Raw genomic sequence first — 144179 nt, forward strand, 5'->3', positions numbered from 1 at the left:
ATTATGAGTTGTGTGTGTAAGAAGATTGCAAATCTTAACAGTATGGCCTGCAGCATTTCACAGCAAAAATACATTATCGCGCACATGTTGATCTCAGATTTCAAGCTTTCAATGCACAACAAAGTCAGACATGGGTTCTGTGTTTCAAATGATTTCCTCTTTACTCTTCCTCTTGATCATTCTAAGAGGAGGTATTCCACAATTTTGCAATGGCATGAAGAAGACGAGGAAGCAGACAGGACAATACACACATAGAAGAGTAATATAGGAAGATGAAAAGTCAGAGCTCACTTCCATCTTTGTGTCAGCTGTGCGGGAATGCAAACAGCAGAATTCTAATTAAATAATTAACTGATCAGCTAAAATAGAAGATGGTTATAATCAGAGTGAAGAAGAAGTATCATATAAGAAGAAACTATAAGGGACATGGGCAATTATTGCACCCACCACACTTGAAGAAAATCCTCGTCAGTTTAGTCGTATAAGGAGGCGCTAGCTAGAACATTAATTCAAAGAAAGAGGATACAATCAAAGCTGGCTAAAGCTGCTGCCGAGACAGGTTCGGCACTTTAATGCAAGACCAGTGCCTGGCAAAAAAAGAGAAAAAAAAGCCACCAAATAATGGCAACAGATTCTCTTTTGAATATTTGGCCCTGGGAAAAGATTTTGAAAAAATATTCATAAATATTGGCATATTGTGAGCTCTGATCTACTACCAATAAATGAATTTAAAGATTTAACAAAAGTAGTGTACAAGCATCCCCCTAGTTTGAGACAGATGTTAGTCAAATCAGATCTTGAACCTGAAAAAACCCTCTACTTTCCTTGATCCTCCGCCAGGTAACTATTGGCTGGGTTCAAGCAAGCAAGTGCTAGTAAGAGACAAACTGTATAGTTTTTAATTTGATAGGATTAAAAATGTTTTTTTTTCAAAGAACATATAAAGGATATACATTTGAAGCATTTACAATTCTTGAATGTGCAAACAAAATTTTACCACACAATAAAACATATAAATGTAATTCGAAAGGGAACTCACTCCCTTACAAATAACTTTATTATAAAGACATTCATTGTGCAACTAGAGTAGAACTCAACAGTCACATGACAGTATCTATTAAATCTCCTTGTCTCTTCCTCTCAAAAGCCCCTCCCCATGTAAGCTCCTGCCCTACATCTCTCCACCTATCCACACATTCACACATCCACACATCCATCTCCCCCTTTCCTCTGCCTCTCTGCAACCTCCAATCATTTGGTGACAACTAATCCACTGCCAAGCCTAATCCCCAACCTCTTCTCTCACAAACATGCACACATTACTTTTCTCACACACTTTCTCTCTTCTCCTGAACACTCAGTCCTTCACTCACATTTCCAATCTAAAAACTTACATGAGCAATGAAACAGAAAAAAACAACTGAAGATCATCTTGTGATAACAGTCTGACTACTCACACTTAAAAGTGAATGAGACTATGGTTTAATCAGAAAAGAGTTGAGAGGGGGGCATAACTAAGTGGAGTTAATGTTTATCATGATTGCACACCAACACATTGTAAAGGTATTTGAGTGTTCTTTTTGTACTATATACTGTAGATTTTACAACATTTTTGGGCAGAGGTAATCTAGATTTACTCATCTTTGATTGGGAAATAAAAACAAGAAAAGCGAAGGGATAAAACAAAATGTGAAAAAATAAAATAGTTGATGATTAAAAGTGAAATAGAATCATGTTTTAGATCACAATTCTCTTCAAACAGCTTTCTACACCCCTGCTGTGTCAAGCCCTCCTCTGTTTCACCCAAAAAAAAATTGTGCAGTGAGTGATGACTGTAAATAATCCCCATCTGTTGAGGGAGCAGGCTACGTTTCTGTGTTTGTCCTCTACACACTTGCTCCAAATGCACTCAATACACAACAACATTCTCACACACAGATACACAAAATCCCCTACGAAGCTTGGATTTTCCCAGCCTCTGAGTAAAGCAAACAAATCTACTATGTGACAACATATTTTGAAGAGAGTGTCATTACTACCAAAGATCACCATGATGATTTATTTTAAATTTTGAGTTCTTTTTAAACAGTTATATTTGTAAGTGCTTTCCTTTTAGGTTTCCTTTTCAGACTGTTTTTGTCATTCTTAAAATATTATAGGTTTTCATCTTGAAATTTAATGATATTCAACAACTTTAGGTGCCGTGTCCTGCCCAACAAAACTTTGAAAAGTGAACGCAGGAAGGGGAACTAGAAACTCTTAAAAGGAACCTGACATGATCAGACAAATTCACCTTACTGGATAGATATTTGTATCTGTCATGACAAACCGAACAAAAAAACTCATTGGATATCCGAATTTTGAGAAAATTTGATGTGATAAACTCACCAGGAGACAGACATGGCACTACATGGTCATAGCACTCCTCGGCGTACTATGCCTTAACCAGCTGACTTAACTGATACATACGTCTCGTGCATGGAGAATTTGAGGATTTGACAGCACCAAGAGCGGTTATCAGTCAAAATAGATTGTAAAATTATAAAAAGGGAGCCGTATTTACCTTGTTGTTGCAAATATGTACACATGAGGACAAAATTATTAGCCCCCCTATGAAAATTTCAGTTTTTCTCAAGTATTTCCCAAGTGCTGTTAGACAGAGTGGAGAGTTTTTAACACAGCTTTTCCAAACATCCTAGTTTTATTTTGAATGCTTACATAATTTTACTTTGCACACAGAAATAAAATTATTTAGTAAAGCCAAAAACGGGTCAAAATTATTAGCCCCCTTTAGAACTGACCTTTAAGTCAAGCCATAGCAAAAACCACTGTTGGTCAATGCCGTGCTTTAACTTTGCAATGTTCAAAGCTTGTAAACTCAAGTTAAAACCAAGGGTTATCTCCCAGTTTACACACAGTATAAAAGCCTCAGAAAGGGTTTGAGCTGCCACTTGAGAAGGCACCATGCCAAAAACAAAAGAAATCAGTTTAGCCTGAAGAAAAAGAATTGTTGATGCTCACAAAGCAGGAGAAGGATATACAAAGTTATCACAGCATTTCCAAGTGTCGAGAACCAGAGTGAGAACTATCAAGTCATTCAAAGAGAGCCACACAGTCCAGAACGAGCCTGGCAAAGGTAGGAGAAAGAAGATTTCAAAGACCCTGGAAAGAAAACTAGTGAGAGATGTTTCTAAAGACTCCAGAACAACTGCCAAGACACTAGTGAAGGACTTAGCCAAGTCAGGAATTATAGTCTCAAAGAAAACCATCACTAGAGCCCTGCACAGAAATGGACTGCGAGGTTACAGACCAAGATAAACTCCCCTTTTGCAGAAGAGACACCTTTAAGCCAGACTGAAGTTTGCTAAGGACAACCTGTAGAGGGATTGTGAACACTGGAAGTGTGTCCTGTGGTCAGATGAAACTAAACTAGAGTTCTTTGGCCATAGAGACGCTGCTTACGTTTGGAGAAAGAAGAGAGAGGCAAATAACCCAAAGAACACCGTCCCTACAGTGAAATATGGTGGTGGGAGCATTATGCTGTGGGGATGCTTCAGTCCATCTGGAACTGGAAACCTTCTCAAGGTGGAAGGAAGCGTGAAGTAAAAAGGTATGTAGAGATTTTTGAGAGAAAACCTGAAGCAGTCAGCAAGAAAACTGGGATGGGTCATCGCTTTTTCTTCCAACCCGACAACGGCCCAAAACATCCATGACTCCACGTGAAGAACTACCTTCAGATGTTGAAAGTGAGTGTTTTTGAGTGGCTTACACAAAGCCCTGACCTAAGTCCCACTGAAAATCTGTGGGGTGATTTGAAGATGAAAGTATAGGCAGGTCGTAGCATTGAAAGTGTTTGTAAAACTAGATTTCATACAATAGGTCTGCCTTTTTTTAACTTTATTAACAAGGTCCAGCTGGTGCAGTTTTTTCATCTTTTAAAAAAAAAAACTTCTAGGTCTCCCATATACCACACTTCATCCTATTTCCTTTATCCTCAATTTTATAACAGAGCTTTCAAAATGTTCAATCATTTTTTAAGACCATGCACACCTACACAACTTTTTTGCATGTATTTTTTATATTTAAAGTGCAATTTTTGTGTAATAAATGCCAATGTGATTTTTTTCCAAGTCTTCATCTGTTGCTCTGAGTTTTTTTTTTATACTGCAACAAATAGCGTACCGTGGACTTGTCATCGAGGTATATACCGTACCATGATATTTTGATACCGTTACATCCCTATTAATGTATTCTGGACTCTTTCATGTGCTCTCACATTCATGTTTTTATTTTTAGGTCTGTGTAATTGTAAGTTTTATATTTCTCTGTATTTTTTTGTCATAACAAAATTGTATATGTTAAGACATGCTCTTCAGAATTTATGGGTATGTCACAGTTCATTGTTCATTGTTTAAATGTATGTCATTCCAACAACGTTTTTTTTTTTTTTTTTCCCAGCCACATCCATTTCCTGAGAGGGGTGTAGTCAGGGGCAGAGTCAAAAAGCTCATTAGCATTTAAAGCCACAGAAACAGATCATTATGAGCAGGGCTGAAACAGAAGGGTTTTTAGACATGCAAAAAATCAAATACTGGAGTGTTTTTTCAGCAACAAACTTCACAGGCATGTTTTTGGGGACCTCTGAAACCGATACTAAGTTGTATTTAAAGGGTGAAATATGTGACATTTAAATGCTTACATGTTGGGGCACCAGTAACCTATGGTTCTGTTCAGGCATCATAATGTACAAAGGCTGTTGTGCTCAAGGTGGGTGACCGAGGTTTGATTCCAACCTGTGGCTTCTTTCCTTGCACATCAGTCCACAATCTCTCTCCACAGTCTTCAGCTCTATGCAATGTCCCATTGAAATAAAGGCATAAAATACATATTTTATAAAGGCTTATTTAATTATAATATAGTATAATAAAATATCATTTAATAATAATAATAATTTCACTTACTGAAAAAGCAAAAGTGCAGCTGCCTGCTGCAGCAGCTACTGGCAAGTTTTTCTTCAGTTATGGTGCAAAGTCGACATTAAACCCTGAAATTAAACTAGTTAAGTTGTTAACTGTCTGTGTCTGTTAATGCAATGCTGTCTCTCATAGACCAACAGCTGAAAATAACTTCTGCTTAAAGTTGTTCGTCAAGAAGTAGCAACAAAAATGTATGCAAAAAATGTCAAGGCATAGTAATACATTGATAACTGCAACCTAAAGTCTAAACCCATAGCTAGTCTAAACTAAGAAAATTCATAGCAGGTGGAGAAATTGTCAATAAAATTAGATTATTTAACTTTTTTGATTGTTGGACTGATGAAATTACCTTCACTGATGAAAACAAATTTTACAATTTAAAGAAAGTCATCATACATTTCTGAGGCATGTAATCTGTCACAGAGAACTCACGGCTGACACCAGACAGCAGCTAAAACCTTCTGCTCCTCCTCCTATTCTGAGTTATTCCACCTGTCCAACACCACACAACCATATTTACAGAGGACTTTACACCTAGTAAGGGGTAAGCGTAACATTTAAGGTGTGACTCAAGCAGAATGGAACTATCTCAGCTGGTGCTACACTTTAAATGTTAGAACAGCATAAACTTCAATGTAAGTTGGAGCTTACATTCAAACCAGGCCATGTTTGAACTTGCACATATAATGCAACCCATAGCAGACTTCTTGAATTATCTATGACCATACAGTGCTTATAAGTAAAAGCATTCATCCCCTTGGATGTTTTACCCTTTTGTTGGCTTCATATACACTGCCTGGACAAAAAAAGTTGTCACCAAAAAAGGTCACACACTCTAATATTTCGTTGGACCACCTTTAGCTTTGATTACAGCACGCATTCCCCTTGGCTTTGTTTGGATAAGCTTCTGCAATGTCTAAAGATTTATTTCAATCCAGTGTTGCATTAATTTTTCACCAAGATCTTGTATTGATGATGGGAGAGTCTGACCACTACGCAAAGCCTTCTCCAGCACATCCCAAAGATTCTCAATGGGGTTAAGGTCTGAACTCTGTGGTGGCCAATACATGTGTGAAAATGATGTCTCATGCTCCCTGAACCACTCTTTCACAATTTGAGCCTGATGAATCCTGGCACTGTCATCTTGGAATATGCCCATGCCATTAGGGAAGAAAAAAATCCATTGATGGAATAACCTGGTTATTCAATATTCAGGTAGTCAGCTGACCTCATTCTTTGGGCACATAATGTTGCTGAACCTAGACCTGACCAACTGCAGCAACCCCACATCATAGCACTGCCCCCACAGGCTTGTACAGTAGGCACTAGGCATGATGGGTGCATCACTTCACCTGCCTCTCTTCTTACCCTGATGCGCCCATCACTCTGGAACAGGGTAAATCTCGACTCATCAGACCACATGACCTACTTCCATTCCTCCAGAGTCCAATCTTTATGCTCCCTAGCAAACTGAAGCCTTTTTTGCATGCCAATGATTTGACCCTTCTTTAAACAGACTAACATCTTTTCTATGACCACGGGATGTGTCTTTCGACATGGTTGTTTAAGAAATGAGAAGTTACTCATTGCATCAGCGGGGGTTAAATAACTTGTTGCCAGCTGAAAGATAATCGCCCATGCAGTAATTATCCAATAGGAGGCTCGCACCTATTTGCTTAGTTCAAGTGCAGTGGATGTGTCTCAAGTGACGGTAGTATAAAGACACCAGTGTCTGGGGGTCCAGTCTCTGATTAATCAGTATTCCTGGCTACAATTACACCATGAAGAAAAATGAACATTCCAAGCAACTCAGAGAAAAGGTTATTGAAAAATTTAAATCAGAGGATGAATACAAAAAAAATTTCAAGGTACTGAACATCCCCCAGAGTTCTGTTAAATCCATCATCAAGAAGTGGAAGAAATATGGCACACGTGTAAATTTGCCTAGATCAGGCTGTCTTCACAAAGAGTGACTGTGCAAGTAGAAGACTAGTGAGAGAGAACACCAAGACACTTATGACTATTCTAAAGCAGCAGCTGAGATGGGAGAGACTCTGCATGCAACAACTGTTGCCCAGGTTCTTCAAAGCTTTATGGGAAAGTTGCAAAGACAAAGCCACTGTTGAAGAAAAATCTCAACTACAGATTCCCAAAAGGCATATGGGAGACTCCATGGTCAGGTGGAAGAAAGCTATTTGGTCTGATGAGACTGAAATGGTACTTTGTGGCCATCAGACAAGACACTGTTTGGCCGACACCAAACATTGCACATCACAACAAACACAGCATCCTCACTGTGAAGCATGCTGGTGCCAGCATCATGCTGTGGGGATGCTTCTCTGCAGTCAGCCTCAGAGGCTTGCAAAGGTAGAGGCTAAAATGAATTTAAATCCTGGAGGAAAATCATATTCAGTCCGCAAGAGAACTATGAGTTGTGAAAAGATTTATTTCCCCAACAAGACTATGACCCGAAGTATACCGCAAAGCTAAACAGAAATGGTTGAAAGACAACAAGGTGAATAATCTGGAGTGGCTGAGTCAAAGCAAAGACCTCAGTCTAATAGAGGATTTTTGGCTGGACATGAAAAAGGACTGTTCACACCTGATACATGTGCAACCTGTCAGAGCTTGAGCAGTTTTGCAAAAAAGAAAGGAGTAAAATTGTAGAGTCCAGATGTGCAAGCCTGACTGAGAATTATCCACATGACTCAGTGCTTTGATTGCTGCCAAAAGTGCATCTACTAAATACTGACTTGAAAGGAGAAACATTTAATGCAATCATGTATTTTACATTAGCTTTTATTTTTTTCATCTAATTAGCAATCTGTTCCCATTGACATAAAACGTTTCTTTTTTTCCATAAAAGTCAAATTATACTGACCATGATGGATTTATAAAATCACTAAAAGGATAAAACACACAAGGGGTGAAAACTTTTTATAGGCACTGTAACTGACAACAAAGCATGCCTATGTGAAGTTTCAATGGAAAAAAGTTCGAACGTTCAAATAAAAGATAGCAGCAGAGGATGGGAGTGGTTTGTTAGCCTCCACTCTGATCCATTTAACAACACCTATCCTGCTGATGTTTGATGCTTTTAAAAATGTTTTAATAATGCTTTTCAACTTAAAATTGCAAAGAAACGGCATGGACAAGACAATTGGGGATCAAACAGGCATAAACTGGCTACTACTAAAACCAATCAGCTTTGGAGTGTACTCAGGCTTAGATCAAGCCATAAACAGAGATGTCAGAATTATCTCCCAAAAGAAAGGAAAGGGTGATGTGTGAGAGTGTTACCACTACAGAGGTATTACACTTCTCTCAGTGCTGGGCAAGGTTATTGCACTGGTACTGCTGAACAGGATCCGTGATCCGCTGCTTCAACATCAGTGGCCTGAACAGCTGGGCTTCATACCTAAGAGGTCTACAGTAGACTGCAACCTGGCTTCGGGTCCTCATTGAAGCACTTTCAGGAATTCAATAGAAAGTTGCCTGCAGCCTATTTTAACTTCCAGAAGGTGTTCGATTCATTGAGTAGAGATGATGTCTGGAGGATTCTGGAGCTCCAAGGGAGCCCACGTACAACTCATCAAGGTGATGTCCATCCTGGTACAAAGAGTGCTGTGAAGTGGGGTGGCTCCACCTCTGACTTATTCTCTGTTCATTCTGGGGTGAGGCAGGGGTGCGTCTTAGCCCCTATGCTCTTCAGTACCTGTATGAACTGGGTAATAGGGCGGCTAATAGGGACAGCGAACTGTTGAGTGTCATTTGACGATTTCCAAATCACTGATATGGATGCTGACTGATGGCCAGAGGTGCCAGTCAGGGGCGTAGCTAGGGATTTTGGGCCCCCGTATATTACACGGAGCCCCCCTTAACCAGCTAGCCAAGCATGAAATGTTGCATCATTTTTTCAAATATCTATGCATTTTGATGTATTTTTAAACCATAATTTCCCCATTTATGAACAATATTTTTTCTATCGTTAAACTAAATTTACTTGCATTATTCGGCAGTGCTGGACTAGACCATTTGGACATTTTTAAGGGAGGAGTAGGGCCCCTCAGTGTTGTATTTTACTCTATTTGATATGATTTCCAGTCTGTTGACCGATTCATTTAGTCATTTTTGATTTAATAATGGCACTATTACTGAGAAAAAAATTAATGAAAACACACTTTTCATTGCAGGCTTCTCAAGGGTGCCTCCCTACTGTGGGCCCAGGCAATAAGTACCTTTGTTCCCCCCTGTGCTATGCCCATGGTGCAAGTGGACTCCATTGTGACAACTTTATGCAGCATTTACCTTCTGTTGTCTTGAGGCGGGGGTGGAAGTTGAGATAAGCAAGTCTCCCTTAAAACAGCCATCAAACATAGTCAAACATGGACCTGTGCATCAGACAGCGCTCTTCTGCACTGTCACAACATACATGCATCACTGTTTCTCCCACCAAGCAAATTCCCATCTGAAACAACCCTGGCTTTTCATGAAAATATTACAAAATAAAACTACAAAATGGGATTTTTAAAACACTTCACCTTTTATCATGGATCTCTAAAGGTGCCAAACACCCCAGGCACATCGTCCATACTAACACTTTTGCCTCATTCCCATACCTGGTCTAGATCACTTTTTAGAATTTCTTTAATCCATTTTCAATAAAAATTAAATTCAATATCAACTTAAAACGTTCACCATCAACCATAGGCAAAGTTAATATCAAGGTAAGGAAAAAATTATCTGACACAGCATAGTTCTCAACCTGGGCTCCAGGACCTCTTAGAAGGGTCACCAGAGATTTCAGCCTCTGTCTGCTCTGAGGTTGCAAAATGTTAGATTTCTTATACTTATTAAAATGATGATAAAACAATAATGATAAAAACTGATGTGAGTTTTTGACAGCGTGTATCACTTTCTGTCCTGGGGGAGCTCAGCTCTTCAAAGATATGAGTTTGGGCTGCTGAGAGGCAAAAAGGTTGGGAACCATTGATCTGAAATATACAAAATGATCTTAAAATCTTCTGGACTTCTGGACCCAGTTCTATAAAATCATCATCAGAGTTCACCACACATTGTTTTCTAAAGTCTTTGTTTAAGTCTACATTATATTATTTTCTCTCTGAGTTTTGCAACTGCCTTTACGGTCTTTTAACACTGTTTTGTTTTGTATACTTTGTATCATTTTCAAACTTTGGCAGAATTTTAAAAATGTAGGTCTCCCAATACAAGATGACAGCCACAAATATTCTTCCATACAGATTAAAAGACAGGGTCAGATCTATGAAGAATTAGTTGTGCCCACATGGATTTGCACATGATTACCCCCCTCTATTTGCACCATTTCTGGATCACATTGGCAAAAATTTGCACTTATCCTATGTCAGTGCTAACTTACCCACAAGGTTTGCCAGCTGAGTGCACTTTGTGCCTGTATTGCCACCAGTTATGTGTCAAATTAATGGCTTTGTGCAGAGATCAAATATCATGTAAAAAACATGGTGACCAAATATGTTTGGAAGTCAGTCATTGGTCAGTCATAGCTGAGAAAAAGTCTTCATGGTGTTCAGGTTTCTACTGTGGAAATCAGCATTTTATCAGTTCCATTTAGCATTCAGGATTATTTTTACTACAAGTATCAACAGCAGTTCCCATTTCAGCAGATGACAAACTTCACACCAAAAATGCAAACAGCTGTGGACAATAATTATGACTTACAATAAACAGACCTGATAGGAAACATTTATTCACTGCAGTTGGCCAGCAGTTGTGCAGACATTGCTGACAATTACACACATCAGATCTGTTTGTCGGACACTATAGCCCACAATAGTCTTCAAACACATTTACAGGTATCCTGAAATACATTAGGATCAGTGCAAGTTTAATGTTCCCTCCACTGCTGCGTATGATGGCATTCCCACCACTGTCCATGAACTCTCTTCCTAATTACCTTTCAGAAGTTGTTTAAAGATTGTTGAAACAATAGTCACATGCAAAAATGCAATTTTAGAGAAAAACCTGCTTATGCTTCTTTGTCTGATGGGAGGATCAGACATCTTCTGTAACTTTTGTGCTGAAACCAAAACACCTCAGTTTGACAAAACACCACAGTGTGTGCACAATAGATGGAAAACCTCTGGCACGCTGTGGGTGTTTCACTCTGCTGTAAAAGTATTAACCATTTACAGACAATAGTTATGATTAATGGGCAAAAATTATATAACAAATAGATGAACTTCCTCTGCATAGCTCATAAAAACTTTTTTATAAGCTGACTATTTGAATTGATTTTAGGGCATTCTGTACCAGCATTTCATATCAATCTTTATAATCTTACAATTTCAAACTCACCATACTGCTCACAGTCAGCTATTGTTTTTTTAGACAACAGAATTTATTGCTTTGCTGATAGGAGGTGGGGCACACATGGCAGCAGTGTGTGATGTATTTGGCTACTCAAGTATTCAATCTTTTCAATTTAAACATGTTCTATTTAAAAGTGGGCCATGCTCAGGCCCTAGAGTTTTGCCATCTATGAGTGAAAATAAATGTTAATCTAATGTCACAAACTAGAGGCTGAATAGGGTGATAAATGAAAAGAGAGAGATAGAGAGAAGTTTGATTGGCATTAAATTGCACTACTTTCACTGCCAGTTTCAATCAAAACTTATGTTTGTGAATTAGTTGCTATTTGCAACAAAGATTATTTGCATAGGAATGAAGCAACTTTGCACTGAATTTTAGAATATTCCCCAAGTTACATTCATACAAATGGGACAGATGCAGATTGTGTTGATTCCCCCATTGCATGTGTTTTGTGGATTGCACACTATCTCTCTCTCTCTCATTGTCCATACAGTACACTTCTACTTATTTCAAAACATTATCACAGCATATTTACTTGAAAAGCTAAAAAAAAAATGCTTTTCTAATTTAAAAACAATCTTAAAATCCTTCCTTTATGCTAATCTGTACCATCACATAAAATATATTTGCTCTAAAGTGTAACAGAGTAATAGTGTAATGTACAACCTGCAACAGAAAACCACAATTTTATGTATTTTTATGTTTTCCAGTGCCACTCACCAGTTCTTGGTTGGTAGAATTGGAGTCATCTCCAGGAAAGGGAATGTAGATGGCTAAGGCCACACAGTTTGCAAATATAGACAATAATATAAAGATATCAAATGGTCTGGAAAAATAATGTCAAGGAACAAAGTATCTTAGATTAAAATCTAAGCAAAAGCCATTTGCATTAGTCAGGGAAACCAAAGTATTAAAAGGTTCATTAAGTTGATCAAAATGATAACTGAAAGGGCTCAATGAGGATCTGATATGTTGTGTATATTTTGTCATTTTTCGTTAAGTCCCTGTATCTTGCTTGTAAAAACGCTGACTTTGTAAAGCCACGTGTTAACGTAGTGACTATAATAATATAGGGATGCAGCTAGAATTTCTTGATTATGATAGATGAATGCCAGAATCCTGGAACTTCAAGTTATTCAACTGATCTATTAAGAAGCTCCAGTACCTTTACACATTATTTGTCCAGCAGTCTTGTATATAGGTACTTCTCAAAGAAATAGAATATTATAAAAAGCACATTTTTCCCCTCAATTTAATTCAGAAAGTGAAACTTCCCTATATCCTAGATCCATAACCCAAAAGGTGAAAAATTTCAAGACTTTTGTTGTTCTAATCTTGGTGAATATGACTTACAGCTCACAAAAAAACAATTATCCATTATCTCAGCTTAGGAAAATATTACAGAACACCAATCAAGTAAAAAGGGATTCATAATACAGAACAGATTACCTGGAAAATTATGTTCATTTAGCCACTCAGTACTTGGTCAGAACACGTTTTGCAAATTTACTGCATCACTGTGATGTGGCATGGAGGCAATCAGTCTGTAGCACTGCTTGGGTGTTATGGAAGGCAAGATTGCTTTTATGGCAGCCATCCTTTTATTTGGGACGGGTGTCTCTTAACTTCCTGGACAATAGTTCAGGTCAGGCAAGTTGGCTGGCCACTCAAGAAAAGTAATACAATGGTCAGCAAGCCCATTTCTGGTAGTTTTGGCTTCACTGTGGGCGGGTGCCAAGTCCTGCTGGAAAAGGAAATCAATATCTCCATCAAGTTTACCAGCAGATGGAAGCAGGAAGTGCTTTATGAGTAAGGAGGTTGGGTACTACCCTGTGAGCGACTCGTAGCATGTGGCTCTATAATGTCGGTGTTTCCAACAAACCAGCTCCAGAGGTGCCAAGTACAAATACTTTGTTACCTTACTTAAAGGGATACTTCAACATTTTGGCAAATTCGCCCATTGCCATAATTCCTATAGTCTTAGTAATAGGTTTGTTTCCTTTTGTTGTTGGTGCAAGCTGTTTCTAGATCTGGGGGGACCAATATACCAGCTGCACAGCTAATGCTATGTAAGCAGACGGTATTTTTTGCTTTCCCTCATCAAATACACAATCCAACAACTCCAAAACACTCTTGCAGACAAATTGTGCCCTTTACATTCACCACGCTATGAAATAATCATGGAACGTTACGAGACAGAGATGTTTTAAAGTTAAATGCAAAGCCCGAACTACACTTCAGACATGGCTGCTGCACTGTGTCACTCCACCCAGTGGTTTATTCAAGAAATAGTTCAGAGTATTTACTTGATGTGTCGTAATGTTACATAATTAAATGTTATTATTTCATAGCGTGGTGAAGGTGTAGGTTACAACTTGTCCACGAGAGCGTTTTGGAGTTGTTGGATTGTGTATTTGATGAGTTTGATGACGGAAAGCAAAAAATACCGTCTGCTTCCATAGCGTTAGCTGTGCAGCTGGTATATCGGTGCCCCCACATCTAAAAACAGCTTGCACAGACAACTAAAGGAAACAAACCTATTACTAAGACTATAGGAATTATGGCAATGGGCGAATTTGCCAAAATGTTGAAGTATCCCTTTAAGTAGAAATTTGGGTATCTATACTTTACTGGAGTAATTATTTTTCAGCCTACTTTTTACTTCTACTCCTTACATTTTCAAGTAATTATCTGTACTTTCTACTCCTTACATTTTAGAAATAGCCTTGTTACTCCACTCTTCGTTACTCATCTACTCCTATTTCATTTCACCTAGCCAGATAAATTGCACCATCTGGATAGAGTGAATTTGATTGTGGTGGGATGAGAAGTATAAACATAATACCATTCCAACACCCTATTGGTTTGTATGCGATCCATCGCACCTGCGCCCGACACAAATCACGTCACACACCAGCAAGGAAATAGCAGACGTATGTAGCCTAATATTAAGATATCCGTGGCAGAGACTCAAGAGAACTCGAGCATAATGTCCCAACCAAGCACCAGCGAGGAGGTTGGTAGACAGGAAGACCAACACTTATAGGCAACTAGTCATCACATCTTCCGCTCCATGAAACACATGTTAATGCTCAGTAGTACACATATGTGGTTCTTGAATGTATTTGTATTGTACTAAAATGCGTTCATTTTCAATGGGCATAAATGCAGCTGAAACGGGTGCATCCCAAATTTTTCAACATTAACATCTTAATATAACATTATAGTCATTATGGCCTTTAGAAAAATGTTTTTTGGGGAGGTGGGGTAGGGCACTATAGGCCCCTGTGGCACAGCCTAAGCTTTTGTCCTTGATGGCATTTTTCCCCCTTACATTACTTTAACTTTTATACTTTAAGTAGTTTTGAAACCAGTGATTTTACACTTTTACTTGAGTAAAAAGCTTGAGTTGATAATTTAACTTGTACAGAAGTCTTTTTAAATCCTAGTATCTATACTTCTACTCGAGAAATGAATGTGAATACTTTTGACACCTCTGAAAGCTGTATTCTCAGAACACGCCTTGAGTCAGCAAGTCTTGAAGTACTGTTTAAATAAAAAGAAAGCAGATTTCCAACAGGGAGACACACAGGGAGTAAAAGAGCTACATAGTGAGTTATGAAGGAAGACAAGGTTGATAACACCTTTGCAGGTGTTTTGAGTTACTCAGTTGATTGAATCTTTTCTCAGGACTGAAATAACTGACAAGAAATTTGACTTCCACAATTGTATAACATTTTAAAATTTTTGTGAGATATAAGCTGTTACCATCAAGATTAAAATGAAAAAAAAGAGAAATATTTCACTTTGTATGTGATGGATCTAGAATATTAACCTGACATGCCTGATAGATCTTCTATATATACATTGCATAGGATATTTCACATTCATCTGGGATACCTCCCATGCAAAGCATTTAGGAAGGGCGAGACTTTTCAATAAGTAACTTAAGCTTGACAGGAAGGTGATGCTGTAGCTGTAACGGTGGAATTTGTTGGTGGATAAAAACCCTGCCAAAGGCAGCCAGGAAAAGTGCAAGAGAAGCTTTCAGTGTGGCTCTTTGCTCTTTTTTAATAAAGAAATGTGGCCCAGTTCTGATAAATCTGGTGCAAAGCTATGGCTACATCCGAACTAAACGTGACACCAGCGTCTTCAGTTACTTTTGGCTTCAGAACAACTAAACCCCACCTGTAGCTACCACCCCATTTTCCTCCGATGATGCTAATGGGTGAGGTCCATTTTCAGACCTGGCATAATCATTTCAGAATGGAGCTTTGCAAGATGGATTTGCCTGATGAAAACAGAATGGTGGAATCCAGCCAATCAATAATGGAACTACTTTTGTTTTTTTACAACTTTTTGAATTAAATTAAGAGTAAAAGTGAACTTTTTTTCCCAATAGTCTATTTTTTTTTGGATGTACCTGTATATAGCCTGCACAGGCCATGTGATTTGTAAAAAAATATGATGGTTTGTTTTATTTGTGTTATACATAAATACTTTAACCTCCCAACTATCAGTCTACCAAATCATGATGCTATACAGAAAACAAAGTGTCAAACATCCAGGCATGTACCAGTCAAATACTCTGTGTCTGGGCTAAAGGATACTTCCATTCCACCAGGCTGATGCAGGCCCTGCGAATTGGATTGTTTAATGTTAGGCAGAACAGGGCTCTGGGTGGTCTGCTGTTGGTAGATCCTCCCTGCTTTTTGCTTTTGGCATACTGCTGCCTCTTTTTCTGTGCCAGTGAGCCTACAGGAGCTGGTCCAGCGGTGCTGGTGGGCTGTGTACTCATGTCAGACTTTGCACCATCTCCCTGCGCTTGGCGAGCAGCACTGATTGCAGCATGCCAAGCAAGCACCGGGCTGACACTGGAACTCGTGGCCATTGGCCCTTGAGTACCACTGTTGGCCCCAAGAAGGCCATGAGAAGAGCCAACAGGCTTGCCAGTGGTGGATGGGGCCTGCAGGGGCTCCAGTGAATGGAGATGGTGCAGCTGGAGGTTGCTGTCTGACCAGAGTGCAGAGTTTTCATTGGAGGATGTTGTCTTGTTGCTGGCATACTGTTGCCCTGAGTGGAGAGGTTGGAAAAAAAAAACACCTATCAATGATTATGCCATGAGTGTCAGACTTCACAAATGAAAAATTGTAAGCATCTCTTTGAGCAATGATACATATTTTTCTATGCAATGACATTGTATACTATTTTTAAGTTCTACCTGTATGATTGCAATATCATATTTAGGTTAATTAGAATCTAATCCAAGACTTATATCCTACTAAGTGGAACATTATCTGGACAGAAAATAAAATGTCAGTTCCCACAGTTTTTATTACTGGTTGTAAAAAAAACTGTCACCTTCCCAACTTAAGAATTCATTTTTATAACTGGTTAAAATGTAGCTAACTGTCCAAAAGGACAAAAGAAGATGAAATCTAAATCTAATGACTAAAACCTAAAAATAATCAGTGCAAAAGAATGACATAATGAATGAGAAAAGAAGAGGGAAAGAAACAGTTGAAAGGTGGGGGGAGAGGGTGATAAAGAGTCATTATCAACAATCAATATGAACCATGGCTAAAAATGACAGTGCCCTTGAAACAGCCCCATAGTGGTCAGAGCAGCTCAGACTCAACCACACACGTAGCTATGACAAAGCCACACAAAATTTAAAGTCCTCTAAAAATTCTGATTAATTGAATCATATTCACAGATGTTTTACGCACTCTGGTTTCCCATGGTTGGAGGAGAGATCCAAAGGAAAGAGATAAATAGCCACTCAAAAATCAAAGGAATATGGCCTTTTTTAAATTTCATACAGGTATGTATATGTTTTCTAACGTTCTAACAAAACTGTCAGAACCCTTTTGGCCATAAAGTCAGTCAATAAAAGCGGTAGGATACGACTTAACAAAAAAATTCAAAGTTTGATCTGAATGAGACAAGTCTCCACAACACCGGAACGTAACAAGTGCTGTAGCCTAAAAAGTGTAGCATTTTTAGAGAATCGTCCGATAGCCTGTGGGGATGTACAAATCTAAAACATCGACTCTGCTCCTCTCGACTCTACTTTGATCTGAGCTAACACAAGCACAACACAACAGCTAATGCTGGTCTGTACACTTCTAAACCGTGGCTACAGCTAAAAAACCTTAACGGAGATGAAAAGTTGAGTGATCGTCTCTCAACTCATTCAGTGAGTTTGAAGCATGCATTCAACCATGAATTCACTTATAATATATAAATATATATACACAGCCTACTTGTACTCCATCATTTGACAGACGCCTCCGTTTCCAGTGGATTTGATGGATGCTTTCATTGCTGTCATCTCGCCATAACACGTAAAGCAACCAGGAACATTAGCTAACGTTATTAAAGCTCAATCCGTAATCTAAGATGACAATATTTCCAGAAGCAGACGAGATTCAGAGCATAAATTTGTATTCTCCCCTGTCTCGCAGCACTTCAACTCCTCTTTTGATTCACTCAGAATTTATCTTTTTACCTTCGGACTGTTCATTTGTTTCCTGCATCCTCGAATCCACATCGAAGTTATCCGTTTGATATCCAACACATTGTAGAAAAAAAACATTTAAAGGTGTCGACGAGAAAGCCTGAGCCCAGATAAATTTTCCACACGCAGGAGGAAAATGTGTAGCAGGAGCGCCACACATTTTCGCCACATCCGGGTGCCTGTCTGTGGATGGATCTCAGACGACACAGAAACTGTTGGCGACTATCCTCGATGAGGTTGGGCATAAAAATGTGCTGCAACTGCGGGCTTCGGTATGGCATGCACTTACATTATATTACAAATACACCTGCTGACGCCTTCTCAACATCAAAATGCGTTGGCCTATTTGATAGCTCTTTGATTTGATTGATATGTCAACATGAGAGAGGGTTCCAGAAGTTTTTACAATTTTTTACAGCCGTATATATATAACGTTTCAAAATCAAAAAGATAAAAATACATTAAAGGACACACAGACAGCGGGTGATAGCCCAGGTTATGTGATAGAAATTACAAACCAACTTCCAGGCTAACTATTCCTCGCTGAAATGCGTTGTCTTGAATGATAATAAATTGTTTAATGTGAAAGAAACAATTGAGATTTCTCTGAGTTTTTCTCTTGCAAGAACAATTTATTTAGGCTTCAGGACCCTGACCTATGAAACCAGAGCCTATCTAAGCGTTTAAAGAGAAAGTGCAGGTTATTCCATTTGGACTTACCCCTCAGGGGTCTCCCCCTTATAATGAACGGCATTCTGTCACCTGGTTCCTCTCTGCGGCCTCATTGTGTCGTTTTTGCCCTCACTATGTGGAGATTCCAGTAGAAATAAACTGCTGTAGCTGTGCGGGAAGGTTACCAGTGATTGGATTACCTGTGCCTCTTATGGAGGATAACAGTTTCACCGTGGCACATAGCCTAATCCTCCGGTAATAATCCTTGCGCCAATGTTCCCTCCGGGGAAAGGGCGGGGGTGAGGCAGGCGGCTACAGCTTAGCTGGGCCAAATAGCAATCACATAATTGTATTGTCAAAGATCAAACGATGTTTAATGATGTTATCTAACCCACCAAACACCAGACGTCATTTAGAGAATGTGTTTTAGGCTAACTCTGGTCGCTCACCATACAGTTAAATAGTTGTAAGTCATTAGAAATGTGGCTTTGTTAAGTCAGTCTGATTGGGTCAGGATTTCCGCCAAAAAATCTTGTGCCGTGTTTAGTCCTCTAACTGGCTCAAGGTTAGCCCGAATAAAGGCCTAGTTGCTAAATTTTCGTTTTGTTGAATTGTCTTGAGATTAAAACATTAACCATCACTTCATGATTAGACTGTTAAGGATAGTCATAAAATCAGATTAGGCTTTTTATTGTGGGTAAATGATGATATAAGATAAAAATCTAGCCTATGAATCAATATGATCATGATTTCACGGTGGAAATTAGGTTTAGGCTACTATGCAGCCACATTTAGAGAGTAGAGGGGCCTCTTAAAGACATCTTTATACCTCTAACAGATTTTCACCTTTCAGTTTCAATGAAATTAAGACATTTGACACCCTTTAATCATCTTTTCAACCTGGTTTTGTTGGTTGGGAAAACACTAAAACATAAAGCATGATGGGCACTTTAAGGACATATTCATTTCAAATTGACCTTTTAGGTTTATTGTCATTAATCAAGTGCAACACAACCTCACTACAGGTTCAAAAAGAGATTGGAGGGAAGTGCTTGTATATAACACTATATCCATATCCATTACCTTATCTGCCAATCTGAATATTTTTCATCTTGAATAAGAGCATGAGTAGACAGGTCTCAGGCAGGCTATGACTACCAGCAGCTGCTGAAGTCCTCATATTTTGTTTCATCACAGAGCCGTTCATTAACTTCCTGAAGAAGTAACAGAAATGCTTTGAAAACTATGGTTATAATCATGCTCCATTTTAAGAACAAGCCAGTTTAAAAAAGGCTTTCAACTATTTTGTAAAGACAAGTGCCTTGGTTTTTGATATTTTTACAGGCTATGTGTATGAAAGGAAGGTGTGCAATTTGATCTGAACGAGTGTTTTGGCATTTCACACCTGTCCAACAAACATTTATACAGAGTATTGAGTATATCTTTAATCTCTTTCATATCGTTTGTTCTTTGAAGGTTTAAGATTCTCAATAGGTTTAAGAAAAATTTTTTAAACCAACTTGCTGCAACTTCAGTAATAATCATATCTGGTCACTTAAACTAAAACAAAAGGTGACTGAAGACCCTTCAAGGTCAGTTTTTGGGGATCCCACCTGAAAGCCATTATAAATAGAGGATCCCCTTGTGTGCTTTGTAACTAGGATTTCTATAGGGAGAGCAAAGGCCATAATTCAGTGAGATTTTATCGTCCTGTATAAATTTGTTAAGTGAATAAATATATTTCTATTTTTGTTAAGGGATGTTATTTTAAGCAGCTCAGTGCTGTGAGAATAAAAAACAGTCATGGACTGTACAGAGGTGTGGCTTTTCAGCAGATGCTGGGCCCTGCATGCTGGAAAGGGACAGCATGCAGTTGGAATCAAATCTGGGGTTGCAGCAGTGAGAACTACTGAACTCTTTAACTTTAGAACTAAAAGAGCGTAATGTCCCCAGATAGAACATCAGCCTGTCAAATACCATTCTGGCTTGCCATTTCAAGGAAGGCATCCTGGGTTACTCTAAAATCATGCCAGTGAGAGGTAAGTGGGAAACTTGGGTGTTCACACTGCAGTCAAAAGTGACCTGAATATGACTTTTTTTTTGCTCACATGTGACTTGTATCTGATTTTTTTTCTGACTGTGTGAACAGCACAAGTCACATTGGATCTGACCTTTTTGAATCAGATTCAGGCCACTTTCGTATGTGGTTCTCAATCAGATACGTATCTAAACTTTTGGAAGTTGACTGCAGTGTGAACAGGCAAACCAAAAAATCAGATCTGAGAGAAGATCAGAATTGAGCACAAAGTCCTGCAGTGAGAATGTAGCCTTAGGGACTTCAAGTTTTGCTAGATCAGTCTGCAAAGAACGAAAATGCAAACAACAGAGCAGTTATATACTGTAAATATGAAAATCCTACATGCAGGTAATCTAACATTTAACCATTTCTTCCTGATGGATGATATAAAAAGAGCTTAAAACCGTTGTTCTTCTTTTCCTTCACTTTTCTCATTACACCTGTGGGCACTCATCCTCTTACCCTTATGGTCCCATCATTAGAGCTGACCCAGTGCCTCCATTCATTATCATTTTTCAATTCAGTGGATCTTTGTGATCCTACTTTAACTCTAAATCTTCAATCTCTGATTGAAAGTTTACTATATACACTACCTCAAATTGACATTAGGTTATATAAATCATCCCTTTTCATAGAAAAATATGCCTTTTTTGTATCAAAATACAAATTAGTTGTTGTTTAATTTTAAAAGTCTCCATGTACTTATATGTAGGGGAAAGGTTAAGGCAATGGGCTATGTTTGTTTCTCTCTGTCTTCTCCCTCTCTCAGCTTGAAAGGTTTAATTTCCTCATTACCACCACCAAGGAGGTTATGTGATCGGCAGGGTTTGTTAGTTTGTTCATTTGTTCGTTTGTTGGTTAATTTGTTAGTTAGCAACATAACTCAAAAAGTTGTAGACAGATTTTGATGAAATTTTCAGGAAATGTCAGAAATGGCATAAGGAAGAACTGATTAGATTTTGGGAGTGATGAGGATCACCATCTGGATCCAGGAATTTTTTGAAGGATTCCTTACTACTGGGAGATAGGGCTAATGGCGGAGATCTGCACTCTCCCAGTGCTTTTCTAGTTCTTTCATTCATTTATTCTGTTCGTATTCGGGGCTTTATTCACATCTACTCTGAATAAAAATACACCTTATATGAATATAAAGACACCTAAACATGTTATTTTTGTATCGAACATGACATCCCTTAGTCGAGAATAGATGATGGGCTGCATTACCCTATGTAAGGTTACATTTACGTTAATAAAGTAAATTTAATTTGGCTGAATTAGTGAACTAAACTAAAGGACAAAGGTGAGAAAGTATTTAAGATTGAAACTGATATTATGCTGAGGATAAAACCAGCGCACAAGTTGTGTCAGTTAGAAGAAATATGATGATTTGAGAGAAGATTAGAAATTGTTTTTTAGAATTGAATTAGATTAAAGCTCTCAATTTGCGATATTGAAGAAGCCTAGTAAATTTATCGTATTAAGGTTGTTATTTTCAAGATTAAACAAGACTAGGTTAAAACCTAGTATATGGCTGACCGCATCTATCTGGGATGCCTGTTGACATGCCTGACTGAAGTGTGTTTTCTGGCAGAGTGACTTTTGTAGAGGTGTGTAATTGTGCTGGCCCTAATGTCTGTGGGTTGAGAATTGAATTGATACATGAATAAATGAATAAAGAAAGAAAGAAAAGAAAAGAAAAAAGCACGAAAGACAGAAAAACATCTTAAGAAAGCAATTATGTTCAACAATATGCTGTTATCTAAGTACAGTATTTCATTTCTCAGACGTTGAGATCTCTTTGTTCATGACTTTCAAGAAATGTAATAAATCGTCCCCAAATTTTGATGAAATTCTCTATTTTCCCTTTAGTAACGTAAGTCAGTTTCTCCAGGCCCTGAATATACTGAACAAGCTGACCGAAATGATGGGAAATCTATACCAAAGCAGACTGGGAGTAGAGGGAAAAACATCTTTTATGTTATGGAAAGCTTTCATTGTTGCTCTCTCTTCTAGTTGCTCTCTTCCATTGTCAAACTCACAGACATTAGGGTCAGCACAATTACACACCACAACAAAAAGTCAGTCTGCCAGAACACACAATCCAGTAAGGCATTTCAACAAGCAACCTGGATAGATGTGGTCAGCCATATATGTTTTAACCTAGTCTTGTTTAATTTTATCTTGAAATGAGATCTGGACTTTTCTGGTTAATTTGGCAGGTTATGTGTATTTAATTCTTTCCTCTTTGAATAAGACTAGTACACCTTCAAAATTTGAGTTTTTTACAGTGCTTTGCCCAAGAAATTCAAAAACAAAGTTCTGTCTCTGCATGTAGACATTGAGTGGATTTTTTTTTTTAAAGTAACCTCAGTGGTCCCTGCTGTGGTACTGTAGAAACATGGTGGTGCAAGATGGAGGAGTCCTTGAAGGGTGACCCTCCTTATGTGCAAATAAAAGGTAAATATGAATAAACAGCTAAAATTCTAAGTTAGTAGAATCAGAATTAGTTTAATCTATTAAGGTCTATAAACACTTATTCAAATACTTGTAATTATTATGTTCTATTTTTTTTTTACCAAGTGTTTCATTAAATGCTACTGAATACTACCCACTGTACCTTTAACACTCTTCAACATGTTAAATTAATTTTAGGTAATTTTGCCCAGTACTGCTTAGCATTTTTCTTTTATGATACACATTTAGTTTCTGAATCTGAGTTTCTACTCAGCTGGAATGAAAACAGTTGTATCAAAGAAGAATTTTTCAAAGAAATGTATTACATAAATATTTACCATTACGAAAGTCTGCAGTCAAATATACTCTCACACACATGAACATGCAATATGAATGAAACAGGAAATGATAATACCTCTGCATATGCTGAACAAACATCTCCCCAAGGTTTTCTGGAACATTTCTTTTCCACTTAACTTGAAGGCTTGTTGGCATCTTGAGAGTTCATTAAAGCAGAAATCTTCCTCTGAAGAGCTTCGTCCCCTCATGACCTCATGCAGGGGCAACCAGACAGTGACAGTTTAATGTGGGTCTGCACACAGTAGACGACATTGTTTTTAGCACAGTAAAAAAAAGAATAGCTTCCATTATAATCATGAATTCAGCCACTTATTGGCCTATATTTTATTATAAACGCTGTGAATTTGCTCAAGCAGTATCCCAAAGGAGTTTTCAGTAGTGTTGGCAAACTAAAAGCATTATTGAAATAGAATAACAAGGAGAGAGATGAAATTAAAAGAATTAATTTTTTTTTTGTCAGATCTTCATGAAGTAGCTGACGGCACTTCCAGCGAGGTAATCTATCACAAGTCTGAACATGAGTTTCATCAAGGCAGTGACTAAGGAATTAGAATGTATTCCCATTTGTTTGCTGATAAGATAAAATAGCATGGCCAGGGTCAGTGTCACTGGAGACTGCTCTCCTTTTGGACTAGGTCTTCCTGTCAGCCTGGCTGGTATGGAAGACATCATATAATTTCTTGTTTGCAGTTTAGCCAGAATAATGTCTTCAGTTCCTTCATATGTATCCAAGTGCTGCTGTTATTGTTTGATTTATTTATGATGCTGAGTTTTAGACTCCTGAATTGCTGAGAGCCAGTAATATTCCTCTGCAATTGTTTGTGGCTTTGTCAACGCCCAGTAAACTTTAGTCCAATCTAGTGAACAGGACAGATTGATTTTTCCTTAACAGCATACTCTCTGGGTTTTAATTCCATTGTTGGTTTTTGATAGATTGTATTGCTCCTTCAGTGTGTTTTCCAAAGTCCATTTGTGCTTCTCAGTTGTGCATCTTAACACTGAGTATCCTTTGGCAGCTTTCAGACAATAAAAGGTCAGGCTTGATGTGTGTTCCGGCTCCTTTGAAGGGTTTTTTTTTTTGTTGTGGTATTGGTTCCAGGGTTCTGTTTATATTCATGAGTAAGAAATTCTCATGGATTCCAAGATTCCTCCCTCTTCTGCGAACAAGAACAAAATACAAAATGCAAAAGGTAGACAAAAACTGAAGAAAGAGAGAATTTGGATTGAAGAAATAAAGTCCAACACAGATAGGTTGATAATTTATGCTTCTGTATGCATTGCCTCAAGCCTGTGAAAAACTGATGAAACCACTTCTTAGACTGATGACTGAGCTCAAACTAAGAGAGGGCTAATCTGGGAAGACCAATGCACTTATTCTCACACAACTGTTTACACCTATCCACATTTCCCTAGGTAGCTGTAGATCCTGCAGAGAGACAAACACTCAAGTTGCTAGGTTATCTCAGCGTCCTAGTGGACCTAAAATATAGCAGTGTTTCATCACACAGCTATTCACACACCCACACACATGCACACAAGCAACTTAAAAATTAAAAAAACAGTTTCATCAGTGAAGACTAGGGGCATAATTTGTCTTCAACAACACAATATCATGGAGGACGCTGTCAGTTTTCCTTGGGTGATTGTTAAAGGTTGCTAGTGATGACTGTTTAGTGTAGGGAGCCTATTAATACATTTTTGAGCAGAAATATCTCTTACTTTCTCATAGCAGATGGCGTATTTTGCCATTAGCTGTTGAAAAGTCAAATTCCCTTGAGATTAGTTGCAGCCATTCACATTTTTGGCAAAAGGTTTTATATATATATATATATATATATATATATATATATATATATATATATATATATATATATACAGTGCTTAACAAATTTATTAGACCACCCTAACCCTAACCAAAGTAAGGTTTATGCCACAGTCGCCCTAAATTAACAGCACTGGTAATTACCAACAATATGTAGAAGCTCTTTAACCCAAATGATATTTTTAAGGCTAAAATATAATTATTATTGTTACCCATGATTTTTCAAATTTACTGATTCACAAAAAATGAAAAAAAAAATAGTAAAGCACATTATTATTTCTTGATTAATATGTCAAATTATAGTTATTTACCTGCATTCCTGAAGAGAAAAATTAGTTTTAGTGGTTGAATGTTATGCTTGATTCATTTCTGACTTCTCAGAGAAGCCCAGTGAGCCGGCTCAAATTTGGGTGAATTCAGTTTGAAATCCCTCATTCCTGTTCAAAATGGTATAATGTGGAGAGCTCACTGAAAACGAAAGAGTCCGCATTAAAACACTTCATGATGCTGGATAGTCTTTGAGACAAACATGACAGGTGGTCTAATAAATTTGTTAAGCACTGTATACATACATAGAGAGAGAATATATATTGATTTGAGACTTAGAACAACTGAGAAAGCTGAGGTTCAATGTAATGTCCATATCATTGTAACATTTTCTGGTGTTTTATCCTTTTCTTAAAATGTTACAGTTTGTCACATTCAATGGAGACCAGCTAAGGCTGTACAGATTCACTGTCTGACTGGTAACCAACACAAGTGTTATGACCCTGGACGAGCCCCCATTTATGTTATGACCCAGCTCGTGAGGAAAAGAGTAGCAACATAAAACCAAATGGTGTAAGTAAAATAAAGTTATTTATTACAAAAGAAGTAAAACTCTGTTATACACTAAAGTGGGGGAAAATGAAAGGGCCGATGAGTGCTGCCTAACTAATAACCAAATAAAACAGAATCTAAACTAGAAAAGCACTCGGAGAGCGTAGACCTCTGCCATTAGCCCTATCTCCCAATAGTACAGAATCCTTTAAAAAATTCCTGGATCCAGACGGTGATCTGGATCACTCCCAAAATCTAATCAGTTCTTCCTTATGCCATTTCAGACACTTCCTGACAATTCCATCAAAATCTGTTCACAATTTTTTGAGTTATGTTGCTAACAAACAAATAAACTCACTAACAAACGAACAAACCCTGCCGATCACATAACCTCCTTGGTGGAGGTAACTAGTGTTTTAAAAACGGACTACCCGGTGAAACAAAATGAACAAAAATCCTAACTAGCTAAACTAACTAACCAAACCTAACAACAAAGGAACAGCACCCATAAACCTAGTGTGACTGAACAAACAGAACAAAACCTACATGTGAGTGTGTGCCTAAATCTAAACTATGACCTGGCCCAGTCCATCAAAACGAGTGCCTCAACAAACAGAATCACAAAACAAATTCTAAAAACCAAACAGAATTCTAACAAAAAAGAGTCACAGTGGCAAGCTTAAACACAAAATGAAGCTATGCTCCAAGTGTTGGTAATCCAGGCTAGTAAAGGTTTGACTTTTGATCATCTGTGTGAACTTGTGTTGCTTGAGGAAGTGCTAGCAGATGCGTTAGTTCTGAAGCATGAAAAAGTTTTGTCTCACTCTGATCATCGTGAACCACTTTTGGCTGGAAAAGAACACATCTCTCCTCCGAGTATTCGCCATAGTTTGCCTGTGACTGATGATATGCAGGAGTGTTTTTTCTGCCATGAACAGGGACATCTCAATGCTGTTTGCCCCATTTTAAAGAAAAAAGAGCAGTCCAAACCCCCAAAATCGCCATCTCCTATTGGTCTCATTCAAACTGTGTCTAACAAAACTGTAAGCTTGACTAATTTTAAACCATTTGTCTCTAAAGGTTTTGTCTCTTAAGTGCGTGATAAACACAAAGTCCCTGTCACTATCCTATGGGATACTGGCACCAAACAGTCTATGATCTGTCACATTGTTTTGCCCTTTTCAAAGCGGTCCTACTGTGGCACTAATTTTTTAGTGAGAGGTGTCAAAATGAGAGCTGCTCGTGTACCTTTACATTCTGTCAGTTGGACCTCTAAATTTGTGTCGGGTAATTTTAATTTCGCTGTGCCCCCCCAACTGCCAATTGTTGGCATTGCAGTGCGTGGCAAATCCATCAGTCCACCACATGTGCCGTTTCCTGTGCTCCAGTAACCTTGCATAGCAGATGGATACACCCGTTTGTATGTTTCTCACACAGACTGTAGAAAGAATTGGACAAACCCTGTGTGACGTCAGTCGTCTGCTTACAGTAGGCGGACTCCAACAGCTTTTGAAGCCAATCTGTGGAGTCTTCCATATTGAAATCGTGGTCTTAACCGAACTTTGGATCAACCTAACGGCCCGCCCGCTAAGCGCAGCTTCCTGTCAGCCTGCTAGCTAGCATTCTGGTTGCCTGCCAAGCTATCTGTCAATCAAATGAGATGCACCAATCAGCTTTCATCCTAAATATAATCCAAACGATCGTGGTACAAAAAAATTAACCCCTGTACAGTGGGAGCACAATAAGACACTATAGCTAATGAGACACTATAGCTAATGAGACACGTTTGGTGATTTGAACCAGGCTGTAAACCAGTTTATTTCTAGTGTCAAAACCGGCTGTTTAACATGTGTGCAGACTGGACTTCCGATGTTCCTGCAGCCAGCCTCAAGTGGACACTTGCAGTATTGCAATTTTTTGCACTTCTGCATTGGCTTCATTTTTCAGGATCGGAGGTTGCCGCTTGGTTTCTCGCTTGTGAATCCATCTTGCAAAGCTCCTGTCTGAACAGTTTAGCTCAGTTAGAAAGTGACAGGATCAATCAGCGACAAGGGGCAGTACTTTCTGGAACAGCAGTCATGACGTATGCAAGCAACAACAAGAGGCCGGTGCAATTATGGCGGAAGACATTAGCATGGATGCTGCTAAAGCGCCAGTTTTATCAGAAAGTGATGACATTTTTTCTTTGAAAAAAACAACGAAGAACAGCACTGAGTTGTTTTCTTTTCAAAAACGGCAAAAGTCGTGTACTGACATGTCCACAGTCGCCATGGTTTGCGTTATGCAGTTCTCTTTGGAGTTTAGTCCTTCAGTAGGGGCACAGCTCAATAGCAGCTACGTCATGTTTTGTTGATCTGATTGACCCTTAAAGATGTGACAGAACGTTCATCCAGTTTTTTTAAAGGCTCTGCCCTTTCCCAAACGCTGTCTACGAGAGGCGTGCCAGGTTAGTGATCCAGCAAAAAATAAAAAAACATCCCACCCATTTTGTACAAGTGTCAGCCAGATGATCAGTCTCTGCCATATCCTAAAGTTAAAAGAAAGAGATAAATCAACACTTTGTCTTTCTTTGGCTTCTTCTGAGAAACTAAATTGTGAAGAAGTCTCTGTAACTTTGTGTGCTTAAAAAAATCCAGTGCATTGTAAGAGTTTAGTCACTCAGTGATTTTGATTGTGTTTCTGTTCTAGATGCAGATTGGCAACAAGTATTGTGTGCACTGTGCCTCAATCCAAATTGTAAGTCTTATTTATGTATAATGTTAAAAGGTAAGAAAAGTCATGGCTGATGCTCCATTGGGCTTTAGTAATCAAACATTTTGTATTTTGGGGTACATGTTTGATTTTTCGGGTGGGGAGGTATTATGACGCTGGGTCATAGTTTTGATTTCTTTCTGTTTTATAACATATCTGCAGCTCTAATCTTGACTGTGCTTCCTCAGCTGAGATCCGTCTCATCAACCTACATCCTCACTCGATGCAATGGGAAATCTGTCTCTGATCCAGTTGATTTGGCTCATCCCAGCTCAGCTGGTTATTCAGCTCCCAAATGGCTCTTCATTTAGTAACCGTTCTGCTTTTAGAATGTGAATTAGATAACAACAAAGGACGGAGGGAGGGAAACTGGCACTTAAACGAGAGCTAACAGGACAGTGGCTAACATGAAAGAGCCGTATCATAGCCAAGCGGCAACCTCTGGTCCTGAAAAATGAAGCCAATGCGGAAGTGCCAAAAATTGCTATACCGCGAGTGTCCACTTGAGGCTGGCTGCAGGAACATCGGAAGTCCAGTCTGCACACATGGTAAACAGCCGGTTTTGACACTAGAAATAAACTGGTTTACAGCCTGGTTCAAAACACCAAACGTGTCTCATTAGCTATAGTGTCTTATTGTGCTCCCACTGTACGGGGGTTAATTTTTTTGTACCATGATCATTTGGATTATATTTAGGATAAACTTCACTTCACAGTGATTGGCGCGTCTCATTTGATTGACAGATAGCTCAGCAGGCAGAGGCTCCGTTCCTGTCAACCGGAATGCTAGCTAGCAGGCTGACAGGAAGTTGCGCTTAGTGCGCGGGCCGTTAGGTTGATCCAAAGTTCAGCTGAGACCACGATTTCAATATGGAAGCATCCATGGATTGGCTTCAAAAGCTGTTTTACTCCGCCTATTGTAAGCAGACGACTGACGTCACACGGGGTTTGTCCAATTCCTTCTACAGTCTATGATCACAGGCTCAATTGTGAATGGCTCATCGTTACTCGGTAAGTTTATTGGGCTTATAGTACATCACCATTTCAATTAAAAGCATGAGGATATTTTTTATGTTGAAGGGGTTCAGCTAGCCTCTTAGCCTAGGGCAAGATTCTTCAAGACTTGTGTTTCCCTTCATCTGGCTACATAACGCAAGACACTAGTAGGACTGAAGGACTGGGTATTTGTTATGCTGACTGGCACCACAACAGGAAAAATCATTTAAACTGTGGTTAAAAAAAGATAAATTACTGTTTTGTAAAGTGTAGTAATCACATCTAATGTATGTAGAAATTTTCTAACTTAGGCTGTCCCTCACTACGACCGACACTCTGGATCTGTTTGCAAACATATAGCCCAAGGGCATGCATCCCTGGCTTTTAATTTATTATTATCATTATCATTACAATGTTACAAAGTCATTTAGCAGATGCTTTTTAAGCAACTTACATCTGGGACGGATGTTGCTGGCATTGAGGACCTTGCCCAAGGGCTCACACTGGACACTTGTGCTCTGACTAGCATTTGAACCCACAATCTTCCATACAACAGTCAGTAATGTAAACCACTGAGCTATCCAGCACAGCGGTGCAGGGGTTGGCGCTGTTGCCTCACAGCAAGAAGGTCGCTGGTTTGCTTGCCAGTCAGGGCCTTTCTGTCTGGAGTTTGCATGTTCTCCCCATGCATGTATGGGTTCTCCCTGGGTACTCCAGCTTCCTCCCACCACCCAAGACATGCTCATTAGGTTAATTGGTGACTCTAAATTGGCCGTAGGTGTGAATGTGAGTGTGCCTCCTTGTCTGTCTCTATATGTCAGCCCTTTGATCAGGGCCATTTCTGGGCATAGGCGATATAAGTGGTTGCTTAGGGCACCATACTGGGGAAGAGCGCTGTCATGAGCCCTGAACATTTTTGATAGGTCCACCAGTGTAACAGATCATCAACTCCTGCACTCGTTCGTGAAACAGTCTAGCCTCACCTCGCCGCCCTCTCTCTCTCTCTCTCTCTCTCTCCATGCGCGCCCCCGGCACACGCACACTGGGAGCCCAGCAAGACGTTTAGAGAAAAAAGTTTTCTTTTTCCTAGTTCACACAGCGTTAAACAGACAGGATGTAGAGATAGAGCCCTGCGTCGGACAGCTAACAGCCTACCTGCCCAGTCCCCCTGATTTCATGAATATTAACACCTGCTTGTACAGTGTGTGTCATCTCTCTCTCCTGCCTGCACCCGCAACGTGTGTGTCCAAATCCTCCTAAAGTCTGACCATCCACGGAATACACGGAATGACAGAAGCTGCGTTCAGTTTAAGAAATTATAATATTCTCTTCACTTAAGCACTATCCTTGACAAATAAGGTTTTTCACTGTTCTAGTCAAAGTTTCTCACCGAATGAAGCGTGAAAGAAAACTCACATCCTCGTCAGCCATAACACTCCAAAAACACCAGCTATGACAGCTGGCAGCCTGGACTAATTCAACCCTATTTATATTAATAAGAGTAATGCCAGGATCATATTTACAGACTTTATGTACACATTCTTGGTTTTTTAAGCCGTAGGTGTAATTATTTTCCTGATCATTGTTCGCGAGTGCCAAAAAGCGCAGCGTACTCCATTCAGCTCTTACAGAGAGTTCATTTTTACCCTGTTTTCCCCTTTCTGTCCCTGTCCTTGTCCGTAAATTAAATGCTTTATGATAAGAGGCCAATTTTTCTGGATAGAAGGGATTTCCCTTCAAATAACAGAATGATGGCTCAGCATCTCTGTGCCAGTTCCCTTCCTGTGTGTCATGAGGCGTATCAGAGCAGTGGAGACACTCATACTGTATGTCTGCAGCGCTATGAGAAGCGTTAAAGCTTCTGTGTGCATTTAAGGAATTAGACTGTTCCTTGTTTACTAACTTAAACAGTTTTAGTGCAAACAAAGTTTAAATTCAGACCTGATCCCAACACAGCCCTCTAACTTTGTTCTTTTAGTAGAGCTAGCAGGATCATTCTCATTAAAAACTGCTGCAAATGCTCTTGAAATATGTCTGTAAGTAATTATTTCCTAATGTGTTTATAACCCTAGGTTTCTTACACTGTCTTGGCATTATGATGTGTAAATCCTGTGTGGTGGATAACTATCAGTCAGAGGTGGAGCCATGGGGTGGCTTGTGGGGCCTATGCCCATAATGTTTTCTCAAAACAAGTCTTTAACTTTGGTGAAAGTACATTATCTCTGATTGCTGATGAATGTAAAAAAAATAATCTTGGATTGTGATAAACAGATTGACCCTGTTGATTACAACATGGAAATTTCATTCTTGTTGCCAAACTTAAAAAAAAAAAAAAAAAAAAAAAAAAGATGTTTTTTGTACTTGGAAAAGCCTAAAAGCACATACTACAGAATAAATCAAACCCTTGCATTTTTTGCAGTGTGTGTGTGTGCGTGGGGGGGGGGGCACCAAATTGTAAGTTGTCCTAGGGCACCAAAATGGCTAGAAATGGCCCTGCCTGCGATTGACTGGCAACAAGTCCAGGGTGTACCCCGCCTCTCGTCCAATGACAGCTTGGATAGGCTCCAGCTCCCCTGCGACCCCTAACGGAATAAGCAGAATAGAAAATGGATGGATGGAAGAAAAATGCATATATTTTCAAAGGTAAAAGCATTTTCCTCTGTATTACTTAATCTAATGAAAAGTCACTTATTATTTAATCTCTGTAACATTCCAGAGGCTACATCCTCTTTGCTCCTAAATGCTACTGACACACATGACAAGAAATGTAATAAACATATATGTAAAGTTTTTCAAAGCAAATTCTCTCACAGAGAAAAAATGAAAAAGTCAATGAAATTCATTTCAAAATTCTTCATAAAATATACCTTGCCAATTAACCAATCTGTACGTATGTAAATGTGAATAATATCTGTGCATTTAGTTGATATGCTGATGAAACAATAAAACATTTTTTCAATTTGTGGTGACCATGCAATTCTGGTCAGATGTAAGTTCCTTTTTTTCACTACTGCTATCATTTCACAAAGCTTTCTCTGAAATATGTAATAAGTTACTATGACAACAAGGGTGATAAATGTCTCTGCTTCATAGTTCATTATCTTATTTTATTGTGAAACGTTTTTTATTCATAAGCAAAGCTTTTTCCTCCAAGAGTACCTTGATGCAGACAAGATGGCCAACATACATCCAATCCATACCAGAAGTTTCAACTGGAAGTCCGTACGTCTAAGGTTAGGCTTAGGCATTAAAACCCGAGTGGTTAGGTTCAGGGTAAGGCAGTGGGGAAGGTGATATATTTGAGATCCAGCACCAAGGGTTATGCTTAGGCGCGAAAAAGACTGACAACAACTGGCAGCTGAGTCCAACACAAAGAAGAATCTTCCGCTTGGGACTTCCAGCATGGATTGGATGTATAGCGACGCCCATGTCGGCCATCTTGACTGCAGTTGGGTCCCTCTCAGCTTTTTAGGTTTCAAACTGGTTGAACAACACCATGTGTGAAGCATGATTAAAAGTATAAGGAGTGGTCAGATGAGTATTTAAGTTGACCGTCTTTTCTGCTGAACTTTTAGGTATCTTGTGGGCTATGTGATGGGTGGAGGTTGTCAGACCCCCAAAAAGCATTATTTGCTCAGATTCCAAAGCTACCTTGTTGGCAGTGAAGAATTGGGCATCCAGAGCTCACCCCTACCTGCTGCAGGAGATCTTGTGCCGTCAGTATAGACTTGAACAAGCTGGCTGTTATGTTAAATTTATGTGGGTACCTGGTCACCCAGGTATAGAGGGAAATGACAGAGCCGATACTGATACTGTTGACCTGAATGTGTTCCTTTGAAAGCCTGAGTACCTCCAAATTAGCAAAGAATAGTGGAGGAGCAGTGGCAAAAAGAGTGGAGAGAGGACCAATGTGACAGGCATTGTTTTTCACTACAGCCATCTGTCAAAGGAAGGGGGCTATAGTTTAAATCTGGGAGGAAGGATGACGTTGTCCTTACTAGGTTAAAAATGGGGCATTGCAGTCTTGCTAGAAATCTTAAAATTATTGGCAAGAACCCAAACGATCTTTGCCAATGTGGCAACTTGCAGCATGTTATTTCTGAATGTAATAGATCTAGGGACAAAAGGCAGCACGGAATTATCTGTTTTGGTTATTTCCTGCTCTTATAGTTTTTGTTTTACTCTGATGCGGACCTTCAACGAATTGGAAAAGCGGTCATTCTATTTCTCCGGTCATCTAGACTGTACCAGTAAATTTAAGATAGGTGGATTTCTGTAAGTTGTGGAGGACAGCATTATGCTATCTAGTGTACAGCCTGCCGGAATTCCGTTCGAAAAAGAACAAGTTACCCTGGTCCACACTCCAACATAGTAGGTGGCAGTATTGCACTTTAACGTTGGTTGCAACCCACCAAAAAAAACAAGAAGAAGAATCTAAAGCATCCATGCCGTCGTAAAGTAGCATGTAGTAGCATAGTAGCCTTCTGACGTCAGGATTTGGCGACTTCACGCTTGCGTACAGAGTACTCGACCGCTGATGCAAGAGATTTTCGGCGTTGTGAGTGGTGTTGGACTGTGTGAGAAATAAAGTAGCTCGATCTCAGTAACGTTTAAGCCCGCAAAAATGTCAGGAGACGAGGTAAGTTATCTCCATATGTTTCATGCTTAGCCCCTTCCCTAGGTACCAGTGTTTTATAAAATACAGGGATTATCGGATGATATTGTTGAGGAGGATTTAAGGCCTCGGCACTGCTTCCCCCTTCTTGTCCGCACCAGCTCTCACATGGCTCCAGTCGAGCTAACAACGGCCCGAGCAGCAGAAAATGCTAAAAAAAATCCTCTTTACCAATGATTTTCGATCTGTCGAATAATACTTGCGGTTTACACATCCCACAGCTAACCAGGCAACCCTACCATATACGCAGGAGACGAAGAAGATGACATGTTTTACATCATGTCTGCCGTTAGCTGTGTGCTACATATGCTGCGGCGCTAACGGTTAATTTTCTTTTTCAGTCAAACAGCTACACGTAATCGCATATCATGTAATGGAGAAAGCTAGTCACATAAACTCTGTTATTTTCTATGCAGAGATTCATGACAAAAGAAAAATATCTCACTTCTGAAATTATAAAGTGCACACAAATAGAAACACGGCAGACAGATGTTTAGTTACCATGGGTGGGAAGTAGGGCTGAAACGATTCCTGCCTACACCAGGCATTTTGTTGCTGGCTGCTATGGCAGACGGAATCCGGGCCATATAGAACAACAAACGGACATGCTTTGAAGAGCCATATATGGCTAACAATCTGCAATTGACAACAACAAAAACACACAAAAAGATACCATGGTGGTGGCCTAAAGCTGCTAAAATTGTATTTGTCCCCTGATTCTCTGTTGAAAGGTATTATTGAGGAGTAGATTAACTAGGAAGTTGTCATGGTAGAGTCATCATTTAAATTTCTTGTCATATGGACATAGGTTTTACATTTTTAACTCATATTCTCTCCTTTTCTCCCTCAGATGATTTTTGATCCCAACATGACTAAGAAGAAAAAGAAGAAGAAGAAGCCTTTCATGCTGGATGAGGATGGAGGAGAGGGGATGGGGGGAGAAGAGGCTAAAGAGGTGGAGGTGAAGGAGGCAGAACCAGAAGCTGGAGAGGACAGGGAACTTGATCTGGATGAAGATGAAGGCAGGAAGAAAGGTTTGGAAGAAAATAGATGTGCATTGACCAAAGGCCTCAGTATTGGTGTATATTCCCCTTCAGGAATGTGACACTATACATTCTATAACAAGTGTTTGCTACTTTGGAATAACATAGTGTTTGTTTCATTATCTCTAGAGCCATCTGATGATTTGAATGACTTGAACTTCTTCAATCAAAAGAAAAAGAAGAAGAAACCCAAGAAAGTATTTGATAATGATGTAGAGGAGGGTTTAAAGGTCAGTCACTGCTTAACCACTACCAGTTTTGCTTCATCATTTGCTATCCTATCTCTCCGACATGTAAATATCAGCACTTCCTGTTCTGTGCCTCCATCATGTTTTAATGGGAACCCTGCATGTACAGACACACTGGCCTTATTAGATGAACACTGGTGACTGTGTTTCTTTTTACTAAGAGTACCAACTGAAATATTTTGAAATGTAAAATAGATTTACATGTAAGCTGTGGTTGTTGTTCCATCAACTGTGGGTTTTGATGTCATGTTTGTGCTGTTCTATTTCTAACATCTTTTGATTGTACTCACCTTGATCTACATTTTAGTCACATAATTGTGCTCTTCACTAAAACTGTACATGGGATTAAATTAAAAATGCTTCAGTGATAATATTCCATAGGAAATTGGAATTGGAAATTGGATGGAGGAACAACAGAACCACATAACCTTTAGGGGTTCTCTTATCTACTTTCTCATAGTCATTAGCAAACATTTTTATTTTGAGTTTAATTTTGCACTGGTTCAAACCAGGAGCTGAAAATTGAAGGAGAGCAGACAGAGATGCCAGAGGAGGATAACCTGGACCTGATGCTTCCAACCAAAAAGAAGAAATCAAAGAAAGTAGACTTTGATGAAGGAGAGACACTGGAGAAGGATGAAGGTGAGAATAAAAAAACCTCAAACCTGATGTAGATTACTAAAGAAAGATGTACTCATAAACTTTTATGTGTTTCCAGCTCTGGAGGACGATGAGGGCAAAAATAATGATGGAATCTCTTTCAGCACCAGCACAGGACCAGCCTGGGCTGGCTCAAAGAGAGACTATACTTATGATGAGGTAAGATAGCTGACTTAACCACATGCTCACACATTGCATGCTCAGTCAATAACAGAGTATTTTTCTGCACCAGAAAAGCAGTCTTATGTCTCTTTGGGAAATTTGAAGCATGCGTGTTTTTTAAAAAAAAGGCTTTGTGCTTGTGCAGAGTGAAAATATTGGACACAAGTGACAAACAAATGCACCAAAAGATTTACAAAGGGGAAATGAAGGACTTATTTTTTTTTATTTAACCTAAATTATTTCTGTTTTAGATATTATGTGCTACAGAAATAGTATTACAAACTACTCACAGAAATGTTACAGATATTTATAGAGTTTTATTCATTCACATATGATGGCATTTTTGTTTAATTCAATTAGAAGTAATGCTGCAAGCAGTGATAGGGGGCCTTAGCCGGTTGGTTGTGGCATAGACAGAAAAAAATGGCCTGCGGCAGTAATATCCATCAGAAACTGATCGGTAAAACAGCTATGAACTCATGTCTTTAGAAACAACATTAAGTGGGAGCACATAGTGAAAATGTGATGTTGTGTGACAGAGCAAATCATGTACAGAGTGCTGTGTATTACAAATGGGGGGCCCTATAACAAATATGTATTGTTTGCATGAACATAAGGTCAACCAGGGACTCAAACCACAGTACAGCACAGTCCCAGAGAGTTATTAACTGGTATGTTAAACATACAGTATATTCCTTTTACATGGCAATACTGCAAATTTTGATGAAGCACCACAGCCTTGCTTGAAGGGTTTTGTTCATGTGCCACAGAAGTTTTATTTTTGTCATCACTAGCTTTAAAACTTCAAAATTACTTGTATTTGGATCAGATGAACTTGCTCTGAGGGTTCTAGACTTACATTTTTGACAAGCATGATCGCCATGCCCTTGAGTTTTGTTGTTGGGCTGAACTAAATACATTTCTGGACATGTCTTGCTAACTTTAAAAAATATTTAGCAAATAGATACACCAGAAAGAAATAATACAAGGAGGAACCCTGAAAATGGCAAATTTTCACTTTCAGTAACAAGCTTTTTTTTAGGTCCTAGCAAGACACATGCCTGGCAAATGTCACATTTTTAGGTGGGAAGGGTGGAAATTCCGAGATATTGTTGTAGGGAGCCACTGAACCATTCTGCGTCTTTTAATGCCAAAACCTATGTTAACTTTGACATGTCTCAGCTGGCCTCATGTCTGCCAATTTTCATGACAACATTGTTTTAAGCATTGAAAAATACTACACTCTGTTTCGTTGTAAATAATACGGAACTATAAAACCACTTTAGTTGCAGACCTTTGAGCTTCTCAAGATAGCATACTTTTATGTTAGGATGTTGCAAAGCAATTTTGAGGGAATTTGGGTCAATCTTGTATTTAATGTCCATTCTTTTGAGGACCAGCCAATTTTATTACATTTCCAAAATGTTCCAAATATGAACAGCCATATTGACCTCGACCTGTGAGTACCCAAAAAGCCCCAAACAACTTTTCACCATTGACACGTCCTCTTAGTATACACACAAGATGAAGTTATTTGGGTGAATGCCCCAACAGGAGTCTACTGAAATATGACTTCTGCTGTTGTCCCAAAATATGCTTTTTTTAAACAGCAAAAAAGCAAAACGATAGACTTTTGTTTGCTTCATTATATGGATCAAAGAGGGGGGTTTTAGGTCCTGAGATGATGCATGTGCCCACCCATTTTTAAAATCCTAGGTTAAAGATGCTGCAGGGACTTAGTATTTGAAATACTGTTGAGGCACCAATAAACCACGCCCACCTACAGAATGAATATCAATCATGTCAGTTTGCCACAGTGTATTTTTTTTTGCCATTTGTAATGGTTCTACTACTTTTTAAGCACCTCAGAAAAGTAGTCCCTCTTTCTGTTTCATGCTTTGACATCTCAATGAAGTTATACACAGACCTGTGAACTTTGCAAATTTGATTAGCCAAATGGACAGTCATTTATGCACTGGAAATTATCAACCTGCTCAATTTTATTGGTCTTACAGGGGGATTATTCAAAAACACTACTTCATGCTGCCAGTAAGAGGTGATGTGATATAGAGTAAAATGTTTCAGGACCATTTTTTCAGGCACCCTGATAAGCACACAAAGGCTGTGTCCGAAATCCCTCCCTATTCACTATATAGTGCACTACACAGTGAATAAGCCATTTGTAGTGGTGTCCGAATTCTGAGTGAGCATTGTTATTCACTATGTAGTGCACTCATTCTATCCCACAATGCATTTTGAAAAGTAGTGAACAACCAATGCCCACTAGCCCAGCAATATTTACCATCATACATGACGGATGACTGAGAGGAGCATAGGAACACATATAAAAACTTTATTTAATACTTTTTTGTTGGTTGCTTTTTAGTAAAATCTGTAAGAAAATGTTAAGGATTTAAAACGGAGTAACTCTGAGGAGACATGAGACAATCATCTTTATGCAAGGGTTAGTTACATTACACACAAAAATGTACACTATTTTGACACTAAAGACACAAGCTTTTTATCTAGTAGTATTTTTAATTTGTGGGGGAAAATACATCATATTTAGTGTCAATTTTCAGCAAAATTCTACGGTTAATTTTGATCCTCAGCCATTGTCATCGAAATCTATGAGCTATTGTTGCTAAACGTTTTAATTGTGAGACGGCAGTTATGTCGTTTCCTGCTGCCGGAATAGTGTCCGAAATCATTTTTGTGTTTTGCAGTTGAGTCAACCATATAGTCCACTATATGCTGCTCACTATATAGTGGATAGGGAGTAGGGAATGAGTGAGTGGTTGCGGACACAGCCAAAATCTATTTTAAATATGATGTATAGCTGAGTTGTAACTAGGAATGTCCTGATTAGCATTTTTGGCCTCAGATCTTGATCCGATTTTAAAATATTGAGTATCTACTGATTCCTAGTCCATTCCTAATCCAATACTCATAATTGCCTAGATTAGAGTTTCAAAGTTTTTTTTTTAAATAGCTGAAGTAAACAGAATAACTGCTAGATGCCACAAGCTTATTCCATTTAACTTAGTATAGCTAACATTGTTGTAAAATACTACAAATAAAATTCTGACTGAATGGTGTAGCTCTTTCACTTTAATAATTAGAAATAAAGCAACATATTCACTTTGCGCAGTGTTTAAATTAAATCAGACAAGCATAAAAAATTCACTAAAAGTGGTTACAACAGCTTGACCAGAGCAGTCAAAATAACATGAATTCATAAATATGAATTCATAACCTCAGTTCCTCTTAAAAGTGGTGGAAACTGCTTCAATAGTCACACGAACAATTAAACTTAATAAATGAATTTGAAAGTATAACTGGCTTGACTGCTGTATTGCCTCTAATAAAAACCAGGAGTCAAACTGCAGCTGGTTCGTTTTACGACCGGGTCGTGGTACACACCAGCAAATAAGGGCAGGTATTATAAATGATGAACAAGTTAATTGCCGTGCACTTTTAGTTGTAACAGCGCGGCTTTCAATGCATTTAGACATGAGTCTGTTTTAAATGGTGCAACTTTTCTTCACTTGACTTGATGTGACCATCCTCGGCCAATCAAATCCTTTGCACAGAGCTCGCAAGCAAACCCAATTAAATAGGCACACAGAGAAACAGTGCGGACCGGGGAACCTACCAAGGGTTAGACATAGAGAATCAGTGACAATAGAGGTGGTTTGATATTAAGACAAAGATGGAGGAAAAACGGACCGTTTTATCAAAAATGGATGAACTGCTAATTGTTAATTCTTCCCAACACTATGTGGGTTTGTACCAGTATGTCTCGTATGCTATAGTACCCTCGCAGTGATGAATACAACGTATCTCTACAGGACAAAGCACACATCTTTCAGCAGTAATCCTAACTAGTGGATGGCAGTAGACCAGTATTAATACAGTCTTTGGTAAAATTTCTGCCACAGAATGGATATTTACAACACCGTCATCACCTGTTTAAATGCCTGCGTTGTGCTGTGATGCACTCACGAGGCATATCCGCTCCAACAGATGGAGGAGCAGAGTGACTTGTGACAGACAGTTCAGGCTGAGTCCAGTCATTAGCACGTTTTGCTTTTGCATTACGTGTAGCCAGGTAAACACAGCTTACCCATTCTTGCTGTAAGTAAGCACGGTTAACAGGCAAAACGTGTGTTCTTTCTTCAAGTTTGATGGCTGTAAAGCAACAAAGTCAGTGTACTGTCTCTGTCAACCTGCCTTGGGCTTTAACACAAGCTGCGAGCTGCTTTGGCTGGTCTCGGTTTGTCTTGTTATAAACTGAGTATGGTTTGCTTTAAGGGGAGAATTTGGATTTAAAAACCTTACCTTTTTTTGTTTTATTTTATTTTACAATACCCTTCCTGTCATAGGCAAGAAAAATACCTTGATATGATATTTAGGCCATATCGCCCAGGCCTAATCCCAACTCACATGTGATCTGAAAACAAACTAACAACTTGATTGATAAGATTCCTCACACATTCACTGACCCTCAAAGTTCTGAAGATAAACATAAAATATAGATTAAATTAGAGAATGAGAAAGAGGTTGTTAGCTGGTTTTCATTTATCAAACACTAGTTTGTTTCAAACCATCCTTGAGCTTACTAGAAAATTAAAATTTCTGTTTAATTTTACCATAATATTATTTAGTTATGATGTAGCCCCTGACTTCAATAGTAATGGCCTAAAATGAAATATTTTGAAGTGACATAATGTGTTCTTTGTACTAAAATATGAAAAAGTTATTATTCTCTTATGAGAATATGAACAATTGACCCTTTGCTAAGCCCCTTTCTAAAATGGCCACTGTCCAGTCCTAGGTTAGCAAACATTTCTATGCACGGGAGGCCTAACACACTTTCAGCAGTTGTAGTGTACCGAAGCAGTGAGCTTACAGGACCTCCAAATCTTTACAGGCAGGTGTTAAATTTTTTTCCTTTCACAAAGCCAAGAAAAACAAGAGGAGAGATATGAATAAAATAGTGTAGAAGACTGAGACCACATAAACAGAGGCAGCGTCTTAGTTTAGTTAGCAAATGGCTAATGTCAACACATGTATATTAAAAGCTATATTAACATTAGCATAAAATGTAATCATATCTTAAGTTACTTCGCTGTGCAAGAGCTATGTTCTTTCACTATTTGTCCCAATGGGTCACATATTTCTGTCTTGAGTTCTGACGCGAGTCACAGACTATAAAAACCGAGCCTGATAGTAAACCTGGGCTGTTGTTTCCCTGTTACAGCCTGTCTGTTTACAAAGGGTCACTTATACTTACAGTGAGAATTAGAAATAAAGGCCAGACTCAAAATTAAGAGCCTCCTTCTTATAAAGGCCTGGTATCCTCTGCAATTATTTAAATAATGGCCCTGGTCTTTATTTGGGGATTTTCAGTATATTAGTCACAACCAAAACTGAATGTGAAACATCATGACTCCACTTTAAAGTGATGTAAACAGTTGGACTTGACTAGGTGCATGATCAAAAACAAACGAATCACGCAGATTTTAAACACCAATCCATGTTAAAATGTAGCAGCTTAATCTGAGACATGAACCCAGACACTTGAACATTGCAGTAGCACCTGAATATCAAATACAAGACACTCTTGTTATCACAGTGCAGTGTCTAAGGTGCAACTGCAGCAGCTCCAGAACTTTTCCTTCCTCACTCCTATTTCTTTACCCACTGTTACCTTAAAGTAAAGTGAAGGTTCTTGTTTAGGAGAACCAGCATCTCCATCACCTTTTTGTGATCTCTCTTGCCTTATTGCTCCCTTTAGGGTCTTTATATTTCCTCTAAAAATCCCGAGTTTATGCTTCAGCGTAGCAGCCTTCTCCTCTGTTGCAATAGTGAAGTTACTGTATTTTGTTGAATGTGTAGTTAGGAGATGGTAGATCAAATGGGAAGTATCAAACGCAGCCTTGTGGCTACTGCCTCACCAGTCGGGCTACTGGGCCCTTGTATGTTTCTGTGGCAGCAGTTTCTTGTGTAAGACATCAAATTTTTAGAAGCTGCCACCTCCTTTGACTAATGAAAATAGTTTTTGCTAATTATTGACCAGTGACATCTCTTCGCAATGTACACAAATGCTGAACTTGTTTGGGTGAGCATTGTCTCAGTGTAAACCCCTGAAATGCTCTCGTGTTACCACAAAAATCAAAATGGCATTCTTCCTGTTTGATTTACGATGTTGGTCCAAGAGGCTGTTTTGTAATTCCTGACATGATTCACATGCCCACAAATGTTTAAAAAAAAACCCTGGGTTTAACCTGCTGTGGGGGCTGAATTTTTTTGTAGTAATTGGCTCTAAATATCAGAAGAAGTTTCCATTCATTTCCAGAACATGCCTAAGAATCATCATGTTATCTAAACCCCCCTCACGATTTCTTTTAATCCACCAAAATAAAGTAATAGGAAATCCCATATAACTTTGATAATTTGCACTGAAGATGTTTTTTCACGTTACAGTTTCCCCTTATGTCCAAGTGACCTGTTACAGTTGCATTCCTTTATCCATGTCTTTACTTTTATCTGCCTTTAATGTATTAATTATATTATGTATATTATATTCTTTAATATATATTATATTCTTTAATATATTAGCCCAGTATAAATGTATTCAGTGTTAAAGACAGTTGCTCTTTGCACCATCCCTGTCTCAGCTTCTGAATCGGGTCTTCAACATCATGCGAGAGAAGAACCCAGACATGGTGGCTGGAGAGAAGAGGAAGTTTGTTATGAAGCCTCCTCAGGTGGTCCGAGTGGGAACCAAAAAAACCTCGTTTGTCAACTTCACAGACATCTGCAAACTGTAAGTGTCTTCTTTAAACTTCACAAACTATGCAGTGACCTCTCACAATGTTACTGTCAATTTTGGTATGCTTATCTGAAGGATCATATACTAACTAATATCTTATCCCATCCACTATACTGACAACTTGAGCTACTGCCTGGTTGTAATATGTCTCCCCAAGGTGTGGATCAATGTGACTACAAAATATATATATAAAATTTGCGGTGCCCTTGACCTCTGAAATCTGATTAGCTAAGCCCTTAAGTCATAGTCTATGTGCCAAATTTGACAAAAATCCACTAACGCATTTGTAAAATATTGCACTTGCAATATTTGAGGTCACAGTGACCTTGACCACCCAGAATGTATCTTGGTAATCTCTGAGTCAGAGTGGACATATTTGAAACATTTGAAGACAATTCATTGAAGCTTTTTTTTTTTTTTTTTTGCAAAAAAACGTGTCCACAAAAAAAGGTTCCAGATGTATGTACGGACAGGTAACTTCAAAACATGGCTGCTGGCCCTTTCTGTTGCTGATGCAGAGGCCGTGGTAATGACACCTTATCAGGGCTTTTTCTGTAGCCAGCTGTTAATGATGAGGAACCAAGAACTCCTCATCTGTGTGACAATCACTGTTTTGAAAAGAGAATTAAAATAGATTTGAAAGACTTAAGTTTACAAGTTTATTGTTGGAAGAACTCTGCCGCAAATGACTGTTGATACGTAACAATAAATATTACTCCTTGACAGATGACCAACAGTGAGTTCAGGAATTGTCAGTTTGGTAGTTTCTTTCACCTTTTTTGCACACCACTTTTCTGCTGCATGTAACCAGTCCTCTCTAAAATGTAATCAACTACATAATCACTGTCTGAGAGAATGTGTTCTAACTGACCTTTTTTATGCTACCACAGGTTGCATCGTCAACCCAAACATCTCCTTGCTTTCTTGTTGGCCGAGCTTGGAACAAGGTATAACTTGTAGTACTATAATTAAACTCATGAATATACCATATATGGATTTTTTGTCAAAATCTATCTGTTGTTTAAAGTTAAAGTTAGCATTTGTCCGTATGCTGCTATCAAAGTTTCTCCCTGATTTGTGCCTTTCTTGTGTTAACAGTGGTTCGATTGATGGAAATAACCAGCTTGTTATCAAAGGCAGATTTCAACAGAAACAGATAGAAAATGTGTTGAGAAGATATATCAGTAAGTAGCAATTCAGCCCTTTATTTAAGGTAAAAACTAATGAAAATGTGACTTCAAATGAGTGTTTGGAATCTTTGAATTAACAGTCAGTTTACCATTACTCCCTCGTTGGTTGCACTTTGCTTTGGTCAATGAATCAAATTAGATTCAAAGAACCTTAATAAAATATTGTCACTGGCAACCAGAGGTTTGGACTGTACAGCAAGTTACAAATACCCGACTTTTTTCTGCACGGGCTGGCTCAACAAAATATGAAGACTGTTAGAGATGACTGGTACCGCTCACTTGAATGTTAAGTTAATCTTCTAACCCATTTTCCACTTCAGAGTCTGAGATAAATGGGTATGTTCAAGGGTTGCACCAAAACAAGACTTGAATCATAAAGCTCTGCCGGTGCTTTGCAAACTTTCGGGTCAGTCAGTGAAGTTTATTAAATCCTCTCAAGTCTGCAGACACAAACTGACTGCTGTCTCATAAGCGCAGATCCTGCCGGCCGCATGTGCAGCGCATAAACTTGGAGATCTGTGCAGTTTCTCCCATACAGTTTCTTCACTCACTATTGAAAGCTTTGTTTTTCATTGTTTAAACCTTTCTTTATGACATAGCGCCACTACAACGTTGGCATAGTGCCATCATGCCACGGCCAGTGGATGTGTGAAAAAACATAGGACAAGTCCCTGTCAACATTGCTGCTTCATCGTCTTTCTCTTTCCTCAAGATTTTCACACAGCGCAGCACATCACTTTTGCTGCATGTTTTGTTGTAGCAACAGCTAAAACAAGTGCATAAGTGCACAAATGAGAGAAATGTGGTAAAATTCAACTGAAATTGCTGCCATGGCTATATCTAAGCTAACTACTCTACTGGCACTACAACCCCCTCTCCAGTCCCTGTAACTCTCACAAACTCATGCTGAAGCAGGTCGGCAGAAGAGCAAAAACACCTTTTCTGTCATAAAAAGCTTTCAGTGTGGTTCTTTGCTCTCAAATTTTTGAAGAAATGTGCTGCAGTTCTGATGAAACTGCTGGCTAAATCTAAGGTAATTGCTACACAGTAGTGGTAGCAATTGCCTCCGCTTTCAGTACAAGTAAACCCTGTCTATAGCTACAATTTCATTCATCTCAAACGGTGCTTATTGGTCTGAACCGTGTAGATTGGATCTTTTAAGATGGACCGATGGAAGTCAAAATAGCAAGAAAAATACCAGGATTTACTCGCTTGTCCAGCAAAACGGAGTGAAATAAAGTATAGGGACACATGTCAGCCTAGGACATCTAGATACTTTGGTTCCTGGTAAAAAGAAACTGTGGCAGTTTATGACCCACTGAAAATGGCCCTGCGAATCACTTTTTGATCCTGACCCACCAGCTTAGAACCACTAATTTAGACTGTACCAAGTAGAAGCTGACTTCTTGGGGGTCCCACAGGTCACAGGATTCCTATGGGATAGGAACAGATTTCACTACTAATCATGTGATTGGGATGGGATAAGAAAAATAGCCCAGTTTTGTATGCACACACAGTTCCAACATGAATAGAGGCTACTATTTCCACCAGCTGTTTGCTGTTTTTTTTTTTTTTTGCAGGCACACCATACCTTACTAAATAGGCATGACATGATGTGGTGGTGTACCTGTTGCCAAAATCAAACAATAACAGGTTCAGAGCAAGCAGACCCCAGGGTTTTCCACAAGCTCTAGCTGTCATTATTGTACGGCAGTATGATTCAGAAACACACACTGTGAATATGCACACAAAGCTAGTTCAGATATGATGATGTACAATGGAGTTATAACAGTTTGAGTTTTTTTGGCATACATCACTGTTAAAATAAAACATTAATTGTGATGTTGGTGTACCATTTTAGTGTGAAACTCTTTTACAGAATGTGTTTACTGGACTTTAGACTTGTCAACTAAAAACAGTTGTTTGTATTTAATGGGATGTGAAATGATTTGCAGAGGAACATCCCAACCCATAACTAAACTTGTTTTAAAATGGATCTGATGAATACCTTGGAGGAGTTGCTTTGAGTTGTAGTAAACATACGGCCATCTACATGTCACGCAGCTAAAAGCAAATAGATAAATGTGATGTGCTTTTGTACACTAGTGCTAACACACTCTCTCACCCTTTTAGAGGAATACGTGACTTGTCACACCTGCCGCTCCCCAGAGACCATCCTTCAGAAGGACACTCGCCTCTATTTCCTGCAGTGTGAAACGTGCCACTCCCGCTGTTCTGTTGCCAGCATCAAGACTGGCTTCCAGGCTGTTACGGGCAAGAGGGCACAGCTCCGCGCCAAGGCCAACTGATGACCATCAATACTGTGCTCCTCCTACTCTTGGCCTCCTTTTTTCAATCAGAATTACTGAGGTCTGGGTTGGAAGCTTCTGATTCACTAAAGGACTCTAAATGGAATTGTGGAAGGTTTTTCTTGTAGTTTACACTGTGTTCTAACAGCATGTAATGCAAGCCTCTGCGACAAAGTTAACTTGATTCCTACCAAATGCATTGTCCTCACGGCTTGCAAGCTATGAAGTGCACCCATGGTGCAACTTTTTTTTATTGTTGCTTTGTTTCTATTTTCCTCTCGTGTTGCCACTGATGAGGAACAAAGCTAGAGAGAGATGACAAAGTACCAGGAGTGTCTGACAGGAATATTCTCGTGATTTTTCTTTGACTTCAAGAGCTAAATAGCTTGTTTTATCAAAGGGAAAATCATGGTGCAGTTAAAATATCCATATTTAAGACTGACTTGTTGTGCTATGACTTGGGTTAACACAGTGGCAAAATGAGACAGCTGTCCTTTGTTGAAGGCATTTCAATACATGTCATAATTTAACACTGGGAAAACTGAAATGTTCAGTGCACAGAAATATTGAACAGATGCCGTGTGGAGAGCAAATGTGCAGTGTTGTACATTACAAGGCAGTATCTGATGGCTGCATGCTTTTAGGACACAGTGTAAGTTTTATCAGGACCTGACCAGGAAAAGATGGGGAAAGTATCTAGTGCTGACTGATGGGTTTCATGTATTAACTCATATGTACCACATAAAATGGTTGATTTATTTAATAGGTTGGCTTGTGGATGAACCCTGCACCTAGATTTTTTCTTCGATTTTGATTTCTGCAAGACAATTTTGATTTAATATGGCTTGTTTGTTTCATCATTTCTCTACTTCACACACAGACTAAGAATATTTCTTCAGATACAGAATACAATATTTGCAACAAGGTAAATTTTCTTTAATGTTGGACAAGGCAACTTTAAAAGACAAGCAGTAGCAAGCTGTATTTTGTTGTCCATCAAAACTGATGCCAAAGCCATCTCTCCCCAAATATATAAACATGCAACGCATATGATGTCCACTAGACGGCACCGTGAAACACTGAGAACAGTGCAAAATTGTCATCACTAACCATATCCATCTTTTGTCTGACATCTCTCTGGGACTAGCTTGCTATTTTTACATATGCAGTCTGCCATGCACATGAAGAGGTAATGCTCAACAAATTAATTGCTGTCCACTTTGAAGAGAATTTCATAATTTTAATACATGCTTCTATTTAGCCATTTCCCACATTAAGCTCTGGTGATTTTCAAGAATCAAACTGAGATGTGTTTAAAGCATAGCTGTCAAATCACATGCTGTCAGTGCAGGTTTTGTCAATGACAGGATCCAAACATACCAATTTCTCATCTTATTACAGTAGATAACATTGTAAAATAACTCAAATTTGGACATGACAAAGGAAACTTCTTGATTGCATGAAGAAATATACAGTATGTTTGTGGCTGGAATAGACATTTTACTCTGCTTGTTTGAGTGCTATTACTAGCTATTACACAGATTAACAGCTGTGCTCTTCATAGTTTATTTCTTAGGCTTCTGAAGTTAAAACCAATATTTTATAAATCTTTGATGACTTGATTAAGAGGATAAAAACAGTTTTAAGTCAGTAAGACAAGGGGCAGGTTTCAAAGGCTTATGCAGCACTCTTTAAAGATTTTGAGCAGAAAGGAGCATTGATTACAAGGCTAATTGAGATGGAAAAAACGAGGACATGAGCAGAAGAGTTCTATTTGAAATATTCTCCACATTGGGTTTGGTGTTGTATGCAAAGGATGTGGATTAGGTTTGGCTTATACAATTTCAAAACTGGTTTTTACAAAAATAAAAAAATACTCTCCATTACTGGTCTCTGATATAAATATGTTGTCAAAATTATTTTGTTTCTCAAAATAGAGAATTTCTGGAGCTAGATGAGCCTAAGAACGTCATTGAAGTCAGTTCATGTTCAGCTTATTATAAATGAATGAAAATCAAGTCATTGTGTCTAGAGAGAGGTTGGCCCTTTGTTGTCAGTGGCTGTTATATTTCAGCCCTACTGTGAGTAGGGTAAACATCAGTATATAAAACATATTAAAGTCAAGTAAGCAAGTTTTTATATGACCAACATAAGCATTTATTAAAAATTTACTGTCGAATTTTGTTTGTCTTTCATAGCTTTTTTTTTTTTTGGTTTGTTTTTTTTTTTTTTCAGAAAATTGCAGGTTGAGCGACTGAAGAAAAATATTACAACTTAAAACACTTGCCAGAGAAGTTAGTTTGAACACAATTCATTTATCCTAATTTTAATATATCAATGTTGCAATACAGTTTATTCAAAATAATGCAATTACTTTTATAGATTTGTATTCTCTTATCCTTGTTCACCATTTGTGGGGTTAGTTTTAACAGTGTTGCGTCTAAACCAAATGTGTGTTTCCCAAGCCTGCATAAAACTAGCTATGAATTTGATTTTTTTTTTTAAACAGCAATTTGTTTTAGACAAGATATTTACTAAAGTCATATTAGGTTGGATAAGTTGACGTGTGCAAAAAATTAAAAATAAATGGGTTTCTGTTATTTGCACACTGAAGTGGCACTACGGAAACTTGGACGATGCAAAAATCCAAGATGGCGGACTCGGGAGGGTGGGGGTGGCTCCTTCTACAGTCTACAAAAAACAGATTTTAAATAATTCTAGGTTCATGAAAAAATAAAACGTATAAATTCAGGAGACTTGACAATAATTTTGAAAATTGCATATTTATTTATAATACTGCTAAATGCCACTCGGCTAAATAAGCACACTGCACCTTCACAGCATAAACAATGTAACCCGCGTTAGTTCATGCCCTGCTCACTCAGTGAATTAAGATGTGGAATGTGTGTACAACTTTGATGGTTAGTCAGTTACGTAAAATTATTGTTTAGTGAATGATATAGGTATTTATCTGTATATTATTTTCTTTACTAATGCAAACTTCCTTAGGGTAAGTGATCTCGTAACAGTTTGTTTCCCTAAATGAGAGCATTTTATTTTGAAGTTCAACACCGGAAGTCACATTATATGGATCTTGCGAAGATGTGATGAGTTTGCAAGATCGCTTTCGGCTTGTACCGCAGTAGTGTTTTTAGCACACAGTGTAGCTCCCAGTCAAGCAGCAGCGTTTGAGAAACGAAAAGTCATGCCACGTGTTTACATTGGACGACTGAGCTATCATGTTCGTGAAAAGGACATCCAGCGATTTTTTAGCGGATATGGAAAACTCATGGAAATAGATTTAAAAAATGGGTGAGTCCTAAGTGGAACCGAAAACGCGGGGCAGTCGACATTATCGAGTAGACATAGCTATTAACAGCGAAAGTACTGGTTCGGACATGTTGAGATGTTTTGAGCAAACTTTTCTACATACACTAAAGGCTAGTAAACATTGTCCAGTAGTTTGTTATGATGTTTGATTGCCATTTTAGTCTTTTCCTCTGCAACTTATGATCTTGCGCGTGGGGCAAATGTCGCATGGCCAACATGGCGTCTTTGTCTTTCCTATAGCTGAAAGCTAGCAGGCCGAGGAAGCATAAACAGTTTTTTTTTATAAAATATACATGAAAGGAAATGAAATTGTGTATCTAAATTTCGTTAATGTTGTGATTTGTTGTGTTCAGTAATATGCTGTTTTTCCTCTTCAGTTATGGATTCGTGGAGTTCGAGGATAATCGGGACGCTGACGATGCCGTGTACGAGCTGAACGGGAAGGAGCTGTGCGGGGAACGGGTGATCGTTGAACATGCTCGGGGGCCACGTCGAGACCGAGATGGCTACGGTGGGGGTTACTGGGGTGGTGGGCGCAGTAAGTGCAGTCTATTACAAGATAACCTCTCTTCCCTGCCCCCTGGGGTGAGGTGTCGATGTGGACTGCACAAAGAGCAATTTTGTTGTGCCATAGAGGCGCCTTCTGAATGTATAGTTTATGTATCATATGATGGTACAATTTAAGGTGACGAACTGCTTTCCCATTTTAATGTTGTACGTTTTTACACATATCAAGATATGCTTTGCTGCTACTATGTTGTATCAATTAGTTTTAACATGACTTAGGGAGAGGTTAGCATGAATCCAGGACAATTCAAAATTAATTTATTTCATGGAATCCGATTTTGCATTTTAAGGTATAAAAATCATATTCTTCGTAACAGTTGTTTGTTCTGACCATCAAGGGTTGTTGACTTGCAGTTTGTTGCTCCTCCTTTCATGACCATGGATAGACCTTTGGTCTGTGGTTCATTGCAGGGAAGGAACAGCAGTCTGCAAGCCGAAGCTTTCAAATATCAAAATCAAGTGTCTATGCTGTAGAGTTGGCATTAGCCAGCACCATGGCAGGCCTTTTTTTAAATCACAAATTGCAAAACGTTGTTTTTGGTAATAATTATTTACTTGGTGAGCCAAGTTTTTACGGTGGGAATCCCCAAGTGTTCTTTTTTTGCGCCATAAGGAAGCTTACTTCAAACTGTAGACTCAGCTTAGCTAGTTAAGTTTGAGCTTAATCAGTAGGACCAGACTTACATTTTCATGTGAAATGTGTATTTTTTTAACGTTGATATATATTTTCATATTCAACATTAACAAAAGTCCTTGATGTTTCAATTTGAAAGAGTCCTGTTGCGGGCTGAGGCTGAGAGTCCATTGAGGCTAAAGATGACTGGCTAAGATGACTGCCTGTCCCGTTTGGCCTTGGCTTTCACCTTACAATGTGTGTGTGACCTTTACCCCCCTTGATCCTTGGCTGACCTAACCGGAAGCCATGATGACAGCAGCCTTTTGCCAATAGACCAGGGGCGATGGTGAGGATTGCCATTGGTTTCTATGTTGACAGCAAACATAAGTGGACTGCTCTAGTAAAGAGCTTGCAATCAAAGAAATGTTGTAAGTGGAAAATATTTTGGACCGACATCCTGTCAGATACCAAACACTTAAGATTAGTGTATATATCTTTTTACATCGTGCTTTCTTAATTTCATCTCCCAGTATCCTTGATGGCAACCTATGTGGATACCTCCTTTCTGTTTGTGTTACAGGGATCAGAGGTCATGAAAGAACATCACTGTCTTATTTGTTCATGCAGCTTAAGCTTTACAGTCTGATGTACAAGAGTTTGGGCTTTGTACTGCTGGAACAGATGGAGTGCTGTTCTTTGCAGCAGAAAACTACTCCAAAATGTTGAACAATACAAAGAGCCTGTGCAAGGGCTTGTAGACACTTTTGTTGGAAAACATTTAATAATGGGATAACGGGGACTCCACTGATCAAATTTGATGCCCTTTTGGACTTTTAATTTGACAAGTCACTGTCTTGTGTTCATTTAGCTGCTCCTGCGAGTATTTTTTTTTCCATCAGTCATTAAATTTGTTCTAACTTTACTGTACTGTTGTTTTTAAAGGTAGTGGTTACAGCAGCCGCAGCCGTGCTGGCAGGGATAAATATGGACCTCCAGTCCGTACTGAGTACCGTCTCATCGTGGAGAACTTGTCCAGTCGCTGTAGCTGGCAGGACCTGAAGGTACATTTTGAAACCAAACACTTTTTTACTCAGCTCAGTTAAACGTTCATTTGATCAACAACATTTGCGCCGTTAAACTTTAAAGACATAATGAGAGTCAAAGCATTATTTAATGTTTTTGCTGTAAAACCGTTTGCCCCCCAGGACTTCATGCGCCAGGCTGGAGAGGTGACGTACGCAGATGCCCATAAGGAACGTACAAATGAAGGGGTGATTGAGTTTCGTTCCTATTCGGACATGAAGAGGGCTTTGGATAAGCTGGATGGTACAGACATTAATGGGCGAAAAATTCGTCTAGTGGAGGACCGACCTCGCAGGCGGAGGTCTTATTCTGGCAGCCGCTCAAGGTTTGAAATTTCACAGGATATTGCAAAAATACAAAAAAAATCACTTAAATACATATCATGTTGCATACTTTATTTCTGGAAGTTGTACAGTTTTTGAAAGAGTATATTAGTGGCTTACCCAAGTTCTAATGTTTTGTCTTGCTGTATGTGTTTGTTTAAACACACTGGCTTTATGAAGCAAACTATACAGCTTCCATAGAATTGAGTTATCCAGGGAGGAGAGGAATCATTGACAACCTTTCTAGCACATCTATAAATCTTTGTCACCAACACACGGGTAGTATTAATTTGTTCACAGAAACTGGTGTAAGTTTTTTTTTCCTGCTTTTTGTGCTGTCACTCATAGATCACGTAGTCGTCGCCGTTCTCGCAGCAGGAGCCACAGGAGCTCCAGGAGTCGTTCCAGATCCAACTCCAGGTGAGACTGGGTTGAATCTATAAAACAAATTAAACTTGAATATGGATCAGTATTCTTATTTTAGCTTTGATGGTTAGGATTAAAGTTTGGGGGTTACCTAATGTGTCACCTGCCAGCAGTTAACTCTTTGCTAAGCTAGAAAAGTCGTGCAAATGGTAAGTGAAGTCTGTGTGTTTCTTTTTCTCTTATAGATCTCGTTCCCGTAGCAACAAGAGACGCCATCATTCACGCTCCAGATCAGGAAGGAAGTCTCGATCCAAGTCAGGAGAAAGCAAATCACGTTCTCGTAACCGTAGATCCGGCTCTCGCTCTCGCAAATCTAAGTCACTGTCTCGATCCCACAAATCACACTCTCATTCAGTTGAGCGAAAGTCAAAGTCCCGTTCAAAGAGTCGCTCAAAGGTAAAGTCTGAGCGGGATTCTCGTAGTCGATCAAAGGAGGTGTCTGGTGACAAGAAGTCCCGCAGCCGTTCATCTTCTCCCCTGGAGAATGGGAAAGAGGCACGTACAACCAAATCTGCCTCCCGCTCGCCATCCCCACAGGAAGATGAGCATCAATCAAAATCAAGAGAGAAGAGGTCAGCAACTGGCTCAAGATCTTGCTCGCGATCTAGGTCACCTTCTCAGGATTAGTGGAAAAAGAGCAAAATTTTCATTCATTGTAAGCTTTATCATTTTGCTGTAATTTTTGAGCAATGTCATTGTACTGGCCTATCCTTCTTGTCTACTTTTCTCCTTTAACTATGTGCTCCTATTTAACATGGTGGAAGATGAAGTTTAGGATGTCCCACAGTGATTGAGGTCCTCCAAAACTGATATACACACAGTTTGCGGCAATGTTTTCACGTAATAAATACTCTTACCATAATAGTCAACTGATAAAGCTCTGAAGGAATCAAAATAACTGCAACCTATGGTAATGTAATAAAACTTAAGTATTATCAAAACTTGTTTGAGCAAAAATAAACGTGAGGTAAAATAATTATACACTTCAGTCACTTGGCATGACATTTTAAATGGATTCTGTTGGTTCACTTAAAACTGTGAACTCCCCGTTATGTCTGGATTGTAAATCGGGCAGTGTTTCATACTCGCCTGAAGTGCGTAGTTTTCGGAGATGAGTAGCATTTGATTGCAGTGTTTGATCTTAAGTAATAATTTATGCTTTCTCAACAACTTTATTAGGAATTTGGCTTGCAGTAAAGTATGATTCTCTGCTAAGATGCATTTACATCATTGTAGATATGCATATGTGCAAGAGCCGGGGGTTTTGTATTTCATGTCTGAACTACATTCGTCGTAGGTATAATGCTGTAGTTTTTTTTCTATGCGTTGATCAGCAGCAAGCTTCTTTTTGTCACAGTTCTGGATTTTGATTTGACACGAGCTTTAAGGCCTCATGCAGTGTCCATTTTCCTTTGATCTGTTTTCAGATTTCTTTTTATTTCTGGATAGTGGATTTTGTTAACCTTAACTCATGTGAAGTAGGGAGATAGTAGCCTACTTTGGGAAGTACTTTTTTTCTATTTTTTTTTTTTTTTTTAATCTTGGTGTGATTGTTATAAACCTCACATTTACTGTGTGCACATCCACTCTCCGTGTTCCGAAATAGATGTATATTTTTCTCCATGCGATTGAATCTTACATTAATCCTCTTTTTAAATGTATGTACAATTAAAGATCTTAATGAGAAAAAATATTGTCTTTGATGTCACTTTGTGCAAACCATGCGAAGCTACCGACATGGCATTTGTTACGCTAGACGTTATTTTAGGGAGACAAACGAGAATAGCTTCACCGGAGGAGCAGGGAGAGGCCATGGTTTGGAATTTACGGTTTGACACATTAGCAAATTAAATTGCTTTTGTCGAGATGTCGACTGTACCCTGTATCATTTTCACCTAAGGATGATTGCTCTGAAAGTCTTTCGACGTTACAGACGGTGACTGTACAAGGGGAACACGCATGCGCTGTTGCAACCACCGAGCCGCAGACGATCAGAGCTGGTAAGTCAAATATGAGGTCTGAATTATTCTCTTACAGAGCCAATTCATCAAATTCAGTTTTAATTAATTTTTTTGATACTGCAGACAAGAACACATTTCAGCCGGCGCCTGTAGATTAAAAATGTCCTGTTATTTTGTGTATAAGTAGATCGGTTTGTCATTATGGACAGTATCGACCGCATTGCTATGTGTTAGAAAAAATGAATTGATTTGATAGTGCTAATTTATGTTAGATACTTGTCATTAACAGGGTTATCGCGTCGAGGTTGTAAAACATCTTGCGTCCTTATCGTTGTTTCGGGCTAAGAAAAATGTGAAAATGGGAGCTTCCCGAATGGGTTGACAGGGATCGTTTTTCATCAGATGGGATATTTAAAGAATTTGAGATACTGCTTTTGCACATTTTTGCCTCAAACTAAAGTCCTCCGCCATTTTAACTGAAGTGTATTTTGTGTGTGTGTGTGTGTGTGTGTGTGTGTGTGGTGGGGTGGGGGGAGGGGGAGGGGGGGGGGGTCGCAGCTGGTGGGTGAATATGGTACATGTCTTTTGGCTGTAATGGATGGCTGTTAAAGTCATACGAGGTCTTTGATGTTGATGAACGAAGACATATTGGCTCTATTAGTTTGTTGAATTGGTATTAAAACCCGGCCTATGTAATTATTTATTTTTGCTAGGATTTATTCATTTTTTGTCAAGTTCAGGAAATTTCTCTTAACTATTTTCACATTTGTATTACCCATGTATGATCAGAGCCACTTCTTGGAGAGCAGAGGTTTTTGCCCATATTTTTCCAAAAATGGTATTGTGCCAAAGCTTCTGTATATCTTTACTGATCTGAAAAAAAAAAAAAATTGTTTGGTTGAAAGAGTAGTTCTAAAACATTTTCCCCCTTAGATTTCTGGCCACGTAATTTTTATACAGGCCAGAATTGTCAGCTTGCATTTGAGCTATCTGTTGTGGTTCTTCATTAATAAAAACATTGAAATGTTGGTCATTAGCAAAAAACTCAGTAAGGGGCAAACACTTCATAGATATTGACCTTTACAGACATAGTCCTGTGGGCCACTGAGAATGACATTCTGCTTTCTCCACACTTTACAGGGCTCTGAAATAGAGAAAGAACAAAAAGATGAGTGCCAAGGTTAGCATGGAAGCTCCACCTAAAGAACCCGATTGCATTGCTTTGGACCCATCCTCCTCATCTCCCTGTAAGGCTGTTCTCCTCTGTGAGAGTGAGACGGTGGCCAAAAACACTCAGCCTCAGCCCCATTCCACCACAGCTTTTCTCCTACCAGGTGAGCACTGACCTGAGGGTGGCAGTCTTGCCACATGGGTTTTGAAAAACTAAAACATGGAAAAGGAAGTGCATGCTAAAAGACTAAAACTATTACGATGCGTGACAAAAAAGACGAAAAATGAAAAGTCGGCACACAAAAATATTCTTTCAGGGACTTAAATTCTGGGGAGTGGCAGCATCCAGACCTCGTCAAATTAAAAGTGAGCAACTCACAGCCTTTGTCAATGCTCGTTAAGGCTTAATGCTGACACAATGAGAAATTTCACACTGTGGTAGTCCTGGCCATTAACACCAGGAGGTAGTATGATGCTAATATGTAGGTATCAGGCAAGAACGGATAATGCGCTGCTAGATTTGGAAAGAATGATGACTACAATGACATATTTGCATGTAGGTGTGGAAAAGCTGAGACCGTTACATGAAACAACTGAACAAATAACGTTGTATACATTGGTCATTTAGCAAAATAGCAACATCAGTTTTGACCACCATCCATGGTCTATGTGCTGACAAAAGTGGAAAGGATCTGAGGAAGTTCCTAGGATTACTTAAAAATTTAAAAATGTTCATTATTTTGAAACATAATCAAAAATGGCTAGCTTCTTGTTGGATTTTTTTTTCTTATTTCTTAGTTTTGTAGCTGTAGTCGTACTGCAGTTTGGTGGAGAGCACCATTTCCTTGCTGTGCATATTCACCATGATGATGAATACTCTTATGTTGGTGTGAACTTGATCCATCCATTCATCCATCCATCCATCCATCCATCTATCCGTTAACTGCCTAGGCTAATTATTTTTTATGCACATAGGTCAAACAGATCAAGGGGCTATTTTGTAGGGGTGCCATGGAGCCATTATGTGACACATGCACTAGAGCACTACTGGCCTGTGTACATTTCCGCCATGTTTGAATTTAGTGTAGATTTTAATGAGTTTTCAGCATGTTAGAGTCCCTAAATAAGCAGCTCTTCAACAAAATATAACTGCTCTGTATTCCCATAAGCATATTTTCTGATGATAGATCAGTTTATATTATTTGAATATAACAACTTGGTACATTCACTCAAATTACTGTAATTTAGTTGCTTTTTTGGGTACTAGTGCTTTTTTTAGTAGTTTTTAAAATCACTAGTTTTTTACTTTTACTTAAGTATATTTTCACTGAAGTATTGTACTTAATTACATTTTAAAAGCATCAAGTACTGAGTAAAAAAATAAACACTAAGAGCCACAACAAGACGGTTGAATATTACTGCCAACAACATGAAACTGACCAGTTGTTTGGCTTTCACAACACATGACAGTCAGTACATGCACATAGCAAGAGAATGACTCCCCTTTTATTCCAAAAACAATTGCCGTGTTGTGTTTCAGGTTAGGTCACACATTATAATAAACAACCTGGTTGGAGGTCCATATTTAGGGCCCTCCCACCTGGGACCATCCTCTATTTAGGACAGGTCATATTTTACCATAAAAGCCCCTTGGGTTTCAAAAGTAGCTACTCAGTACTTTGAGTAAATTTTAAATGACCTACCTTTTGCCTTTACTTGAGTGGACTTATAGACCAGTACTTTTAAGTCTACTCAAGTAAATTTTAACCAAAGTGACAGTACTTTTACTTGAGTAAAAAACAACAGTACTTTTTCCACCCCTGCAATTTGGTGAACTACAGTGAAGAATATAACCTGATTAGTTGTTAGGGTAGTCATGTGTTATAGACAGGAAGTAAAGTGTTGCTCTTGAAGTGCTTTGTTGAACGCAATGAATGAATGATGGCAACGGAGCAACACAGTCGTTTTACTTTAAGTGTCAAGCCAAGTCAATTTATGAAACATTGCCATGTCATCACTTAGAAGTAGCTATTAAAAATAACGCTTAAGAAATGTAATTATTGTTTAAGAAGACCAAAGATAGCCACTACATTAAGTAAAACATGTTCAAAAAGCCTGACGATGGTCATCATGGCGATGACAGAAGTGGACAAGACAGCACAAGAAAAAATGTAATCCCATCCACATGCACTTTTTTGTCAAAAACATCTTTGTCCACATTAAAACATAAGCATGCCTTTTTTTACTTTATGTAAAGAGCATGCCATGTCAACAGCAGTACGTCCTTCACTGTGCAAATTGTATGATGATCATCTTTGCCTTCCTCTGCCCTGACCACTTCAGTGTCGAAATGTGTCCCACCAACTTTGAACCAGGTCTCATCTGAGGTTTGTGTCCTTGGAATGTTGTATGAAGAGTGACCTCCATTGTCCATTCAGGCATCTCTGTTCAAGATTCAGACATTAAACACTGTTTACATTTCCAATTCCTGAAAGCAGATATCCTCAAAAGTGTGTTTTCATTTATCTAAGCTCTGTTTTAAGAAAATTCCCACCAACATGTGGACTCTGTGACAGCTTCTTAAGGAAAATTAGACAAGGAAGTTTTGGTCTTGCTACGATGACTCTTGTTATAAAAGCCTGCCATGCATGGTACCATACACCACCATTTATGAACACTTGTTGAATTGGTTGTGGAAATAGAGGCTATATGGTGGTTGAAAATGCACAGGATTCTGGACCAGAAGCACACAGCTGCAGATGCAAAGCTGCCCACAGGATGGCACTAAAGTACACTGAAAAGGGAGGAGGAACTCCTGAACAGAACTCAGAACAGTCCATACTATCACAGTTAACTGCAGGAGCTGATAAAATGAATCTTCCAATGACAGGTAATTAGAGTCCAGACTTTTTAATGAACTACTAAACGAATGCTCAAAACTACTAAAGGAGTTAATTGCTACAAATGATGATGGACTGTTGCTGTCTACCAAGGAAGAAAAAGAAGCTGATCAGTCATATTGGTTCAAGCCAAAACTTAGATATTGACAATTCCATAAATAAATGAATGAAGTTGAGAGATGGATAACTACAAGATCACAATGTCAAAATGACATAAAGCCAGATGATAGTGTTTCTGCTGTTGATTCCCCAGTAGAGACGAAATCTGGTTTGTGTTGCAAGACACACTGTTACAAGCAGTTCATCAAAATAATTCAGAGCTTTATACATATTGTCTGTACAGCAGAAGGAACAATCTGAACAGGTGCTGCCTTTCTTGCACATGCGGCATCCCTGAAAAGTGACAGGCATTAGACTTTGAAGAATGCAAATTTAAGGCCAAAAAGGAACAACCTTAGATTGAAATCTATGAATGAGGTAATCTCAGGAACTGATGGTGTGTGGTGATGCTTAAACAAAATAGTGTCACTGAAATGTTATTTAAACAACAGAAATTGTCAGACTTGCCCCAAAGATATTCCTCTTTTCAGTGGTGGTCCATCAGTTAAAATCATTCACAAAGCCAGGAAACACTGTGTTATTCAAGGCGGACTCCTACACAAATTTTGAATCGTAAGAATTTTTTTGAAGTCTAGCTGAATTTCAGCCTTATCATGCATTATTTGTCATGTAATGTACAGGGGAACACAATGGCTGCTCCTGACTGGTCAGATCATTATCTGACATATTTGATATTTTGGTGGTATGACTGCACGTTCTTGAACTGGTGAGACCACAGATCCAACCATTTCAGGTGGAAATGAGTTACGTGAATTTACATTGATTATAATGAATAATTTTGGTAAAACATTAGTTAAACAGATGCACGTGTAAAAGAGCTTGCTATATGAGATAGTTATTAATGTACTATTTGTGTTTGCTGGTGTATGCTCGTGTGAACATTGGTCGTGCATCATAAACAATTCAGTTACACACTGTTAGCTGTCATCTCATCACAACTGTTATGTACTCAGCTTATAATTGCTTAGCGTCTGCCCAGCTTAACCTGACAGACCAGATAGACATTTTTTTATATATCCATTGCATGGATATAATTCACATTCAACTGGAGCACCTCCCATACGGAGGAAGGTGATTGGACAATTCAAGGATTTGCCAGATGACAGACATACAGTCTGGCCAGTCTTAGCCCAGCTTAAAAGCCTTTGATCATACCAATTAAGACAAAACTGACAGTGACAGTGACAGGTTATACTACCTTGAGTTTACCAAAGGAAAGACCAGAAACATGGTTAGAACTAGTTAGCAAGAGTGAAGCAAGAAAACGGATTGAATAGGATATCACAAGGTTCAAATGGAGACTTTAGTTTCACAGAGAGTCAATATTGGGTTTATGGACCAGAGTATTTGACGAGAGACATAAATCACTGGCCAGTATCACCAAGCATGAGAGAAAGATGATGTGGAAATTAAAGCAGCAGTAAGTGAGAATGAACAGAGTGTCATGAGAATCTGCTTAACAAGCTTATTTGTCATTATCCTCACTGGCACAGATCTAAGAAAAACAGTATTGGATGATTGAATCCAAACAGTGGCTTCATAAGCTGAGCACACATTGCAAAAAGAGATGAAGGTTGCATCAGTTGTCAAGGCCAACAGAAGTTAAGTATCCTCTGATTCTTCCTAAAAATCATCATGTGTCTATGTTAAATGCAACCATTGTGAAAATTAGGGTCAATACAGATACAGTGGTTCAGGTTACTGATACAGGTCTTTTTTTTTTTATCAAGTCTCATCATTCATGCTTCAATTATGTCAATATTTTCTCCCACATTTGACCATGAAAAGAGATCAGATTTTGTCCAACAGATGACTTCTTTTGTCCAGTGAAAAAAAAAATGGTTGGTTTTTCAGCAGATAGGTATGCTAGATACAATCATTAATTTGATTGTACACAACGGATAAAAATTGGCTATTGATATCTGATTGATATCTACCACATTATTTGCTGTTGACCAATGTTTGTCAATAATGTTAATATGGTCAGAGCAAATGCTATCCCATCGGTCAGCATCAGCATACCCATTGTTGATGTCAGGCTAGGGTTTAAAACTAGCAAGAACATTTCTGACATGGCAGTCTTTTTGATTTGGGGTCATGGGGTGTTCTGGAGACATTGTTGATTTTGTCTCACACCAAGAATGCTAGCCATTCCTGATGTTTGACAACAGGCAGTGATAAAGAATATGTGGGACCTTGATAATTGGTACGATACATACCATTTTAGAAGCAATGAACTAAATAATACTTGCCCCTTCTACTAGAACAGGCGTTGTTTGCACCCAGGAGAAACCTAAAACTAGGAGATGTTGTTCTCATAGTTGATGAGAGTGCACCCAAATGTTGATGGGAAAGAAAAGACAGTATGTGACATGAATGGACTTGACAGATATGCATTTGTTAAAACTAAGATTTATGTTTTGAAAGACCAACAGACAAGTTGTCTGTTGCTTGAAATGTATGTGCATGTGAAGTTCATATGTCAAGTGGTATGTGTAGGCCTAAAGTACCAAATAACATTATCATGATGTACATTTTTAAATTTTGTTGAAGTGGATTTGAAACAATTTTTATTAATAGATGACTGCAAGATGTGTTTAAGTAAGAGCCATATAATTTATGAATTAAAGTAAAATGTTGCTTTAACTTTTTAAACCCTGATGCCTTAAATAATAGCCAGATTTTTCTCATTTTTTTGTAACTGAGATTTATTTAAACCTTCTACTGAAATACAAAAAGAGAAAAATTGCCATAGGAATTCACATTTTTTGCTATTGCATTTGCTGCATTATGCATATCTTTCAATTGATAATCCACTGGAGGGCATTTTTTAAATCATTTATCAGATTGTATACAAAAGGTTTTTAAGGAAATTATTGATCATGGTGACTGGACAGAGGTCTCACAAAATCATGTATCAAATATGATACAATCAGCTATAAAGGGTTAACTTAAATGTTTGTTCAAAGATAGTTGCAGAAATTACTTCCAACTCAGGACAATCAAATAACCACAGAGTTACACTTTACAAAATATAGGACCAATCTTTCTTGACAGAATAGAAATGACAGAATTCATAAAATGGGGTCGGGAGACGAGTGCAGAGAAACTAATATACCTGCAAAGTCATCTACAGTACATGGTTTCTACTATTACCCACTACACACAGGTCAAGAAAAGGCATTTTTGGTATTTTTGAAGGTGGGTTGTAGGTACTTGGCCATGGTAGTGACACCAGCCTCCAGAGAATTCATTTTGCATTGCCCTTTAAGGAGAGCACACTAGGGGCACTTGTGCGGAAGCTGAGCTATACAGTGCTGCAGAAGCTTTTTTGTAGCCACTGGGGCTAAACACTGCTAGTGTTGTGCTTATAGTCATTATAGCAATAGGCAACAGCAGAGAGTACAGTCCAGACCTACCCCCTCTTTGCAAAGTATCTTGAGCAAGTATGGGTTATGAATTGGTGCTATACAAACAAAGGCTGATCGAATGATTGACTGATTGATTGATTGACTGATTAATTGACTGACTGATTGATTAATGGACTGATCGATTGATTGATTGACTGATTGAGAAGTTTATCCATATAATTTAGCAAGTTTAGGCAGAAATGGATAGAGAAGTTAGCTCAAAATTTGAAGCATTTTATCCCCCCAGAAGGCTCTGTGTCTGGCACTATTTTGCGATCCAACTTTTGGCTACATATTCTTTCAGTGGTTTGAGTCTGCAATTCAACAGAGAAAACAATAACAAACTAAACTAAATCTACTAATTTCAGCTTAGTTTTCCATTTCAACAGCTGACACATTGTTTTCATAAACTAAACATATCTTTTTCACTTTACCATGCCTAATCTAACTATCAGCCATTAGAAGAATAAAGTGACAGGCATAAACTTACTTGGATGAGAAATTTCTATTGAGCTCCTCTGGTTGGGTTCAGTTTTTCCAATTTGTAAAAGACTGGTATTCGGTGAGACAAGAAAATAGATGGAGAGTGATGCAGACTGCAGGCATACAGTTGACATACAGATGTGATACAGATACAGATGACATTTATTCTGTGAAAAAACAGGTGTCAAACAGGCGGTCAACACTTTAAGACAAAGACAGCCAATATTGTACATGCTGGTTATAGTTCATTTTTTTCTGAAAATCTGAATAAAAAGGGGTTGTTCTAGACATTGTTCAGAAGAACAGTGTACCTTGATTAAGAAAACATGAGTGCAGAAAATGATAGGCTGCTCTGCTAAAATGATCTCAAATGCTTTAAAATGGCAACCAAAACCAGAAAGATGTGAAAGAAAATGGAAAACAACCTTTCAAATGGATCAAGGAATAGCCAAAATGGCAAAGACTAAGCCAATGATCAGCTCCAGGATCATCAAAGAAGGTCTAAAGTTACCTTTGAGTACTGTAATAATTAGAAGACACCTATGTGAAGCCAATCTATTGGCAAGAAGCCCTGCAAAGCCACATTATTGAAAAAATGACACGTGCTGAAGTGGTTTCAACCTTTCAAAGAACTCATTGACTGGCCTTCAGACATAGTACATAATTTTGTGGAGTGATAAAAGCAAGATTGCTCTTTTGAGGTCTGGGGGCTGCAGATAGTTTGTCAGGTGACCCCACAACACTGAATTCAAGCCACAGTACACTGTTAAGACAGTGAAGCATGATGGCGCAAGCATCATGATATGGCGTTATTTCTCATATTGTGGTGTTAGGCCTATTTATCGCATACCAGGGATCATGGATTGATTGAATACATCAAAATACCCGAAGAGGTCATGCCTTATGCTGAAGAGGAAATGCCCTTGAAATGGGTGTTTCAACAAGACAATGACTCCAAACACCAGTAAGTGGGCAGTATCTTAGTTCCTGACCAACAAAATGAACGTTATGGAGCAACCAGCCCGATCCCTGGACCTTAATCCAATAGAAACTTCTCAGAAACAGCTATTTTACAACTAAATATTACAAAAAAGCTAAATCTTCAACCATTTTTAGTTTATACAGTAAATGATTTTGTGAAGAGAAGTGAAGACACTTTGTTAACAGCCTAATATTCCTTTATTCACTTACTGTAAAGTATTTTTTCTTCAACTTTTGAATTGGAATAGAATATGCAGTGTACCCGATGCATCTGCATGTATAAGCACAGCTGTATGGAACCACTATTGTATTGCCTACACTGACATCCTGCACAACGTGGGGGTCTCACGCTATTTTGTCGGAGGTGCAAACTAACAGCAGCTTTTTCATTTATCTTGCTGAAAATATCAGGATCACACTGCAATTTTTGAGCATTGCTGGTGAAGTGGTGTGGTGCATATATATATATATATATATATATATATATATATATATATCCAATCACCCCGAATCACACCTTGAACTTTTATACATCTGTATAAAAGTTCAAGGTACTCAAAACACCCTGTTGGTGACTTAGTAGGTGATTTTATTTTGAAATTATAGGTTAGCATGTTAACAAAGTGCAAATTAGACAGTTTTGTTGAAGTGTGATGTGGTAAGCAAATAATGCTCTCTTAGGTAGGGTCAGAGAGTATAAGTTCAAGAAAATGACTTTGACTCTCTCCTCAGCTCCCAGCCATCAGAAGATAGAAGTGACATCGCCTGTTGGGGTAGGAGAACTTGGTAAAGGAAGCAGGGCTAATGAGACATCCACCCCCACCCTGACAGCACAGGTAGGCGGGGCTTGTAGCATTGTCCATGTCCTAGAGTGGAAGGAGGGAATGGCTATTCTGCCCAACAGCAACCTCAAGGTAAAGTGATGTTTTTGGTTTCATCATTTACTGTCAAATTTAAGCAATTTTTTGTTCTTCCACTTGTTCTTTGTTTAGGTTCCCTCAAAGCATCTTATTCAGAGCAGATTTAAATAAACATAGCACCAAATAGTTATAATTCTTTACATGCAAGAAGATGGACAGCTGTTAATTATTACAAGATATGCTCACTGACAAACTTACCAAATTAATTGTAGCTGCTGCTCATAAGGCTGAATAGGCCATGCATATGGAAGCTAAGTACACAATCCCGTGCTCCACAAGCAGGTCAAAGTGTCCTTGGGAATGATGCTGAACCTAATAATCTCCATTTCTGATGAACTTGTGTGTGATTCAGAATAGAATCTTTATTAATGGGGAAGCTCCTTGCACTAAAGCATCATCGATTGGTGTTGACTGAGCGTGTCATTTGAGTGACTTACATGCAGTGTAGTAAGGTATGAACTATATTGGCACTGATTTGTTTGGTAGAGCAGTTTATTACATAACAAATTGTGATGGATATTTTTTCAATTTTCAAAATGGTGTTTGAAAACAAGATTATATTTTACTTTCCTGATAGTCCTCATTCCAGCCACAGCCATATTCCTGTGACGTCACACTTAGGGTGGGATGCTTAAATGCTGTTATTGTGTTTCACTGTTACATTACCTTATTGTAAAAATGAGGTTAGATCTCTCTCTGGATTCTTAGTATCTCTCTTCTTTGTGGTTGCTTTTAATTCAGGAAGTGATCAAATAAAAACAGTTGTGAGAATCTCAACCTTTGCATGACAGAGAATAGATTATAATAATATGGCATACAACATCTTTTGAGTTTCACACAATGAGCATGATGTCACAAGATCATGGCTGCAGTGGGAATATGGCCAGTAAAACATAACATTTTTTGCTGAGGTCAGACCTACACATGGCTCTGTATGTGCCTGAATAACTGACTGACGCTACTTCCAGAGCCATACATACACAGTTGTGCTGTGGGTGGTGTTTAGTTGTTCTGAAAGCCATCTGTAATGGCTACCTCCATTGCAGTAAATACCTCAGATATAGCTTTAGCATTGCAGCCGTTTCTGTCTAAAATAAAAAATAAAAACAACCCTATAAGCTTTTCATATTGACAAAGATGTTTTCGCTCTTCTGCCAATCTGCATTAGCATGAGTAGGTGATGGGGGAAAGGGTTACTTGTTGTGTGAATGCTTGTATAAAATGCCTGCTAGTGGAGTGATTAGCTCAGACTTAGCCACAGCGGCACTTCGATCAGAACTTGACAGGATTTATTTTTAAAACAAACGTGAAGGCAACACTGAAAGCTTTCAGTGACAGAAAAGGTGTTTTTGCTTTTCTGCCGTCCTACTTCAGCATGAGTTTGTTATTGTTACGGGGAAAGGGTTACTTGTTGTGAGTGATCGTATACAATGCCTGCTAGTGGAGTGATTACCTTGGACTTAGCCACAGCAGCAGTTTGTCAGAACTGGTCAACATGTCTTTATTAAAACAAGGGCAGATAGCAACACTGAAGGGTTTCTGTGTCAGAAAAGATGTTTTTGCTCTTCTCCTGCTCTATTTTGGCAAGGGTATGCAATCTTTCGGTTTTCTGGTGTAACCAGAAGCTCTTGCCATGGTAGCCGTTAGCTCAGATGTAGCTGTAGAACAGCGGCAGAACTGGGCTTCATTTCTTTTTAAAACAAGCACAAAGAGCCACAACGGAAGCTTGTCCTGGCACAGAAGTTGTTTTTGCACATCTCCAGAGCGGCCTTGTCATCAATTTCACATGAAGCTCTGCCATTCACGATTCAAGGCAGCGCTGGCCTGCATAAGTGTAGCGCACTACGTCATTTGTTGCTCTGATAGCCTGAAATGAATGGGATGGACAGAATGTTCCTCCAGTCACCTTATGGTGTGTCAGGTTAGCTGTTTCCTGCTGACAGAGCTTTATGTTCTAAACTTTAAGGGTCCTTCTCAGGCCACATACGTTAGGGACAGCACAATTACACACTCCAAAAACTAATCAATCACTCTGCCAGAACAAACAATTTAGTCTGGCATTTTAGGCATTCCAGATAACTGCAGTCAGCCATATACTAGGTTTTAACCTAGTCTTGTTTATTAGTAACAGGCTAGGAACAAGGGCTCTATGGACAAAATTGAATATTTTAGCATCACAGAAAATTATTGCCATTAGTATACATTGAAGTATTGGTGTGTATGTGTATGTGTAGTTTTGTGTGAGTGATGTAGGAACATTGAGCACACTGATCACCCCAGGGACCACCAGTACCATCACTGAGCCAGCAGTCAGGACTCCTGTGAGATCCACTGACACAGAAAGTCCTCCAGCATGCAAGTCAGGTAGAGTCATGCTTACATATAGTTGCTTAATTCAAACATTTACAATTACAGTTACTAAAAGCATTTCAATTTGCATGTACATTGGCAAAACAGGCTTGAGACAAAAATCTGTTACCATGTTTTATTTTCAGATATACTACTATATTTGCTTCTCCTGTATTATAGCGAGCATATGATCCATTAAGATTTTCTAAAATATGGATCAAAATCATACTTTACTCTTTTTGTTGCATGTTCATGTAAATAAAGGTTTGTTAAATGCTGTAAATGACTCGTTTTGTTTTTAAAAAAAATACTTATCAATATCCCCCTTTTTTGAGGTTACTTGTGTGTTTTAAGCAGATGTGAGAAATAATTACATGAACGACAGCAAAAGTTTTTTTTTGTTTGCACAGAGTAAAGCTATGAACATTTTACCAGATATGTTTAAAGTAGAAAAGAAACTGTTGTATTGAATTAGATGTTGAAACATGTTCAAAATAAAACACATTTTAGAAATGCATTCAGAGAGGTATCAGTAGAGAAAAGAATTCCAAAAGATGTGAAAATTATTTAAAGGCAAGCTTAGCTTTGCTTGATTTGTATTTTATTTTTTTATTTTTTTTATTTTTTTGATTGTTTCTTATGTCAGATGGATCTGCTCCTGTTTCTTCTATGAGAGGTGTGACTGTGGAGCCAGATATGTTGATGACAGGCAAATCTGAGGTCCAGGTTGGACCAGGACAACACAACCATGACCCCAGAGCTCAGAGGATCTATACTGAGGAGCTCCGCAGAGAACCGATGACTGACAAGTAAGTTGGTCAAAACTGCCTTTCTTCTAATCTTATGCTTGTGTCCTCACACAGAGTTGTTCGAAGTAGTATAATCAAAGCACACTTTGCCCTCTTTTTCTTTTCTTATTCAGTCACATATGTCAAAGTGATCATCATTTTTCATCCTGGCAACTAAATGTGTCCATTTGTCTTTTGAGGTGCTGGTAGTAGTTTTTATGGCACAGCATACAATATATAGTCGATAAAATGCAACAAGCCAGGGCATGCAATCAGACAGAAACCATGAAACACAACGTAATCTGTACCTTGATCGGCAAAATTGATTCCATGCTTATAGAAGAGATGTGTCTGCCCTCTCCACACCTCAGGAGAAGTGTTGGGGTTGAGAAGGTGCCAGCAGGTGGGAGAGCCACTTCCCTTAACACTGATCACCTGAAGCCCATGAGGAAGAGAAAAAGGAAGGAATATCTGAGCCCCTCTGAGGAAGACTCTGATGTAGACTGCAGGGTAGGACATCATTGTTATTCATTTAAATAATTTTAGATAGACAGAGCTTTGTGAAACTGATCAGACAGCTTTTTTTAAATACAAAACAGTGTCATATAGGTCTGGAAAAACCACACTAAATGTTTTCTACATACCATTGTTAGGTCTAATTCATTGACCTTTTTGTCTCTCTAATGAAGTCATGTCATTTGTATTTCTTTTGTTTTTAGGATGAGAAAATGGATTACTCCAAAGCAGACATCAGACAAATCCGAGGTTGGATTATTTCACAAGTCTCATTTTTACCTAAAACTTTACTATTATTTTTATTTGGCTTTTTTTCAGTGCTGTACATTTTTTTTCCTAAATCTCTTTGAATTGCCAAAGATATCAATGCAAATCAGGTCTTATTAACGGGACCAAGAGTTAGCTTCAGAGTTATTTAAGTTGGTTCTGTTACTTTTAATATTGTTTTATAACATGGGGTTGCTGTACTGTGTAATTGTCCTGAGTGGTCCCCTTGCTTCATCCATTCCTTGGACATTCACTGCAACACTTATCTTTTTTTTCAATTAGTATCCCTTTATTCAGGGCAGGAAATTGAGTGAATGTGTTTATATTCTATCAGTATAATAGTTTGCTTTTGAATGAAAAGTAAACTTAACATATTATTTTACTTTGGAATTAGAGAATTCCTGTTTTTATCAGTATCAATTTTCTCCCTGTCTTGTTAAAATGTTTGCTGTTCAGTTAAGTACTTTTCTTGACCTTACATAGTAAAATGTTGCTGTGACACATAAAACAAAAAATAACCAACTAACTACTTTTGATGTAGCTGAAGACAGTAAGACAGAGCAGTGGACATGGGCTCAGTATCTGAAGGAAAAAAAAGCTGTTGCTGCACCCAGTATGCTTTTCCAAGAGGTATGTTTGAGTTCATTATTGTTTTTTTTCTACTATAGTATTTTTTAAGAAGCACAGACACAAATCTATGGTACTGAATTAAAGAAACTACAGCATTAATGGAAGGAAATAAGAGGTTAACTTGGAGAATGTGATTTTTGCAGTAAAGAGCAGAAATAGATATTTTTGTTACAGGGTGTAATTTTGAGGGAGTTCTCATTGTGATTTCTTAGAAAAAAATGTAATCTAAAAGTTGTATTTACACAATAAAAGCATGAATTTGAAGAGAGAATTTTCCTCTAGTCAAAGGAGGAAAAATTCAGATAGTAAGAGAAACAGGAAAACTACAGGGCTTATTTCAGTAATCCAATTCAAATAGGGAAATTCAAATATTATATAGAGTCATTACACACAGACTGATGTTTCAAGTGTTTATTCTTTTGATTTTGTTGAGTACTAGTTACAGCTAATGAAAACACATAATTTAGTATCTCAGAAAATTAGAATATTGTTAAAAAATTAGATATTGGAGACTCAAAACACCGGCAAAGGTTTTCTGAGCCTTTAAATGGTCTCGCAGTCTGGGTCAGTAGGTTACACAATCATGGAGAAGACTGCTGACTGGACGGATGTCCAGAAGACGATGATTGACACCCTGCACAAGGAGGGTAAGACATGAAAGGCCATTGCTCAAGAAGCTGGCTGTTCACAGAGCGCTGTATCCGATTCAAGGATTTGGGTGAACTCCACAAGGAGTTGACATCAGCTGGAGTCATTTCAGAAGACACTTCTCACAGACGTAGCCAGGACATGGGCTACGGCCAGGTCTCCCTTGAAAAAGAGGTCTTTGATCTCAATGGGACTAACCTGGTTCAGTAAAGGTTACCAAAAAAAATGAAATAAAAACACAACTGTCACATTCCTTGTGTCAAGACACTCTTGAACCAGAGACAACCTCCGAGGCATCTTACCTGGGCTAAGGACAAGAAGGGTCTGGACTGTTGCTCAGTGATCCAAAGTCCTGTTTTCAGATGAAAGTCAGTTCTGCAATTCCTTTGTAATTCAAGTTCCCAGAGTCTGGAAGAAGAAGGGAGAGGCACAGAATCCATGTTGCTTGAGGTCCAGTGTAAAGTTTCCACAATTAGTGATAGTTTGGGGAGCCATGCCATCTGCTGGTGTTGGTCCACTGTGTATTATCAGGTCCAAGGTCAGCACAGCTGTCTACCAGGGAGTTTTAGAGCACTTCATGCTTCCCTCTACTGACCAGCTTTATGGAAATACTGATTTCCTTTTACAGTTGGACTTTGCCCACCCACACTGCTAAAAGTACCAATACCTGGTTCAAGGACCATGGTATCCCTGTGCTTGATTGGCAAACAAACTGGCCTTGTGAAGAGGAAGATGCGAGACACCAGACCCAACAACACAGAAGAGCTAAAGGACACTATCAGAGCAACCTGGGCCTCCATAATACCCCAGCAGTGCCACAGACTGGTTGCCTCCATGCCACGCTGCATTGCTGCAGTATTTCAAGCAAAAGGAGCCCCGACTAAGTATTGAGTGCTGAACATGTTTATACTTTTTAGTAGTCCAACATTTCTGTGTTAAAAATTCTTTTTTTAAAATTAGTTTTATATTCTAATTTTCTGAGACACTGAATTTTGGGTTTTCATTGGCTGTAAGCCAAAATCATCAAAATTAAAAGAAATAAAAATTTGAAATGTATCAGTCTGTGTGTAATGAGTCTTTAATACATGAGTTCCACTTTTCAAATTGAATTACTGAAATAAATCAACTTTTTGCTGATATTCTAATTTATTGAGATGCACCTGTATACAGTCTCCAACTATCTATTTGCTGTCCTCTTGTGTTGTTTTTGTTCTAGGGCCGATTCAGCTCTCCCTACCTTAATTTTATTATGATGCATGTGGATCATACATTGATACCTGCTTTTTTTTTTATCTAACAATCTTTTATCTATGTGTTTAGTCCCAGAGAGTGCCAACATTGAAGAATGGCTTTAAACAGGGGATGAAGCTGGAAGGAATTGACCCACAGCACCCATCCATGTACTTTGTCCTTACTGTGGCAGAGGTTAGCAAGATAACCATTAATGAGTTCAATAGATATCATTGATGGGATGTGCTTTCAGAGTTAAGAAATCATCATTTACTCCCTAACCAGTTTACATGCAGTATGAGTAGAGTCTTGCAGCCTGTTTTTTTTCTTTTCTCTAATTCATCATGTCATCATATAGGTCTGTGGTTACCGGTTGCGACTCCATTTTGATGGCTACTCTGACTGTCATGACTTCTGGGTGAATGCCAATTCCCCTAACATCCACCCTGCCGGCTGGTGTGAGAGCACGGGACATAAACTGCACACTCCTAAAGGTAATAGAAGTGACAGCACCGTTTGTTAATTTTTGAAAATGTTTTCATTGACTTTCTCACCTGGATTCAAATGACAAATTAATACATTTCTTATATTAGCTATACCATAAATACTAGCATTCATTCATTCAGCCATTCTTTCATTTATGATTTTCACTTGTAAAAAGCAAAAGATACATGTGCCCTATTGTAATCTTGCAAAGCATTCCATGTCTGTCATCAGGCAAATCCATCTTGCAAAGCTTCAATCTGAAACTATTGTTCCTGGTCCGAAAACAGACCAGGCTAATCAGCGTCATTTTAGGAGCTTAAGGTGGTAGCTATGGGTGGGATTTCATTCTACTGCATGTCAGCATACAATGGCTGCCAGTGAAGTGGTTTACCTCAGATGTAGCTATTCTAAAGCTGCATTTTTTTCTGTCAGAAGTGGACCACAGTAGTAATATACCACTGAAAATAGGATAGTAAATTACTCTTGTGGAGTAATAATGATAATAAATACAGGGTTACTCTTTTGGAAATGCATCTCCACACCACTTAATCCAAACCTTTATTCTCAGCTCTAGCTAGCCAGCCTCCTGTAGCCGGGGACAGCCAACCTACCAATTTTTTCCCCATTTTTTTAATAGTTCAGTTTGCAACAAAAATACAGGACAACACAAATATTACTCAAACATAAACACTTATAATAATAATAATAATAATAATAATAATAATAATAATAATAATAATAATGATAAAAATAGATTTTTCTTCTTCTTATTATTATTAATAACTATATTAATAAGAAGAAGAAGAAGGAAAAGAAGAAGAATATCACCTTAACTGACAAATTTCCTGAAATGTGGATGTCTTCAACATCTAATATGACTCTACCTTAAGGTAATTAAATTTGACAGTACACATTTTTACAGTTACTAGACACTATTTCTAATTCTCTGATCCAAATGGTCAGTTGCCTAAAGCCATTTCTCTAATCAATCCCCCTGTTGCCAAACTTCACACATTCTACCTTGTTAGACAATATTTGCAGAACTCATTTGCTCTTTTTCGCAAAACTCTAAACACAAGCTCACTCTCTAAAACACGTTTTGCATTGACATGCACAGGGGATCGGTAATAGTAACCGTTGGAAGTCAGACGTTAAACACAATTTAAGCAGGAGTGTGTGAGAGGTGGTAGACTCCCAATGAGCCGTTTTCATCAGTTTACACTCTAATTCCAAGATAAATGCCACATATGTTTATCTTGCGGTTTGAAAAGTTGCATACTTGAAGTATGGACACCCAACATTGTGACTTTATATTTATATTTTAAAAATAGGAAAAGTATAATACCCCCTAATTGGTTCATAGGAGTGGTAATTGGACAGTCAGTGCTTTGGAATTGCAAGGAAGTGACATCGTGATATATTTCTGTGTCTAATGTATTCAGGTGTGTTTAATGTTTTGAAAATCACTATGTGTATTGTTTTGCAAAAAGTGTGAGGCTGATATTGTGCTTATAGTGGTGCAAATCTGAGCTGATGTTTCGCTCCTTAAGTGTAAGGCTTTGATAATTGTGTAATACTTTTGATTTTAGTGTTTATGCAGTCGAAAAAAACTGTAATTCGTAAATATGTGCTTATTGGATATCAGCAAAAGTCCAATATTATGTATCCCAAGAGATTTCAGATGAAATTCAAGTAACAGTGATAGACCAAGTTCTTTCTCAGAATGAAAATAAGGGATGAAAAATTCTGAGTTTGCATGTTCGCCCATGCATGCATGAGTTTGTGTGAGCACCCCTTGTTGTATGTCTCTATATGTCAGACCTGCTGTCTGGCAATCAGTCCAGGGTGTACCCTGCCTCTTGCCCAATGACAGTTGGGATAGGCTCTAGCCCCTCCATTACTAATATACAGTGCTCAACAAATTTATTAGACCACCTGTCATATTTGTCTCAGAGACCATCCAGCATCATGAAGTGCTTTAATGCGGACTCTTTCATTTTCAGTGAGCTCTCCACGTTTTACCATTTTGAACAGGAATGAGGGATTTCAAACTGAATTCACCCAAATTTGAGCCGGCTCACTGGGCTTCTCTGAGAAGTCAGAAATGAATGAAGCATAACATTCAACCACTAAAACTCATTTTTCTGTTCAGGAATGCAAGTAAATAACTATAAACTGACATATCAGTCAAGAAATACTAATGTGCTTTACTATTTTCTCAGGTTTTTTTGTAAATCAGTGAATTTGAAAATTCACAGATAACAATAATAATTATTTTTTAGCATTAAAAATATCATTTGGGTTAAAGAGCTTCTACATACTGGTGTATTAACTATTGCAGAAACATAAAAAATGATTTTGGTAATTACCAATGCTGCTAATTTAGGGCAGCTGTGGCATAAACCTTACTTTGGTTAGGGTTAGGGTGGTCTAATAAATTTGTTAAGCACTGTATATCTTTTTGGGGAGGGGGCTTTCACACACTGTTGTCTGCTTTGGCAATTCCAACAGCATCACAAAATTTTGTCCTCAGACCTTCATCCTGTTGTTTGTTATGATGAATCAGTCTGGTGAAGGTCTGAATAACACAAAGTTTTGAAGCAATGCAGCAAATCTTGGAATTGAACCAAAGAAGTGTGCTGGAGTGTTTGGTGTTCTGGTTGTTGACTACTCATGTACTCACCTGTCCAAGTGTGCTAGACGTTTTGTGCTTTGAATATTCATTTTGGAAAATTGTGTTTTATGCAATTGCATAATTTATTGTAATGAACTTTACTTATTTTCTCTCTGACTATTTTCCCAAAATTGTATTTTTTTGTCCTGGAGCTCCCTTTGACTGCAGTGTTTTTGTTGTGCTGTGAAGTGTTTAATGACTGCTCTGTAGTGTTTTACTTTAAACTGCTGTGTTTACAGAGTTTGATTCTAAGGGCAGCTGAGACTGTTCAGACCTGATTGTTTGATTTTGACCACAAAATCATAGGTTTATGGAAAAAGCTAAAAAAAGATTGGGATTTGTATTTAATGGAGGATGAGAAATGTGTCTTAGCAGTCAAAACCTGTAAGTCAACCAGAAGAGCCAAAATTTTTGTTTAACTTAAAAAAAGAAAAATAACAAGCAAGCATTTTCTCTTTACTCTAAGCTGCTCCAATACACTACTGTGTTTTAGCTTCATGTCACGTTTATTTCTTGGAGATAGAAGTATGTATCTTCTAAAAGTTTTACAAATATTTTTTAAATTAAAAGGAATAAAAGGAAGTTTATTCTTAATGTGTATTTCTGTCTTTTCTGTAGGTTGTAAAGAGGAGGAGTTCACTTGGACAAACTACCTGAAAATGACTAAAGCACAAGCGGCTCCCAAAGAACTTTTTTCCAGTCCTGGGAGGGTAACTGCCTATAAAAAGTAGAGAATTATCCTTAAGCATGTTGCTTCTTGTCGAGAAATGCTATTTATTATTTCAATTTTTCAAATTATTCATACAACATGGATTTCTCAGCAAAAAAAAAAAAAAAAAAAAAAAAAAAAAAAAAATGTTTCAGATCATTTTAGGTCAAGATTAGTGCCAAGATATCATGATGACATTTTCTCAGTATTAGAGCTGCAACCTGAGTTGGTTTTAATAATATAATATCCCATTTCGTTGTTGTTTTTTCAAATTAGAAGTTTTTAATTTTTGGGTTTGTTTTTTTTCTTATTTACTGCTCCAACCAAATGTTCAGTGCTTCTAGTGCTGCATTATAACATTCTGTTGAATCTGATCCTTATTGATCACTAGTGAATTAAGAACCAAATGTGGGAACAATGGCACTTTATGTCTCAACAGCATTTGCAGTGTTATGTAACCTCTCTATCATTTTATAAGTTTGTTCACAGCTCTGTTTGGTTCTTTCTTACCTGAACTTGTCCTCTAATTTTTAATATTCTGCTTTCTATATAGATCGATGTAAAATGCGGTTTTGAGATAGGACTGAAGCTGGAAGCTGTAGACCGTATGAACCCATCCCTCATCTGTGTAGCAACTGTGACTGATGTGGTCGACAACCATTTTCTGGTTCATTTTGACAACTGGGATGATACATACGACTACTGGTGAGCCTTAAAACAGTGGGATGATTGAGATTTGTGAAAAAATGAAAAAAGCATCTGCAAAATATGGGTACAGAATTGTGTGGTATTTGATGGACCAAAGTGCATTACCTAAGAATCATGAAAATGGAGTTATTGATCTATTCAGCCTCTGTCATTATGGTAAATGCAATTTGGTGATGTGACTTTTATTTTTGTCTTAGGCTTTTATTTTTTGATGGTTTTTGTGCCAGACTTCTTTAATATTCATTGAGATTTCATCCTACAAGATCTTCTTCAATGATATGAACCTCCTTTGACAATGACATTATGGGTTTTTTCCCCTCAAATTCACTGGCTTTAAGATGTAGAGTAAATCTATGAAAGCTCCTAGGAAAAACCAAAGCCTGATGTATAAGATGATAAAAGGATATTTGGTTTAATTTAATCCCTATACTAATTACTGTAAATATCTTCAAGTATTTTCAACCAGAGGTCTAATCAGCAAGTGTTTCGGTTGGCTCTATCGTTCTCAAACTCCATAACATGTACTGAGCTGCACATATTCTGAATGCTTTTAATTAACCTCAAGTAAAGAACATACATTAAGTTCGAAAAAGACGGTGCCATGGTATGAATTGAAATGATCATCTATTGTTGCTTTTGATTATGCGCTGATAAATGTCACCTGTAGAACTTGGCCCATATTCATAAAAATTCTGAGAATCCTCTCAGAGAGCTCCTATCTTAGCTTAAAAAGTCCTAGCAAGGAGTCCTAGCTTAAAAGTGAAACAGGAACACCCCAAGGAAAGGACAGAGACTTTTATCTTAGTGAGGGGGCAGAGTTGACCCTGTTGCTTGGTATGACACCTTCTTTTGTAAGCTTTGATTTGTTGATCCAAAAAGGTAGAAGACACTTTAAACCAGTGGCTCTCAACTGGTTGAGTCACAAGACCCATCATCAATTCCTCAAGGAGAGTTACCACACAACTTCTGGAGATCTTTTTGGTCAATCAGATAGGCCTAATACAGTACAAAAGGTGTGATAAAATAATGAAACAGGACCAACACGCATGGTTTGTAGAGTCTCATGGACAAATTTTTCCCAGGCACACATCCGTGACCCACTGAAATGGGCTTAGCAATCCACTTTTGGGTACTGACCCACCAGTTGGGAACCACTGCTTTAAACAACCTACAAAGGGTTTTAAAACACGTGCCCTGTGCAGTAGTCTCATCAAATGCTGATAGTTCTATCATTGTGTGAAGAGACGACTTATCAGTGATTGGCTGTACCTGCAGTAAAACATCTTTTGGGGGCTCACCATGCAGTCTCACTTTGTACTGAGGAAAGTCCTAGATAGACTGAAATGTGATGTCTGTTTTATCAAATAAAGATTAAAAGAAGTTACAAAACAGCCGATTGAAACATACAGAAAGTACAGTTGTGTTAACATCACAGCAGTGTGCATTTTGTTGACTTGGTGTAAGTAAGTTATATAAAGGTTATATTTTAAAAATGTCCCTAACCAACTAAAAGTTATGATGCTGAAGTTTTCACTTGCAAATGTGACATTCAGGATAAGAGCTCAACAAGATTAGGTAGCTCATTAGAGACATATACAGTTGAATGACTTATTTGTATTTATAATTTCAAAAATATTTGTCTGTAAAAAGCCCTATATATAAATATCAGCAATATATGTGAAGAAGCATTCTGTACAAATGAGACTGACAAACTTATTTTTTGTTTTGTCTTAATCTTCAGGTGTGATTCAAGTAGCCCATACATTCATCCCATCGGTTGGTGCCAAGAAAGGGGCCTGTCACTAACACCACCTCAAGGTAACTGATGTATTCTCGAGTCGTCAGTATTTTAATAATCTCTATATTTGTCCTTCAATTGTGCTAAAAATAGGCCAAGATTGTTTTCAGATTCAAGGAATCTGACTTGGATTTTCATTTTTCAATGCTGTCAGTACACAGACACATATACAGGACAACAAGATCACGATTGACACCAAAATTGCTAATACTGTTTCCATACACATATGTCTGTCTGTCTGTCTGTCCGTCTGTCTGCTCTATTTATATGTTAATGCTGTAAAGGGATTAAAAAATTGGAAGATTTTACCATTGCTAAACACACAACTTTTTAAAGAATATACATGGACTGGCAGGAGAAGGAAACACAGATGACAAATGTGTTTTTAGTGCTCTGCTCAGTCTCTGTTGTAACGTCCCATCCTGTGTTTACATGAGCGAGTCTGTGATCCTTCACTGACAAACACGAGTCGGTTTACGAGTGACCACTGCACTAGATTTTTATAAGAAAGTGTTATGGCACTCTTCATAAATCATAAATATGATACATTGCTCTAAAGCACTTATTTTAATTTGCATATTATGTTGTATTAATTTTCAATTTTTCAAATCAGGAGATATTAGGCTGGTTTCTGTTTTGCTTTTCATTTTGGACATTTTTTTGTTTTCCCCTTTTTTTTCTCGTGTTTAATACATCACAGGCTGTACCAACTATCACTGATAATTCCTGATGACACTAGATGGGACATTGTATTGATTGATTGATTGATTCAAATGTATATTTCAAACATGTAAAAATGCACTATTCTGCACTAACATTATTAAAAGAAAAAACATTGATAAAAAGTGAGGAATATTTGGAATTACAGATCTGATACTTTTTCTTCTTTTAATTTAATGAACCAAATCTGTACTAAAATGTGACACCAGATCCGAAGTATGAACTGGGTGACTTACACTAGCCATGTTGGCTGGTGAAATTTACCAGCATCATACCCTATACTGCACACTGACCATGCTTGTCTATTAGGGCCAGTGTTTATGATTTTGGGCCCACCTGGGGAGGTGGTCTAAGGTGTGATTCAAGTGGGCTCTGGCATGGTTTGGATGAGATGTGATTGCAACTGCGCCTGGGTACTGGCCAGAGCATCGTATCAGCTTTATGATGTCATTGTAAAAACTAAGCTTCTTTCCACGGCACGGCAGTTTGTTCATTTTTTTCCTAATTAAAAGGCATAAATCATCAGAATCCAGTCAATAATGGATTCGTTATGACTCACCTTACGGATGAACACAAGATGGAGTCAGTGAGATGAGATGCAAAGGCAATAAAAGTCTCTTATCACCTCAAAAACTGCTGTATCCATGCAACCTGAGCCCATTTAATCCTCTGAGCTGCATGTAAATGTGCAGATACGAAGAGCGATGTTGCTGGCATCTTAAAAAGGGATTTTAAATCATCCATGGCAGCAGGATGGACTTTTTGCCCAGTTGCCCAAACAATCTTCTCTCAGGTCATGACCCAAGTAGTTGCCTTGGTAGCTTGATACCTGCTGTATCAGACTTACAGTAGTGGGTAGAGTACACAGTTACAGTACTCAAGTAAAAGTACTGTTACTTAATAATAATAATTACTCAAGTAGAAGTAAAAGTACCTATAAAAATAAGTACTTGAGTAAGAGTAAATATGTACCTTATTTAAAGACTACTCTAGTAGTGAGTAACTTCAAGAGTAACTTCATTTTGTGCAATTTATTAAAACGTATTGCATTACGACATATTATTCAGGGGTAGTAATGTAATACTGCACATTGTCATAAATAAAGTAGCATAACTTGCCAAAAGTAAAAGAAATAAAAACCTGGACTTAATACATAAAGCAGCAGTCAATTTATGTTTGCTGATCACAATTATGGGATTAAAAATTCAATATAATGAGAAAAAACAAACTCTCTCATAATAGTTATCTTATTTATTCATGATGATTTTAATCTCACATACATGATTTTTTGCCTTGCAGTTCTTACTTTTAATCACATTATATTCATTTTATTGTGTGTTAATAATTTTTGGCTAATATTTATGAAATTAATCTGATGAACTGGCCTCATTTCTGACTTTTTGCCCTTTTCTATTTAATTTTTACTTTTTAGCTTCAGTTTTGAATTTTTATCCTGATTATCACTTAACAAATTTGGCAAGCCAAACTGAAACTTATTTAAACCAAAGACAAATTTTCCCCACTAGCACCAGGTTATAACCATGTTAAGTATAATCTCTGATATAAGAGATATGCACATGATAATAGTTTTTCCTAAGACATGACGTTAAATAATCCTGTGTAAAATCACATTTGTGGCAGAGTTGCATAGGTGGTTGGACACGTGACGTCATTTATCACTGACACAACTGTGTGTTTGCTGTCTGCGAGTTAAAACAGAGAATTGAACTTATATGTTTTGCTAACCAGCAGTGCAGTTGTTAGCTTGTTTAGCTTACTTACCATAATGTGCTTTCTCAGATTTGATGTGCTATTTTTGAAGCTTGAGATTTCCACCGTTTTAGGTAGACACAGTTGGCAGCGCATTACATGGCTGTTGTTCCTCTTCGTTTAAAAGGCAAAGAGTCTTGATGTTGGACCAGGGATGAACATGCTCATCTGAAGGAGACGCAGGTGTTACATCTTCAGCCATTATCTCCAGCTGTTGATAGTTAAGGGGGAGGGGTCACTCCTCCGTCTACTCGGTGGTGCTGAGGATTTTACCTCACGCTGCTGTGAGAGCTCAGCTGAGTGTAAAAAAATACTTAATGAAAATAAATTATAGACAAGTAAAAGTAGCGACCAGTGCATGCCCATTGTAACAGAGTAGAAGTATCATTTTTTCATCAAAAATGTAATGGAGTAGGAGTAAAAAGTACTCTGCTCAAAAACTACTCTCAGAAGTAGGATTAAAAAAATAACTACTCAAGCACATGTAACGGAGTAAATGTAACGTGCTATTGCCCACCTATGCAGACTGAGTACATATGCAAGTGGGTCCGGGCACGGATCAATGTTGCTTCTCTGAAAGCAAGCCGGCAGGGGGAGAGGGGAGGGGGAGGAATCGCACAGCAGCAAAGTTTGAAACAACTGGGCCTAGCGTGAAAGCACCCAAAGACACACGGCAAGAAAATCCAGCAGGCGCAGCTGCTGCGGTAGTTTGAAATGGCAGTTGAATTAGAATAGGACATCACCACCACCACCAAAATAATCACCCATGTGCTCAGACAAAGCACCTATCTACAAAAATACATTAAAGCAATCCATAAATGGGTGGAAGGCCATCTAACCTAAACATTACAAGGCTACCTTCTAGGAAGGGATGTCACTTGAAACCACTGGACACTCCTTTGAGAGCTGTGGTTCTGGAGCCATGTTAAGTTCATGCCATGTGCTGCTGCATTGAGCCAAGCACCCTTTCAGTGAATTGGGAGCTGGCTGCAACTTTCATATAGTAGAGCGTGATAAAGGTGGACATAGTTGACCAAGCTGCCATTCAAATCTCTGATAGAGAGGTACCTTGCCATAGAGCCCATGAGGTAGCCATGCCTCATGTAGAGTGGGCATGCAGCCTTTCTGGGGTTGACCTGCCTGCCTTCTCATATGCCTGTTGGACTGCATCCACAACCAAGTGGGGCAGTCTTGTCCTGACTGGTTGCCCAAGACAGTCCGGTCAGTAGCAGACAAAGAGCTGGTCCGTCTTCTTTTAGACACCTGTTCGTTTTAAATACACAGTTCGTGCCCTGACAGGGAACAACAGTGATTGGCTGGGTTTAGGCGCAGCACCACTTTTGCACCACATGGCAAGAAGAGGTGGCACTCCTCATGCACCAAAAAGGCAGGGAGTTCTCTTATTCTCTTTGCTGACACAATTGCGATCAAAAACATCTTTAGGGAAAGCCATTTCAGCTATCTGCAGGGGCTCAAATGGATCGTTCTGCAAGCATTAAACAAGAATGGAGTTCATGGGGAGACACCACAGAGGAAGCCACTGCTGTCCAAAAAAAACCCATTGCTGCACGTTTGAAGTTTGCAAAAGATCACCTGGATGTTCCACAGCACTACTAGCAAAATATTCTGTGGACAGATGAAACCAAAATTGAGTCGTTTGGAAGGAACACACAACGCTATGTGTGGAGAAAAAAGGCACAGCACACCAACATCAAAACCTCATCCCAACTGTGAAATATGGTGGAGGGGCCATCATGGTTTGGGGCTGCCTCAGGGCCTGGACGGATCGCTGTCATTGATGGAAAAATGAATTCCCAAGTTTATCAAGACATTTTGCACGAAAACTTAAGACCATCTGTCCACCAACTGAAGCTCAACAGAGGATGGGTGATGCAACAGGACAATGACCCCAAGCATAGAAGTAAATCAACAACAGAATGGCTTCAACAGAAGAAAATACGCCTTCTGGAGTGGCCCAGTCAGAGTCCTGACCTCAACCCGATGGAGATGCTGTGGCATGACCTCAAGAGAGCGATTCACACTAGACATCCCAAGAATATTGCTGAACTGAAACAGTTTTGTAAAGAGGAATGGTCCAAAATTCCTCCTGACCGTTGAGCAGGTCTGATCTGCAACTACAGGAAACGTTTTTGATTCTTTCCCAGGCAAATCTTAGTCCTGTCAGGATAGAGAATTTATGAGCATAGTAATTTCCAGCTATTTGTAGTCTCAGTTTGTGCTTTTTGTGAACAATGACCAGTTACTCCTTTAACTACTGCTAAAATGGTTTGTTTTGACCTATAATAAAAATACTCCATACTGTAAAGTATATACTGTATGCATGTAATAAATAAAATTTATATCTTTCAGAAAGTAAAATGAATTCCACAACATGCTCACAAGAAACAACATACACTACACAATTAAAAGATAAATTGTGCAATTTGTGAGTCAACCAAAAAATAACGCACAATACATTTCAACTTGCATTTTCACTTGCTGCTTTTATTTATTTATTTATTTTTACTTGTTCATTAATCTATTTATTAGCTTATTTGTTTAATTTCCTATTTATTTTCCTATTTATTACTTACTTACATACTCCTTACTTAGATTATCCAGACCCGAGCCAGTTTTCTTGGTCTCGCTACATGGAAGAGACAGGCTCCAAGGCAGTGGCAGCTGATGCCTTTAAAGTGGTGAGAGCAAGAATGAATATATTCTTTTTAAGTTCAGCTGAGGAGGAATTGAAGTTTTTAGCCTTTAGGCACTGGTTTTATTTTAGAATTATCAAGTAATGTCAAATTACAGAAAGATTGCAGAGATAATAAAAATGTTAGATTATTGTTGAGATGCAAGGTTTGTAACAATGAAAATTATATTGATTTCTTAGAAGTACAAGTGTCTAGTTACAAAATAAATATTAACTGTTGGGAATCTTTGAGATCTACAGCACGTCGAAGCACTGTGACTTCCAAATTTGATTAGAAATACTGCTGCATAAGCACAGATCTCTTAAGCTTTCTATGGTTAATTCTATAAAGGAAAAAACTATGAAAAATTGTGCACAGTGAAATTCTAGAGTTTTTGCTGTATTCAAAGTTGTATTAATGGACAGAGTGTTTCACATGTATATGTCTATGTCATCCAATTATCCCCCCATGTCTCCAGCGAGCAGCCCACAGCTTCCATCTTCAGATGAAACTGGAGGCAGTGGACAAGAGAAGTCCTGGTTTGATAAGAGTGGCTACGGTGGAAGAGATCGACACTCATCGCATTAAGGTCTATGCTCTTGTGTACCTCTAGCTAAGGTTCCTGAGTAATTACATGCACAACATCTCAATGTATATACATTTCTGGGGGCTCATTTATGAATGTCTTCACATAAGGTAGGGCCTGAAACTAGCATACACCCTTTCCCATGCAAAGTTTGTGATCTATAAATCAGGAAACCTGGCAGTAAAGTGTGTGCAATGGTAAGCAAACTGTGATCTATGCATTGTGGAGGCCTAGGAACATTGGTGATACACAGTAAGCTGGCAAATTGAAGTCATATGAAGTCACACAAACCCCAGTTGGAAAAAAGTTGGGATGTTGTGTTATAAAATTTGAGTAAACAAAATACAGTGATACAGCCCTGTATCATATAGTAAGGGAGAGCTCACTGATTGATGTGAATACTCTGACATCATGTGAAGAAATTAGTGTGTGCACAACACCTTAATTTCAGTGTCTGAAGGTTTGTTTCCTTCAACTTCCTTCTGGTTGTCATCATCACCACTAAAGATCTTTGATCTGTTGGCTCATTTTTATGCATTTTCATTCAGAAGGAGCAGTGCATCTGCTGATGTGAAGAGGGTAGAGTAGGAGGCTGATTTTTGTTCACATGTTTCCAGATGGATTGGGATTTATAAAGACAACATTTTGCAAATATATGCATGTGCACAGTTTTAAAAATCTGAATTGTTTTAGTGTGTGTTTACTTTTAGTATGGATTCTATGCGTTGTTTTACTAATGCACAGACCCCGATCTTTTATCTGTGAGGTAATTTTTTTAAGATTCCTGAAGTTCATCCTGCATCTTCCAACAGTTGTTATTTAGGGCCTAAATAACAACTGTGCATGTAGTGTTTAACTTTACAATGGCCCTTGACCCTTAACTTGATATGAGTTAAGTCTATGGGTTGTGTTTTGTTATGTATAAAAACACATCTGTACTTTTTATCAGGTCCATTATGATGGTTGGAGTCATGTTTATGATGAATGGATGGACTCCGATCACCCTGACATTCACCCAGCCGGCTGGTGTGAGGCAACTGGTCACCCACTAAAAGTTCCCCCTCGTGAAGCCAAAATGCAGCAGCTGCATGGTAGCAACTAACACTTGAATGTTTTGTCTTTAGTGAATGTATAAAGTTAGAATTTGTGAAAGAGAGTTTTATAGATAAAGAGATAAAGAGAGGGATATAGATAAGGATATAGATATACAGATATGCAGATTGTGCACAGGACAGCAAAATTTGTATCTGTGCACTTACAGACTGACTGATCAATTTGAACATTTTTTGAGTCTTTTTTGCCCTATTTGTAAACTATGTAATGATAATATGGAGTTTTATTTGTCATAATTTTCTTCTGTAAACTTGGTGTTGTTATAAATGGCACTCTGATTTTTCCCTCCATGACAAGCAAACTTTGTGACTTCTTAGAAAGGCCATTTGGCATTTACACCAAATTTCAGATACAGGAATAAGCTCTCCTATTATGCATATACATAGGAATAAGGGAACCTCCTGCAACAGGCCAGTCTACCTACCCCTCCTCTGTTACCTGTAAACCAATCAGCCACCCTAGAACCAACAAATACAGCTTCCACAACAGGTCAGTATTGCATTAAACTGTACCATTAGGTCACTCTGAGACTTTACCAGAGCAAAACATTGAATCTTGATTTAAATTTGTAAATAATAACATCTTACATGCCTATAAAATGTGCTGGGGCACTCTATTCTAAACAGGAAGTGTCCAACCCCTGGGTGTGATGGTTCAGGCCATGTCACTGGCCGTTTCACTGCTCATCATTGTATATCTGGCTGTCCTTTGGCTGAGCGCAACCAGGGTAGGCTAAAAGCTGATCTGTCTGACTCTGAGTGCAAGAGGAATCTCTTCTTTGGACAAAGGACCAAGAAGACTCATTACCGTGGCAGGTAGAGTTGTGTGTTTGGGTTGGGGGGGTGGGAGGTGGGGGACGAGGGGTCATGTGTGGCATTAAACTCATACACATATTTGATTATTCCCCAAAAGTCCAATATGCATGAGAATCAGCATCTGTACGCAGTGCACACAGCTGGGCAGATGGAGATATGTTCATCTGTTTGCCCCCATCAGTTTATGTGCTTTTGCTTCCATATAAATGAATCGTCTTCCTCTACTGACGGTGGTCAATACAGCATTTTTGTCATTGTGCTGATGAGTGCACTATACAGGTGCATCTCTCTGCTGACCGACTTTATTGAGGTGCTGATTTCAGTTTCCAGCAGGACTTGGCACCTGCTCACACTGCCAAAAGTATCAATACCTGGTTTAAGGACCATGGTATCCCTGCGCTTGATTGGCAAGCAAACTCACCTGGCCTGGAGTGACTAATCCAGAGAACCGGTAGAACTCCCTGTAGGCCAGGCTGCTTTCACGGTTGGCAGGGCTGCCATAAAGTATCATTAAACATGCTGCACTTGCTAAGATAGACACAGGTATGAAGCACTGATTGTTCAAGCTCTGTTTCCCCACTCAAAATTCTCTCTCTGCGTTTGGTCAAGCGAACAGGGCCGTCCTTGTCAATGGTTAATTCCTCCGACCCAAGACAGTGATAATGAAGAGACAAAGATGTATAATAACCAGGGTAAACTTGTCAAAAAAGGAGTATTTCTAAAAAAATAGAAGCTCGATTTATTTTGTTATTAGCTCACAGCTCGATGTAAGTGCCCCAGGTGAAGATGACAGGTAAGCTAGCAGAGCCAGATGTCCAGGACATAACACAACATAAACTGTGCAAACCACCGTCCAAATTAAAGAATCAAATCAATGAATTGTAAGGTGTTATAGTCATACAATAACATATTATATATAGGAATACAATACAAATACACTCTTTGCAGTTGCTGTTACAAGAATTAGGTGTGAAACATCAGCTCTGCAGCAGCTGAAGCCCTTTAACCAGTTTGCTGCTAATTGAGGAAGAGCCATCACCACTAACAAGCATGAGCCATGAGAGTATGCATGCAGTCAATGTAATGTTAAAAAAGTAGCGTATAGACCTGGTTTAAACAAAAGGTGCTTAGAGAAAACTGTGATGATTCAGGAATGTGTCAATAAGACAAACTTGACTTACAAATGATCAGAAAAAAAATGTTTTTATGAAGGTGACTCTTCCATGTTTCTGCAGTACCACAGAAGGAAACAAATAATAATAAAACATTTTTATAAAGTCAGGTGATTAAACACTAATTTAGACTGGTCAACTTGTAACTATTATGTTCCATTGTGATAAGTTTGTTCTGCTAAATGCTACTGGGCTAAATATTACATGCTGTTTACCTTTGAAAATGAATGAGTGGCATGGTAGGTCATAATAATGAAACAGTCAAAATTATAAAGTGTAGGCTTTTATTTTTCAAAAGAGGAAAATTAGCTTTTAGTGACTTGAGAAAAATAATCCTTAGAATTCTGAAACTTGATTTTTGTGTCAGGTCCCAGTGTTGAGCTCAGTGTAATTGTTGTCAGAAACACACAAGGCCCAAAATAACTGTTATCCTTCATTGTGTGAACAATTGCACATTATAAAATTAGTTCCAGAATGTTTTTACCTGAACACTGAAAGTAACCTTTAATTATTTTTTAAATTATGAATGCCTGAATGTTATTATAATTAATATACTTAATCTACCATTAAATAACTTCAGTGAAAGGTTTGTGAACTAAAGTGGGCTGGTCTGAGCCATGAAACTCCAGGACTTAAAATGAGTCCTGCTCCAGCCCTGAGACCCAACAATGTAGAGGAGCTAAAGGTCACTATCAGAGCTACCTGAGCTTCCAGAACACCTCAGCTCTGCCACAGACAGATTACCTCCATGCCACGCTGCATTACTGCAGTAACTTATGCAAAAGGAACCCCCACAAGTATTGAGTGTGGTACATGTTCATCCTTTTCAGTAATCCAATATTCCTGTGTTAAAAACCTTTTATGTTGGTTTTAGATCATATTCTAATTTTCAGAGATACTGAATTTTGTGTTTTCGTTCGCTGTAAGCCATAATCATCTGAATCAAAAGAAATAAACACTTGAAATATATCAGTTGGAGTGTAATGAATCTCTATATAATATGAGTTTCACTATTTTAATTGAATCATATATTCTTGAGATGCATCTGTATAGTCCACTGTAGACAACTCTCTATATAGGCAATATGAAGGAGTGAATTAGTGAATTTTATTTCAGACACAACCTATGTTGTCCCTCATGGAATGTCTCTGTACAATACACAGTTGGATTGTTGTCTAGTAGATCACAGCAATGGCCCACAATCAGGCTAATGAGGTTCCAGGTTCAAAGCCCGGCTGAATACAAAGAACCCCTGCAGCAGGATGAGCGAGAATAATAACTGAGATAAAAATAAGATGCTAAATAAGCAAGTTGAGATCTCCACTGAAGAGTCTCAATAGTTTCTCAGTCTAGGCTTATTTGTCTCACAAATGTAGATCCAGTTTTGTCTAATTTTATGCCCCTGTGGTCCCTTAACTAGAATAACACACACACACACACACACACACACACACAAAATAAAGAAAATAAAGAGATTTTTTTTTATTTGTCTTTTGTCTGCAAGACAAAAATAATCTATAGATTTTTAGCGATGGACCTTTGAAGTATTTGTATTAAGTAAAGAATTAAGTAACAGAGTTTTATTATGAATATGAAATTTAACATACATTAAAGAATAAGAAAAAACACTTTTGCTGTCAGTAACAGGTCAGTAACAAGAAAAAAATTGGCCAAAATTGTTAATACATGTCAGACCAGGGTAAAATTGAAACAAGAATTGGCTACTTAAATTGGAATTGATCAGCTGGGGAATTTTTATGAAATAATTGGTTTTGCATGTGTGCCTGGTTAAGCATGTATGACTTAAGATATCTTTCATAGTGTGTTTTATGTGTGAGTGTGTGTGTAGGTAGGTGTGTTTGTGTGAATGCATGCATTGGTGTTGGCTTTTCTTTCACGTCAACCTTTCCTTTGCTTTTAGGATCGGCCGTCCTCCCAAATACAGGAAGAACCAGCAAAGAGAGTATCAGAGTGAGTTTTCTAAATGTAATTTATTTTTTGTTTGTTTTTTGCAGTTTGAGCTTCACCTTTGAGTGCGTCAGCCCTTAAAATTGCTTAAACACACAGTATGTAAATTTCATCAACCAGCAGCTTTCAATCAAAACAGTAACAAAATATGATAAGTACAGGCCATCGCTGTCCTCTCTGCTGTCTACTTCTTGTTTTGATCTGAGGTCCCATTACAATGGCCCTGAAAACTGTTGGAAATATTTGAGACAATTTAAGACCTCAACATGTAACTTAAAACATATAAGAGTAGTCATTTTTGATTAATTTAGATACTTCAGTGCAAAAATTCTGCATATTGTAGCTTATAAGCTTTTGTGTCACAAGTTTAGATGTTGTCTTTAAGTGTGTTCTGATCTTCAAACTGTACCTTCTTTTATATTCATTCAGATTTAATATTGTTACATATTGTTAACATTACTTAATAATTTAGCTAATTTAAATATGACATTAAATTTGAATGTGTTGATAATATATAGAATTCATCTGTGTTACCTTTTTCCTTTGAGCCCCCTTACTTGTATCCTTAAATACGATGCCCCCCCAATAAAAAACAACTAACTTTAATTTCAAATATGTCATCATCATAACCTGAATTACAAGTGTAGTTGATGAGGTGGACTAATATTTTTAAATGAGGAAACATGTACTTAGTTTTATTTACAGACCTTTGTAAAAACTATTCAGTTGGCTTTTGTTATGACTTAAGTTAATTTGTGCAAATTTTATTTTGATGACCTTTTGCAGACAGAGCCTTGCACCCCTTGCAGTCTTCCAGGGGGATACCAGGTAGGGATTAACACAGTTAATCTGACAAAATTTGTTCCAATGTCTTTATTCTTAGGCCTGACTTCAGTGGGAATCTATCCTTCACTATTCATGTCAGCTTTAAGCGGTCAGTCGGACAGGGCTCTGTCTCTGTGCTGGGAGCAGCACTGTAAGCTGCTTCCTGGCGTACAGGGCATTCATGCCAGCCAGGTAGCAGCATGGGGCATTGAAGAGGTGAGCAGATTCTGACATTTATGTTAAAGTAGCTATTTTCTTTTTCTGTTTATTTTTATTTTTATTTTCAGATTTTTTAAGTTCACTTCTTTGTGCGTGTGCAACAGGTCTTCATGTTTGTACAGAATCTAACTGGCTGTGAAGAACAGGCACGCCTCTTCAAAGAGGAGGTAAGACCTTGCGGTTTTTATGAAAAAATAATTGGATAATTCTCATTGTTTGCAAAAAACCAATAATGAAAACAACAATTGGTTGTGTTTTAGTGGAGATGGTCCTCTTGTTTGCCTCTGTTTTACTAATGAGTTAAGTGTATTAAAGGATAACCCATTGAGATGCAGCATCTAATTTTTGAGGGGGTTCCAAAAACACAAATACAACATAAACAAAATAAACAAGAATAGCTCAGTCACCAAATCCCACCCACTTCCTCTACCTTCAGATGTACCAAATCATTAGAAAACGACGGCCAAGACGATTGATAGGTTCACAGTAACAGTAAAAGCAGTTAAATTATTTATAATTAGTCAGTAGCTTTCATATAAGTCAAAGGTGCATCATAAACAAATTAAAAGCATGAGCATGTTGATTTAAGATATGAAAATGAAGAAATAGTAAAGCAATGGAGAGAGGTGATTGTTTTCAATGAGTAGGGAAGATTAGTCCAGTCAGATGAAGCTTTGACATCTTACTATGATTAGAATGTCATTTGTAATTTGACATAAATAAACCCACGTTGAGTTTTTAATTCTAGTGCAAATAGTAAAACATTTTCTGCTGGGCTGCACAAAAGAAATATATTGCCCATAAAACTCCATTTGACTGAAATTGGTCACATTCTAAAAAAAAGGATTTGCAACACTCAAACCACAAAAGCTTTTCTAAAGAGGATACTGTGCTCAAATGTAACAGAAAGAATCAGTAAGAGATAAGTCATATTGCTTTGTTCGTAAGAGCTCTAAAACCAAAACACAACAAAACTGAATCAGCTGTTTTAGTCCCTTGTCCTATTACGTCATGATTATTTTGACTGCTTCTACCTAGATGATTGATGGGGAGGCCTTCTTGCTGCTGACACAGACGGACATTGTGAAGATCATGAGCATCAAACTAGGCCCTGCCTTGAAGATCTCCAACGCCATCCTCATGTTTAAGAGCACAGACGAGGGACTCAAGTGATCATCTGTCACTCATCATGGGTATTTAGCAGCCAATCATCATGTGCCAAATATTTTTTTTTCTCATGTCTTTAGTGTCCTTTACCCAGAGAGAGGGAGAGGGTTGGGAGTATTGTTAAAAAGTGAGAGAAAGATAGGGGTAGCCATCCTACCAACATATCCTCTGCCAATCTGTGTGGTCTATAAAGCTAATGTGTTATTTCAATATCCCCTACCTGAAAAGAATATGAGGTGTTATTGGTACTAAATCAATACAGACAATGTGTTTGTGGATGCAGAACACAGATTTAACAAATCTGTTGTAGTACCTTGCTCTGGGTCGCCTTCTTAAGACCTGGCATTCTGGATACACTCATGGCTATGCAGGCAACACAAAACTACTTATTGTTATACTTCCTGAATAAATGAAGGTGTATGGCCATACACTTTGACAGAGCAGTGTAATGCAGTAGATTAGGCTGGACTGTAAGGCTCCTACAAGCCTCAAGTTTTGTGCAATAAAATAGTTGAGAAGAAGGACTGTATATGGTTACAGCTCCTTCATTATATTAGATTAATTCTAACTCAACAACATGATAACAGTATTCAGACAGCTGGAAAAGTCAAGTTAAAGTTAAAGTTTACAACACACCCTTTTTTCTGAAAATGTGACTTAGTGATTTAGGAATTATTGTTTACGGTGTATGTAAATGTATGTAGAATTTGACTCAGAAAACAGAGACAACAGCGTTTGACTTTTGATAAACAGAAGATCCTTAATTATTTATTATTAAAAAAATCTATATATATGAAAATAAAAATTTGCAATGACATTTTAGAACAACTGTGAGGCCAAAATAGATTTTACACAATGATATTCTCCACTGTGGTCACAAGGGAGAGCACAAATCCCCATATTTGCATGGATTTGTTTTTTTTGTTTGTTTGTTTGTTTGTTTTTTTACTTTTTTTTACTTTGGGCTTTTTTGCCTATGTTTAAACAGGACAATAGATAGAGAAGGAAATCAGGGAGAGAGATTGTGAGAAGGGGGGCAATAACATAGAGGAATGGAGCCGCAGGTCGGACTTGAAACCCAGGCCACCAGCTAAAAGGACTATAGCATCCACATATGACCTGCTAGGTCATCTGTGTTTTGTGGATTTGGTATCGCTCCCAAGAAGTTCTTTGCTGTTTACATTTCAGTTTACATGTTTACATTTAATGTCAGATATGGTTAAGTGGTGAATGGATTTCATGTTTTGTTATGGTTATTTTAATGGAATGTTTAAGGGCTTTTGGAATTCAACTTTGTGTGTTTCTCTGGTGGGATATGTGCGTGTGTGTGTGTGGGTGGGTTTGCATGTGTGTTTGTGTCAAGATAATCTTGGGTCGCACATGTCATTCATTCCATATGAATTAATAAATGTCCAAAGCTGTACTGTCTAACTGAAACCACTGACCATTGTCTTAATTGAGAGATCAGCCTCACACATTGTATTTCCTGAGCAGATAAAGGTCACGTGCTGTACCACTGACTAAAAACTCTATGTTTTTTGTGCGTGTCAACGGTTGGCTATAGTAAATGGACTTAAGCTTGTATAGTGCTTTTCTATCTGACTTCTCAAAGCCCTTTTACAAGGCATTTGGCTTGACTCCACATTCACACACGGAGGCAGAGGTTGCTATGGAGAATTAGCCCAGTACAATTGAGCAAACTGGAGTTAAGTGTCTTGCCCAGGAGCACATCAACATGTACCTGCAATAGCTGGGGATCCCACGACCCACTGATCACATGACCACTGACTCTACTTAATGAGCCACAGTCGCCCCATGCTATGAGGGTAAAAGTTCTGCCCTCACCCTCTCAGCTTCCACTTCTCCAGTTGGAGAAATGGTATTCTAACCATCCTGCACCAACTGTGAACATGATAAGAAAACCTGTGACAGAGGACACAATAACAACAATGAAAAAGTCAGTAGGACAACGAAAGCAGGCAGAAATACATGCTATAGTAGTATGGGCATAAAGTTTAGTGATATATATTAGAAGGAAAAAGGAATGAGCGAGATTTTACTTTGTGATGACAGACTTGGGCTCTGTGAAAGACGGTAACATTTCACGTGTGTGATAAAGGTATCAGCAACTAGAGCTAACTGTCATGTAGGCTATTGGATTTAACAAGTCTTGCGGGAGTTGTAAACAGGAAGAAAGTAGAGGAACATGAAGTAACCATGAGGCGATAACTTGTATGTTCACCATTTGGTCAATAAAGTGAAGAAAGGTTTTATATCATGATTAAATGCAAGTAATAGTATGCAACAATGGTGACGAGGATGTTGGACTTCTTCTTCTGGCTTTAAAATACAAGAAGCAGGAGAGAAGAATGGATTAAAAAGCACTATGTGTTCTCCTCATATCTTACTGCTCATCTAGCTCATCCTCAAACAACAGTAAAGGTAAAACGTATGAAGACGATGGTAACTCTTCTAAATTACTGCTCGCACTGACCGTGGCTAACGATGACTTTAGCAGCTATTAAGCCAAGGAAAGCCCACCAAGGGAGGAGGACTACTACCATCAGCACCTGGGAGATCCATCTATGAGAGGTGATGAGGTTGAGTATACCTGTCCACCAACCCATCAGCACTGCTGAACCGAGTTTCCTTCATCCAAAGCTAATTAAGAGCTGTTAGCATTTGGGCATGGAAGAGGCCAGACTGTCACACCTAGGGATGCCAACTTGTGTGCATAAAAATAAGAGACGCCCCACACCCCTTAGGTCCACAGCCACCACAGGCCAGTGCCACATCTACCATTACAACTCTTTGTACTTTGTTGTGTAGGCCTGCTAGTACTAATTTTTTTTAAGTGTTTTTAAAACCACTGATTTTAGTCAAGTAATTTTTGAGAAAATGATCGTACTTTTGCCATATTACACAGCATCTAACAAAGACTAGAACTTAAAAAAATGCTGGTCCAAGCTTTCCATCAGTTATGTGAAAGTAGCCAGCTATTTGACCTATGCTGCCACCAAAGAGTCAAGTAGCAATGACTTCTGAAAACATTCAAATTTGCAGTTACACAGCAATTTACAGACCAGCTACATTATATTGCCAAAAGTATTCACTCACTCATCCAAATAATTGAAATCAGGTGTTCCAATCACTTCCATGGCCACAGGTGTATAAAATCAAGCACCTAGGCATGCAGACTGTTTCTACAAACATTTGTGAAAGAATGGGTCGCTCTCAGGAGCTCAGTGAATTCCAGCGTGGTACTGTGATAGGAAGCCACTTGTGCAACAAGTCCAGTCGTGAAATTTCCTCTGTCCTAAATATTCCACAGTCAGCTGTCAGTGGTATTATAACAAAGTGGAAGCAATTGGGAATAACAACAACTCAGCCACGAAGTGGTAGGCCACGTAAAATGACGGAGCGGGGTCAGCGGATGCTGAGGCGCATAGTGTGCAGAGATCGCCAACTTTCTGCAGAGGCAATCGCTACAGACCTCTAAACTTCACGTGGCCTTCAGATTAGCTCAAGAACAGTGAGTAGAGAGCTTCATGGAATGAGTTTCCATGGCCAAGCAGCTGCATCCAAGCCATACATCACCAAGTGCAATGCGAAGCGTCGGATACAGTGGTGTAAAGCATGCTGCCACTGGACTCTAAAGCAGTGGAGATGCATTCTCTGGAGTGACGGATCGTGTTTCTCCATCTGGAAATCTGATGGACGAGTCTGGGTTTGGTGGTTGCCAGGAGAACGGTACTTGTCTGACTGCATTGTGTCAAGTGTAAAGTTTGGTGGAGGGGGTATTATGGTGTGGGGTTGTTTTTCAGGAGCTGGGCTTAGCCCCTTAGTTCCAGTGAAAGGAACTCTGAATGCTTCAGCATACCAAGAGATTTCGGACAATTCCATGCTCCCAGCTTTGTGGGAACCGTTTGGAGATGGCCCCTTCCTGTTCCAACATGACTGTGCACCAGTGCACAAAGCAAGGTCCATAAAGACGTGGATGAGAGAGTTTGGTGTGGATGAACTTGACTGGCCTGCACAGAGTCCTGACCTCAACCCGATAGAACACCTTTGGGATGAATTAGAGCGGAGACTGAGAGCAAGACCTTCTCGTCCAACATCAGTGTGTGACCTCACAAATGCGCTTCTGGAAGAATGGTTAAAAATTCCCATAATCACACTCCTAAACCTTGTGGAAAGCCTTCCCAGAAGAGTTGAAGCTGTTATAGCTGCAAAGGGTGGACCGACGCCATGTTAAACCCTATGGATTAAGAATGGGATGTCACTGAAGTTCATATGCAAGTCAAGGCAGGTGAGTGAATACTTTTGGCAACATAGTGTATTTTATTTCTACTTAAGTGAATTTTATTCAAAGATACTACAATTTTACTTGAGTACATTATTCTTTCAGTCTTTCCTCCCCCTTTAAATCATAACTTCAAACAGCAATGTTAGCACAGTTTGGACTAAAATATTTGTCATATGTCCATTTTATGTAATAAGACAGATAATAATTGCATTTTTAAAATTTGAAAGTAGGGATCAATAGGTAAGTACTTTAAACTTTTACATTATTATGAAAATACATAGGATTTTGCACTCCTGGTGAAATTTTGGTTGGCCGACCACTCCTGGGAAGGTTCACCACTGTTCCCAGTTTTCTCCATTTGTGAGTAATGGCTCTTACTGTGGCTCCCTGGAGTCCCAAAGAAACTGCATTTTGTATTTACTAGGGTTGTCTTTGTGAGAAATTAAAATTGGTTTGAAGAGCCAAAACAGTTAAGTGTGATAAACATGCAAAAAAATCAGGAATCAGAAAGGGGGCAAATACTTTTTCACAGCACTGTACCTCCAATGGAGCCAGAGTTATCTTCAAACAAGGGGCAGACATCCTACAAAACAGAGACAGTAAAAAGTTCCACACATACAGTACAGACAGCAACTATAGTGAGGAATAGATGCTTGAACAACTGTACAAAACAGACACCTTATGCTGACAGAAAGGAGACTAATCCTGTCCAGAACGCAAAAGTTTGGGTCAGTGTGTTATGCTTACAAAGATGATAAAAGAAAACTAGACTCAAGTTGTGAGGAGGGACTCTTTATTGGGTATAATAAAAAAAAGCCCAGCGTACATGGCCTGTTATCCTGACAGCAGAAAAGTGCACAAACACAGACTGAAGTTTGTAACATAAACAGTTGCAGAGCAACAGACTCAGACTGGCATGTCAAATGGTGATGATTTTGAGATGCAGCATAAAGCTAACAAAACCAGACACAATACTAATGAAAGTCCAGTCCGCACTGAGGACCAGGTTCAAGTAACTACATCTATAGTGAACAACCAAACACAGGAAAGTGAGACTAACCCAGGGCTCTCAGTCCTTCTAGAGTTAGCAAGAAGCCAAGTTACTGAAGTGACGATGTTTCTGATGAGGGAAGTGATAATCAGGTACAGACTTACATTGATTGTTGTCACAGATTGATGTGTCATGTTCCACAAACATCCAGGGAAGCTGTAACTACACCCATCTCAAGAGTGGATTAAACCAATGGATGAGGAAATAGAATCGCTAAGAGAAGACATTTACCCTAACAAACTTGCCAGAAGGTAAGAAAGCAGCGGGGGGCAGGTGGGTTCAAAAATAATACGGAAGGATCTGAAAAATACAAGGCATGTTATGTAGCCAGGGATATAGCCAACAGATGGGAGAAGACTATGAGGAGACTTTTTCTCCTGTTGCTAATCTAACTAGTGTCAGGGTGTTAATGCAAAAAGTAGAACAGGAAAACCTGATTCCTACCCACATGCACCAATAGACTGTGAAATATGCATGGAACAGCCAGAGGGTTATGAAGTGAAATCTATCACAAATGAAAAGTTGGTGTATACGCTAGAAAAGTCGCTATATGGACTCAAACAATCAGGCAGAAACTGGAACAAGACACTGTCCATGTAAGCAGACAGCATACAATGGTGTGTGCTGTCACATGCGCATCTAAGGTGTATCAGTTGACGTGTGCGAGTGAAGTTTTCCTCCCTCCCTTAAAGAGAGAGAGAGATCCAGTTGGAGCGGAGCTGATACCCTACTGTGTGCTTATCCCTCCGTTATTCTCTGGTCTAGTTCTGGGCATGCTCGCTAGGAACGCTGCAAACTGACGCTGCTAAACCCTGATATTCATGGCCGAGGTTTTCACGTTTTTTCATCGGCTGCAGTAAACAACTCGGAGAACGCGCTGGTGATAGATGCGCATTTTGTAGTCCATCAACGTTAAATAGTAGTTTTTACACAGTTAACTGACGCCATATCCGTAACATCCACCTAGTGAAAGTGCTGTCGAACTCCCCATCAATGTGGTTTTTCATTCCCCTTACACCCACCTCCCCTTGGCTTTGTGGCGTTTTTCATCGAGGTTAAAAAAAGTAAATAGGACAGGACTTAAGAATTAATTTCTGGACTTTTCGGACGGACCCCAGGTTTTTCCTGCATCTGTGGAAAAATCCACCTTCTTTTTCCAGACGGAACACAAACACACACACACGTCACAGACGAACAGATTCTTGCTCCGCCCCCTGGGTTTTATCAATGATTAACTCTCTGGAAGTTAACCTTCCCTCACGACGGTCTACAATAACATTCTAAACTGTTCCCTGATCAGCTTCAGCTGTGAGCCCTCTGCAACTTTTACTCTGCTTTGAAACTCCTCGTTGTACTTAACCGACCAAACTACCTTCATAATGACATTCTGATCTCAGGTACACAGGTGAGCAAACTACCAATTTCACATGAAAAACAGCGATGTTCTGCATGGCTGAAACTGATTTTCTCTTCTGGGGATAGAAGTGTCCCGGGAAGAGCGCATTCCTTTAAGTGTCCTCTATCAGCAGGTCTTTTGTTCAAGGGCATCTGATCAGTTCACCAGACCGCTGATTATGGAATACTGCTTATACTTGATTGTTTGTTTCAGATCAGATGTGATACTGAGTTCTTGAATTCTTAATTAACTGACCCTCTCTTGGTGTTATAATCGGTCAATGCAAGATTAGTTATCGTTGAAATTCTCTGTCAGGTTCATATTTGTCCCATACCAGCTGTTTGTCCCAGAAAGTTTCCTTGATGTTCTTTGATTATTCTTTCATGTGAAGTATGAATATATATTACTGTCAACTGCTTGTTCAGTTTAACTTACAGTTATGTCCTTTCTGTATCCCTCTGTGTTCCTATTTATTACTGATTCTTTTTCCCCGTGGGGTCTCAGATTTATTCACCAGGCTTTTACATCAGTTTGGTTTGATGGGTGTACGTAGTGGCAATTACAGTAGTTATCTAAACTGCAAGGAAAATTGAGAATAGTAAGCAAATATTTTACACTTCCTATTTAGTTTGGATTTAAACGGTATGACATGCAAATAGATTTGACCCACGTTAGTGTGTTTTTTTCATGTAGATTTGATATAGAAGAAAAACACATTAGAATTGGAGTGAATAACTAAAGTTAGATACTTTAAACAAAGGTTGCATGGTTGCACAATGAGGGAAAATGCTAAAGCAGGACAGCTGTTAGTATTGAGCTATTTATTCAGACTGTTTTGGTTTCCACCTGATTAATGAAACTTGATATTCCCTTTTTCAAATGTGCAGGGTTTTTTTTTACATTAAATTCTTCAAATGCTTATGAACTTCCTATTGTTATTCATGTGTGATCTACTTCTATTACCGTGGTTTTTAGAATAAAAGTAGCATTGCAGCATATTGTGTACCACCGAATCAACACTGACAAAGTTTTAATGTTAAATGGCCTTCAGCTTTGCATCTGACTACTCACAGTACTTCTACACTGCAGGTCACATTTACGCATTCACACCCATTAACTCTATATTCAAACACTGAAGGCAGAGATTGCTATGGAGGATTGGCCACCTGTATTAGCTTATGCCATTCAAATGCATCCATACACATGTACACCTAACAGATGCAGCAGTGGGTGCAAATTGGGGTTAAAGAGTTATTACAGTATTTTTGAAGTTGGGTTGTTTAAGGTACTTGGCAAGGGCAATGGCATTACACTCCAGACACTTCAGTGTGTATTGCCACTTAAAGCAGATTGCTCTAGGGCGGCTAGGCTGTACAGCACAACAGACGGTACAGTTGCTTCTTGAAATTTAGTTTTTTAGGTAAAAAGGGGCAAAAAGTATTGGCTCAATTGTATGGCATATTAAAACACTTTGAAGTGTTTTTTTTTTTTCAGCCAGAAAGTCTCTGTGTTTTGCAAGGCAATCTTCAGCTACGTGCTCTTCCGCCTTAGTGTATCCTATGACTGGATCAGCTGTTTGGGTCTGTGGCTTTAACAGACACAACACAACAAACTAAGATAACTCAGCAGTTAGGATTTTTCATTCTGCAACAATTATATTGTAATCGTGGTTTTATTCAACAAAATTACTCATGATGACAATTCATTTTTTGCAATATAACTTGTAATGCAGTGTTCCAAATTATTATGCAAAACAGAGCTTTGAAAATAGAATTCTGATGTAATTTTCCTCAAATCAATGCTATTTCAATCAAAAACATCTTTACAGTTGAAGTTCCTTATTAACATAGGAGCCCTTCTTTGATATCACCTTAACAACTCTCTCATCCACTGAATTTGGATTTCCTTTGAGGATGCCAGAATTGCCTCCCAGAGCTGCTGTTCTGAGGTAAACTGCCGTCAACCCTCATAGAGCTTCCTTTCAAAGATGCTCCACAGGTTCCCAATAGGGTTGAGGTCAGGAGATGATGGTGGCAACACCATGATTTTTCTCCTTTTATTCCCTAGCATCCGAGGCTTCAGTGCTATTTTTGCAGCATGAAAATGATTTTACTCTGAAAGGCACTGTTCTTCTTTTAACACCATGGCAGGAAATAGGCAGTTAGGAACTTCATATATTTTGCGAAGGTCATTCTGACACCATCAGGGGGCCAACAATTCACTTCCTATGATCCCAGCCCAAAACATGACTCCACCACCTCCTTACTTATGTTGCAGCCTTGTCAGGACATGGTGGCCATCCACCATCCTGAACTCCATCCATCTGGACCATCCAGTGTAGCATGGCATTCATTAGTGAATAAAACTGTTTGAAATTTAGTCTTCATTTATTTCTGAGCCCTCTGCAAATGTTTCTCCTTGTGGGTATCGGTTAAGGGTGGCTGAAATACAGCTTTACACATATCAGCAAGCCTATGGAGGATCCTGCATCTAGAGGTTCATGGGACTCCAGAGGCACTACAGCTTCAAAACCTGTTTACTTCTCATCAGTGGATTTTTCACAATTACTCTCCTCATTCAATGAATTTGCCTGTAAGAAAGCTTCCTTAATGCATCTTTATCCGAACGAACCCACTGTGCTCTGAATCACAAGTCTTTTCATTGTACAATGATCTCTCCTAATTTTTTTGTGAAATATCCAGTGTTTTCATACCTTTTGCAAGATACTGCATTGTTTCATGCTTTTCATCTGCAGAAAGATCTTTCTGTTTCCCCATATTGCATGCAACCTGTGACAATAATGTGGAACAGTCTTTTAAAATTTTTTCCCCTTTAATTAGGCTCACCTGGCAAACTAATGACCAAACCTGCCTGAGATTGATGTCAGCGATGTAAACTGACTGGAGAAGCAGCACAATTGAAAACTTTAATTAGAAAACCTAAAATCAAATGTTTGTGTATTTGGAATTGTATTTGCATAATAATTTGGAACACGGGGTATTTGGACAAGCTACTGTCTGTGTGAAAACAAAGTGTATGCAGTTGAAGTGGAAAACTGAGCTGATATAATTAGTTTTAATTTAGTTTGTTGTTGTTGTCTTTGTCAAAGCATGCATGTCCAAACAGCTGATCCAGTCATAGGATATGGTGAGGCCTTAGACAACCCAAGTTTAAAAGTACTGTAATATCCCTTTAACCATCCTTCCCAAGGACACATCACCATGTGACTGTTGCAGCTGGGAATTGAACCAATGACCTTCCAGTTGCAAATGACCAACTCTGAACCACAGATGCCCCAAATGTTGTACCATAACCATTTGCTGATCTTTAGTGTTGTGTTCTAATGTTTTACTGGTTAAAACATACTGACTCTGACCATAGTGTCAGATGTGTGAAGTTATTGAAAAATTGTAGTTACAGCCTCCAGAACGTGACAAGTTTATGAAATAAATTATGCAAAAAAAAAAAAAAAAAAAAAATCAATAAGAATTTCTACCTTTTCAATACTATCCCCACAATTAAATAAAGAGATTCCAATGTAGTATTCTCTCTCTCTCTCCATTAGTTATGTGTTTGCGTGAGAGACCTTGGTCATCCTGTATATTTTGAAAGAATGAAACAATAATATTTACTGTGTAAACATATTCAGTGGTGCAGTCCCTACACTGACAGAACAAAAAAGTCATTAACACAATGTTCTTTTTGTGTTTCTGTTGTTCCAGCATCTTGTTCCATACAAACCAGAAATACCAGCTTCCCAGCTTCTCCAAGTCTCCACGGAGGGTTTTGTCTAGAGGTCAGCAACCGGCTGCAACCGGCTACACCCCCCCCACACACACACACAGACAGTAGGACTCAAATATGTATGTGAGACCACTGAAATGATTATAAATTGTCAATGGTATGGCAATTCCAAAATTTTGAACACATTTTCCCCCTCCATGCTGCACAGCTGCTGACCTCATGATTCTGAGTTCCTACTTGCCTTTCACAGATCTGTCTATCACTGATGCCAAACCTCCACTGGGAGTAGAATGGTTAAAAGCCATGGCAAACAGTAATGTGAGTTCTTTTTAGCCATTTTTGGTTTGACTTGTGGTTATTTTTAACTTTGAAATGATCGCTTTATTGTGTTTGCATTTTGCCATTAATGTCCTTTTGCTTTTGCATGGGTTTTAGTGGATCATGTGACAGGGGATATTCAGACAGTCAAGTTTAAATTCCATATTTAAGAAAAGTTTGTTTAAAAAACTATGATCTATGCATATTTAAAATCTAACATGAATAACATTGTTCCTCTTTTAGTTTATCAAATACTATTTGAATGTATTAGGTCACTTCCAAACAACAGAACACCAGTTTAACTAATTTCAGGTTCTTCTAAGGTTAGACATCGCGGTTTTACACCCAAGTTTTATTTACTAATGCAAAAGAAATTGTATCAACCAAAATTTGTTCTTTTTCCTTTTAGGTATAACAGAATAGACAGATGTGTCTGATAGTAATGAAATAACAGTTGTGATCTAATATATACTATTTGTGCAAACAAATACAAAGTGTACTTTTCTTTTGCTGACTTCCTTTATGCCTGTTTGTCCTTCAGCAGCAGTACCCATCCTCCTCTACTCATGATGATGTCAACCTGGGACCTTCAGCAAACCCTCAGTCAGCAGCTCCACTCTCACAACAGCACATTGCTCTTTTTAAAAGCTCCACATTTATGAATAGCTACAAATGTATCAAAATAATAATAATAAAAATGTCACTACTAAGATTATGTTTCTATTGGCATTGCCAAATATTTTCAAAATATTTTGAGACCTCTTTCAGAATAAATTAACAGCATCCTTAATTGCTGAAGTATTGTTTTATTTTTTTTTACATTATGTTAACATTGCATTTTATAAGTGTAAATTCTTATCCACTGAAAAACCACTTTAATTTTATGAATTGCTCATGGCTTTGATACCAAATGTAAGCTATTAGATATTAAGTGCTTTCAAATGTGCAGTTCTCTTGGCTAAAAGGCCAAAAACATTTAATTTAATATTTCATGTTTTGTTTCAGTGCCAGGCCAACTGACTTCGACTTCTTGGCTGTCATTGGCAAGGGGACATTTGGAAAGGTAACACTTAAGAATCAATAATTTCATTGTATGTCTCATTATTAATTATATCCTGTGTGTTTTCTTGAGATGTTTTCTTATTATCAACTTTTAAGTCATACATTCACAAACAGGAAATTAGGCACTTTCTCTGAAGGACAGAGAGAGAGAGAAAGATAAGAAACTGAAACTGTAGACAAGTCAGACACTCAGTCATCCTGCAATCAAATGTCTGCTTAGAATGTTAATCAATGTTTCATCAATCATTAACGTACAGTCTACTGAGGCCTCTTAAAGTTACCTCATTAGGTCAATGCCACAGCAAAATCTTTGAGGTCAACACAGGAGCAGTGAAGTGTTTTTATGGGAGAAAACCACAAATGCAGATTGATACATAGAAGTTTGTAATTTTTTAAATCACAGATGAAAGGGGCTTCTTTTTTGACCTTTTTGTTTTGTAATGTTCTTGCAGTTTATCAAGACAGTGGCACAGACTGTTTGAATTAACAAATTAAACAACCTGCTAACAAACTAACTTTCACATAGGTCCTGCTTGCCAAGCTGAAAGCGGATAACAAATTCTATGCTGTCAAAGTACTGCAAAAGAAAGTCATTTTGAAGAAAAAAGAGGTAAGCTCTGCTTTTTTGGTATTTACTCAGGCCAAAAAAAACATCATCAGAGTGTGCTTAAAGGTGGAGCTGAAAGCTATAAGTTTTATACAAGAGACGATTTAAAACACTTAAGATATAATATATAAACGTATAAACTTCAAACCCCTCAGAAAGCTGACATTAGAGAGTTTATGATAAGGAAATAAATGAAGATTTATTTTTCAAACTAGTCTGAATTCTGATGAAGCAGGCTATTGTACTGTAAGCAAGCCAGGAGAAAATGTTTGCAAGTGTGTTATTAGTAAACACTGTTTTAGCCAAGCAACATGATCCTAATCTTATCTAATCTACAGCTTGTTCTGTACAAAGGATAGAGTTTACAACCCCAAGCAAATAAACCACTTGTTTTGGCCAAACACACAGAGAATATCTGATCTAGCTCTGTTTTCTTTAGTCAACTTGTTTGGTTGGGATAAGTGTCATAAGTAATATTTAAAAGATAGATGGTAAGTCTGTTTCATTCCTCAGTTGTCTTTCTCAGCCTGAAAACTGGTGCATATGTGTTCAGATCATCATGGCTGTAGCGTTCAGCCTTCTTGCTGACTGTAAAATCATTATTTTAATTAAAGATTCTGTCTTCAGTGTTTTCTTTTGTTAAGGGAAAAATAATCTTACTATCAATCATTCAAATAAGATCATTTGGAAACTCTCAGTTAATATTCATCTCTGGATTCTAACTCTCCTCACTGGAGAGAGGATAAAGAAACTACAGCAGCAGTCTTGGCTGTCAGTCATTTGTGAAATTAAGCTTTTGTGTCACTGTCCCACTCTGACAGCCTATTTGTCAGAGATAAATAGTTTCTTGTCATACCACCCCTCAAATAACCATGACTTGTTTTCTGTTTGGCATTGAGGGACAAAGAGAAGTGGTGGCTTTTAACTTCCATTTCACTGTAACAAAATATTACACACTGTGCATTCATCTTTTTACATTATATTATTCATGCTTTTAGTAAGGATGCTTTTGTCTAAACCAACAGAAGATCAGATATTTTTTCATTTGCATGTTAAACACAGAAGAATTGATCCCGAAGATTGAATAACATGCCTTTTAACCAATAAAATGAGGACAATTGGGCATAATTTCCAAAAAGGTAACCACAACAAGGTGTAAATATCTAATTTGAGGTCAAAACAACAAATCAAGACAGCTACTGAAGTTGTTTGGGAATAAATAGATTAATCATTTTAAAAGATGCACATTTTCTTTTAACATCTGTTTTCTTTTTTTTTTCTTCTTCCTTTTTTTAAGCAAAAGAACATTATGGCAGAAAGAAATGTGCTGTTGAAGAGTCTGAAACATCCATTTCTGGTTTGTCTCCACTACTCCTTCCAGACACCAGAGAAACTCTACTTTGTTCTTGACTATGTGAATGGAGGAGAGGTATGTTTCTAAGTGTTCAACAAGATAAATAAAGGGAACATGTGATGTTTTTGTGGCATAAAAGTAAAAGGGACAAAACAGATAATAAAAACAAAAATATGACAAATATGACAAAATAGATGTAATTTATCCTAACCCAGAATATGTACCAAAAAGTGATTGACTGACTGACTGATTTATTTAGATTTAAAATGACAACAGCGACAAACTGTTTTATAAGAACAAATGACAAGAAAGAAAGACAAAAACTTCACGCACACTACTACTTTCTGTTCCACAATTTTACTGCATGAATGGTAAAACAGAAACTTTTCACTGTTATGGGATTTCTGGTTATTACAGCAGCTCACAGTACAGGCCATAGATATTAGCAATATACACTCACCGGCCACTTTATTAGGTACACCTTCCTAGCACCAGGCTGAACTCTCTTTTCCCTTTAGAGCTGTCTTCATGCTTCCTGCTGTAGTTTCAACAAGGTGTGAGAAACATTCCTCTGAGATTCTGGTTCATATTGACATGATAGGGTTAGGTTAGGGTTATCACGCAGTTCCTGCAAATTTGTGAGCTGCACGTCCATGATGGGAATCTCTCCTTCCACTGCATCCCAAAGGAGCTCTATTGGATTGAGATCTGGTGATTGTGGAGGCCATTGCAGAACGGTGAACTCATTGTCAATTTCAAGAAACCAGTTTGAGATGATTTGAGCTTTGTGACATGGTGCATTATCCTACTGAAAGTAGCCATCAGAGGATGGTACACTGTGGTCGTTAAGGGATGGACATGGTCAGCAACAATAAGCAGGTAGGCTGTAGCATTTAAACAATGTTCAAGTGGTACTAATTGGCCCAAAGTGTGCCAAGAAAACATCCCCCACACCGTAACACCATCATCAGCCTGAACCGTTGATACAAGGCAGGATTGATCCATGCTTTCATGTTGTTATTGCCAAATTCTGACCCTACTATCTGAATGTTGCAACTGAAATTGAGACTCATCAGACCAGGCAACATTTTTCCAATCTTCTATTGTCCAATTTTGATGAGCCTGTGCAAATTGTAGCCTCCATTTCCTGTTCTTACCTGACTTAAGTGTCACCTGGTGTGGTCTTCTGCTGGTCTTGCTAGAGATGGTTGTGTTCAAAAATCTCAGTAGAACAGCAGTTTCTGAAATACTCAGAGTGTGTTTATGCTTTTATGTACAAAGATATGTACAACTATAAACACTTTTCTTCCCCTACACTTGCATATACTGTATCTATGTACTCTCATCTATTTGAGGTGTAATAAGAAATTTCACAAGGTGGTGTTGAGTCTGACCTCAGTAGGGATGAATGATCTTGCGGCAGTGCTTCTGCTTACTGGGTGAGTGTTACACTCTGCTGCTGAAGAAGCTGCTCAGGGCCCCACGCTGTCATGCAGTGAATGAGAGGGGATGTCCATGATGAATGTCAGCCAACATCCTCCTCTCACCCACTTCCTCCACAGAGACCAGGGGACAGTCCAGGACAGAACTAGCCCCTCTGACAAGTTTATTCAGCCACTTCCTGTCTTTCTCTGTGCACCCTTCTCCTCAGTAGGCCACAAGTCCTGCAAACTCCAAAAGACCTCAGTCTCCTCAGCAGGTTCAAATGACTTTGGCCCCTCTTGTACAGGATGTCTGTGTTGTGTTATTAGTTGTTGAGTTGAAGCCACAGGTATTCATACACCTCCACCCTCTTTATGTTGAGACCCTGGATTTTCACTGGTGAAGTCACTGTCTTCCTTCTGAAGTCAATCACCAACTCCTTTGTCTTGCAGGTGTTGATCTGTAGCTGGTTGGTCTCACACCAACCCACAAAGTCCATGATGACCCCTGCTTATTCCCTTCAGACACACATCTCCCGTTTGCTGTGTTGTCGGAGAACTTCTGCAGGTGGCATCTCCCAGAGTTTTAACTAAAGCAGTAGAGGGTGTAGAGGGAGAAGAGAAAAGGGGAGAGCACCGCCCCTTGTGGGGCCCCTGTGCTGCAGACCGCCATGTCAGACACAGCACTGACGCCACACATACTGTGGTGTGTTGGTGAGTTTGTCCAGTGTCCATGCATCCAGGTGACAGTCGGCTCCCGCCCTCTCCATCTTCCCCCTGAGAAGTGCAGGTTGGATTGTGTTGAAGGCACTGGAGAGGTCAAAGAACATGACCCTCACAGTGCTGCCGGTGTTCTCCAGGTAAGCCAGGGACCTGTGCAGCAGGTAGATGATGGTGTCATGCACCCTGATATCTGATTGGTGCAGGAGGTCCAGGTTCAAGCTCACCAGGGGACAGAGGTCGCTGTGGATGATCCTCTCCATGGTCTTCATCAGATGAGAGGTGGCAGGGCTTAAATGCTTAAGCCCCCTTGAGTGCGAAGTCTTTGGGACAGGAACCAAACAGGTTGTCTTCCACAGCATCGGGCCCCTCTCCAGACTCAGGCTCAGGTTGAAGATGACCTGAAACTCCTGGCAGACCTGGTCTGCACAGTCTTTAAGAAGTTTGGCTTTCCATGTCTTCATCTTCTTTGGCTAACTTCCACAGCTGGCCATCTGCGCCTGGGGTTGGAGAAGAAGATCGGAGCTAAGGAGGGGGCCAGGTTGCTCAGATGGTGTGCCTGGGATTCTGGATCAGGCCATCCCCTGGCCAAAGTGAGGCCCTGAGCAGACTTTGTTATGAGAAACTGAAAACACTGGACTTCAAGCTCCTTGGATTCTGTGCTTTTCTGATCATCCAGACTCTGGGACCTTGATTTCCAAATTCAATTGAAAATTTACTTCCATGTTTATAATATTGTTTGTAGTTTAGGATTGGCTTGACACAAACAACATGACACTTATAGCCCCTTTCCTGGACCTGTCTGTGTGTGGTGGCTCTGGATACACTGACTCCAGCCTCAGTCCACTCCTTACGAAGCTCCATTAAGTTCTTGAATCTACTTTGTCTCCTCTGAGGGCTGAACTCATCCCTGTTGCTTGTGCACCTTTTCTTCACTTACTTTTCCCTTTCAGTCAGCTTTCTATGAATATGCTTTGATACAGTCTCTGAGACGGTAGAGGGTCAACTAGGCACATGTAATGCTCGCCCAACTTACAGGGCCTACAGAGCCTGAAAGCAGCTGCATCCTCTCTGCACTGTTCCACAGTAAAGGCTTGTGCTGGTAGGATCTTGACAGAAGATTCAGATATCAAGGAATGATGGTCCAGTTTTTTCCCTGTGGTGGGCACTAAATGAACGTGGGCAGTGAAACCTCCCTCCTGTGGTTACATGCTCTCACCTGCTCGGTATGGAGAACAGGCATCATCCCTCCTGACTGGAAAAGGGAAATTGTTGAGGGCTCTGTACATTAACGACTGCACCCCATATAAGGTGTATTTACTTAACATAAACCAAAATTTCAGCTTCATTGTTAGATTTCTCATATTAAGGAAGGAAAGCTGTTATAAGGAACCTTCTGTGTTCCCCTGCAAGTGATCCCAGTAAGCTTTCCGAGAATCATTGCAGATCTAAAAGGGCACTATTTATGGCTTTTGCCTCATTATGTGAAAATTGTTAATGAAATCAAACCTTATGTTTTCTGTTTAGTGAATACACTTTCCAGGTTGTCCTTTTTAATGAATGAGTCCTCAATTCCAAACAACAAATAAACATTAGAGTTAGGAGGAGGTAAGCAGATCAGATCTCTTATGGAACCAGATTAGGGACACAGGTGAAGAAAAAATAATGCTGGGCACTTTGAGATTAAAGTCAAAATGACAAGTAAAAAGTCTATGTCAGGAATAAAGTTGAAATGCAACTTTATTCTTGACATTTTGACTTTTTTCTCATCATTTCAACTTAAATCTTGAAATTAATGATCTACTTTATTTGCTAAATTTCCACTTTATTTTTAACGTTTAGACTTTTTTCTTGTCATTTCGACTTTAATCTCGAAGCATTATTTTTGACCATTGCCTGTGTCCCTTATCCTCTTCCGTAGATCTCTACTTGTCATAATGTGCTATTGCCTCAATTTAGACAGACCCCTGTCAGCAGGAATTTACATCTGTGATTTAATTATGAGAGCAAAAGTTCCCCATTTTCAGGGTTATCTTTAGTATGATATCCTCCCTAAATGTTTATTCTGTGTATTTCATATTTGTTTTAAACATAGACAAGACATGTCCCAAAAATAATTAAGACTGAAAAAAAGAAATTCATGTCATGGCTGGAATGCTTGTCGAATTTTTGTCTAAAATCCAAATGATTTTCTGCTGTATTTTAGAGGTGTTCTTTATGTTTTTAGGTTAAGCCTTCTGAGTGGAATATGCCTCCCTCTACCATTTTTATGTTTTTATCTGTGATCCTCATAAAGTTGTTATAAGCCCACCAATGTTTTCTTCTTTTTTCTGTATCAATTGTAGTTGTTTTTTCACCTGCAAAGGGAAAGGTGTTTCTCAGAGCCCAGAGCAAGGTTCTATGCAGCCGAGGTAGCAAGTGCTGTTGGCTATCTTCACTCTCTTAACATAATTTACAGGTCAGACACTTGACACAGACTTTGTTATTATTAACTAGAATACCTTTTTGAGTTGGCATACAAGCTGTAGAGCCTTGTGGTTCCAACTCTAAACTACCTTCACATAAATGCACACATTTCTGTCTGCTTGATAATCTGTGTCGTCCCGTTTGTTGCAGAGATTTAAAACCAGAGAATATTCTCTTGGACTCCCAGGTGAGTGAGATTTGACACGATTATTTGTCTAAAACTCAAGTAATTTATTAATTTCAGTCTTTATTTTTAATTGCTGCAATTTTACTGTGGAACTAAATAAGGGCTCCAGTTTGTGTTTTATGTGTGCAGGGACATGTAGTGCTGACAGATTTTGGCCTTTGTAAAGAAGGTATAGAGGCAGAGGGAACCACTACTACTTTCTGTGGGACTCCAGAGGTTAGTAAAAAACATAAACAAATGAAAACAAAACGAAACAAAAAATAAATAAATAAATAACAATATAACAATAACAAATAACAAAAAATAGCCTATGCACAGAAAGTACTGTCTGCCTCATCTTTTCTGCTCTCTCACTTGGTCTTTTCTCAACTTTTTTTTTCACTTTTTATATTTTTTCGTCTATCACAAGTACTTGGCACCAGAGGTTCTGCGTAAGGAACCATACGACAGGACAGTGGACTGGTGGTGTCTGGGAGCAGTGCTCTATGAGATGATCTATAGCCTGGTAATTTTGTTTTTCTGTTGTTTTTCTTTGGGTTCCATATTTTGAATCTAGAAAATATGGGTTTTGTTTTTAATTGAAATATGGGAAAAACATTTTCATCATATTCTGATTTTCTGAGATGCTCCTAAACATTTTGTTTGTGTGTGTATACAAGATAAAGATTTTGGCTGATGGAATCTTTAACAAGTACCTTAAATGAACCAAATACACTGATCAACAGCCAGTTGTGAGTGGCTGAGCCGAGAAGGTGTGATAGAAAAAGAGGCAGAAGTCTTGTGCGTTAAAAAACTAATTGGCAAAATTATCACATTTATCTTGCTCATTAGTCTAAGCCACAAATTGTTTTAGCATTTACCCCAATAACACAAGTTGTGTCTGTGTATGATTGATATATGACCATGCAAGCATTGCAATTGTAGTAATGTTAATGAATATGACACTTCCGTGCTGAATAAGTCCTACAGAGTTTAGCATGGCCATAAACTCATATTAGAGCAAAATAATAGTTTAATGAATCTGTTGGCACTGTATTTTTGTTTTTGTCTACAATAATGCCCCTTTCTTTGTCCAATTTACACTTGCATAATAAATCAATCATACTTATTTAAGATATAAAAATAAAACCAATTTATTAATTACGTATATAAAAATTAAAAATTTAGTCATGGTGTGGGTTAATATTAATGATGTTTGGACTGATCTCTCTGGTTTAGCCTCCTTTTTACAGCCGTGATGTCAGTGAAATGTATGATGGAATCCTTCACAAGCCACTGCCGCTGCCCCCTGGGAAATCTGACGCTGTCTGCTCTCTGTTGGTGGGCCTTCTGCAGAAGGACCAGCACAGGCGCCTTGGGGCCATCGCTGATTTTGTAAGTTTGTTATGTTCAGGAAAAAGTTGTGCTGTCAAAATGTGTTTATTTCAAATAATTAATCACGCAAGAAATGAGTGATCAAAGGTTTAATGCAGATTAGTCAAACCGACATCATAAATCACTGATTTCTACAGCTGTCTACAGTAGAGTTGGAAAATGAAAAAACAAGCTAAACTTTTCATGGTCTTTTCAATTATCATTTTGTACTTCCAAAAGATAAACACCGAGCATATCCACGGCAGAGACGTGCTGAAGTGTTGTGTCCAAAATCACTGAATTCATTAACTGATGAGAAGACATCCCTGTTTAAAAGTTTACTCCTGTGTCGCCGCTCTAAATCCTGGTTAAAGTGGCTGATGCAGCTCAAAAGTGTGTTCTTTTGTTATAATATTTTGTGACCTCACCAACAAGAAGTTTCCAACACATGCTTGTATGTGATAAAAACTTGTTCATGGGGAATAACAACATCACTTTGAGACTAACAAAACATCAGTGAAGAAGCAAAAGACAAAAAGAAGAATGAGGCTAACAGCCTTGTGTAGGGAAAGGAGATGCACTTTAAAGTTGAAGTAGGAATATTTGGTACAACCTCCCCAACTTCCAAGGTGTGTGGAGGATGAAGTCTTGAAAAAAGTCTTGAAGGAACAGATCTTCTCAAACTTCTTTAAACAGTATAAAGATCATCTAGATAACCAAAGTATAACCACCGACCAGCTATATCACTTTTATGTATGGCGTGTTTTGTGTGGCTTCAATAATCTTAAATTACTTTGTAGTTTAGTTATCTTGAAACACTTCAAGAAGTTTTTTTTTCCCTTTATGATGTTCAAACAGTTCACACTGCTACAACTGACGCAGATGATGCAATGTTTCCATGGCATCAATGCTCACAGTCACTGTTTTTAAAGTGATTTATTTCTGAAATTACTGCAAAATAAATCTCTCTCTTAAACAGAGATAGTAAAGCACATTAACTGTTTTTAATGCATTTTTGCTGTCATGATAATGCATAGAACTTATAGTATATATGGGTGCATGAAAGTAATCCATCGCCTAATTCCTCCTTGTCATCAACATAGTAGTGTGGCAGTGAAATTTCAAGGCATGTATAAACACAAAAATGCATTGCTAGATCAGTCTTGGTATGATGAAGGTATTTGCTGAGATTAATTCTTTTTCCATGGACAAATTTAGTCCCTACTGCCTTTAAATTCTCACGGATTTTCTCATAAAGTGGCGTGTTTATGAGTGTAGCTGGAGAAAGGAGAGCCTTTCAAATGTTTATTTCCACTATATTTCCCTTTTTCCTATTATCTACTTCTTGGAAATGATTATATTTATCTTTATTTCTAAGTTTTCATATGTAAATCTCAGTCCATTAATTCTCCTGTTTCCTCGATCATCTGTGCATTTAAACATGACATGCAGCCAATGGAGGAGCCCATCTCCTCCATTGGCTGCATGTCATGCTTAGTTTGATAGGCTGATGTTTTGCTTTAAAACTTAAAAGAAAGTAGGCCTAATCCTTTCCAAGATACAGATAAATCTAACAAAGAAACAATAGAAATATCATTTTGAAAAGGGACTTCATTTTCCAGCTGTGCTTGTAAGCAGGATGTGCAGTGCTTTATGAAATATTAATGAGAAATTCAAGGCTGTAGGAACTAAATTGGTCTGTAAAAAATTTTCTGATATCTTTTGTGTTTATGTGTTCTGGGAAATTTGTGCCATGAAGATGCAATCCTTTCCAAAATTAATAGCATGACTGCATTTTTCTGACAAAATAGGCATTTATAGCCCTTAGAATTGCAGTAAGCGATTTATTTTTAGTGTTGTATGCCCACAAAAACAACACAACCTGTCAGGGTCTTATTATTGCAGCCATCTAAAAGAATAACACACTTCTGCAATCCCTCCTCGCGCTGCACTCTCACTTGAGGAAAACCAGCAAGGGACGATGCTCCAGCCAATATGGAGGCTAGTACTCACAGCCAATCACGGCTCAGGATGGAAGGAGCGTTCTTATTGGCCGCTGTAGTAGGTGCGCTTGCGCCTCAGCTCAGTGAGAAGTTGATACAATGGCAGAGTTACCAGTGGTGTTTGGTGCTATGTAGAATTTTTTCATGCTGAGATGAAGTGAAGTTTTTAAATTACTATAGGTATTTCAGTGTTAGTGGTGGGCTCTAAATCCTAAAACTTTTTTACACACAAAATCACTGAACTGTTCAGCTACAACTTCCTGGAAGGTTTTTAGGTCTTTAGAAAGCTAAGGTGCTTACACTGACAAGAGGCTTTCTGAGGAGAGGTTACTTTAATTTCAAAAGTCTGTTGTGCAGAATTTATTGATAAAGACATTACTATGCCATGTTGTTGATAAGACTTAAGACTTGCTAAGACTTAAGACTTCCTTAATGAGCCTTGCCGAAAATGGGTCAAGGAGACAGGTTGATAGTTTAAATGACAACTGTCAACTTGCCAACATTCCTGTTGTTCCTGTGTTTTTGCCATATTTTGAGGCCACCTCACTTTCTGTTATTTTCCGTAATTATTTTACCCCCATTTTATCTTACTGTAGTTCTCATATTAAAAAAATGATGTAGACCTTTTTTTTCATTTTCTAATGTCCTCCTTATTTCTGTCTTACTTATTAACAAGACAAGTTAAATGAAGTTTAACAAGACAAGATAAATAAAGTACAAATTCTTAACTTTTTGTATTTATAGCTGGAAATAAAGAACCATACGTTTTTCAGTCCAATTAACTGGGATGACCTTTACCACAAGAGAACCACTCCTCCTTACAACCCTAATGTGGTAAGTTGTTTGTTGTTTCAATGAACTTCAACTGTTCTTTTTTTCAAGCTTTAAAGAATTAAATCTGTTTTAGAAATGCTCAGCCCAGCATACAAGGCAGCCATGGCATCTTTGTGCATGTCATATACAGTGTCTCTTCTACATTCATAGACTTTACTTTCAGTTTTTTCACAGACATCTTCTAGTGGTTCACTTTGTCTTGTATTTTTTCCTTCATTCTTGCACATTTTCATAAATCCTTTCACCTGTCTTAGATAAAAAGTGACAAAGTCCAAACTTCTGTAAGGTTCTTTACATAGTCACAATTTCAATCCAAATTAATTTTCAAAATAAATGTTTTCCTTATTTTGTTTCCAAATATCATTCAATGTTTTGTTAGATTCTCTATAAATACCACTGTTACATGTTTTGTTGCAGGAAATCTTCTCATTTCAGGTCAGTTATAGAGGCCACAAATAACCAGTGCACCTAATATGAACCTGCATTGGGCCATTGCAATGGTTCTTTTATTCACATAAGATGTTAGTTAAGAGTAATATTGCATTGCAAGGTTTTGCCTTGGGTGTTAGTAAACTTCAGACCATTTACTATTTGTTTGATTTTTATAAGGACGTCTTATCATGTACTATCACATGCTGTTTTGGTCTTTCAGAGGGGCCCAGCTGACACCCAGCATATTGATCCAGAGTTCACCAGAGAATTGGTTCCTAACTCTGTGAGTCGAACCCCAGAGCTCAGTGCTGGAAACAGCTCTAACAATGCCTTCAATGGCTTCTCATTTGTTGCCACTGAGGACAGTTTTCTGTGAGGCTTGCATGAGTTATTGACCTCTATGACCGAAGACCGCATGAAAATAAATGCACCTTGTGTACAGAGAAGAGCTCCGGAATGGCATTAATCACAACAGCACATAGAAGATACTCCAAATGGTGTGGATCACTTCAACACATTTTGAGATTGTTTTGACAAAAAGGAATCATGCCACAAATGAAGATAGTTGAGATGAAGTATATGTAAAACCTTTGTATTATTATTCTGAAGTCCAAGGTCTTTTCCTGGAAAACCATGGATAATCTTTAGATCGATATCTTAAATATGAACTGAAGGAATGTAGAATATTAAATTTATCACACATGCTTCTCTTTCATCCAATTCAAAAGCTTCCACTGATTCAGTGGTCTGTTTGAAAATTTCATAAAAAGCATTAAAATGTGCTCTTGCACTGGCTTATATGTAATCTGTCTCACTCTCTCATTTTAATAGACCTAAAAGAACATGTTTTGTATGAATGTGGACAGAATTAATTGAGACAATGTTGAAATTTTTCTGGGATGTATCCACTTATACAGAAATACGTCATCTGCTTTGATTATGCAATGTTTTGTTACAGCATTTATCATAACATATTTTGAGAACTTTTTAAAATTGCTACGTAACAAGGAACAGTCTGTATAATTGAAAGTCTCAACATGTCTCAAACTTGTCTACAGATTTCACAGGGAACTTCCACAATGTTGGCTAAAATGCACATGCTGTGGATTTCTGTGCAGCATCAGCATCAAAGAGTTTTAAAACATGAACATAAGGTCCACTTATTAAGCAAGAGGATTTCTGGTGTGGCTATGTAGAGCAATCTTATGCTGCCGGTCTGTAAGAAGTAACAGACTACAAATAACAGCACAGCCACAACCTTTATTTCTCAAACCAAAGATAACAAAATAGTAATTGAAAATTATTAAAAAATAAAAGTTGCGACAAACAGAATATTTAAAAAAATTTAAATTAGAAAGTCATAAGTAATAGAATCATCAAACACAACTAGAAGATTGAAGTGACGTGTCACATTTTTGTCATTTATTTTTTCTGAAGTCAGAACCATCATGAGAACTGGTGCTGCATTAACTGGTGACACTCTTACATTCTGTACTCTTATTACCTCCTGATTATAAGAATATATCACTGTTTTTGGAGACATTCACATTATGTGGGATGAATTTGCGGCATCACAAAGTACATTTAAAGATATTAATATTTATCTACTTTAATTGCTATAATTACCAATATCAGTCCACTCCATTTCATTACCATTGAGCTGCTAGACTGAATTTGGAATTTTCAGGCTTCTGTCAAAAATGGTTATCACAGCTCATTCTTCACATATTGTTACCATCATTACTTTCTTTTTAGCCCTAAGAAAATGGAAGATGGACTTATGTCCAGTGCAGCTATGAATTTATCCTATTCATTGTTGCTCTTGTCATTGACTGTCTTTTTTTCTTTTTCGTTATGTTTTTACATTTTCTACAATGTTTTTTCACTTTAATTCAAACTTTTCTTTTAGGTTTTCTTAGCTTTCTTAAGTTGGTTTCTACATTCTTTCATGTGATTCCACTTTTTTTTTTTTAAGTTTTTCCAGTTTGTGACAAAGATATTCTATGAAAATAACATTGTTTGAAAAAAAAAAAAAAAAAAGGTCAGTTCCAAAGTGTAAATGGTTTTGCCCCCCTCCCTCAAAAGTAAGTAAATAAATAAACGAATAAAAGGGGGTTAAATTTAAAGTGTTCAAATTAAAACTGTGCACAATCAGAAGATATCTTTAAGTTAAGTGTTTCTTCAATGCCAGTCGTTAAAAAAAAATTGTAGACATTAAAAAAATAATAAATACAACTTAAACAAAGGTTTCAGAGGTTTTAAAGAGTCAAGCACCATTACTCACCAACTTAATTCCAAAGGCATAAAGTCACATTTTGGTTTATATTATTACTCACATTCCTATATAATCCTACTGTTGATATGTTATTTGTTTGTTAAATAGAGCATTTAAATGAAATGTTATGAAAAATAATAATAAAGAAACTATATATCTGTTGTGGTTTAAAAAACTGTTGTTGACGACAAATATGACTTTGTGACATTATTAGTACCACAAACAGAGCAACAGGTACTGAGAGTTACAGAAAATATAATTAATAACTTTCAGCTTATGATAACATTAATCAGTTTTAGATTGAAATGGATTGGATGCCAGTTGAAATCATAATACACCAACATCTATTAGGTCCACAGGAGGATGTCAGTAAAACCAAAAAAAACGACTTTATGTGAAACAAGAAATATCTTTTTTAACAGAAAATATACTTAGTGTGAACTTTGACCTTGAAGAATATTTTCTGTCTTAAAAGTAGTATACATGAAAATGAAGTACAAATGTGCACCTTTTCAGAGCTCTGTTATTTTAATAATCAAAGCAACAAAAATTGAAATGATTAGTCCACTCTATTTTTTCCCTAGGTACCTGGGTACTTCATTCTTAGGTGTAGAAATATAGTTCTTGTAAATAGTTCAAAATTCAGTTTAGTCACGTCAGAAGTTCAGTTCAAGTCAACAGTTTCTCTTTTAGATAATTTGTTAGTTTGGGGCCCCAAGCATCTGTCTGTTGAGTCTAATCTGTTATCCAAGTGGAGAAGCAAAAGACTCTGGATAAGGATCCCCGACCTCCCTTCCTGCAGCTGCCGTGATGGTTGGAGTACGGCCTTCCGGTGGAATTCTTCTTTAGTCTCTCAGAAATCAACCACAATAAAAAAAACAACCTGCATCCCGTGTGACAAAACTAAAGTTGATGTCCACATAATCTTAAAGTTTGCAAATGAGCTTTAAAATCTTAAGCTAATTTTCTCATGTTAATCATAGTATTTTCACTCAAATGCTCACAAGAATATAGAAAATAAACCTGTATTTGTGTAAATATTAAATTTACACGTTTCTCAAGCAACAGTATTTCACATTTCTTTTACCAAAATATACAATGTGGAGTTTTTCTGAACAAAGGAGACACATTTTTCCATTGTTTTTTCCTTTTACATGGTCACAGAGCGAGCCTGAGGTAACATCAGTCAAAGTTAGCGGTATACAAAAAAAGACAGACACTCACTGTAATGTATTATATGGAAGAGGACGAGGGACACCAGTGAAGGAAAAAACAAGTCAAGATTAAAGTCCAAACCACAAGAATTAAGTTGATATTTTGAGAATTAAGTTGAAATACAATATTAAGATCAAAGTTGAAATGATAAGGAAAAAGTTGAAAGTTGCTATTTACAAACAGCAGAGCTTAGAAACTGTTCATGAACTAAATACTGAACATTCCAAATTATTATGAAAATTGGATTTTCGTGTAATAACCAGTCAACTTCTTGTTTTTCAATTAGACTCATTGATGGTATTGTGTCTCAGGGCTCTTTGGATCACTGAAATCAATCTCAGACACCTGTGATTATTAGTTTGCCATGTGATCCCAATTAAAGGAAGAAGGACGTTCCACATTATTAAGCAGGCCACAGGTTTTATAGCAATATGGGAAAGAAAAAGGATCCCTCTGCTGCCGAATAGCGTTAAATAGTGCAATGCCAAGGACAAGATAAGAAAACATTAGATATTTCACGAAAACTTAAGAGTGCTCATCGTACTGTGATGAAATTTGTGGCTGATTCAGAGCACAGACGGGTTTGTGCAGATAAAGTCATAATGAGGAAGGTTTCTGCCAGACACTTTCATCGGATTAAGAGAGCAGATGCTAAAATGCCATTACAAAGCAGCAAATAGGTATTTGAAGCTGGTGGGGCCTCCAGAGTCCCATGAACCTCAAGGTGTAGGATCCTCCAGAGGCTTGCAGTCATGCATATGTAAACCTACTATTCAGCCACCCCATCCAGTGCTCACAAGCAGAAACGGTTACAGTGGGCCCGGAAATACATGAAGATTTATTTTCAAACACTCTTGTTTACTGATGAGTGCCGTGCAACCCTGGATGGTCCAGATGGAGGAGTAGTGGATGGTTGGTGGATGGCCACCATGGCCACCATGTCCCAAAAAGGCTGCACCGTCAGCAAGGAGGTGGCAGAGTCATGTTTTGGGCCTGAATCATGGGGAAAGAGCTGGTAGGCCACTTTAGGGTCCCTGAAGGTGAGAAAATGACCTCAGTAAAGTATGAGGGGTTTCTGACTGACCACTTTCTTCCATGGTACAGAAAGAAGAACCGTGCCTTCCGTAGAAAAATTACCTTCATGCATGACAATGCACCATCTCATGCTGCAAAGAATACCTCTGTGTCATTGGCTGCTATGGGCATAAAAGGAGAGAAACTCATGGGGCCCCATCCTCCCCTTACCTCAACCCTATTGAGAACCTTTGGAGCATCCTCAAGCTAAAGATATTCCAGCAGAAACTTTCCAAAAACTCACAAGTTCAATGGATGCAAGAATTGTGAAGGTGATACCAAAAGGGGTCCTAAGTTAAAATGTAACTTGGCCTGTTCACATTTTTTTGATTGAAATAGCTTTTGATTTCAGTAAATTTGACCTCCTTATGCTGCAAATTCAACAAATGACCATTTTCAGTTCTTTAGAACCTATAAAATGTTCTGAAACTCTTGTGCACAATAATTTGGAACAGTGCATTTTGAGTTTTTTTTTTTTTATTAAATTGGTCTCAGGGCTTGAAATTAACCTTTTTGCTCACTGGCCACCATGGCTACTCATTTTGAAAAGTCACAAGCCACTGATCATTTTCATTGGCCACAATTTTGTTGTTGGAAAACTATTTGTTACATGCCAAACTGGGCATATCTGGTATCAGATGAAACACATGCTTCATTTCCCTCTTTAATGGATATTAAATTTATACTGTATTTAAGCACTGACTGATAATTAACTTTATTTAAAAAAAACATAAATACAGCTGGTTTCATAAACATATCTAATTCTCACTCAGACAAATATCCACCAGAGAATGCTGAGGTTGTGACACTGATAAATTCCACCTGCCAAAGTGGCTAGTTGTCAGTCTGGTACTAGCCAGCTGAAATCAACCCACATTTGGCTAGTTGGTGGGTGTAAATGTCAAGCCCTGATTGGTGGATTTGTTCGATAAAATTTGAATTTTACTTTAACAGCTGATGAGTTGAAAATTATATTGACTGTCATTTGCATTGACTATTTAGAAAAATCAGAGAAAAACACAATTTGCATAAGAATTTTGAACGTATCACAGACATGACAACTGTATCATTCCTCATAGGTGAGTATTTCATTTCCATGTTTTATCCAGACATTGAATAAGCTGATCAGTCAGTATTTCATAATGCATTTATTTTGCTATTTTGAAATATTAAGTAGGTGTAAAGAAGGTTGTAAAATATATCACAACTATTTCAAGTGATCAAGTTGGCATATTGACATATTGTTATTATATTTCTCATCATAATAACGAAAGCAAGACGAGGAAAATCTATAATTATTGAAGGTTTTTATTTGCAGTTTATAGTGCTTTTCACACAACGAGCTGAAAGAAAGACAGAAAAGAGACAATTAAAGGGAAAATGGATAGGTCGAGTATAAAAACAAACGATTTGATACCGTGGCAAAAAAGGACTTGAATATCATCTAGTGGTACTGACCATGAAGAGAGATAAAGGGAAACGTTTCTGCTGTTATAGATGTTCACAGGCACAGTGTCTCGTCCTGAAGAGATAAAGGGCCATTGTAGTCTTGTTGAGCTGAGCTCATACTTAGCACCGAAGTTTTCACAACACGGAGAACGCGACGAGTGATAGATGCGGATTTCGTAGTCAATCAACTTTTGTATTGTATTTTTTTTTACACAAATAACACAAGTCACGTCCGCAACATCCGCCTAGTGAAAACGCAGTCGGATTGGATTTCCTAATAAACGGTTGTCGTTTATTCATAACTCCCATCATTGCTTCATTCTGTGACGTTTTCACTACTGGGTTAAGGGAAAATGGATAGGAAAGGACTTGGGAAGTCATTTTTTACTTCTCGGATGGACCCAGGACGTGTTTAGGACTGACCTGAGTGAGGCAGCAATGCGACTCAAGGCATCTCGTCTACCGGAAATCCTGAACTAGACGAAGAGCGGACGCCTGACTTTGTGTACCAGGCAAATATCTCCCGAAACCGAGTTCTACTTCTGTGTGTATTTATACACGTTTTAACCCATGCATATTCGGTCATAGACGAAAGTGCACTATTAGAAGTGTCAAAACGGTTCAAGCTAGCAATTGGGAGCTCCGGTCTGCATCTCGAGAAGAGACATAACAGACATGTCGCGCGGGTAAGTGTGGCAAACATTCACGTTCGTTGATATATATTTTTTTATTTTGTTTGGTTTCACAGTAAAATCTTGCAGACAGTCACATTGCTGTTGTTTTCAGTCCGCGTCACAGTCGTGAGTTTAGAGGATGCTTTTTAGCCAACTTTGTGTATACTTTGGCATGTGTACAAGCAGTCACACACGCAGGGCCGGCTCAGGCCATTTTGGCGCCCTTGACGAAATCACAAGTTGGTGCACCCCATCCCAGCACTTCTTCATCACCTTAGAGAAAATTTTGTTAGTTAACTCACTAAAGCAGGTCACAAACTACATGGTAATTGCAGGAATGATCACGTAAGATGCTTTCTTTGTAAGTACATAGTGCAGTATTTTGCTGGTGCAGCACATTTCCTGTTTTAGAAAAAAAATCAACTTTTTTTCTGGCATTTACATTCATGAAATAGCTACATTGCAAACAACAGGGTAAGTAACATTTCATAAATGAAACAGATCTAATTTGGGATTCAATTATGTGTCAACACATTTTTAATGTAGTTAAATGGTGGTTTGCTTTAGCTTTGTTAGCTTTAGTTACAAGTTTCATCACAGGATGATGTCAGCGGGTGTGACTTTAGCCATATATACTCTCTACCATAGATATATATAGAAGAGTAGATACGACACGCCCCTTTGAGCTGCGTGCCTATGGCGAGGCAAAGCTAGTGGGGGGAAAAGTGTTGAGGCATTCCATGGTTATAGATGACACAAAAACTTAAACAACAAGGATACCTGCACATTGTGCTGCATACAGTTGCACACTACACCGTACAGTTGAAACAAGGAAACTGGAAATAACCTTTCATAGGTAAGAATAGTTTTTGGCTCTTTTTTCATAATTAGTTCTTGTTTAGAGCTTCAGTAACTACCTGGCTACTAGCAAAACACTAATGCGAGCTAGCAGCTTGACAGCCAAATACTAGATGATTAATAGTAGCTGTTGTATAGTTGTACAAGCAGTAGTGGTATAAATAGCCTTTAGAGTCATAGAAGTAGTATCAGCATTTGTAATAGTATTACCAATTGTAGTAGCAGTGCCAGTATCAGCAGTGGTAGTTGGTCCAGCAGCGCCAAGATCCCAAAGTGGCTTTTGGCAGCACAACAATTTCAATGTACCTGTTTCTAACTTGTACAAATGGCAATAAACTCGGTTCTATTCTATCTCCACAGTGTGTTTGTTTCTATAAACATATATATATATATATATATATATATATATATATATACAGAGAGAGATAAGGAGGGAGAGAGAGACAAATAGATTAATAATAATGATTATCTGATTACCTTTACAATTAAATCTCTTGATCAAAAACCATATTTTCTATATATGTATATCTTTATCTTTCTATTTTTATACATACAACTATATGTCTATGTATATACATTTATGAATATATAATTGCTGAACATAAACGATTCCCAGACCTCTGGACTTAAAGAGTAAAATTGCTAAAATTGTAGGCTACATTGGTAGAAAGCCCTTTTCTGTTTTTTTTTTTTTTTTTTTTTTTTTAAATCAAATGTTCTGTATTAATAGCACGTTTTGACGTTGACAATAAAGCAAACCGCAAAATCAGTTGAGAAATGAGCAAGTTATGATTTATTTTCAATGTACATGCGTTGCCTTTAATGAGAACGTTGCCCCCGCCAAGATGGCCGTCACGTGTTTTGTTGCTCTGATTGGCCCGTAAAGATGTGACAGAACATTAATCCAATCACACTCTGGGTTTTTTTCAAATCCTCTGCCCTTCCTCAAACACTTTGGATGACTGGTTTTCCAGATGGATGTGTGGAACAGAGGTGTTTTTTCAGACATGTAAAAATCCAATTCTGGAGCGTTTTTTCAGCTACAAACTCCACAGGCATGTTTTGGAGACCTCTGAGACCAATATAAACTTGTCTTAACGGGGTAAAATATGTGACTTTTAACAATTAAAATGACTGACTTGTCAGCTAACATCATGTAGTTTATTCCGCACATCTGTGAATGCCTACTACCTCATATGTTTTGTTGCTCTGATTAGCCCGTATAACGTTTGTGAAAGGCAGAAAGTTTGTCCAAACATCTTTGAAGATTATTTTAAAGGTTCTGCCCTCCTGAAAAACACAGGCTACAGGCTCTTGACCAGATGACTGTGAAATATACAGTGCTTAACAAATTTATTAGACCACCCTAACCCTAACCAAAGTGAGGTTTATGCCACAGCTGCCCTAAATTAACAGCATTGGTAATTACCAAAATCATTTTTTTATGTTTCTGCAATGGTTAATACACGAATATGTAGAAGCTCTTTAACCAAAATGATATTTTTAATGCTTAAATGTAATTATTATTGTTATCCATGAATTTTCAAATTTAGTGATTTACAAAAAAAAAATGAAAAAATAGTAAAGCACATAATTATTTCTTGATTAATATGTCAAATAATAGTTATTTACTTGCATTCCTGAAGAGAAAAATGAGTTTTAGTGGTTGAATGTTATGCTTGATTAATTTCTGACTTCTCAGAGAAGCCCAGTGAGCCGGCTCAAATTTGGGTGAATTCAGTTTGAAATCCCTCATTCCTGTTCAAAATGGTCAAGAGCGTCAAGTGCTCTCTGAAAATAAAAGAGTCTGCATTAAAGCACTACATGATGCTGGATGGTCTTTGAGACAGATATGACTGGTGGTCTAATAAATTTGTTAAGCACTGTATATGCTTGGATATGTTAAACAGTCTGCCTGGGGATGTCAGGTCACTATTGCTCAACCCTTTTTTTGAAATCTGTAATCCCCAATTAGGGCTTCTTCAGATCTTTAGTTATACAAGAGTGACTGACAGTCAAATATAATACTTTTTTAAATGTGTGATTTCAGTATTAAAGAAGAAGGAGACTTAAGTGGTTTGTGCATTGACACTGATCCTGACCCGGCAAGTAAGACTGAAGAAGAGGTAAGTGAGTCTACAGTCACCACTTTTGATCAAATCTTCATACTTTAGATGGAATTAACAAAGAGCCTCTTTGATCTTTATTCAACTTCATTAAATATTAAGTGATGAAAAAATAAACAGTGATGCAGACACAAAAACAAGAAGGTAAAGGCCCATTCTATCAAACACATATTGCACAGACAGCAGACGAGATATATTTAATGTTTAATACACCACGGGCTGTACCAACTATCACAGGTCACTCTAAATAACACTAGACAAAACAAAATGTTAGTAACTCATAAGAATTACACATTGGAACTTTATGCTGCCAGCCCCAATGATGATTAATCATTGATAATTGATCAATGATAAATTATTATTACTATAATTATTTAATTCCTCTCTCCGGTTAAAATTTTAGCAGACATGTAGAACACAAAGTGAGGTAAATATCATGGATTACATGAACACCTGACAGTCAATGCTATTGTTTTTATCTAGTCTTGTATTGTAACAGAAACAAAACTAAAGTTCTGCCAAAGTTTTTACAACAATGAGCTGTTTTGAGATTGATAGGGCCTTATCTTCATCATGAGACACTGTTGATGATGAATATAGCTACTTATTTTTTCCATTAATCGTCAGATTATAATCAGAGAAGTACTAAACTAAGCAAAAGTAAGGTTTATCAGCCGTCTGTGTGTGACGTAAGTGGCTTCACACCAAGTGATGCCATAATTGTGCAACACAAGGAATCGATAAGTACATTTGTTCCCAAACCCTTTATCAATTTTTAGTAAATTTATCGATTCATTGTTGTAGCCCTACCCTGTGATTCCCACCCCTACCAGTAACCAACGTTACTGGTAGGGGTGTTTTAGGTATGCTTGTAAGTGAATGTACTTTGAAAAATCAAAACCAAAACAGCCTAAATTACAGCCCTCCATTAATGTCTAACTAAGTTAACAGCCAGTTATTGTAAAGAGTTTTATGGTGCAGCAGAGAAGTGAGACGCTGACAGCTCATCTCAAGCTAACAAGACGAGCAAACTGCTGAAAGCTTACTAACTGTATACAAGTGTTGGTGCTTGAAGATGATTCGAGCGATATGGTTTGGAAATCAGACCTTGACACTACGGGTGTAAAGGTACGTGTATTTGTATCGTACCAATTTGGTACGGGCCTCTTGGTACAGTACAGACATGTACCGAACAAATACATGTGGAACGAAGCTCACATACAGACAGAAAACCAGAGCACAACTCACTGTCACACTGTCCTGGCAACCACGCAACCACAGCAAACGACAGCAACAGCCTGAATATTCCCACATAAAAGTGTCCTGTTTAGGAACACTTTGTTGCCCACTAAAATACAACAGCGGACGAAGACAACAACAGTTGCGCTGAGATTATTCAGCAGCTGTGTCGCTGACAGCACGTCATCCAGCGGATCAGTCAAAGAATTTAAAAAGGCTCCACTCAAACAAGAACGTCATTTTAACAAGGAGGAACAACAAAAAGTCTCACCAGCCTTTTATGAATTTCCTATTCTTTAAGATAGTTTTTATTATAACAATGGTGCTCTGGCTCTGTGAATCAAATTAGTTCTCAACTGTCAGCCTCAGAGTAGGGGGAGAGGAGACTCCTTCATGTCTGCAGCTGCATCATAGGTGAAGTTATCCTCAGATTTCACATGGCTCTAACCTCTTTATCCACCAGGATGGGCTGTGTGAAAAGTTCTCCCAAACTTTGTAGTAGGTCCCATTGGTTAAAAAAGTAATCCAGTGCTGAAGTCTGTGTTGAAATGGGCAGGAAAGATGCTAATTAGCATACTTGACAAGCTAACACGCGGTTGTATGATAATGTGTTCAAGTTGGCTTGGAAATTTTAGTGTTTAAAGAATGGGTATAAATATGTCAATATATCAATAAAAAATTCTAGTATTTCAAAAACAGATTTATTTATTAACATTTTTAATCATTGAAGAACTTTTGGAAGGAGGTTGCTGCATTATTAATGATTTAAATGTCATTTATTCAGCCTATTTATTTTAATACAATTTAATTAAAAAAGAATATATATATATTTATCTGCTTCAATTACGTAAGGAAAATGTACCGAACTGTGGCTTCAAAACCTAGGTACATACCAAACCAAAATTTTTCTGTGCCGTTACACCCCCATTTGACACAGATCAGACAGACCTCTCCTCTCCCCACCTTTAGTGCTTCTGACCACATCACTGTCAAGCTAACTCCTGCATACAGGCCAAGGGTTAAAGTGACCAGAGTGGTTCAGAAGCAGGTCAGGGTGTGGCCTGAGGGTGCGTCCTCATCACTTCAGGACTGCTTTAACACCACAGGCTGGAACATGTTTAAGCAGGCAGCAACCCACAATCGACACACCAACATCCAGGAATATACAGAAACCGTCACTGCCTACCTCGGCAAATGCACTGATGATGTCAAGGAGACCAAGACCATCACAGTACGGCCAAATCAGAAACCATGGCTTATGGTGTAAGTCTACAGGTTACTGATGGCCTGGAACATCACCTTCACCCACAATTTCCACATAGGACGAGTGCGCACCGAAGCGCCGCGGGTTTGGTCCGACCTACTTATTTTTTTCCCAGGGGCCAAAATATTTCAGGGACAGAAAGCCGAGGGACGGACATGGAAATTTTTTTTTGTTTACACATGCATATATTGGTTAGTTATCTACTTTAGATATATTTATTTGCAAGTATCTAAACAGCTTAGGCATAAATATGCTGTCCTTGTATTAGGTGGCTTTTTTTTCACATTTTTTATGTTTTTAAGACCCACTGATGCTAAATTTACAACGCTGGAATATTCATTATAAATATACATTCAGCATGACTGTTTCTGGCTTTAGAACGGCAACCTGTTGTCCACAATATTTGATTTGACCCCCAGATTTTCTCACCTGACCTTGGTGAGAGAGATAGGAGGATCCCATCATGAGAGAGATAGGAGGATCCCATGGAGATGTTTCCCTAACTGCTGCACTTTTACTGCTCAAAGAGCTATAAACCCTTATCTACTGAGTGAAAACTTGACTTACAAGTACATGTCTGAGCCACAACAGTCGTTCTTCTGCATCTCTGTTCTCTCTGAATCCCCCCTGACATCCCCGCGCGTGTGATGAAGTGGCACATCTCCGTGTGTAATTATGTTTTTGAGAGCTGTGCCAAGATCAAACATGCTGAGCTCTCATGTCATACGACAGCGTCCAGTTTGGATTGAATGTTCAGTTATCAAGTCATTTTAACCATTATGAGAATTTTTTTTTTTCCATTTAATGAGAGCTGGAGTTAAATACGCCACAGGATTTATAAACGATGTCCCGTTTAATTGTAAGTGATCAAGACCACAATTGCATGTCTTGATGACATTAAATTAAATCGTATGTAAATAAATTTAGTTGATACTAGTTTGACATTACTATTCTTTATAATGAGGGATTAAATCAGGCTGACATTTAACTAAGTCACTCACCAGAACCAGATACGATGTCCCCGTTTGTGGCTGAGGAACAATACGCAGGGAAAGTATTTGCTATCCTGAGAGCAGCTGTTTTAATCCCCACAGGAATAGATGTCTGGTTTTAAAAGGCAAAAACCATTGACATCTGTTAAGGCCTGAGATGCAGAAAACTAGTCAGAGGTGTGGGAAGGGCTGGACTTGATAAGAGTCTGTCCAGCTGCGCAGGGTGGTTAAATTCTTCATCTTAAAAAGAAGGAAAACCAAAATTAGATTAAATAAATCCTTCTTGTCAAGTCTTAAAATCATGTACTCTGTATCAGCTGCTTTTTGGACAGCACTTTTGCGAAGCTGAGGTGAAGCAGTTGCGTTGCTGTGCATCTTTTTACGATGTTCCTCCCTGCTCTAAAGAGAGTTTAAAGTGGCATATCCAACTCATTCACTGCATAGTATTACGACCTTTTCTTGCTATAATTACAGAAAGATCATGATAAATGAGTGAAAATTTGTATTTTAAACACCTAAGAGGGTAAATATTGAAAATTAATATATTTTAAAAAATTCCATCTTTTTCCCAAATGTCTCTTGGACCATGTGTGCGCAATTACGCACACAAACCGTTTGCACCTGCCTTTGAGACGTGTTTAATTAAAATGCGGTTTAAATGAGCAAAATTGCTTTTAGGTTTGATAAATCACTTTGCGTGTGCGAAAGTAGTATATTTACATGCACACGCACAATTGCGTGTAAACGCCCCATATTGTATAGTCATTGTGGCAAACGTACTAACTGCATGCAGAATTGCTATTTTGCACCTTTAAACATACCGAACCGTGACTTCATTACTGAGGTATGTACTGAACTAAAATCTTTCCACACTGTTACACCCCTAAACATGACGGTACTGAAATATATGAGAAAGGCTGGTTTTAAACAATCAATGGGGAAGACGGACATACAAGAGCCCATCCGTGTACGAGTAAAGGATCTTTTTCCTTCTTTTCTAATTCTCCCTGACTCCCTCACAGGGTTCCTGCAGATCCTTGAAAAGTGTTTAAAAGTATTACATTGGGAGGCGCAGGTGGCAGAATGGATAAGGCGCGCGCCCCATGTACGCGGGCGTTCCGGGCTCGAATCCAGCCTGAGGCCCCCCACCGCACGTCCCTCCCCGCTCTCCCCCCAATCCCCGACCCCACCCACCATCCCCGCCTCCATCAAATAAAGGCACAAAATGCCCAAAAATAAAAATACAAAAAATAAAAGTATTACATTGGATTTTTGAAATTTACGGCCATTAAAAAAGTCTCGAAGTCATTTTTTTTCTTGTGAGCGCTCTTATATTTTAGATGATACTTTGATGAAGGGTAAAGTTAAGTGTTTTTTTTTTTGCTCAATTGTGAGCTGCTTTTTCTGACAGTGTAAATGGCAATAGTCACCTTGAATCTGATCTTTTCATATCAGGCAACTTTGTAGTACTAAATCAGATACGTATGTGATGTTCTGGGATACAAATGTGGTGTGAACAGGCAAACAAAGTTACAACTGAGCAAAAGATCAGAATTGAGCATTAAGGCCTGTGGTGTGGATGTAGCCACATCTAATCTTCATTTCCTAGCTAGATATATTTGATTATTTATTATTTGATTATGCCCATATACTCGTTCATGAGACAATTACTGGCATTTACAGCCGTGCAGAAAAGAAGAAGAAATATGTTCAACCACACAGGCACTCATTGTTATTAAAGTCTGTGTAGGCAGCGGGAAAACGCTCTCACACTAACAAATCAGCATTTTAGTGTGTTATAGCAAAGCTCTGATGTGACACCAAATGTGTCACTGCAAGAAATTATGAGTTTAGGTTTTGAGTTGAATGTCAATATGAAATTTAAATAATATAGAGAGGAGGCTTTTTAAAAATTGTATCATACTTACTTTTTGTCTGCCCCCCCAACATGTATCCCATTTATCTGGGGGCAAAAACTATCATTAAATCTAATAATAACTAAACTAAAACAAATAATTTTTGCAAAATAATAAATGTACCAAACTTTCTAAAAGTGTTAAAAACTAATCAACACTTAACTGAAAATGAAAAGAGGTTGAGTCTCTTTTCAATTATTTGGGGGAAAAAGACGCATTTTTGTGCAAATTGGCTTCATTACAATATGTATCCAATTCACAAATACTGGCAATAACAGCTGAACAGAGTTAGAGTGAAACACAGGTTGTGAAACTAACTAATTAAACCTGCTAAAGTGGCTGATGGGAGTTCCTGTTCTTCTTGGCCAGGGCTGTAATTAACCAATATTTAGAGAGTGTCTGGGTGTTGATGTTTAAACCTGATTTTAACTGTGATGTTGTTAGACTAAGATAGGAATCTTGTAATTGTAAATAACTCTCATCACACTTCCCATGGTGGATAATACATTCCTTTAATTTTGCATGACAAGAAAAAGAAGTCAAATCTACTTTCTGTTTTTTAAATAGGAGCAGACAGAATTACAGTGTATACATCCATGGAAAAAGCATGCAGATCCAGATGTAGTCAAGGGCTGCTGGTCCAGAGAAGAAGATGAAAAGGTGGATAAGTAATCAATATCTAACCTGATAGATTTGTTGCTGTAACAAATATTAGTGTCAATGTTTTTCTCTTCCTTTTGTAGTCTATAGTTTACTTGAGTGTTTTTCTTTACAGATCATACAGCTAGTGGGAAAGTATGGCACTAAGCACTGGAGTCTGATTGCCAGACACCTTAAAGGGCGGTTTGGGAAGCAGTGTCGTGAGCGATGGCACAACCACCTCAACCCACTGGTCAAAAAGAGCTCCTGGACTAATGAAGAAGACCTCATTATCTACAAAGCCCAATCCATTCTTGGTAATCGGTGGTCTGAGATTGCCAAACTACTTCCTGGAAGGTACGTATTTTGTATGGCGCTGAATGACTTTCTGATATTTGATAAGAAATAAAGAAACAACAACAAGATGTAGGAGCAATTAAAACATGAAAATTATTCTCAAAATTTTAGGGGTTTACCTGAGAAGAAACATGGTCTAAAATGGACATTTTACATTTTTCTTGCAGGACAGACAACTCTATAAAAAATCACTGGAACTCAACCATCAAACGAAAGGCTGAGCTGGGCCTGTATAAAGATGAAGCTGACAGCATTTCCCTTGATATACAACAGTTTGTTGAAGGAGAGGTAAAGTTCTTGGAGTTTTGCACGTACTGTGTTTAATTAATGGTAATTAGGGCCTAAGCACCAAACAGGTGCAAGGTCACTATTAAAATCCATGGGATTATTAGGGCCCAAGCACAGAGGGTACTCAGGAGAAATCTATGAATGAAAACATAACATCAATTTTCTATCTAGTAGTCTTGAATTTCCCTCAGAACTATCTATCTAATTTATCTAGCATGTATGAATGACAGGGTTAGAAATTAACTCTTCAGCCTACCTGCCACATCAGGAGTAACTTTAGGACTGTATTGCATACCAATATTAAGTGTTAAGTAAATTTACTGTTGAAAAGGCCTCCCCCCACATGCAAATGAGTCTAACATCTGAAAGATTTAACAAATAAATAACCAAATGATTATTTAAGAAACCTTTTATTGTAACATACAGTGCTTAACAAATTTATTAGACCACCTGTCATATTTGTCTCAAAGACCATCCAGCATCATAAAGTGCTTTAATATGGACTTTCATTTTCAGAGAGCTCTTGACGCTCTTGACCATTTTGAACAGGAATGAGGAATTTCAAACTGAATTCACCTTTTTATACCCAAATTTGAGCCGACTCACTGGGCTTCTCAGAGAAGTCAGAAATGAATCAAGCATAACATTCAACCACTAAAACTCATTTTTCTCTTTAGGAATGCAAGTAAATAACTATCATTTGACATATTAATCAAGAAATAATAATGTGCTTTACAATTTTTTCTTTTTTTTTTTTTGGAAATCAGTAAATTTGAAAATTCATGGATAACAATAATAATTATATTTTAGCATTAAAAATATCATTTTGGTTAAAGAGCTTCTACATCTTGGTGTATTAACCATTGCAGAAACATAAAAAATGATTTTGGTAATTACCAATGCTGTTAATTTGGGGCAGCTGTGGCATAAACACAAACCCTTTGGTTAGGGTTAGGGTGGTCTAATAAATTTGTTAAGCACTGTATATACATATGATAGGTAAGATCTTGTATTTTGGAAAATGTGCTTTATGATTAGACTCGTTTGTCCCCCACTGACTTTATCTACTAATTTTATCTCTTTACTATTATTATCCACACACATTGCATGTCTCCATATCCTCCTGTTGTCTCTATGCCTGTGGGATCTATTGTCAATATTCCTATTTTTATAAAGGTTGAAGAGTTTCTGTTTAATCTGTATGTGGACGAGGTTTATTTAAGAGCATAAATAATGATCATAAATATCGCCAATAGCATCAGGTGTTATGAGAAACATGCATGCGAGGAATAAAAGACAAAAGGGATCGTCCACCAGTTTATTGATCCCAGACAAATGGATTTTAAAGTGATAAAATGATTGTCAGATGGGCCACGGGTCAAAACTTTGCCAAGTTTTCCTTTGTATTACCATTAGATGTCTAACAAACATACAAAAAATTAGTCAGACCAAGCCCTTGTCAGTGTGCACACAAGCGAAGTAAGTGGTGTTTTATTCAGTTCCTTTAATAAATGCTTGAGGACTAAAAAAATGGGAAAAAATAACTATGCTATGACTGTTAGGATACAGGGGTGCCAGAAGTGATTTCTAATATTACAGTTGTTCACACTTCACACTTCAGGTAAACTGTTACATCAGAAAGAGGATCATTTATTCTCATCACTGATATATGCCCAGAAAAAAAATACGTTTTTTTTTTTTTTTTTTTTCTCGTAGTGTACAGTTGACAGTCTGACTTTAGAAAGACCACAGTGTGGCACACAAGTACATATCTCCAAAGTCCTTTCTGTTCTTGTGTGTTGTTTGACAAATTAGCCAGACATCATTAATAGGAGTTCTTGAATCGCTTTTACAGCCTCATCACACACAGGCAGAGGCGCTTCTGCTAGAAACAGATTGGATTAAATCCTCCGAGGGAGTTCATTTGATCCAAATATAGGTAATATTAAATTTCATGTGAGAGCAATCATAAACAAACCTTGTGTGGCGCATGAACAAAACTCAGAAGGCAAGACTTTAGTGCCCATCAAACTTGATATTTTAAATTTTAATGTAGATGTGAGTGTCCATGTCTGAAAGATACAGAGCTTGTCTGGTTCAATTCCCTGTATGACAAGTTTGACCATATGTGCATTTTTACAATGCATACTTAATTTAGCCCCATGTTCTTTTAAGACACGGATTTTGCATTATTTGCCCCAGCCACTTACCATCACATTTTCACTGTGTGCTCTCACTTAGCAACGTGTGTAAAACATGAGTTCATAGCAGTTTCCTAATTCAGTTGCTCAACATCAGTGCAGCAGGCCATTTTTTCTCACTTTGCCACAACACTAATATTCACATATGTAAAGGTACACGGGCCCCTTATCACCACTTACAGCTTTACTTCTCTATGTAAAAAAGCAAACATCAGTCAATAAACCAGAGTGTAACGTGATCTCTAAAACCTAATCTAATAAATCTAAACAATGAAATTCTTATCTGACAGCGGTGCGTACTGACCATCAGAATCATTGTTTATTATAAGGCTTTATTGCACAAATATTATGCACTATACAAATTTTATTTTCCAAATATTTTTCTAATACATTATCTCTAAAATAAGTGAAAAGGCAAAACTAAAGCCTGATGTGAAACGAAATGTAGGTACAGAAAGAATTGAGGAGCGCGCAGAAAAGAAAGTTTGATCTCTTTCATTCAAAAATTATTCATGCAGAATAATACATAACATAGACTAAACTGTAATAGCCTAAAAGGTTGCACTGTAGATAGAAATTACACAGGTTTTTAAATCATTATTTCTTGTGAACTTTATCAGAGAAGCAGTAATATGCTTCTGAGTAGTGCATATGTGCATTCATACTCTTCATTGTGTTGCAGGTGGACTTTAAGTGTGATGTTGTTTTGGACACTGAACCAGTATCTCTTCAAGTGGTAAGCTTGCTGTGTGAAATATTTTAGGCACATTTAACTGATACTTGTTTGTTATGTAAAATAGTATTTTCCAAATAGCCTCAATAATATGATCATTCTAGTGTATATTGCTCACTTTTTGATGTATTCTTAGTAGATTTCTGTATATTGTAAAATGTTTTTCTTTCATTACGGCATCATGATGTCACTCTTCTATTCTTTGCTGCATGTAAAGCCAGAGACTGGGACAGAACATGTGCAGCAAAGCCAAACCAATCAGAGGATTGCTGTTTCAGTGCTGCAGAACTTGGAATCAAGGATGGAGTTGCCCTCCCAAAGTTCCTGTTTGAGTTCTAGTCCTGGCTCTAACTCAGGCACTGCACTAGGAGGCGTGCCAGTGGACAACAAAGTAATTGTAGATGCAACACTGAGGATGATTGCTGAAGACATGCTGCCACTCAGGTGACTTGTAATCCTTGTTGTGGTTTCATTATTGCTCAAGTACAGAAGTTTAATTATGTGTCTTTTAAAGCATTACCTTTAAATACACATCTAATTACATGTTAACATAGAATGCAAACTTCATTCCCCTCAGTTTTGTGGAAGGCCCAGGCTTCAGATCATTCATGAGCACCATAAGACCTGAATCCACCAAGCTATCCCAGCGTGTCATTGGCCTACAGCTATACGATGATGTAGAGAGAACTATAAAGCCTCAGCTCATCCGTGACCTTCAAGCCTGCCTTGCCAAAACCCAGGGTGGTGATGGCAAAATTCATGTCACTTTTGACCTCTGGGCAGGAGATCAATCCCATTCAGTGGATGAGGCTATTCTTGTTGTACAGCTACACTTTTTGAGTGACTCTTGGCAGATTCAACGTCCTATTGTGGCAGTCCGTCACCTCAGTCATCAAAACCTCAGCACTGCTGTGGCCCGGGAACTTGAAGGTGTGTTATTGAGTTTTGGCATCTTTCCTCATAGCATTGGCTATATCCTTGCTAACCAGGCCAAAGAAATCGTCACTGGAAATGATGTATTCTGCAACTACAAGATTATGTGCTCAACAAACCGTGGGGAACCGGATGGAGATGAGATAATGGCATTTCTTTTGAACCAGTTGCCCGATTCAGAGTCCCCTTTTTCAGAGCTGCAGATTGGGACCAGGACTACATGTGTTGCAACAAAATTGCAGCTTGTGATTAAGGAGGCACTGAAGAGCTCTAGGGTCGTGGAAAATCTTCTCTCTCAGGTCCACAATGTGGTTGCTTTCTTTAGAAGCAACGTCTACTGGAACAAGGTAAGAAAACAGTGAAAATGCTATTAATTTGAAAAATGCATTTTACACTACTTTTAAACTATCACTACTTTGTTCTTTAAGAGGGGGCTGATCAAGGGTAAAAAATTCTGTTTCTGTTCTCAATTTTGGTGCGAGATTGCAGAAATTGTGCACAAAATATTAAATTCTTGCAAATCTGCTAATCATAATGCAGGGCAAAGCTGTGTGAATTTGCAGTGCTCCTGTGTGTAGCACATCAAATATTTGAGAATATTAGACCACCTGCCATAAAAACCAGAAAACATGAATATTTTAGAAATCTTTCAAGAACTTGTTTAAAACTTAAAATGTTATTGTTATTTATTTGGCAAATAACAAACTGAAACACCTTAATAGTCCTTTTTCACACATAATAACAAAAAACTAAAATATTCTGTATGGCCTCCTTTGGCCTTGATAACAGCTTGCATTCTTGTTTGCACTGTTTTTATGTACTATTCCACTGTCTCTTTTGTTATTGAGTTCCAAATAGTTTCTAGCTGTTCCCACAGACTTGCTTTAGATGAAACTTTTGTGCCATCAATCTTTGAATCTACTAAATCCCAAATATGTTCAATAGAATTCAAATCTGGTCTTTGACTTGGCCAGTCCATCAGTTCCAGTACTCCAGATTCCTTTTTCTTGGTCAAATAGTCTCTGCACAGCTTCGATATATGCTTGGGGTCACTGTCTTGTTGGTATATCAACCCACGACCAATCAGATTCAGTCCAGAATGGATTCCATGATGCACTAAGATGTTGTGGTAGATGTTCTTGTTCATGATACCGTCCATTTTCACTCATTTGCCCACGCCGTATCCACAAATGGAACCCCATACCATAATGGAATCTCCACCGTGTTTCACTGTGGGTGCAATGCATCTGGCATCAAAACGTTCTCCAGCTTTTCTGCGGACATAAACACGACGATGCTGACCCAAGAGTTCAAACTTGGACTCGTCCCTCCAGAGTACTTTCTTCCAGTCATCAACAGTCCAGTGTTTGTGCTCCCTGGCAAATCTGAGGCATTTCTGGATGTTTGCAGGCCTCAATAATGGCTTCATAGCAGCTATTCTTCCCTTTAAACCCTGTTCCATCAGTCCTCTGCTTATGGTCATTCTGGAGACTTTCTCAGACTCTGATCTTGAAGCATTCATCTCTGCCTGAAGATCAGCAGTGGTCTTCCTTCTTGAGGTGTTTGACATCTGCTTCAGTTAACTTTGGTTTCCTACCTCTTCCTTGGCGCATTTTGTAAGTACTAGTCTCGGCAGTTGACTTTAAAGCATACTTGACTGCACTGTGAGAACACTTTATGTCTTTCCCTATTTGTCTCAGAGACCATCCGGCATCATGAAGTGCTTTAATGCAGACTCTTTTATTTTCAGAGAGCTCTTGACGCTCTTGACCATTTTGAACAGGAATGAGGAATTTCAAACTGAATTCACCTTTTTATACCCAAATTTGAGCCGACTCACTGGGCTTCTCAGAGAAGTCAGAAATGAATCAAGCATAACATTCAACCACTAAAACTCATTTTTCTCTTTAGGAATGCAAGTAAATAACTATCATTTGACATATTAATCAAGAAATAATAATGTGCTTTACAATTTTTTCTTTTTTTTTTTTTGGAAATCAGTAAATTTGAAAATTCATGGATAACAATAATAATTATATTTTAGCATTAAAAATATCATTTTGGTTAAAGAGCTTCTACATCTTGGTGTATTAACCATTGCAGAAACATAAAAAATGATTTTGGTAATTACCAATGCTGTTAATTTGGGGCAGCTGTGGCATAAACCTTACTTTGGGTGGTGGTCTAATGAATTTGTTAAGCACTGTATATATATATTAACTCAAATGTATGTATATTAACTCAAAAGTACAATAAAGCTAAGTGCTAAGGCAGCCATCTGCGGCGCCATCCAGGTTATTGCTAACAAGTCTTAGCATTGTTAACATCCCAAAAATCATCTTGAATAACAATCACTTAATGAGTTAAGTTATATTCATTTTTCACAAGTCATGATTTAATATATCAATAAGTTGAACATAAAGTATAGCATCAAGTCCACAAAAACCATGAGGCTAAAGTTATATTAAGTGTTACTTAAATATTTGCACGAAGGCTCATCATTTGTAGGATGATCCCACTGCTGCATCAGTAGCGTGGAAATGTATGTGGATGCACATGATTGTGATAAGCTGATACTGCTGGCTTATCTCCATAACAACCTTAGCCATAAGTGTGTGAATGTGGACTGAATGGGTAGGTGTGGGGTAAAAGTAGTCAGATGACTAAAAAAGTGCTTTACAAGTTCAAGCCCATTAACAAAATACCTACTGAACAACAGTCACCAATGCTAATGGCCAATACTGATGGCTTATCTCTATAGCAACTTCTGCCACCACTGTGTGAATGTGGAGTAAATGGATGTGAATGGGTAGTTGTAACCTTAACTTCATGTAAAATTGCTCTGGAGGGATTTGCTCCGTAGCAAAATAAGTTAATTGAGTTCATCCATATTAACCATTTTTTCAGTGATCAATTGGTCAGATTTCAACAAAACACTCTAAAACCGCTTTTTTCCTGTGTTATTTAGGTTTTGTTAAAGGAATGCAACATCTCTCTTTTCCCTTCCTCTACCAACTGCCGCTGGAACTCAATGATACTATCTTTACGCCGTATGGTGCAGGAGTCCACTTGGAGCACCATCATGACTCTTTTAGCCCAAGCTCGCATAGATGCTAACAACACTGCCAGTGCCCCACCTCTGGTCATTGTTAAGAGAGAGCAAGTTATTGACATCCTTGGTCATCTTGAGCCCTTTGGGGAAATCTTGCAGGTAAGTCTTTTAAAAGTACCATGGTTTTAAATGTCCAAACAGTTCAGCACTAACATTTAAGTTGTTTTTACACTTGATAGTCTGGGGGACTCTGTTTGAGTAGGGGCTGCAATTTCATCATGCTCGCTTTCACACTTGGTGTCAACTAAGGGAGCCACGCTGATTGTGGGCACATTAGCTGCACTAAACCATGCCAATCCACACCGGCAATGTGGAAGTCAGTCTCCAGGAAGACACCAGAATGCACACCTGTGACATGACATAGACACACAGCTCCATTGCTGTGCAGCCCCGACTCTCAATCTAGGTGCCAATTCGAAAATTACCTACAGCCTGGTGACACTAAAGGTGGAGGAAGGGGGAGAAACTTCACCCCTCCACATATTGATGTATATTTGTGTGCTTGCAAGTTTGAGAGGACTTCTCCATGTGATCTTAATTGGTCACTTCATTTGTCCCTGTTGTCTTTGCAGCTTTATATCCAAAAAGAAGTTGATTCTGATATAGAGTATGGCTCATGAGGAATCAATTCAGACTCTTCCAATTACTGTCCAAATTGCAACCTGGAATGTGAATCTATTATGATGGCAAAAAAAAAAAAAAAGTTTATATCATCGGGGAAAACTGTGCTGTGATGTTTCTTTATTTAGTTATGTTTTTTTTTCCAGAAACTTCATTTTAAAAAAAGGGTAAATAGAATACCTTAAAAGACAATGGGTGGGGCAGGCAGTTGAAGCTGCGTCTATTACAAGGAGCAGGGTGTTAATTCATAATAGAATACAGTTTAAACGGATCTCCCAACATGCAGATATTCATGGTAGGTACCTAGTTGTCAAATGTGAAATATTTGCAGAACTCTGCACTCTTATGAATAGTTGCAAACCACCCATCTTGGATATGTCATTCATAGACAAAATTCAAATGTGCTACCACTACTCTGTCAGATGTGATTATATTTGGGGAGTGATCTAAATAGCATCTTGAGCTCTCATGATAGCTCAAGTAAGAACGGAAAGATAAACCCACAAAAAAGTTTTTAATCTTCTTTCCATCAATGAACTTGAAAATATATGGAGAACTTTACACACTTGTACAGTAGACAATACATACTTTTGACACCCGCAAAACAGTTGCAGTCAAATCAGTTACATATACTAGTGCATCTCAAAAAATTAGAGAGTGAAAGTGAAACCCATATATTATATAGACTTGTTACACATAGAGTGAAATATTTCAAGCCTTTATTTCTTGAAATTTTAAGCATTATGGCCTACAGATAACAAACCCAAAATTCAGTGTCTCAAAAAATTAGAATATTACATAAGAACAATTAAAAAAAGGATATTTTAAACAGAAATGTCAGGCTTCTGAAAAGTATGTTCATTTCTATGCCTTCAATACTCGGTTGGGCCTCCTTTTGCATGAATTACTGCATCAGTGCAGTGTGGCATGGAGGCGACCAGCCTGTGGCACTGCTCAGGTGTAATGGAAGCCCACGTTACTTAAGATAGCGGCCTTCAGGTCATAGGGTCTGGTGGGTCTGGTGGGTCTGGTGTCTCTCATCTTCCTCTTGACAATACCCATAGATTCTCTATGGGGGTCAGGTCTGGCCAGTTTGCTGGCCAATCAATGGTGGTGCACCTGTTCCTACCACTTTTTTTTTCCTTCCACTCAACTTTCTATGAATATGCTTGGATACAGCACTCTGTGAACAACCGGCTTCTTTAGGAATGACCTTTTGTGGCTTACTCTCCTTGTGGAGGGTGTCATGACTGTCTTCTAGACATCTGTCAAGTCTGCAGTCTTCCCCATGATTGTGTAGCCTATTGATCCAGACTGAGAGACCATTTAAAGGCTCAGGAAACCTTTGCAGGGGTTTGGGGTTCATTAGCTGATTAGGGTGTGACACCATGACTTTCTAAAATTTAACTTTTTCACAACATTGTAATTTTCTGAAACACTGAATTTTGGGTTTTCTTATCTGTAAGCCATAATGTTTAAAATTTCAAGAAATAAAAGTGTGAAATATTTCACTCTATATGTAACAAGTCTGTATAATATATGGGTTTCACTTTCAGAAAAGAGAGAAAAAATATTGAATTTTTTCATATTCTAATTTTTTGAGATGCACTAGTGTATGTGTATATATATATATATATATATATATATATAGAGAGAGAGAGAGAGAGAGAGAGAAAAAGTCTGCTTTAAAGAGGGTAATATCCAGCAAAATAAATGAAATTATTATATCAGATCATGCTATTGTTACATATACTATATCCCCTAAAACAATATCTCATAAATCTATTGGATTCTGTGATTTTGAATTAAATAAAAAAAAGTAGACCTATTTATCTGAACCACTGTAGAGTAGGTGGCTTCTCAAGACAGCCTTAAAATAGAATGGGAAGCACTTAATGCATAGGACCGTAGCACGATTCATGATTACACCTTCAATAGACCCAGGCTTAGTAAGAGGGTGGAGGAAGCAGAGCTATGGTGAGGTGCCCTGACTGGGCTAACAGTCACCCCCACTGGACTAGGCTGACACTCTACATCCCCCTTCTGCCTATCCTACCATGACTTCAACTACAACAAGACTACTATGCCTACTACCAAAATAAGTGCGTCTGTCTGTCCGTCCATAGGGAGAAATGAATTTTAAAAAATCTGTTGTTTCCTTTCAAGAACCGAAGGTTAATTATACATCGAAAGATATCAAATTTTTAAGTATTTATTGTTGATAAATTGGATAACACAAAACTAAAATCTTAAAAGAATAGTACCTACAGAAATAGGGGAAACTATGATTAAAAAGGTGCTCACACTGTACAAGTACAAGTGAAGTAGATGTCATGCACCCCTTTCCTTTATTATAGCGGGGGTGTGGGGGTGAAAGTCATTCCTGCTGTTGTTATGATGATTTCAGATGCTGTCTGAAAGTTTACAAAGGAAAAAATACACCAAAATTGAGGACTGTGCTTATGCTTTTGTGGGAAACAATAACTGCTAATAAACCAGACCTCAAATCTCAAAATTCTCTGTGCGTGAGAGGTGCAGCGTTTCTACAGCGTGTGAAAGATGCAGCCCTGACAGTCTGAAAGGGTTGATTAAGACATAGTAATCGGAGGAGCACTCTGGCCAAGTTAGCTCACACTATCAGTGCAGACCAAACATGGCAGCCTGGTCTGTTTATTCAAAATGCAAAATATCTAATGAGTTTTTCAGTTCAATATAATAAATATGAGAGATACAGATATCTATCCAATAAGGGGAATTTGTCTGATCATGCAGAGTTTCTTTCTCAGGGCATTTGGGAGCATGAGTCGCTGATGTAGCCCATTGTTTACTAAGCAGCAAAATAAAATAAATTGCCACAGTGTTGTCATTTGAAATAATGTACCTATGAAAACAAAGTCCACATGCGTCACATGTATATACTTGAGTTAAAACACTTTTCAAAACTCTTGGTTCTTTTTCTAACTCGGTTGGTGTTTCACCTATGAGAGTCGCTTAGGCTTGACCTATGTGGAAGCTCCAGTGACAACATCCACTGATGTTGAATAAGAAGGTCTGGCTCACAGTCTCCCTTCCAGTTCATCCCAAAAGTGCTCAATGTGGTTAAGGTCAGGGATCTGTGGTCAGTCAAATTCTTCCACACCGAATTCATCAAACCATATATTTATGACTGTGCACTGGAGCACAGTCATGTTGAAATGGATAAGAGCCTTTCTTGGACTGTTGCCACAAAGCTGGAAACATTTGCCCCTTTACTGTTTTCCTTTTTTAGGGGGGTATCTTTGTCAGACTTAAATGTTTCAGATCGATAAATAAATAAAATTAGGGTTTAGTCAAAGCTTAGGTTGCTTAGTGGCTTAGTCGAAGTCCAGACTTAAAACATATTGAGTTGCTTTGGCATGACCTTTAAAAGGCAGTTTCTGCTCAAAAACCCTCTAATGTGGCTGAATTAAAACAATTTTGCAAAGAGGATTGTGCCAGATTCCTCCACAGTGATGTGAAAGACTCTTTGCCAGATGTCCCGAACACTTGCAACGGTTGCCACCAAGGGTGGCACAAGCAGTAATTAGGATTAGAGGCAATTACTTTTTTACGTAGGGCCCAACAGGTTTGGATGGCTTTTTCACTAAATAAATGAAATCATCATTTGAAAATCGCATTATGTATTTACTCAGCTTATCTTTATCTAATACTAAAATGTGTTTGATGATCTGAAACATTTAAGTGTGACAAATATGCAAAAAATAAAAGAAAATTGGGAAGGGTACAAATACTTTTTCACAAATCTGTATGATATTTCCTTTATTCTTCTAACCTAGGTCCTGCAAGGAAACGGAGTGACTATCTCCTTTATCATACCTTGCCTCATTGGCCTTGACAAGACCTTGGAGAATGTTGTCACCAACTATGTTCACTTCAACAAGTCCCTGCGCACAGGCCTCCTCACACACTTCCAGGAAATGATTCACCAGAGGGACATAATAGCTGCTGCTGTTCTTGACCCTAAAACCAAGCTGCAGGTACTAATTAAGAGAACACAAATGCGTCTGTATGATTGTTTTTTTGACATTGTGGGCACATCAGGCTTCAGCAGTTGACACCAAAATTATATTAAAATGTCATGCTTTGCTAATGATTTCTACACATTTTTCAGTGCAGCATCTCTGTGTACTTCAAATGAATATAAATCAATCATGACTTCAGTCATAACCCAAAGTTAAGGCTTAAACCTTTTTTTTCCAGCCTTTTCTTGAAGTTGAAGTTGAGGACCAAATTGGTTTCCTGAAGCCTCCATCAAAGCATCAAGCTCGCATCATTATGGAAGCCGCTTTAGAAAATATGGTGGTCTTAGCGTCTTCCTCTGAAGAGGTAGGCATAGACAAGACAAGCAAGGTGAGTGAAAATCAGCGAGACGGTGAAGAGGAGAGCCAAGCTCATACACTGATGGAGGCATCTGTCATCAGCTCTAATGATAACTATAAGGACAGAGCCAGTGGAGGTGATCTGAAACGAAAGTCAGTATTAGACTTCCCACAGCCCCCTGGTAAGATTGCTAAGACAATGACAGAACTTGATATGTACCTGTCAGAACCTCTGTGGGACAGCAACTACAGTTTGTTGTACTGGAAATCTGCAACTCAGTTCCCCCAACTCCAGAGCCTTGCCATGAGGCTGTTGGCAATACCAGCTACCTCGGGGGGTTTTGACAGGCTCTATCCTATGGCAGCCTGTATTGTAAGAGCCAAGAGAAACCACCTGCCACCTCACACCACAGAGAGACTATTTCTATACAAAAATTCATTGAAGACAAAGACTTGCAAAAAGCATGACTGGGTTGCAAAACACTGATAGAGATTCTGTATTACATGTTAAAAACCTCAACACTTGTAACAATATGTTAAACAGACAGTGAGCACCATTTGTGACTTGTCAGTTTTGTTTTTCTTGTTTGATAACATGATGGTAGAAAGGCAGCCCCATAGGCCTTCTCACAAATTAGCTAAAGTGCATTCCAGTAATATTACAAGATGGATGTCTGATAGGTAGATAATGCTGGTATTTGATAATGACAAGCCTCTGCCAAATAAAGTCAACTTTTTATTCCTTCAGGCATAGCCAACCATCAGTGGTAAAGGACTTCATGCCAATAATTACTTCTTGTTTTCATAACCTGTGAATTATCTGGCTCAAACTTTATGATAAGAATGTTGTTGAGGTACAATGACTTAGTGATTTTTTGGCTACACTTGTTTGCAGATCTGTTAACAACATTCATTTAAGCTGAAATGTTGTCAAATGATAGCCAACAAGTTCCAGGTTTGTCATCCCAGAATTTGCTCTCCACTTTGGACTGTGTTGTTTGTATATAGTCTATGTGTAAAATTTTGAGGTTTTTGTAATTGTGATTTGTAGTTTTAAGTAACAGTTTTAGTGTTATGTTGTGGCAGACAATAGTTAACATTTATACATTAAGTTTTGAAATGTTCTGAAAGATATAACTGATCAGATTAAGATTAGCTTGGACCTTGGTTACTCTTGATGATGAATTATGAAATGATTTGCTTGTCATCCCATGTGACTTGTAAACTTAAAGGGCCAGAAAATTCACTTAATGTTCGTCAGTGTTTTTTTTTTATTTTCCAACCTGTGATCCTGCTGCATTGAAAAGATTTTAAATGCTTTAAGAGCACTGGTTATCAGTTATTTGACAGTAAATGGAATTGGAATTTTCAAAATTTCAGGGGGGTTTGTTAATAGATGGGCTTTTATACAAATTACAGTTAAAATTGTCTTTTATTAAAGTGTTTGTTATATTGTGGCAATTTACATTTAACTTAGTCCTATGATGTACTGTGGTTCCACATGACAGCACTTCAGAGAA

At 38.2% G+C, this 144179-nt stretch overlaps 6 protein-coding genes across 11 annotated transcripts; 5 read left to right on the forward strand and 1 right to left on the reverse strand.

Annotated features, from left to right (window-relative positions):
* Positions 1-15924: 15924 nt before the first annotated feature.
* LOC121517152 (voltage-dependent L-type calcium channel subunit alpha-1D-like) lies at positions 15925-17933 on the reverse strand. Its single transcript, XM_041798708.1, has 2 exons — positions 17857-17933; positions 15925-16418 (listed from the first exon to the last, which is right to left on the reverse strand). The coding sequence occupies exons 1-2, from the start codon at positions 17882-17884 to the stop codon at positions 15925-15927; spliced, it is 522 nt and encodes a 173-aa protein (XP_041654642.1). The 5' UTR covers positions 17885-17933.
* A 16378-nt stretch (positions 17934-34311) lies between these two features.
* Positions 34312-47779, forward strand: eif2s2 (eukaryotic translation initiation factor 2, subunit 2 beta). Its single transcript, XM_041799644.1, has 9 exons — positions 34312-34454; positions 35341-35524; positions 35663-35763; positions 36294-36423; positions 36500-36600; positions 43287-43435; positions 44332-44388; positions 44540-44625; positions 46765-47779. Exons 1-9 carry the CDS (start codon positions 34440-34442, stop codon positions 46938-46940), a joined length of 999 nt encoding a protein of 332 aa, XP_041655578.1. The 5' UTR covers positions 34312-34439; the 3' UTR covers positions 46941-47779.
* Positions 47780-50034: 2255 nt separating this feature from the next.
* On the forward strand, positions 50035-54951 carry LOC121517647 (serine/arginine-rich splicing factor 6-like). Of its 2 annotated transcripts, none has more exons than XM_041799599.1 (6): positions 50035-50252; positions 50648-50808; positions 52396-52514; positions 52659-52861; positions 53208-53279; positions 53471-54951. In XM_041799599.1, exons 1-6 carry the CDS (start codon positions 50146-50148, stop codon positions 53910-53912), a joined length of 1104 nt encoding a protein of 367 aa, XP_041655533.1. In that variant the 5' UTR covers positions 50035-50145; the 3' UTR covers positions 53913-54951. The 2 variants fall into 2 exon arrangements, with proteins under 2 accessions (XP_041655533.1, XP_041655534.1); XM_041799600.1 differs by having other exon boundaries at positions 50037-50252; positions 50648-50781.
* A 250-nt stretch (positions 54952-55201) lies between these two features.
* On the forward strand, positions 55202-92489 carry l3mbtl1 (L3MBTL histone methyl-lysine binding protein 1). Of its 2 annotated transcripts, XM_041799572.1 has the most exons (22): positions 55202-55285; positions 56387-56580; positions 65043-65224; positions 67465-67594; positions 68226-68388; positions 68739-68877; positions 69087-69132; positions 69692-69780; positions 71749-71853; positions 72017-72152; positions 75437-75528; positions 76081-76232; positions 77977-78053; positions 83137-83222; positions 83695-83805; positions 84752-84893; positions 85302-85404; positions 85542-85730; positions 88824-88873; positions 89754-89911; positions 90019-90081; positions 90953-92489. In XM_041799572.1, the coding sequence occupies exons 2-22, from the start codon at positions 56415-56417 to the stop codon at positions 91085-91087; spliced, it is 2514 nt and encodes an 837-aa protein (XP_041655506.1). In that variant the 5' UTR covers positions 55202-55285; positions 56387-56414; the 3' UTR covers positions 91088-92489. The 2 variants fall into 2 exon arrangements, with proteins under 2 accessions (XP_041655506.1, XP_041655507.1); XM_041799573.1 differs by lacking the exons at positions 89754-89911; positions 90019-90081; positions 90953-92489 and adding an exon at positions 89657-89724.
* Positions 92490-97657: 5168 nt separating this feature from the next.
* Positions 97658-115135, forward strand: sgk2a (serum/glucocorticoid regulated kinase 2a). Of its 4 annotated transcripts, none has more exons than XM_041798363.1 (14): positions 97658-97843; positions 101557-101697; positions 101829-101896; positions 102438-102499; positions 102902-102959; positions 103485-103568; positions 104863-104994; positions 109406-109518; positions 109677-109713; positions 109843-109929; positions 110123-110218; positions 110932-111087; positions 113814-113903; positions 114556-115135. In XM_041798363.1, the coding sequence occupies exons 3-14, from the start codon at positions 101882-101884 to the stop codon at positions 114709-114711; spliced, it is 1086 nt and encodes a 361-aa protein (XP_041654297.1). In that variant the 5' UTR covers positions 97658-97843; positions 101557-101697; positions 101829-101881; the 3' UTR covers positions 114712-115135. The 4 variants fall into 4 exon arrangements, with proteins under 4 accessions (XP_041654297.1, XP_041654299.1, XP_041654296.1 ...); XM_041798365.1 differs by having other exon boundaries at positions 102441-102499; XM_041798362.1 differs by having other exon boundaries at positions 101557-101630.
* Positions 115136-120808: 5673 nt separating this feature from the next.
* Positions 120809-144171, forward strand: mybl2a (v-myb avian myeloblastosis viral oncogene homolog-like 2a). The gene is made up of 11 exons (XM_041798339.1): positions 120809-121034; positions 123931-124006; positions 129985-130077; positions 130193-130413; positions 130581-130701; positions 133585-133638; positions 133853-134079; positions 134213-134915; positions 137537-137779; positions 142117-142317; positions 142541-144171. Exons 1-11 carry the CDS (start codon positions 121024-121026, stop codon positions 143144-143146), a joined length of 2556 nt encoding a protein of 851 aa, XP_041654273.1. The 5' UTR covers positions 120809-121023; the 3' UTR covers positions 143147-144171.
* The last annotated feature ends 8 nt before the right edge of the window (positions 144172-144179 follow it).

This window comes from Cheilinus undulatus, linkage group 11 (genome assembly GCF_018320785.1).
Source record: "Cheilinus undulatus linkage group 11, ASM1832078v1, whole genome shotgun sequence".
Taxonomy (NCBI): domain Eukaryota; kingdom Metazoa; phylum Chordata; class Actinopteri; order Labriformes; family Labridae; genus Cheilinus; species Cheilinus undulatus.

Bases quoted from the DNA above. Each gene is read 5' to 3' on its own strand.
- sgk2a (XM_041798363.1), top strand. The intron at 102,960-103,484 runs GTAACACTTAAG...ACTTTCACATAG, and splicing joins GCAAGGGGACATTTGGAAAG to GTCCTGCTTGCCAAGCTGAA. The intron at 109,714-109,842 runs GTGAGTGAGATT...TTATGTGTGCAG, and splicing joins ATATTCTCTTGGACTCCCAG to GGACATGTAGTGCTGACAGA.
- mybl2a (XM_041798339.1), top strand. The intron at 130,414-130,580 runs GTACGTATTTTG...TTTTTCTTGCAG, and splicing joins GCCAAACTACTTCCTGGAAG to GACAGACAACTCTATAAAAA. The intron at 142,318-142,540 runs GTACTAATTAAG...TTTTTTTTCCAG, and splicing joins ACCCTAAAACCAAGCTGCAG to CCTTTTCTTGAAGTTGAAGT.
- eif2s2 (XM_041799644.1), top strand. The intron at 35,525-35,662 runs GTTTGGAAGAAA...CATTATCTCTAG, and splicing joins AGATGAAGGCAGGAAGAAAG to AGCCATCTGATGATTTGAAT. The intron at 44,626-46,764 runs GTAAGTAGCAAT...TCACCCTTTTAG, and splicing joins TGTGTTGAGAAGATATATCA to AGGAATACGTGACTTGTCAC.
- LOC121517647 (XM_041799599.1), top strand. From the start codon at position 50,146: ATGCCACGTGTTTACATTGGACGACTGAGCTATCATGTTCGTGAAAAG. The intron at 50,253-50,647 runs GTGAGTCCTAAG...TTTCCTCTTCAG, and splicing joins GAAATAGATTTAAAAAATGG to TTATGGATTCGTGGAGTTCG. The intron at 53,280-53,470 runs GTGAGACTGGGT...TTTCTCTTATAG, and splicing joins CGTTCCAGATCCAACTCCAG to ATCTCGTTCCCGTAGCAACA.
- l3mbtl1 (XM_041799572.1), top strand. From the start codon at position 56,415: ATGAGTGCCAAGGTTAGCATGGAAGCTCCACCTAAAGAACCCGATTGC. The intron at 85,405-85,541 runs GTCAGTATTGCA...TATTCTAAACAG, and splicing joins AAATACAGCTTCCACAACAG to GAAGTGTCCAACCCCTGGGT. The intron at 85,731-88,823 runs GTAGAGTTGTGT...CTTTGCTTTTAG, and splicing joins AAGACTCATTACCGTGGCAG to GATCGGCCGTCCTCCCAAAT.
- LOC121517152 (XM_041798708.1), bottom strand. From the start codon at position 17,884: ATGCAGGAAACAAATGAACAGTCCGAAG. The intron at 16,419-17,856 runs GTAAAAAGATAA...CTCTCCACTCAG, and splicing joins AACAAATGAACAGTCCGAAG to GGCAACAGTATGCCAGCAAC.